General features: G+C 38.8%; 1 protein-coding gene and 1 long non-coding RNA gene across 3 annotated transcripts; both read left to right on the top strand.

Moving 5' to 3' along the window:
* Positions 1–30351: 30351 nt before the first annotated feature.
* On the top strand, positions 30352–32280 carry LOC118818328. 2 transcript variants are annotated; one of them, XR_005008074.1, is made up of 3 exons: positions 30352–30505; positions 31019–31438; positions 31597–32280. It is a non-coding gene; the product is annotated as an uncharacterized LOC118818328 (long non-coding RNA). The 2 variants fall into 2 exon arrangements; XR_005008073.1 differs by having other exon boundaries at positions 30352–30528.
* Positions 32281–32366: 86 nt separating this feature from the next.
* Positions 32367–123091, top strand: insyn1 (inhibitory synaptic factor 1). The gene is made up of 2 exons (XM_036585560.1): positions 32367–32510; positions 121721–123091. The coding sequence occupies exons 1-2, from the start codon at positions 32367–32369 to the stop codon at positions 122528–122530; spliced, it is 954 nt and encodes a 317-aa protein (XP_036441453.1). The 3' UTR covers positions 122531–123091.
* The last annotated feature ends 21088 nt before the right edge of the window (positions 123092–144179 follow it).

The following is a 144179-nucleotide window of genomic DNA, read 5'->3' as shown; positions in this document are numbered from 1 at the left end:
GCGACCCAGAAGGATAAGCGGTTTAGATGATGGATGGATGTATTCCTTTGTACTACTGGACCTTTTCGTCTGTTAGTACAATTTCTACATATGCTGCCAGGCAGCCTGAACCTAAAGTTTGAAGGATGTAGCAACAACAATCATAAAGGACACTGGACATTGGCAAGCGGTCAACCTCCCCTTTATCTCAAATGTAATCAATGAGCCAAGGCATGTGTCTGAAGTTTGCTTCTTTGGTTTTGCACTTGAGCTGTGAAGATGATACCACTACAAGCAATGGAAGCTTATAGTTCTCCTATTCACATTGTGCTAATTGTATGCCTCACACATCACACAGAATCTACATCAATTTGTTAAGTTATCTGAAGTGATCAGATTTGCTTACGCTGTGTGACACTGTATGACTATAGCTAAAGCAGCTAAAAGCAGTAGTAACAGCCACCTTGAAACCTGAATTTTATCCACACTTGTCCATTTTTATAGATAAGACTATGTTATATTTCAGTACTTGTTAAATACATTAGTCTTGCAGCTCTAGTGTAAAACTGAAAGTTCAAAATTTGGACAACACACATGCCTTTGTCTGTATAACTGTACCCAAAGAAAAGATGATGGATGTTTGAAATTAATAACATGGCAAGACAACCACATGGCATATGGAGTCTGTTCTTGGGAAAACTACAGAGCTGTAAAAAAGAGAACAAACTTGCCTCATGATTTGAACACAGAGTAAAGGAACATTCTGAAAGAGAAAAGCAGAGGGAGTTATGGGCATGAATCACTGACAGTCAGTCTGTTGTTGCCTTGTAATGATTCAGGCCACATTTGACTGCAAAAAATATTATAAAAAATCTCTACAAGGCAGAAATTATCTGTTGACTATATGAGTCAGTGTAGTACTAAGAGAAGAGAAGAGAAGAGAAGAGAAGAGAAGAGAAGAGAGATCAGGAGAGAAAAAGATAAAGAGGCCAAGAGAAGAGAAGAGAAGAGAAGAGAAGTCAGTCTTACCTAAGGTGACAGGTGAGATGAGACAAACATTTAGGAGATTATGTTTCTGATTGAAATTATGCCTCTGTGTCTCTGGAGGACAATTTGATTTTACAGCACTCACCTTGCCCCCCCCCCAACCCCCACCCTCCGCCTGCCCATCATCAGGGATAGAAGGATTTTGACATGCAATATATGCTCACTCTCTCCTGGAGAACTAATGGCATTCCGTTCTCCACTCCACAAGCTTGGATTGATCCACAAGGTGACACTGAGTATAAAAGCTGTCAATATGGGGACAGAATCATCTTGCATGGAGAATACTGAGTGCATGTTATAATTCCAGCACTTATACCAAATTGATCTGTTCTGCGTGGGGTATGAGAGGTCTGTAAAGGTATCAAGTTACTGTACAGCTGCCTATGATGTACTTTACAACAGTAACAGACCTGCAAAATATATTAAGGAAGTATTTCATTTGTGACTGTAATTGTTTTCTTGTAGTTAACCACAGCATAGATCTCACTTGTTGTGCAATGTAACACTTGTTACACAATCTAGTGGCTAACTGCATGGACTTGTGATTGCTTCTCAAAGTTGTAATCCTGACACATATTTAGCTTCATATTCTTCATGTTGTTAAATCTACCATCTTAGATGTGTTCCACACAATCAACACTGGATCTCTGACAGACTTACTGATATATCTCCCAGATCATTCCTCTGCATCACATCAGTGCTTCTGTTTTATCCTTGTAATTTTGTTCCACTTGTATTTTAACTGATTTCTGTTGCAGTCCAGACGAAGATGCGTTCCCCTTTTAACTCTTGGTTCCTCGTTGCTCTCAGTTTCTCATGCTCTTAGAAAGATTTTGTTTTTCAATCCTCACTGTTAAAAATAAAAATCACAAAAAGGGTCTTTGAAGTGATGCTATAGATTCCTGTTACAAATGAGATGTGCACATGTGAAGAACCATTTTAAAGTTTGAAGAACCTCCACACCATGTAAAAGGTCCTGCACGAACTTTAGAACTAAAGTTATACTAAAATATTTTCTCAGAACCAATTGCCCAATCTAATACCCATTTAGGAACTATTATTTTTAAAGAGATTCCTCTCGGAGATTCCTCTCTTTTTTTCTGTTTGAGTGTTAGTCACTGTCAGTGGTTCTTCCTCATGCTCTCAGGGTGTATCTTATGATTTGAACACAGAGTAAAGGAACACTGAGAGAGAAAAGCAGAGGGGGTTATGGACATGAATCACTGACAGTCAGTCTGTTGTTGCCTTGTAATGATTCAGGCCACATTTTTTGACTGTAAAAAAAAATAAAAAAAATCTTTAAAAGGCAGAAATTATCTGTAGACTAAACGAGTCAGTGTAGTAATGTGTGAAGAGAAGAGAAGAGAAGAGAAGAGAAAGATCAGGAGAAGATAAAAAGAGGACAAGAGTCTTGAGTCTTGGTTCCTCTCAGTGGTTCTTTCCTCATTCTCTTAGGGAGTTTCTCCTTTTGCATGTAGGTTCTTTTCAGTGTTTCTACCTCATGCTCTTAGGGAGTCTTTCCCTTTGATTCTTAGTTCCTCTCAGTGTTACGTTGTGCTCTTGGGGAGTTCTTTCTATCGGAGTCATGGTTCCTTACAATGTTTCTTTTTCATGTACGTAGGGAATTTTTCCTTTGGAGTCTTGGTTGCTCTCCGTGTTTGTTCTTCATGTGTTTCAGGGAGTTCTTCATTTGGAGTCTTGCTTCCCATTGATGTTTGTTCCTCATGCTCATGCTTTTGAGTCATCAGTAGTCCTAATGAAAAAGCAGAAAATCACCCATTTAGGAAATTTGTTCATTTATTTTCCCACAACAAAAAACACATGCCTAAAATGCAGCTAATACAAAAACGTTACAAATGCTATTATACTGAGTTGAACTACATTTCTGATGAAAACTACAGTGAATTTAATTACTATGATAAAGTCAGCTTTTTTACACAACAAGAAAACTACAACCGCACAATAGCAGCCACGAAAGAATATACTGGTGGACATAGCATTGATCCATCAGTTGAATTGAATAAATTGAAATGAACTGAAAAGTGATACTGTAAACAGGGCCTTTAACAAGCACAGCAAAAGCTGAAGAGAAATATTATGCAAAATGTATATTCTATAGCCAGCTGTTCTCATGTCATATTTAAGTGCTGCCACTTTCTCCTGAGCTCCTCATTACAGAATCATAATTAAATGTCTATACATACACCACGGCTTATGTCAAAACATTTCAGTTCCTTCACACCTTCAGTGCCAGTGCCTTATGAAAGAAAGCTCCCATAACAAGAGCACAATCATATAACATTATCAGGATCATTTCAATGGCATTTTAATCACAATGTACTATATGTGCTCCCTCAATGACATAATAATCATCACCTACTGTCAATTAAGTGTCATAAAGTATCCGCTGTATCACTGCTGCTCGCAGTAGGTGATCCACTGTACATAAGGGTGACAATTTCCATGTAATATCAAGACTTATGCTGAAAACTAGCAATGTATCAGCAGCTATTCATTTAAAGGCTTTTACCCCACTGAAGCCCTGGAGATGCTATTTTAGCCTTGCACTGACATTGTACAAATTATTCTGATGCCACTGGGCTCAAGCGCATGACAGGTTCTCTCTCTGTCTCAGTCTACCCGACTGGTGAAATGCTCATTAATTAGTTTAAACTTTGCCCCTGAACGAGTAGATGTCGGTGAGCTTAATTTCAGCAAAAGGTCAGTTTTTATAAAGAGGAAGACAGAAGGAATGAGACAGAGAGACAGAGAGAGAGAGAGAAAGGGAGTGAGAGAGAGTGCATTACTTAAGCAGGCAGACATGGACTCAGTAAGAGAGAGGTTGGGCTGTGACCTCTTGCTCAGAGTCCTTCATCCAGGGTGCTGGGAGAAGATTAGAATCTCCAGCTCCACAGCTCCTCTCCTGTGGCTTCTGTTTATTGGCGCTGACCCTGCGCGGGATGAGGTCAGATTTTCATATTATTGCTAGACCACTCATTTGGCAGCCCTTGGTACCCAAATACTCAGTATGGATATAATGCAAATAGATACAGGCACTGTTGGGGAAAGGGAGGGAGAACGAGATTGAGTGTATAAAAGAAGAGAGAGAAGGAGAGCAGCAAAAAGAGAAAGAGTGAATAAGGCACTGCGACTGAAAGAGGTGGTCAGCCTAGGTTTTTAAAAATAGCCGGATGTTGTCTCAATTGGTTTTGTGCTGGGCTGTCTTTAACTGAATACACACAACCCCCTTCAGCCAGAACACTGGTGCAGTGCAGCATGTAGGACATTGTTTGGAGATTAGGGATGGCCTAATCCAGTCTTTTGCCTCAGTCCTGATCTTAGGCCTTTAATACTCCAAGTCCAAACTGATATTTGTAGTTTTATAGGTAAGCCACACGGTGCTTGCTCTACCTAATGAGCGACATAAGCAGCTGCTTAAGGCCCCGCAGCGGTCAAACTTCTGGGGTCTTCTGGGGTCTTCTGGGGTCTGTCTAACAAAGCAGGTTCAGCTTAAGCTTTCTGACAAAGTTTCAATTTAACTAAACCTAAGAAGCACATACAGTTAACTCATTAACAGCAGTGGTTAGCAGCATTCTCTGTTAATTCAGGTTTAGATACTCCGACTGTGATTAATCCAGGTTTAGATACCCAAACTGTAAAAGTTTAAATACTAAGACTGTGATTTATACAGGTTTAGATACCCAGGCTGTGATTAATCCAGGTTTAGATACTCAGGCTGTGATCAATCCAAGTTTAGATACCCAGGCTGTGATTAATCCAGGTTTTAAATCCTGTTTAGAGCCTTCAAAAGGCTGGAGCTGGCCCCGAAGCCACATAGTACACACTTTAGGCACATCATCTTAGGTAGAAAGTGTTAATTAATTGAAAAGTATGCATGTAGCATGACATACTTTTAACTGACAGTTTTCCCCCATTTTTTAAACTCTACATTCAAGATATTAACCAGTAAGTGTAAGGTAAAATGTCCAAAGTACTAGGTAATTATTTCAGGTAAAATGATGATAAGTACCAAGAATGTCCAACTAAATTATACTGAAATGATTAACAGTTTTAGCTGTATGTAGTAAAAAACAGTAAATAGAAGGTATAGATGAAAATTTATAGGAGGCTAGACTGGAAGCAGGAGGAGCCTTAGGCATAGTTCTCCACTCAGACTTTACTGATTTCATGACTCCATTCGATTTGCTCTAAAATTCAAAGTAGTCTCTTGAATTAAGCACTTAGCTTTCAACATACAATTAGCTGTGTAATATTTATACATGTGGTCAGGTTAACAGTGTTTTGACAAGAGGAGACCAGCTTGACCGCAGTCAAAACACTGGCCTTACAGATATTAGTGGCTGTTGGGCTGTTTTATATTTCTCACTTTAAAATATGAATAGTTCCAATCTGCAAACATTAAACTGCTTTGTTAACATTTTGAATTGTGCATCACTGCTGCATGTGAAGAGATGTAACCTCTTCAACAGATTTCATAGCCTTAAAAAAGGTTGACAATTGGGTTGGGCTTAATATATGTGATACAGATCCAGTAAAATATGCTTGGATCTATATTGAGACATTCATATAGAGTAGACCAACCAATCTAATCCATTTAAACCCTAGGATCAATAGCTGAAACGCAAGCCTAAATATATAGAGTTTATATTATACTCTATAGAGTTTAAGAGGTTAAATAGGTTAGTTTATTAAAGAATCTTTCCCTGGTTAAGGCACAAACCAAAAGCATTGAGAGATTTTTTTTTTCCTTAGCCGTGTCATAATAAAGGCTTTTGTTTAATGAAGTGTGATATGGTTTTTCACTTTCTTCTCTGGGTTAGTTTATTATATTGAATGGTTTTGAATTTCCATGACCTGTGACCAGCCCAGTGGTTCAGCTTGGACTCACGTTAGCAGCTTTGATGCTGATTTTATGGTAGCTTTGGCAGAGACTGATTGACAGACATGCTGGGTGTAAAATTCTGCTCCTGTTTATGAGCCCTAGGGTGGGAGGTGAACACACACTCAGCTTAGTGGAGCTTTAGCAGCTAGCATCTCTGCCAACTTGACGCCACTGAGACTGAACTGCTGTGTGACAATACAAGGTGGCAGGTCCAATCAACTCACCGATCGGCAACTCCTGGCCTAATGCTCCTCCACGTCGAACTGTGTTAGGGCACACTGTACTGCCTCGCCTACAGATACAGCACTGACAGAGAGAGAGAGAGAGAGAGAGAAAGGGAGAGAGACAGAGAGAGAAAAGGAGGGGGGGCAACCCCTTAATAGAGACCCTGAACAGCGTAAAATAGATACATTCTACCACTTTCTCTCGCTTCTAAATAGCTCAACAATTCCATTTCTTTGTCTGCCTCCCTAAAATCCTGTCCCCCGCACAGCAGAGCTGCGTATGGAGCAGCGAAATTGAAAGTAATTTAGCTTTTTCGTGACAAAATAGCTTCAGCACTGCCTTCACAGTCTCGGTCCATATTCCAGCCGATAGAGCTCGGCACGTTTCAGACGTGCAAGTCGCAAATCAGAGAGGAGCGATGGGTCTGAAAACGAAAACAGGTGAGCATGGCGGGCGGGTGCGCGACTCAAATTAAATTCCCCCCCACAGAAAATCTTACTGAAGTGTGTGGAAAGATGGGGGACATTGTGACAGAAGAAGAGAAGAGAGTGATGAAGGAATGGTAAAGGAACAGAAAGGATGCTACAGAGGGTTGGAAAAGGTTGAGAGAGATAGTTGAATTTTAGTTAGTTATTCTGGTCACACTTTACTGAGTGGTCCTTTTCAGATGAAGTAAACACTCAACAGACTCTCAAGTAATATATTGACAATGTATCAATGACGAAGCTGCAGTGAATACATTCAGTAGATTATCAAGAGACCTTTAATTAACTGCATACAGATTTGTTTATAATCTGCTGAATTCAGTTGTTTTTCACTTTATTTTGTGTCCACATTCATATCTGTAGATGTTTAACTTGAGAGGTCACTGAACATGTAACAGGTTTAATACAGACCATCTCAACATCCTCAACAAGCTGTTATAGATGTGCTGCTGATATCATTTGGTAACCGGAGTTTAACTGGATTAGGTTTTGGTTAAGGTTAGGTTTAGGATTAGGGCCAGGGTGAGGGTGAGGGTTAGGTTTTGGGTTGAGGTTAAGGTTAGGGTCAGGATTAGCGCCAGGAAGAGGGTTTGAATGGAAGTACCATGTGAAGTCTAATTAATTCATATCAATAAAACATCAACAGAATGTAAGTAATGTATCAACATTAAATCTTCTAGATATTTACCTTAATGTATTCAGATGCTTCATTACTGCTACTTCACTGATATGTTGTTGATGTGTTACTGATAATCTGTTAAGAGTTTATTAGTCATCTACAAAGGACCACTCAAATTAAGTGTTACTGTTATTCTAATTTTCCAATGTAGGGAGCTGTAAAAAGGTGTATTATAACAATAAACTATTTCTGTTCCTTATAATAATAATGTTTTCCTGATTTTCCAGTGCAGGGAATAGTGACTGGGGGACAATTTCTATTCCCGATAATTGGATTTTATATAGGTATTTTAATTTTCCAATGTAGGGAACCGTGATAAGGGAACTATTTCTGTTCCTTATAATAGAAAAGTTCTCCTGATTTTCCACTGTAGGGAATAATGATTAGGGGACCATTTCTATTGCCTATAACAGTGTTCGGTATTGTGCTGCTGATTTTCAGACAGGGAATAGTGATTAGGGGATCATTTTGAACACAGTGATGGTCCGTCTCTCTACTGTGAGTGATTAGATGTCTGCCTCCATCCAGACTACACTCCTCCGTTCCTCTATCCCTCCATCCCCCACCCACCACACGCCCCAACACCGCAGCACACAGCTCACACAGATGTGGCAGGCTCATTTGAATAGCTGTGTCCAGGCAGCGAGCAGCTCTGTCCAAGTGGAGAAAGCGCTTCTGTCTCCCGCTCGGCTGACTGGAATGGAACATCCCGGTTCGGTTTGGCTCCGGAGGGAGAGGCTCTAAATATCCTCCTTTTGTTTCCAGAAAGATGAGCAGGAATCTGATCCACATGCAGAGCAGCACACCTGGTGCCCATTTAAGGTCAAATGAGGAGGGCAAACGTGCACAAATGAAGGAAAAAAAAAACTGTCATTCAAACCCAGACAGACAGTTCATCCTTCCATAACAGTGCTCAAATACTCAGATCATCATGGTGGACTTTTATATCGAATAACAATTTGAGGTCCTATCAAATCAGGTGGAATCATAACAGGGGAGTCACTGACTGACTGTTCATGTAATTCTAATACAGGTATTCAGATAACCAGACAGTTTTTGTTCTGTATCAGTGGCTTAACTAGGATGTTATGGCCCCAGTTCAGAAAACAGTACATAATGGATCCTGTCCACATACAAACATTACCTTCAGATAATAAAAATAAATGATAATGTCTTATGTCTTAACCAACTTTGCTCTGATGTAGGTAATTTATTGACGTATAAGTACATATAAGTATACTATAAGTATATATAAGTGTATTGAAGCCCCTTTCACATATGCAATTGTTTTTACTAGGAATTTAATAGTATTTTAACAGGAACAGATTAAGAGTGAACACAAGCTAGAATCTAGATCTTGGTAAAGTTTAGATGCAATGGAACTAGTACAATCCAAAAAAATACACATATATCAAGATTATTATTATTTAAAAAGAATCTGATACATTACCAGAGAACAAGATCAATATTGCTGGTAGCTTCCTATGATTAAAAGATGTAAAATTCTGTAAGTAGGAATGTAAAGGGTCCAATAAAGGTAATCACGTATTCTCAAACATTCAAATTTACAAGGCAATTATCAAATTAAAAAAATCAAATTATTTTACTCATTTTCCCCCACCAAGTTCAGCCATGTTCTATTACATCCTCTAGCTAGATCTCCCCCCATCACATGATTCCACCAAGCCGGGGCAATAAGGGCTAGCCCCTGCTTCCTCTGAAACATGTGAAGCACCACTACCTTATTTTGAACTGCCACTGATGCAACATCATTGGACAGTTCAGCATATTTTGAAGATAATATTAATGACAAATTCTGTAATATCAGCTACCCACCAATAAGGGGGATGCCAGTTATGCTGTTTTTTATTTCAGGCGACTGATGGCCGTGACATCATCAGGATTAAACTTGCAGTCTCCCAATGATGTAGCCATTGCATGTATTGTCTTCGAATACTCATTTTCAATGTAATCTGCTATTCATAGAGAGTTCCTTTGTCCCTGTATGTACTGCCTTTGGGATATGTCCACACTGGTATGTTGTGACTGCTTCCTTCTGTTAAACAGCTGAGCCTGGCCCCGTTCACCTAACTGGCACTTTTACTCTCCTCTTTAAAAATTCATTTGTTTTAGCCTTCCCCTTAGTTTCCTCGTTTCACAATTTACTCTAATTGCCAGAAGGCACATGAGCCTCAGGTCATCCATTCTCATCAGCCTGGTGATCCCCCTCGCTCTGATCTCTACGCTAGCGGCCTCCTTATCTCAGCTGTCAGCAGTCTGCAGGCAGTCAATTGGCTTTCGCCAATTCCTTTAGGTTTCTGATGGATCTTTCCTCATTGGTACCATGCAACATGAAGATAGCTTGCTGGACATAATGAAATCGCTGATGCAGTCACTCTTAAATCGGTTTAATTTTGTGCTAATTAAATATGGATGATTTTGATAACAATCTGATGTCCAATCATTTTTTAGAATTACTTCATTACTGTTTTCATTAGATTCTCAGTTGCAAGGAAAGTTCTAACAATTAAAACCCACTTATGTACTTAAAACATTCACATTAATAACTTTTAATTCAAGTTCACTTGTGATTTTCTGTGAATTTACTATAGATGGATTGTTGGCTTACTGCTGCTGTTCTGAACTATAATGCCTTTTGTAGCCCAGTCATGTTTCCTTCAGTACATCATGGCTGTGATCAGGTTACAATTAGCTTTAATTTCCAGGAGATATTTGTAAAGCCACTACTTTGGCCTTAGCCCTCCTTCTTCACTGATGTTGTCTGGCATCGGAAAGAACTCGTTTAAATTCGTTCTCTTTTGTATTCATCTAAAACAATGAAAAAGTTTAATTAAAGCTAGCTCCAGACTTTCTGAATGGTCGAATAGGCCGGAATTCTATGGTGCCTGACTGGAAGTGATGGGAACGAGTTTATTCACTTACAAAGTTAACATCTCATGTCGTCTTTATGGAACTTAAGGCATCTGATTCTAAAAGTAGTTCTACCAGACTCCAGAGACAAGCTTGAAGGAAGATAATTTTGATCTCCGTAGGATTTAGCAATTTGATAGATAACACATTTTTGTAACTTAAAGTCTTTGGCACAGGCCCTGCCATTGGCCCAGGTCTTGGAACGTTTAGACCCACGCAGATCTTGCCATATAAGGACGGCAGGGGCAGAGCCTACTCCCTGGGCACCCGACAGGGACCAAACTGGTAGCGTTGGGGAGGAAGGAGAGAAACGACAAAACAAAAGTAATTTTAAAGACGGATGGAAGCTTGTGATTGGTCAGAGTATTGAGTGACGTAGCATTGGAGTCTCCCTGTCAGAACTTCTGCTAAAGCTTTCATATCTCTCACATTTACAGTCATCAACCCAGTAGGCGGCCATATAACTCTTATTTCAACACTCATCATATGCAGTTTGCAAAATACTTCTTGGTATTTGGGGGGGGTCCCATGTTGGCTGGCAACTCTAGCATTGGCTAACTGTTGAGTTACTCACCATAGCGGCGCTGGTGCTAGCTTCACTGCCACCAAAATGTTTGGTTCAACAATTCTTCATCTGGAAAGGCTGTTTTCTGGTTTGGTAATGTAGTCTTCCTCTCATTAATTGAATCTTACACATAGTTTCTTTGGTTTTAGAAATGAGTAACAATTCACTCTTTCCACTAACCTCTTGCAAAACTGGGCAGGTTTTCAGATTTACGAATATGGCATTTTGTAAAGTTTTTCAGAAGTATTTTGAGCATAGTCACAGTTGCTAGGCTATGAACGCCAAACAGGGTGAACCAATTTGCCACAGCGCTACCCTGAGGCAGACCAGTGCTGCATAGTTAGTTAAGAATATTAAAGACAGAAGTTCACCAGTTATGAAGTAGGATATATAATGTGAGTGAGTAAAGTGTCTATTTTTCCCTAAAGAACAGCATAACTTCACAATAAGTTTATTTTCAGGGGCCCTTTGAATTTTGATTTTGAGAAATTCAGGGCATCCAAGAGATTATCTAGGACCCCCCCGAGAACCCCCTTTTTTTTATATCTTGATCATATGTCCTATCATAGTCATCAGCGTGACACATATCCTTTTATGAACTTGACTTTCACCATTTCCCACAAGTCCACCATCTGGAGGACTGGGTCCAAGGCTCAGCTGTGCTGTTTGCCCCCATGGCCAAGCATCTGTGAGGGTGGAAATGGTTGTCAGAGTGGGAAGCCCAGCAGGAACAACTTGCTTCTGGTTAAGCTCACCAGCTAGTCAGCCCTTTAACTTGGAGCTCAGTTTCATGATACTGTTGAACGCTCTGCATTCTTCCTCAGGCACACTGATAGGTTTGGTAGTGCTGAATGGCCTGTAATTGAGCAAAATGAAGTGGCAGAGGAGGCGTATTTTGGACTGCTATCTTTTTCTCAGTTTCATCATTTGATTTCATATTCATTTTTTTTTTCTGACCAGTTCCTCTGTAATCAAACATAGTCCAAAGAAGATGTTCCAGAATACAAAGCAACATTACCTGAAGAAGCAAAATATCACAGACTGTTACAGACTGTTAAGGTCACTGAGTTTCTGGAATCAACTGCTCAATTCCTGCCCTCAAGAGTCCCTTTTTTCCACAATGAAAAACAACTAACTTGGTAACTGTAGTGGTCATAGCATTTCTCGCAATTGCATTTGTATTTCATATGCAATCCAGTTTTATCTGAACTGTTTTGTGTCCAGAACATAAAATGGCATTTCTAAAAAGTGTGTTAAATAGTATATATATATTTTTTTTTCATTTTATTTTATTCCACTTCTTTTGGCTGCTTCGATGCACCTTGGTACAAGTGCCTTCAGCACAAAGCAATAGGTAAAATGTTTTAGTTACAGTTTAGATGTGATATTTATTTATTCATTTTATTTAATTAAACAACAATTAGCAAGTTATATCATAGGGTTTAGTGTGGTTTCAGAGAATGTAGGCTTTGTTCCCCACTGTGCACTCTTTTTGCTGCTTGTAGTAAGCATGATGTCATTAGAAGCATGCACAAAACACTCATGGATGAAGCATTTTCTTTTTGAAAACACAGCATCACATTCTGTTCTTTGCAGACCCTGTCATGTTGCTTCTGGTATAGTTAAAAATTGAGCAGTTTGAAGTCAAACGTGAAGAGAATCAAAATGAGGAATCAATATACAACCACATTCTTGTGATTTCTACCTCATCTTATCCAGCGCTGACAAATGAATAACCTATCAAGTACCAGCTTCAGTTGGAGGGAGGGAGCAATCAAATGTCTATGCAAGATGACATGCCAAAAACATGCCTTTGCATCTACAGTATGCCTATGACTTTTTTTTTTCTTTTTATGAGATCAGGTTGAATGAACTTTACATCAAATCTTAAATTTTCCAGAATGTATTTTACAGTTTTTTTAGTGTCTAAAAATGATCCAAAAGTCCAAAAATGATCTTCCATGGGCTTCCACAGGCCACAGAAGGAGTTTTGATCAACATATTTACATACTTCTATTCTTGATTAACATTAGAACATTGGAAATATATTGAACTTAGAACCTGGCAAGTGTATGCACCATGGAAGCCTATGGAAGGTCTTTTTAACACCATACCTTAACTAAGAAGCACACATTTCACAAAAAAATAAATTAAAAAAATGAATTCCTGGCATAAAATATTAACATTTGCTATGACCCTGACCCATATTTTTCTCCTCCAGACTTTAAAGTGCTTTAATGAAAGTTACAGTATTTTTATCCTTGAGCAGTCTGCATAACGCTCTCCACATTCCTGTCTGAAACATCTCTGTCCACAGCACTTCTACTCAAAAGCACTCTAAATCCCGCATTACCCTTCCCACTGGATGTTACTGCTGCAGAGGCTTTTAAAAAAGTCCCATGTAATGTGATCATAAAACTGATCTTTCAATTCTCTCTCTTATGCTCAATTATTTTAAAAGCATGTGATAAAAGGGTCCTCCAAAAATGTTCTCCTTCTCTTTCCTTTCCTTTTTCTTTTCGTTTCTTTTCTCTTGCCTCATCTGCTGTTTGGCATTTACACGACACATGGTCTTGTTTTTACACAGCATTGTTTATTCAAAACTGTGCAAATGAGAGGTTATTTTTTTCCCTGATGCAAATTCGCTTAAATGATTTTTGTGTTCATTAAAAATGCATGTTTCTAGCTACTCCTTGCTCCCTGCTTGCTGTGCTAAAGGTTGTTACAGCTTGTTTTCACTTGTAAATCCAACATTTGAAAATAATCTAGCTTATCTAAAGCATGCACTACTCTTTACATATTTACATAGATGCTAATTGTTGTTACTCATCAACAGTAAGCACAGTTTTCAACTGATCTGCAAGGTGCTATTTAAAAACTCTCATTAATGAGTGATATTTATTTGTGTGAAAGTCTCGTCTTACTGCTCGATGAGCCATTTGAGTGATTTTTCTGAAAACGTCTGAGATTGAACTCTAAATCGATCAGTCTTGCTGCTGTGCTTTTAAGCTTCACAATGCTCAGTATCTAGCATATTTTTATAAATGTGTGTACAAACAAAACAAAAAAAAGTTCTTTGACTAAAAAAAAGATCTATGTAGAACATCTTTTTCATCATCTATTAAACCATTCAAGAACTCTTGAAGAACCTCTTTTTAAGAGCGCACACTTATAATTCCACTGAAGATGTTAAAATAAAAGTTGTATGCAGCTTGTTTTTATGGTTTCTATCAACCAACCATTCTAAGTTGTTTTTTTTTTTCCATAGTAATGAATAACAGAATGCTCAAAAATAGTTGTGCAAAGTTTGTACTCCCCTTTTTATGCCACCATCATACATGTATACTAGCTGCACCCCAGCAACAACCTTGGATACAACAGCAACCACCAAACAATAGACTAGCAATCACCTGGAACACCATAACAACCATCTAGCACCCGTGAGAGATACCAATATAACCACCAAGCAATACTCTAGCACCAAGCAATACCACAGTAACCGCACAGCAACAACCTGGAATACAGTAATAACCACCTGGGACACCACAGCAACTGCCTAGGAAACCCATGGCAACCACCAGAGATACCATCACATTGTAGTTACCAGCACCAATACCAGAGCAACCACATGGCAACACCCTGGCAAGCACCTAGAGTAACATATGAACCTCTTAGCCACACCCTAGCAATCACTTAACATACTACACCAACCACCTAGACTCTCAAAAAAGAGGTAGTAAACTGTCACTGGGGTGGCACCATCAAAGGAACATCTCAGTATCTTTAGTCAGGGAACATAATTGTACCATAATCCATTGAAATTATATTTTCTAAGTTGTATTGACCCCACACACCCCGTCTCGTCTCCAGGCTTTTTATTGTTCTCTTTTAAAAATTTAGGTTATGAAAAGATACAAATATACTTTTTAATTGAGAAAAACGTATTTAAGGTACACAATTGGACGTTGAAACCACTGTTGTACCTTTGAGGGTACATTTACATTGTTTATACCTTGATGAACAAAATATGTACCTGCACAGAACCTTTATTTCTAACAGTGTAGTAACAGCCTAACATACACCTTGGATACTTTAGCAACCACTTAACAACGACCCAATTACTACCAAATAAGCTCCAATTATCAATGTCCCTACTGTTCCAAAATCTGAAGTACACATTAGCAATACCTTTGAATTGCTTAAGCTGCATAATTATTCTGTATTTTCTTGAGCAAATTCACTTCGCAGTTTATGAATATTTTTATTTAAAGCAATGTTTCTCAACTTAATCCTTGAGTCCAACCAGACGGTTCCACATTTTTCTCTTACCTAGTGTGTTGGGATCTGGTAAAAAGTGATAATGATAGTGACTCACTATCACCTCTTCATGTACCAAGTGGTATTACAAGACAGGACAGGCCGGGGCTGGGTAGTTAGCATGCTAACCTCAGTAGACATCCCTGCAACACGATACAGAGATGTCTTTGACATAATGTCAAAACTGTTATTTCTTCACATTTTGTTGAGGATTTTAGTTCATTTTAGTTTTTAGGCAAATTTTAATCTAAAAATCTTACAAATTGGTCATGTAAGGAAAAATAGGTGGTTTTTTTTTTTGTGGCATAGCTTTCAAGAACTCAATCTCACTTAGTTACATGTGCCTGTTTTTGAATCAACTAATGTGTCTACATAAGAGATTGTGGATGTTTTTATGTAAATAAAGACACAGGTTCTGATTGTACCCACAGAGCAGTGACTTAGACAGGAAGACGACAAACTGGTCTGCTTCTCTACCTCCCTCTCTCTCCATATGCATCTCTCTGTCATTGATAGTCCTGCGCTCCCTGCTGCTGCGGCCTTGATGCGTTTACAAGCCATCATGAATGGCCTTCAGCCATCATGGGTAATGTAAAACTACTGCCGCTGCTTCTCTTCTTTCCCTCGACTCCATCCTATCTACATTACTCTCTCTGAAAGACATTCTTTTATCATAATAAAGACCCTCCGGTTGAGTGACGTTGGACTTTGACACATCAGTAAAAACTTTTCTTAGAACTCAAATCTGTCAACTTCTCATGGCTAAAATGTATGCAGAAGTTCAGCCTGGGTGAAATGTCTGTGGTCATGTTATATTTTATATAAACTTTTTTAAACTGCAGTGCCAAGACAACACATTAAAGATGAAAACAGAATGAAAATAAAACTTAATCTCAAACCTCCACATTACTGGAACCAGTTTGTAATTAGAGTTTTGCACAGCGTGCTTGAATCTTCTTTTTTTTCCCTCAAACTTGTTTATCTGGATAATTGGCTCTCCACCTGGGAATAAAACTCGCTTTTTTAATGTCTGTAATCTAGCTCCGGGGTAATAGCTGTATTGCTTTGTAGCATTTTTATAATCATGAATGGTGTGGAAGCATTTTTTGGTACATTTTTCAAAAAGGCTTTTGAGGCAATGAAATAGGGGTTGACCCAAAAAGAAGGCACCGACCAGGCAATCACATTCTCTATCCCTTAATCCATATTACGGCAAAAGCAGGGAGTGAAGAGTTCACCAACAAATGCAGTGTAATTTAGCCTTACAGAAAATGAAAGAAAATGACACATTTATATTTGTGATGAAATCATAAACGCTTTCAAAATGCATGCTGTGTGAATGAATATGTGTTTACATCTATTTTTGCATATTTTATTTCTACAAAAATATCTCCAAGCAGCGATTAAAGGGTCCAGGTAAGGCTATTTAACAAGAACAAAAAAGTTGCTTCATGCATACAGGTGGGTATCCTGTGCACTCTTAGGGACCTAGCACTTGCTCAAGGGCACTTCAGCCATGCACTGTCGGCTGCCCCAATTAGCTTTTTAATCATGCTTCATCAAAAGTACATGAACAACCTATGGCTTTTATGTTCGTGGTCAAATGATAACAATAACTGATAACATAAGACGCAAAGGCCCCAAGAGATAAAACTGGACATCTGACAGCTTCAGTCTCATTTGATGAAACCTTTGTTTTGTTGAGCTAAATGACCTGAAACATCCACATATTTTTCCTTACTGTAAAAAAAATAGTGATAAAATTCTAAAGAGTATCTGGCAGAAGGGTTCCCAGACAATTCCTGTTAATTAACAGTAAAATATGATTTCTCACTGATAGTAAGATCTGAAAAATGACAGAAATTAATTTCTTAGAAATATTGCTTTTTACTGTAATTCAACAGCTTCACTAGTTCAACTAGTGATTCTGACATACAGTATTCTACCATCAATAATAACAGTAACAAACATTGAAATAAATATAAATGTCTGTGAAATAAAGGTGATCATTTGTTTTTGTGAATTTGCATTCTATTTGTGTTGATTAATAACAGCAGTGTCATAATACAGTATTTATATATATGGTTTATTTACATGCATGTAAACTCTTTTTCAAAAACAAGTATTGACTAACGTTTTACAATATTTTTCAAATCTATTTACACTAGCACTCCTGATTGCTTTTTTTCCTGAAATTTCTGTACTGCTACACCGATAAAATTTCATGTAGATCTGCTCATTTGAAGTATAATGAGCCATTCGAAGAGGGACGCATGTATGAATGAGTTTTAGTCCAGGGTAGACATCAAAACACAGGCAGAATGGCACAATGCAGGCAAATCCATGTTTTTTTCAACAAACTGAGACAAGCCAAGGTCCCTAGGAGCTAGAGAACAGTAAGAACATATTATGCATAGAAAATACAAGAAAACAGCGTTTAGAATTACTGTCAAAAACATGTGTAAGAAGAACAAGAACAAAACCAGGATTATATAAACACAGAAAAAGACTCATAACAAGACACAGGTGTTGGGGATAATATAGGGGCAGAGCCTATGCAGATGATCTATGAACTGAGAGTGTATGATGTTCAGGTTTTCTAATGTCTGTTGCAATTTCATTGACTTATGATAGCCAACCTTTTGAAACTTGAAGTTTCCATTATATGTTGTATAAGGGCTGTTGAGTTAAAAGCGATATTTTTGAGGTTATTTTTTTTTTTTTATTAATATCTGTTTTTTTTAAAAGAATTTAAAAACATTTTATTAACTTTTGGTCAGGATGGCCTATAAATGTTAAGTGTCAATTTTTGTAGAAATGAGGTATGTGACCATTGAGAATTAAAAGCGTTTTACAGAAAGCTCATGTTCCCTGGGCATGAGCTTCCTCATAATATGACACCTTTTCAGTATATTAGTTTTAGTATATGTTTGAAAATTGCAACTATTTTTTCCAGTGGTTCTAAGGTTTTGAATGCAATCATGTATAAATCTGGGAGGACTCCTTAGAGCTTTTTCGCTCCATAACTGCAACCATAACGATGTAACAACAACATTTAAATAATTTTGGAAGTTTTTAAAAGTTGGAATATGAGCAGTGGCAGAGAAATCATAATCATAATATTCAGATTCCTTCATTGTACACCAAAGAAATGAGATTAAATGCCAGAGCCTCCAGGTTCTAATATCCTTGCCCTTGCTGTCATTGCACTTCTGAATAAGTCATGATAGAAAGAGGACATAACTGTTCCCACTTTTGACGCCAGTTTAAGGAAGCTTTAATGTGGAGACGAACCATTCTGTCGCCTCTTTCCAGAACTCCTTTTAAAATGTTTCTAATTGACACCACCTTAAACCGTGACAAGAACCCAAAAACGACTCTGCCATTTGCTATCAAAGAGAGTTCTGAATGACTAGGGATAAAAGATCATTTATCTTATAATTCTGTATATATCCCATGCTACCTAGCTGGGGATTTGTAGGCCTTTATTTGATTTTGGTCTGAAAGAATATGGGGCTTATAATGCTGCTTACTGAGCTGTAGAAATGACAGGATGATTTCAGATATTTGGTGTTTTCTCTACTTTAATCTCAAAGCTCTCCTACACGAGTGGCCTACATAGACACAGTTATTAGTCATTCCAGGTGGTTTATCCATTGATCTGTCATTTTTCTCTGTGTGTATTTGGGGCTGCAGTAGTTTGTGAGTGTACTATCTCTGTATGAGTGTGTGTGCGGCTGTGTGTGGTTGTTTTTGTATGCTTTCAGGACAAATATGCCATGACTTTGTAGGAAAATGCTTTTTTTAAAGAAGCTGAATGTTTAATTTCTATTTGAACTGAAAGAGCTCTTTTGGGTTACTGAGATTGAGGTAAAGGTTAGTTTACTATTATTACGAATAGGAACTTTATGGGATCATATGGGACCAATCATATGGGACATATTATTGCATATAGATATTTACATCTATATGACATAATTGGGACATACTTGTATTATTTCTAAGTAATATATGTACATATGGAACATAATTACATATATACATATAGCAAAAAGGGTCCTATATTGGACTAAAAAGTTATATGACTGGTGCCTTTTTCACATTCCATCATATATTTCTTTAAATTGTATATATATGTACATACATATTTATATACATACAATTGTGTGTATATATATATATATATATATATATATATATATATATATATATATATATATATGTGTGTGTGTGTGCTGTTTTGACAAGAGTCACTATGCCATGCAAAGAACCATTTATGCATTCAAATGTTTTTTTCAGTGTTCATGGTTCTATATACCATTAATTTGACCCAAGAACCCTTAAAGAACCTGTTTTGTAAGGGTGTAGAATACATATGGGATATATTATTATTACAAGTAGGTACTTACATTCATATTATATTTATGGGACATGCTATTCTTATATAGGTAATAATATTGTATGTAATTACATATGTGTAATACATTTGATGCATATGTATAGCCCCACGTCCTCACACTGTATGAAAACAAACCTGTCTCCACACACACATCAGTGTGTGCAGAGGGAAGCAGTGACTAATGGAGGGATTCTATCAGCGCTGAGGCTGCCCATGTTTTCCCCAGCTATGCTGACACCTTCGCTGGCTGCTAAACTGCCCGGGCCCAGAATGGAGTCTTCATTTTCAAGGGGAACGGTTGCATGGCATAATGTTTTTTGTCTTGAGAGTGACTCCCCCTCTCACTGTATGCCTGACTGTGTGTGTATGTGTGTGCTAATCTGAGCTCACGCTTGAGGCTATGGCATGGTTGGCTGGCTCTAGGCTAACAGATATCAGCCTGTAGCAGGGATGACAGGCACTGAGGAGGCCTTGATGAGCGTGTGACTGTGGCTTCCCCAAGACCGCGCTGTCTGGGTGATGGGTGATGTTGCTTGCCCCCCATCCCTCCAACCACCACACACACTTTAGCCTCACTTGCAGCTCATATCGTGTCCTTTTGGTCAGCATGAAAGACTGAAGCAGCTGCAACAATTTGGGTACTGTCATTGTACACTATATGGACAAAAGTATTGGGACACATAACTTTTAATCATTGAATCCAGATGTTTCTTTCAGTCCCTTTGCCACAGGTGTATAAAATCAAGCACCTAGCCATGCAGTCTGCCTTTACAAACATTTGTGAAAGAATGAGTGGTACTAAAGAGCTCTCTGAAATTGAGTGTGGTACTGTAAAAGGATGCCATAAGTCATTTCTTGAAATTTTTTCTCTTCTAGATATTCCACAATCAACTGTGAGTGGTATTATTGAAATGTGGAAGCACTTAGGAACCACAGCAACTCATCCACGAAGTGTCAGACCACATAAAGTTACAGAGCAGGTTGCTGAGTGCTGAGGCGCATAGTGCATAAAAGTCACCAACGCTCTGCTGACTCAATAACTGCCGAGCTCCAAACCTCCTCTGGCATCAACATCAGCACAAAAACTGTGCTTCATAGCATCGGTTTGCATGGCCGAGCAGCTGCATGCAAGCCTTTCATTAAACAAGCACAATGCCAAGCATCAAATGGAGTGGTGTAAAGCACAACACCACTGGACTGTGGAGCAGTGGAAATGTATTCTGTGGAGTAACTAATCACGCTTCCCTATCTGACAGTCTGATGGACGAGTCTGGGTTTGGTGCTTTCCAGGAGAACATTACCTGCCTGACTGCATTGTGCCAGCTGTAAAGTTTGGTGGAGGAGGGATGATGCTATGTTTTTTTTTTTCAGGGGTTGACCTAGAACCCTTAGTTCCAGTGAAGGGAAATCTTAATGCTTCAGCAGAACAAGACATTTTGGACAATTGTATGCTTCCAACTTTGTGTGAACAGTTTGGGGAAGAACCTTTTTCTGTTCCAGCATGACTGAGCCTGAGTTCACAAAGCAAGGTCCATAAAGGTATGACTGGGTGAGTTTGGTGTAGAAGAACTTGACTGGCCCACACAGAGCCCTGACCTCAACCCCATCGAACACCTTTGGGATGAACTAGAACGGAGATTGCGAGCCAGACCCTCTCTTCCAACATCAATGTCTGACCTCACAAATGCTCTTCTGGATGAATGAGCAGAAAATCCCACAGACACACTCCAAAACACTGTTAAAGCTGCAAAGGGGGGACCAACTCCATATTAATGCCAATGGATTTAGAATGGGATGTCATAACATTTCTTGAAGGGGGTAACGTGTAGGTGTCCCAATACCTTTGTAAATATAGTGTATACATGCTGCTAAGACTATGCAAGCCTTATTGCTCGATTCCACTCACTGTTTTGTTTGCAATTTGCTGTTGACCTGATATTATTTGAGTGGTGGACCATTCTATATATATAGTAGAGGTCCAAATGCTCCAGTGGTCTGCGGTGCTATAATTTATCACATTCAGACTGTAGCATACCAACACCTCTTTTCCAACTGTATTCTAGGCAGAATTCCCACACAGACCACGCCCTGCAGCTAAGATTTCAGTGTGCCAAACCTTCAGACCATGGAAGCCTTATTTAACTGGAGCCCACTAGATTTCAGTTCCAGAACTGGTGACTCCGGGCACATTATTTTCCCCTTGCTCTACATATGATGTTCTCTGAGGTCCACTGAAAGAGAGGGTGCTGTCTCCGGGGCTCGCTGTGTATAAGTAAGTAATATTATAACATAAAATACCTACCAGTGATTCAAGTACTCATAAAACCACTGCAGCATAGATCATTGGTAATTTCTCCCCAATTAATTTAAAATTCAAGCTTAAAGGGTGGAAGTTTCTTTAATGACTTAATGATGTTATTAAAACCACAGTCTGTCCATTTCTCAATTCTGTTTCAGAAGCATTTATAAGACCTTGACAGGAACGGACGATATTGACTTAAAGCTTCAGTAATTAGTAAGATTACCCCATCTTTTTGATGAATGCCATCATAAATAGGCAAATACATGCTAAGCGTCTTTCAAGTGAGCCTGCAAGATTAGCCCTTCCAGTTTGTGCTTATATATATACATACACACACACACACACACACACACACACACACACACACACACACTAATCTCTTTGATTCTGCACTCACTGTCCATTTTATCAGCTCCACTATATTCTGTGCACATTGTAGATCTACAGTTACAGACTGTAGTCCATCTGTTTCTCTGCATACTTTGTTAGCCCCCTTTTCACCCTGTTCTTCAATGGTCAGAACCCTAACAGGACCACCACAAGCAGGTATTATTTTGGTGGTGGATCATTCTCAGCACTGACCCTGATGTGGTGGTGGTGTGTTAGTGTGTGTTGCTCTGGCATGAGTGGATCAGACACTGCAGTTCTGCTGGCGTTTTTAAACACTCACTGTCCATTCTATTAGACACGCCTACCTTCTTCATGTAAAATCAGAGACAGCAGCTTATCTATTGCTGCACAGTGTTTGTTAGTCATCCTCTAGTCCTTCATCAGTGGACACAGGATGCTGCCCACAGGACACTGTAGACTGGATACTGTGACTGATCCACTGTATCCAGGTGTGTGTGTGATTTTTTTTTGTTGTAGCTTCAAATCTAATTGATCTAAAGTCATAAATGTTATTTAGTCTCTCCTACGTTCTGATTCCAGACTCATTTGTTATGTTCTGCTAAGAGTCTTCGCTTGTAAAAATGTTACCCTCTGCTCCTTTAATGGTTAGCAGCATTAGCTCTAAATTAAATATTAGCATATTGAAGATTAGCAGTTAAGAATGCACACTAGTGTCTCATTGTCGAGCTTTATGCCCCGTAAAAAGCTGAAGTTTGGAGAGAGCTGCACAGCTGTGGTGAGAGAGCGAGTTGGAGAGAGAGATAGAGCAGAAAAGAAGGGAGAGCAGTGATGACCCACATTGGAGCAACTGCTTCTGAATACACAATGAGGCGGTTTGGCTTGTTAGCACCCCACTGGGGAAGCTAAGGTTGATTGGGGATGTGCAGTCAGTTGGCTAGCATAGCGGCTAACTCCACCGCAATTCTATTACACTTGTTTATAGCTCCTGGCAAACAGCACAGCAAAGATACTTTAGCGCTTTAGCTCTGGGACTTCAGCTCTGCTGAGGGGATGGTGCGGTGGGGGGTGCATGTTAGAAGGTGGCTGCTACTTAGCCCGGTACAAGGAGACAGAGAAAAAGAGGACAAGGAGAAGGAGAGAGAGAGAGAGAGAGAGAGAGAGAGAGAGAGAGAGATGGGGGAGTGCAGTGAAGGAAGTGACAGTTCAAAGAGTGCAAAAAGAGAGCGAGGAGGCAGCTGGGGGTACAGTGAGTACACATTCTCCCTCCTTTTCTTTCTCCTTCTTTCTCTTTAAAGGCATATTCTCACCTAAAACTGTTATTTGTTATGTTATGTAATGCTCTGTTGCACAGTATTGTGAGTGGTTGGACAGAATTTTACAATTTTGGTTCTTTAATAAGTGTTCTCTCACTACAATACCCAGCATGCATTATCCAAATACACCACAGAACCATTGGACATCCCTGTGGTGTCAATCAATCCTGACTGCTGGCTACTGATACAAGTAGGTTTTTTTATTGACCTCTTTTAGCTAATTTTGAAAAAAAAACTGGATGCCAGAAAGAAAAATAAAGAAAAAATCTTTAGAATTGCAACAGAAGATTAACTCTTGGATGATGGGGAAAAAATGGTTTATTAATGTTATAGAAAAGACAAATGCAAAATGCAACATGGTGCCCTAATTACAAAACACTATTATTTGGAAATTCTGATGGTAGTAAACAGTTTTGGACACTGACATTATACAGCTTTGCTCATTACTTACAAACAACGTAGTGCATTTTGGTTATACCCTTTTCACTAGGGTACATTGGTTGTATATTACTTACTGTGGTGCATTCTGGGATTGTCTGAGTGCACTGGATATTCTGCACTAGGTTTTTGCCACCACTACAAAATGGCAGAACCACAAAATAGTGCACTATATTGGGAATAGGGCATATTCTTGGACACATCTACGGTGATGCAAATAGATTTTTCAAGTAAGTGATGACATAGTGGGAAAGAAAATCATGTGTTTCCGCTCCACCCGACAATAACAAACATAGCAGCAGATTATTATCAGTTGCACCTCAAACTGCATGTACCATACTGAATAGCACGTCAAGTCAGAACACCACCAATAGTGCCATTACTATTTTGAACATACTACTTATTATATTAGTATGTGAACTGAGACACAGCCATCTGGACTGATGTTGCCAGGGTTTCAGTGAGTGATGGCAAAGTGGAGCGACTTTGGTTGTTGAGCCACTGTCCGCTCTGCCCAGCGTCTTTGAACAGTTCGGGCTACAGCTTCCTACAGTTGACAGAGGGCTTTCAGAACTGCTATCTAGCAATAGTGAAATACCACAAACCTCAAGCAGTTGTCAACCTTCCTTACCATATATATATATATATATATATATATATATATATATAGTATAGGTATATATATATATTTATACACACACACACACACATCGGCTTTCAAAACTTTACTTCCACCTTCAAGATATCATCAGAAGGTGGCTTAATCTTTAAACAAGTGAATCTCACTCTGTAGTCGACTTCAGCACTGCTGTAAGAGGTGAGTAGCCATGTTTTACAACACATGTAGAGATTGTTACTTTTTCATTTAAGCTGGAGTGTCCCTTTAACTCTCTCTTTCTCTCTCACTAATACACCTGGTGCACCTAGAATAAACACTCTCTCTGTGAACTTTCACTGTAATAAAGCAGTGGAAAAGCTTCCACTGTGATTAAAGCAGGCTGAAACCAGCCCCGCTGAGTCTGATGTGTGAGGTGGAGAGGTGCACCACTTCTGCTGTGTGTGTGTGTGCGCATTACATCCTCTTTGTCCAGGTCACACGTCTGAATCTACTGTAGCCAGGAAAGAAGTCTAACAATCTGAAGCGACAAACCAAAATCAACAATACAAAGCACACAGCGTGTGAGAGAGAGAGAGAGAGAGCGAGAGAGAGAGAGAGAGAGAGAGATGAAAGAGGCAGTGGACATGGATAATTTCTATATTTACATGTATGCTCAGTCTGAATATACAAATATAGAAATGGGCAATCTACAGCAAAAATTACTTCAAATCAAAGAACAGCATACTGTCTATGGGCAGCTGTGTATCATCCTACCAGCATTACCATTAAATATATTCTGCTTTTAAATATAAACTTACCAGGTCATTATTCTTATTGGTGGTAATAGCAACCAGGCGTCTGAGGAGTTCAGGGTGATGTGAGAAATTTTTTGTTTGTTGTATGTTTTATTTATATTTTATTTTTTTATTTTTTGGATTTAAGACTATTTTACCATTGTTAGCATTATATATAAAAACATTTTTTTTAATATATAAAATGGGTATATTTATTGAGAGACCCCTCATTCCTATCACAACCACCCACCACCGCTGTAAAGAAAGTAAGTAAAGACAGTAAGTCTCTCTACATGTTCGTATGTTTCTCTACAATGAACCATTTCACATCAAAACACTCTGATTGACTTTGTTTATATCTCAAAAATTGAATTATGCAAACCTTTTGAAAACTGTGCAATGCCCCTTTAAGTCTTTCAGATTCAAATGTTGTTGCATCACAGCTCTCCTGCTGGTCAGATTTTCCTGATTCTCTTCCGCCTTCCCACTGAATACAGTCTGTCATATCTTTGTCATAACGTAGCACCAGTGTACTGTTTCATATGTGAGAACTTCTAAAGGCTCGTCCGCCCTACAGTGCCACACAGTGGCCACCGCTGGAACAGCAGGCTCAGCAAACACATTCATCAGCTCTGCTAAATTTGCTTTTGCATGAATACTCTGATTTGAAGCAGATTATGCACACATGAACATATGTGTACACATGAACTGTAATGCACACGATCATATCAAAAGCAGAGTAGCATTCATTAAGGTCAGCCTAAATAAATAAATAAATTAAAATCATAAGGAGAATGGAGCATCTTCATTGATTTCTGTCCACCAGAGCAAAAAAAAATCGTTCTCTTTATCACATACACAAGGCTGGAGTGTCCTAGATCCTGGCAGTGGAGGAAGGCAGCCAAACACAGGCCTGTGTAATAAAAAGATCCTTGATCCTGAAGTATCACATAACTGAAGTATGATTGCTCAGTTTCAAATAAATAGTGGCAGTCAAATAAAACAGTGGCTGGCTAGCTTTCTCTCTCTCTCTCTCTCTCTCTCTCTCTCTCTCTCTCTCTCTCTCTCTCTCTCTCTCTCCCTCTCTCTCCCCCTCTGTGCTGTAGTACCACATTACCAGGGTGATTTCCTCTAGAAGTACACCTGTGAAAGCATGTGCAAAAGCCCTGCAAGAAAAATATTGTGTTCTATAAAACTTCTCCATAATCGGGCCAGGTGCAATAAATCGAGGGGCAGAAATATTAAGTGGGGCCGATATTTCCTGGTCTCTCTCCAGCCCTCCTAGTAAAAATCACCAGTCGTCAAATGACCTCAGTGCTTAAGATATATATCACAGAGCACCCCCACCCTCCAAATAAATAAATAAATACATACAAAAGGCAGAAGAAGGGGAAAATGCCGAAAGCATGCAATGAACTGCCTAGTCGAGCCGAGTGGATAATCCAGTCATTTTCATTCAGAGAGGTTAGATGTGAAATGGACGGGTCATAATGACTACAGCACAAATACAGCCATTTTACTTACTATCTTAAGTGACCTACACATGAGTTTTTATATGTTATGTTGACAATAATAAAACAGTCAACATTTTTGTCAGGGACTATTTTTCCTTACAACAAATTGCGTGTACCCCTCCACCATGAACAGATTTATTCTTTTTTATCTGAATATTATCACAAAACAGTGTTCATTTGAAGCTCTCTGTGAAGGAGCTTTTAGAGGCATCAAATGGTTCAGACGTCTGGTTCCTATCACCACTGTTGAGAAAAATTTTGACTCGATAACTTTCCTGAGAATGGATCATTTCACATCAGAACACTTTAAATGACTTTGTTTATGATTAATCTTAATGATTTAATTATACAGATTTTGTTCTGTAAATTGATGGAATTCCACTGTAAAATACATACATTTTCCTGCAATTTATTTATTTATTTTTTTGCTTGAGGTCCACATAAAAAATTGTGTAGTTTTAAATAATTTTATGCATTTTACATTTTCCAGCCTTCTGAATTAAATGGGCTGTTTTTTGCTGCTGTGCCTTTTGAGATTGATATGCAATTGGCCACTGCTCTGGTTGGCCATCCTGTTTCAAAAAACAGTCCTGGCTTAAACATTCCTTATAACTTCAGTGTGAATGGGCAGGGCTAAACTGCTATTAGCTGAATATATGTAAATAAGTTGGTTCTAGTGACATCACAAAAACAATAAATACAAAACAGGCCGCTTGCCTCGTGTTTCCATATACTGACCATATGGCAGGGGATCGGCAACCCAAATGTTAAAAAGAGCCATTTTGTCTTTTCACCAAAAATCAAACCACCTTGTGAGCCACAACATTTTATGTCCATTTTAACTTTTTGGCTGTAAATATGGCAGTATGTGCTAATGTACTACTATATGCTAAAAAATATAATTTAAACGAAAATGCAGACTTTGCTTTAGCTCAGCTATAGCCCATTTCTCACATCTCTGGCAGGAAACTTTTTCTTAAAAATAGAACAGTTTCTTGAAAAATGTCTCAACATTCAATTTTTTACGAGGCTGAACTCAGCTTCTCATTCACCAGCTTCCTGTTCGAATTTCCCCATTTCACCTTAAATGGCGCCTGAGGTGCCAGAATGTTACTGCTGCACCATTTCAGGTGGAATGAGAGAATTCGAACAAGAAGCTGACCTCAGCTTTGTGACTTTTTCGTTTTTGGCAGTTTCTCGTTGAAGATTAAATGTATCAGGAAACCAGCTGGAGCACTTATTAATGCAAATAAGTCTGTCTCCAAATTATCAGTGCATCATCTTAAATCTTTCTCTTTGCCTTTTCGTTAGCCACTAGCTAGGCGAGATTGTTATCTGCGTTGCTATTAAACCAGCAGTCTGCGCACCAGCCTTCAAGGCTAAAGGGTGAATTAGCAGATATAGGCTACATTAACTGCAGCGTTTAAGACCATTTAGTGTTAAAACTGCGTTAAAACAATCAGCATGATTACCTACAAATTTAATTCTACTGTGGAGCCGGAATAGGGCAGTAAAAGAGCCTCACGTTGCTGACCCCTGCCCTGTGGTGTAGAGAGTAAATGATCTGTCTTGAAACTTTAATTATGTTTACATATAACATCAAACTCTTTCATTTAAACAGAAAAACAAGGGAAATTCAGTTTTCCCTGATGTGGGCCCTTTAAGAAAGGTGATCTTTATTCACCCTATGCTGCTCACTATGGTCATTTGATGTGATGATGTCTGGATAAGGACAAACACATTACAGCAAACCCATCCCAATGGCATTTTCAATATTCATTAGATACCAAATTATGCAAAGCAGGCTTATGGAAGACAGTAAAAGCATTTATAAGGGAGAGACTGCAATTATCCATGACTTATAAAAGCAGAGTGCGGCACAGGCAGCAAGTCAGAGACTCTCCCAAGGACATCAGAGTGAGATTTCTGTCTTTCTCTTTTCAATCGTGCTGCATGCAAGAGCCACATCTGTTCAACGTAACGCAGCGCTATGTGTGAATAGGGCTGATTTGGCCTCCTCCTACATACACGTGAGTGTGTGTATCTCTCTCTCTCTCTGTCTTGCTCTCTCTCTCTCTCTCTCTCTCTCATATACACAAACCCCAGCACCCGCTCAGAAAAGCTGATAAGCTTATTTCACAGAGCACTAGAACACACAGCCTCTGGGACGCACTTCCCTTTGTAAATGGAGAATTCACCCAGGAGACGTTTCGCGGCAGCCCGATCAATAAAGCCCTTAATTAATATACACACAAACAGCATACATAACAAATCATGATATACAGATTAAGTGTATGTCCAGGAAAAAAAGCACATATTAGAATAATGCGCTGCTTTTGTTTGTGCTTGGGGGAAAAAAACATAATTTATTGATCAAAGAGACACAAAGTCATACAAAAGGGAATATTTTATAGCATCGTTTTCTCAATTATGTCCATGAACCAATGAATGACAAAAGCTCAGACTCCTCCTTAGTCCTGAGCTAAGTGTCCAAGAAATTGAAACCAATCAAGAACATCCTAGAGAGCACTCTTTATAGTATAAACAGTGAAGATATTGACTGTCTGCCATAAAAAAAACTATAGTCTCAAATTAGATTACAGTCCCAAAATTATAGCCTTAAATTCAGGCCATAATGGCATCTTGTCATGAATGATCGGATGAGAGAACATTCAACATAATTTTTATAGCTGGTAAGCAAATTGTGATACTGATGAAGTGAGTCGGTCAAGAAACAGAGAGAGACGCAGCACAACGTGGCAAGGATAAAGGAACTGATTTGTGGGGAGGCGGGGGGGGGGCAAGTGTCAATTCAGAAAGAGAGAGGGGGCTTTAGAGGAAGGAAGAGTGGGAGACTGGCAGAGAGAGAGAGAAGAGAGAGAGAGATAGAGACAGACTGTCTCAGTGAGTAGGGTGTTAGCTACTGCTGTCTCTTTAAGCTGCCTAGCTCCTCCTCCTCCACACGGCTGGTGAGAGAGAGAGAGAGAGAGAGAGAGAGAAAGAGAGAGAGAGAGAGAGAAAGAGAGAGAGAGAGAGAGAGAGAGAGAGAGAGAGAGAGAGTGGTTTCTGGCAGTAGAAGCCTGAGCCACTCGATAAAACTCCTGCTTCTGGCAGCCCGCGTCCGAGGGAGAGCGAGGAAGGGACGGGGAGAGATAGAGAGTGTGGAGAGAGAGAGAGAGAGAGAGAGAGAGAGAGAGAGAGAGAGAGAGAGAGAGAGAGAGAGGGCGAGTGTGTGTGTGAGCGTGTGTGTGTATGTGTGTGTGTATGAGCATCCACAGGATTCTCTCGCGGAGGCAGAGGCAGAGGCTGCATCTCTTTCTCAGACACAGGCTGTCGTCACGGGCGACGGGAGGTGTCTCTTGCACGGCGTCGCCGTAGCGACGGGAGGCGGCAGCATCAGCACCAGCAGAAACAGCCAGCCGTGCTGTCGCCGCAGCAACGCAGAGCTTCCTCGAAAGGCTGGAGAGGGAGATAGAGAGAGAGATAGAGAGAGAGAGAGAGAGAGAGAGAGAGAGAGATCCAGGAGGTTCGCTCCCTTGCTTTCCACTCTTCCTCTTCTTTTCCTCCTCCTCCTCTTTCTCTTCTCCTGGCAGCTCCATCCTCGTGTCCACTGAGGGACGGCACTTGATGAACCCAGCAGGGACTGTTCTGGGGTGGAGTGGACAGTGAGTAGCTGAAAGGCAGAGGGGTAGGTGGTAAGGGAAAGGCACAGATTGGAAGCGTGAGAGGAAGCTCGAGCGTGAGTGTGTGTGTCAGAGTATGTGTGTGTGAGACAGCAAATGAGTGCCAGTGTGTGTTTGGATGGAAGCGAGCAGTGAAAGGACAAGCTTAAAAAGCGCTCCATCTTCACCTTAGTGGGAGAGGGAAAAGATGTCCTGTTACCCTGCTGACCCAGGGCACAGGTGACCCGCTGCATCCCCCCAAAGCCTGCTGGGTCGGGACTGGGTCAGGAAGTGCTTCCGAAGGAGGAATTTGGCATGTGCACTGGCTTCCGTACATCCGTCTCATCTTTAACCCTGTTTTTCACTGCTTTGTGTCCATCTTGGCGCTGACCAAAAATTGACGAAAACATAAAGAGTTGTCTCTATGAAAGATTGTGAGGTATAGGTTGAGAAATGAAAGATGGAGATGGTGAAAGAATGAGAGAAGATGAACTGCTCTCCTTCCTGTCTCCCTAGGTGCCATGTGAGGAGCCCCAGTGTAGCCTGTGGCAGCCGGCAGCAGCAGCAACAGCAGCAGTAGAAAGAGTGGGCTCTCCTGTCATTCTCCCCGCAGGAACGGGCATGGAATTTACCTCCTCTGGCCACTTCTGAAAAGGAAACTCGCACCTCCCTAGCATTTCTGGCTGGGGAATGATATCCTAGCAGACCGGATTTTGTACGCTTTCAAAGGAAATTGAATTTGAAATCGGTCTCTGGGCAACCGTTTACAGTATTTTTTCCAAAGAATCTGGAGAGCCACAGTTCCATCACCATGAGGAGAGGCACAACGGGAGATTTTGGATCAAGGACGTGCCAGTCACCCTGAAGAGCAGAGTGGGACTACACTTTACGCTTGTGCAAAAAAGTCATCGCACTCTTCCTCAGAGAACTCATATCGTGAGTATGGTTTTTAGATTTCGCTTGGATTTTGCTTGAATTGACTACAAAGTCTTTAGTTTTTTTTTGTGAGGTAGAAAACCGAAGGACATGTTCCAATCTCAAGGATTGCATGCAGAAACACCTCACTAACAGTTTTTTTTTCTGTTTTCCTGCAGGTTAACACACATTCAAAGAACTGGAGAACAAGAGATGTGTGCAGGACACTTGGAATATCTCGTCTTCTTGGAATCGGTTGCCTTTTCCCACCAATTGTCCTAAAAGATAGATTAACAAAGCTGGATTTTGTCCATTCTGTCCATTTGAAAGCAAAATCTTTTCTGAAGAATAGAGCCTTTCCTTCTTTGGTCTGGATTTTGTGTGGGTGTTCAAAGCGTACCACCACACGGGATGACAATCGTAGTGCCTCTTCCTTTTCAGTAGTCTCCTACAACTGAATATGATCTTCTGGTGCACCTACACATGCAATAGGCGAAAAGTATTCCACGGTCAACAGCAAGTAATTTTAGTTCAGATGTACCCATAAAGGCATAAAGGCACAAAGTCACAAAGACATCATGTAATGACCCATGAGACATGTACCGGTCCATTACCCTTGATTATTCTTAGTTTCACCGTTCCTGGATCCACCACCTTTTTTGGTTTTCTTGGATTTAAACTCTTCGATGACTCCCGCACCTTCCCTTGTGCCCACTTCTTCCTCCAGACATCCCACAGTGACCTGCGGGAGGAGGCTTGCCCCCAGGCCCCACCAGCTCTCCTGGCTGCCCGGGTGTTTTTAAGATGTTGAAGCCTGCCCGAGCGGCCCGAGCCCGAGATCGGATCAGTAGCACTGCGGCTCCCCCCGGTGGCCCCAGACATGGACCGCGGCTCGGCCTGTCCCCGCCCTCAGCCCTCCGCTCGCTGGCCCCTGCTCAGCCTGTGAAGGATGTCCAAGAGCGGAGCTCCTGCCCGGGAACCCTCTGAGACCCCCAGCCAGAGAGAGCGTATCCGCAGCCACATGAAGATGGTGATCGAGCAGCTGGAAGGCATTCTAAAAGAGCTAAAAGATGTGGCCAAAGAGCTGCGGGAGGTAAGACACAGGCTGCTTGTTTGGGGGTAGCAGGGCTTTCACTGGGGTTTTCTGGATTTTCTGGATAAGTTGGTTTCAGATGGCGGATGTTGGTAGTAGAAGGAGCAGACTTGCTTGACAGTATCGTTGAGCTGAAGCCTTAGTCTACACAATGCACAAATGAGACTATTACAGATAACTCTCCTCTATGAATACACACTTTACGAAGTAAGAGCACAAGAGTAAGGGTGCTTGAGAATTGCAGAACTTTGATCTACATATTCGGGCAAGCTGGCTGAAGTTAAGCATGCAAAAGCAATGGTAGGGCTTCAAGATGGCTGCTATGCAATGTACTCTGTTTTTACCATTAACAGTACATCATATATAAGCAAGTTTATTTGAGGATGCCTAACATGTGGTTTGAAGCAATGCTAATTGTTGGGGCTCTGTTACTTGTTAGCTACATTAGCCTCATAGCTCTGGTGCATAACTAAAGAAATTTCAGACAAAACATATACCACAGGTACTGGTACATTGTCCATTGATTTTTTTCAAGTATTTCAACACAAACTCATATTGGTTGATTGACTACACTGAGGTAAAGGGAAAATTGTGTAAACATGACTTTTTGAAAATCAATCACACTGATTGCTTTGGTCATAGAGGCCCAATGAAAGACCCTCTCAGACATGACCTGCCTAGCTTGAGAGTTTAGGTCAGAGATTGTCTTTGGTGTTAGAGACAGTGAGATATCTGATGGCTCTGTGCTAAACAGAAAGAAATTATGGTGCTATAAGCCAGAGCTATTGCTAGTGAAACTGTAACATATTTGGATGCCTTTAGATGAATGGAATAGAGGCTATGACATGTTTGGCCTAAATGATTTCAAGAGCTAACACTCAGTATTACAGAAATTCTGGAATTTTAGTCTGAAGCAAGATGGGTTTGGCTTGCTGTGGAGCTTAGGTCTGTCGCAATTACATAATTACATTATTGCATTTTTTTTTTTTTTGACTGATCACAATTATTTTCCACAGTTGTCAGCTTTCACAACCACAAATTTACATTGTAACAAACAGAATATGAATTTAGTACCTTTTCATTAGTTGGGTCAAAGCTGCACTGTGAATTTATATATAAATTGTATTTTTTTTATTAAAATTGGACTAAGAGCATTACAGAGCGGAGAAAAACACTCTAAAATACGCTATGCATGCACTGACCTGCAATGTCTGAAATAATAATTTAAAAGTTGTGTCAGATTTCACAGGGGTTGAAAAATGTCATACATCTTTACGTGTTAGTGTCATATGCACAGTCTCAGAAAGAGGGTCCAGCTCCATGTTTAGATCTCAAATGCAAAATCAACATTACACCGATCAAGATTTTATGATAACAGTAGATAATTTACTTACATCCTCAGGAGACACATCTTTCACCAAGTTCTCTTTGAATAATCTCAACGCACTCACAATCTTCAGATTCATCCACTCAGGGAAGTGGGTCTGAAGCACGATGCATGCAATTACACACTTCCACCAGGGAGGTCTCCAAATCACCAGATCTTACAACCTCAAGAGAAAAGCATGTAAATAAAAGAAAGCAGAAAACGTTTTAAATACATCTTATGAAATCTCAGAAACATCTATCTCAAGCTGTGTCTGTTGTCAGTTAGTAAGTATCGACAGCTAGGTAGCAAGATAGTTAATCAGCCAATTTGGCCATGTTTGGCTTGTATTTTAATAGCTGCATACTATGAACAAAAAGACAATTAACAGGGGAAATTTTCATGATTATGACAGGCCTAGTGGAGCTTGTGAGACTGAATGCGATACTTAAAACAGGCTGGCTAATGCCTGGACCCTTTTACAGCATAATACTCTCTAATACTGATCATCAGTGGTGGTAGGGCTGGTGGGGTGTCAGGGGAGGTGTAGGCTTATGGAGTGGGGGAAAGCAAGCACTTAATGTAATGGTGAGATAAATTTGCTATTGACTACATGTCATGATTTGTGCATGGGAATTCACTGAAATGCACACATGACAGGAGGCAGATGGAGTGGAGAGAGAGAGTGAGAGAGGAAGCGAGAGAGAGAGAGAGAGAGAGAGAGAGAGAGAGAGAGAGAGGAAGAGAGACAGAGAGAGAGAGCACTGAGGTGTGCCAGGTAAGAGTCAGGATTTGGCACTGCAATAGTTATGTAAGCACTTTGTTATCAGCTGGATTTCTACTGTATTCTACCAACTGCCATGGTAACAAGATCAAAAGATTCTATTGTGTGTGCGTGTGCATAGGAGTGAGCTGACAGAAGGGAAAAAAAGACAAATGCATCGTGTGTCTGTGTCAATGTCATCTTTGAGCTGAAAAGATGAGTGCGCGTGCGTACCCGCGCGAGAGCGTGTGTGTATGTATTCACGCGTGACAGAAAGCGAGAAATAGATGTGAGAGTGTTTGTTTAGAGCTGTGATGGAAGTGTTAGAATAATATTTATAAAAAAGGGATCTTTTACGTCGATGATAAGACATGGGAGTCTCAGGAGGTACACATGATATAAAATGAATGGAAAGATATATTATACATGTGTGTGGGCAAGTATGTCACTCAGTGACAGTACATGAGATACAGTGAGGTGCGAAAGTTGGAGACCACACTTCATTGGTATATAATTACCAGTCAAAATGGCCATTAAGTGTAAGTTCTTCATTTTTCAGAAAACAAATATTTAACAGAAAATGACACGTTTCAATGCTAACTAAGTGTAGCTAAATGTAATGTCATTTTTGCCACTATATGGTGTGTCCATACTCTGCCTTTATTACAGCTTCTATTTTTTTCAGAAGATTTTCTTTCAGTTTTTCAAAGAAATCTGCAGGGATATTTTTCCACACCTCCGAAGTTTAGTCTGTGAAGTTGGTTGCATTTTTTGACTCTCACAGTCCAAGTAGCTTCAAACACATTCAGTGATGTTGAGGCCTGGGCTCTGGGTGGTCAGTCCATTGTTCTGACAAGCAGCAGCTTCTTCTGTTTGCTTTGCAAATTTTCTACTTTCTTTTCTCAGTGAGGGCTTCTTGGCAGCTACACATCCTTTCAGACCCAAAGTGTTGAGTTGTCTTCTCACAGTGGAAGGATGGACAGAAACACCTGTGGATGTTTTCAGACCTGAATCAAGAGTGGAACTTGATTTTCTCCTCTCTCTCACAGATGAAAGCTTTAATTGCCACATATCTGATAGGGGCAGTTTTGGTGGTCTACCCAGGTCTTGCGTGGTTGTTAGTAGTCTCATTTTGAACAAATGAACTCCAGTTTTGGAAGCTCCTGTTTTTTACTTTCACTTTTTTTACTTTTCACTTCTTTATTCAAGTAGAATATCTTATATCTAATATGCTGGTCTCTGACTTTTGCACAGTACTGTATAAAGAAAAAGATGTGTGTCTGGAAGCTCATGACTAAAGAGGAAAAGTGTGTGTGTGTGTGTGTGTCTGTATGGAATAACAAAAAATGACCCTGAGTGTCAGAGTAAAATCTGCTCGTCCCTGACTCTGTCCTGTCCTTCACTGAGAGGTGCTGTAAAGCTTAATAAAAAGAAACTAAGGTGAGTGAGAGAGAGTGTTACAGAGAGAGAGAGAGAGAGAGAGAGAGAGAGAGAGAGAGAGAGAGAGAGAGGGGAAGAGGACATTCTCAGGAGAGAAAAGCTTAATTAGAGCAACTCTCTCTCTCTCTCTCTCTCTCTCTCTCTCTCTCTATATATATATATATATGTATGTATATGTGTGTATTCATAAATTCTTGGCCCATAATGCCTCCTTCGTTCTTCATTAACTTCTTTCCATTCAGCAATGACACAAATACATGGCAACTGTTGCCAGGCTAGACAATCTTTACAGAGTGCTGACACATATCCTATTCAACCTAATAAGAAAATTTAGCATACTGTATACACTAAGTTTCCAGTTTAAACTGCTGCCTATGAGCTGGACTGTGTTGTTGCGGCTCTTTGAAACTGGGCAGCTGGAAAAAGAAAAAGAAATGGACACTTGAGCCGAGGCCTCAGTTTGAGTTGCAAGTTGACTGACTCACGACTTGACTTGAATTTGAGTTAAAGAGTAATTCCATCATTTTTTTTTTCCAAATTCCTGCATAATTCATTTATGAATTGGCAAACAAAGTCATTTGAAGTAATTTGATACGAAATGCATTGAGTCAGAATGTTTACAGTGGCGGAACCAGACGTCTGAAGTGTTTAATGCCCCAGAGAGCTGGATTACAGAAATATGAATATGAATATGTTACAAATGCACTATTTGTTGTCTACAATATTTTTTTTATGATAGTTTTGAGAGAAGGTTTTAGCCTAAAACATATTTTTAATACCTATTCATGGTGGAGAGGTACACACAGTGTGTTGTAATTAAAAACAATTTCCAAGAAGGGAAACTTTCATATTTAGCACTATTTTACCTTTATTAACATACAGAAAACTTGTAGGTTCAATGCAAAATGTGTAACTTGGGGAAATGTGTAACTTGGTTGTTTTGGACAGTGAATAAAATGCCTAGATTTGAGTTGCAGGCTTTATGAAGCCTGGTACCTATCACCTCTATTGTAAAGGAAATCAGAACGCTTTGAATGACTTGGACTGAATAATGTCAAAATATTGAAAATTTGGTGTAATTCCTCATTAAGACTCTCAAACCTTGTCAAAGTTGCTACAGCTCAAAGTTTCACCTGCGGCTCGCGGTGGCACCAGGTTCAATATGGCTGCAAATAATGAGCCTGTCATTATGGAAAAACTTTCATTCTGATGGAGAGAATGAAGCAGTAAATGCAGTAAATGTGCTGTTTAAGGTAAAGAGGCAAAACAGCTTGAAAAAGTTGGCTTTAGCATTTAGGCTAGCTAGCAGAAAAACTAATTTAAAAGAAGTTTCAATAAGTTACAGATCCCTGTACCTCAGCTCGAATAGCGGTTATCATACTTACTACATAAACTACAGACTAACCAGCCATTTTTTCAGTTCGTCTCTTTCCTTTAAACACCTCATTTACAGCATGTAGCACTTCAGTTCTGTCCTTCAGACTGAACATTTTTCTATAATAAAAGTCCCCTTTTTGAAGCTGTGTTCAAAAACTGACAGATTTTTAGTAGAGTTTACTTTTGTTCAATGCAATGCCTTCCAGCTGATAATGAGATTAGACTAAAATTCTCTACTAAAGACTCAAGACTCGACTCACACTCACACCCTAGAGACTCAAGACTCTGCTCGGCTTGAAGCCACTTATGAATATCTCTGGTTGAAAATGACATTCACAAATTTGCATGTTATATAAAGCTGTAAAGCTTGTCCAACCTTGCAGCAATAGCTAAGAAAAAAATGCACTTGTTGGAAGAGCCCAGGGTTGGGGGACTGACCCCCTGGGACAGAGAAACCTATCCCACACTTTATCACCTTGAACCCTCCAAAAATTCCAGCTTTAGTCCCATCACTATTCTCACCTGAAGGTATTTCAGTAGGAGAGAAGAGGCCACGCTACAGCACTTGTATGCTCTCCGGGCGCTAACGTGATTGATGATCATGGGAGGCGAGTGGTGAAAATAATGCTAGCTCCAGCTATTTATAAATACCAGCACTAGCCGTACCCCTGCAAACTCTGCTTTCGCCCACACCGCATATGCATGCACTATAAATAGACTCCGAGCTGTACAGGAATATGTTCAATCGTGCTAAGACAAAAAAACGCTCCTTTCCGAGCAATGTTTGACAAATGCTGACTACTGTAGCGGTAATGACAGCGCGGTATCGTCCGTGCTGCGTTTTTCTGGCCATGGGCTGCTTGTTGAAAGTGCGATTGCAAGTTCAGATTGCTAATGTTCCATAAAATCTTTAATCTGTTTCCATATAAGATGAGGAGGATGATGTATCGTACGTGTCAGATAAATCAATGATGAATGATTGTGCACATATATAAGCACCGCGTCTCAGCAGAGCTGGTATTACTCGTGTACGAGCCTGTAGATTGTTCTGTGTGCGTGTTTGCACATGCTTGCATGTTTGTGGAGGCAGGCGAGTCCAGCATACTGCTCACTGAACCTCACTTGGGATTCTAAGTCTCTATATTTTCAGATGTGGAAGACTTGTTTTGGCCTCAGGCAGCCCTGACCTTTCTGGGGTGTGGCCAATTTTGGGCTGCAGTAGCCGATCTCTAAAATCAGTTATGGTGTGGAGCAAAATGACTGCCAGAGCAGCAAGGTTGGGTGTTTATTGACCTAGATCTCCCCTCAGACATGAAATAGGTAAAAATAAGCCCTTTAGTAAAGTGTGTATGTGTACATCAGGGAAAGTGAGCGAGAAGCCTTATGCAACTCTGCCAGTAACTTACATAAAATAACACAAACAGTTGTGAATTAGTCATCGGCCTTGTCATTCTGGAAGGCTGTGCGAACTCAGACATGGTAGAAATCTCTCCCAACTCTACACTTTCCACTGAGATTCACACTTGCAGAGCCTAATTTAGCTAATGCCATTTGTACAGAGCCAATTCCTAGAGACAAATATCGAGGTCAGCATTTGGGTCACCCAGTCTTTTTCTTGTTTAAATTAAAAAAAGAAAAAGTCTTCTATTGTCTTTTTGTGAGAACTTCAACCCAGTTTTGGTCTAAATTAACTTTAAGGCTGATAATATGAAGTTAGATATGCTGTACTGTACAAAATTCAGAGACCACCCATCATTTATTTAATTCCTAGTCAAAATGACCAGTAAGCGCAAATTATGCTTGCAGATAAACAAATTAACCTTTAGAAATAAAATGTAATACAAATACAAAGCACTGCATCTTATACAGAAATACACTGTTAGAAATAAAGGTACTGTGCAGGTACATTTTCATTCATCAAGGTACAAACAGTGTAAATGTACCACAAAAGGTACAGCAGTGGTTTTAAGGTCCAGTTGTGTACCTTAAATAAGTTTCTCCAGGTGAAAAGTACATATTTGTACCTTTTCACAACCCGAATGTTTTAAAACAGAACAATAAAATAAAAAGCCTGGAGACGAGACGGGGTGTGTGGAGTCAATACAACTTAGAAAATATAATTTCAATGGATTATGGTACAATTATGTTCCCTGACTAAAGGTACTGAGATGTTCCTATGAGAGTGCCCTCCCAGTGACAAGAGTGGTACTGCCCCAGTGGCACTTTCGTACCTTTTTTTCTGAGAGTGTAGCCTTACAGAGAAGGCCACTCTCAGCCATAGTGGTCAGAGTATTTCTGCATCATATAAATAACTGTTGTGATTGGTACAGCAAATGGGTTCCCTGAAGGTGGCTAATAGTTTCAGTGAAATTGAATAATCAATATATTCCATTAACAGGTAAACACTGGCGCTCCTTTAGTCATACACAACACTCCCATGGATCAACCATTATAGGCAATCTGAACACAACATGTAAGACTCTACCAATGGACTTCAATCAGCAGCCACAGTATTCCCTCAGGCTATTATGAAGATGCAAGACTGGTAAATTGAGTATCAAACGAAGAAATGAATGCACCAGGATGGTAGAAGTGAAAGAAGATGAGTGGTTCAGAGGTGCTAAGTGGGCATGTCTTTGGAGATGAAGGCAAAGATATAAATTAGGCACTATTTATGTAGAGGGGGGAGGAAAGAAGAGCCTCTCAGACAGAGATTTGAGTGATTGGGGGCGAGAGAGAGAGAGCGAAAGAGAGAGAGGGAGAGAAGAAAAACAGGGGGAAGCGTGAGAAGAAAAAATGAGAAAGGGAGAGAAAGGGAGTAAAGAGAGTTAGAGGGAGACAGAGAGAGTAAAAAACAGAGATAGAGATGCGAAAGAGAGAATAAAATGAAAGTGAGAAAGAGACAGAAAGCAGGGGAAACAGAGAGACAGAGATGGAAAGAAAGAGAAAGAGAGAGGCTAAAAGAGTGAGGGGGAAAGAGACAGAGAGAGAGAGGAAAGGGGGTGAGAGAGAGAGAGAGAGAAGAAAAGAGAAAAAAATGAGGATAAAACAAAAGAGATAAAGAGATGGGGAGACAGAGAGACAGAGACACAGTGAAAGGGAAGAGAAAAGGGAGAGAGAGAGAAGGAAGAAAAAGAGGACAGAGAAAAAGAAAGACAGGACAAAAAGAGGAGGAGTGAAAAGAGAGGAGAAAAAGAAGAGAGAGAGGAAAGAAAGAGGCTAAAAAAGAGTGAGGGGGAAAAGAGAAGAAAAAGAGAACAGAGACAGAGAGAGTAGAAAAATGAGAGAGAGAGAGGGGGAGATAGAGAGGCAGAGGGCGAGGGAAGAAAAGGAGAGTGAAGGACAGAGAGAGAGGAGAAAAGAAGAGAGAATAAATAGAGACAAAGCAAGAGATGGAGTGAGGAGAAGAGGGAAAAAAGAGAGAGAGGAGAAAAAGAAAGGGAGAGAGAGAGAGAAGGTGTGAGAGACAATGACACACAGTATTACAGTATTTAATGGGGATGATCTACAATAAAGCCAAGGTGCAAAATACAAGGGGTCTAACTAATTAACCTCTTGGACCCCTGAATGTCTCAAAGTCAAAATTCTGGGGGGTCCTTGAAAATAAACTTATTATGACCCTATCCTGTCCGTTAAAGAAAAATAGACTCTCAAATACAAATTCAGGGAAAACTCATTGTTCAGCTGCTTATCCTACAATCAGCAGCTTCTGTCTTTGGTATTCTCAACTAACTAGAGCTGCAGCACTGGTCTGCCTCAGGGTGGCACTATAGCAGATTGGCTCACCCAGTTGGTCCTTCATAGCTTAGCATCTGTAACTATGGCTGGGATACCTCTGAAAAACTTTACAATGTACCCTCGCATATTTATAAATCTAAAAACCTAAGATTGGTGGAAAGAGTGAATTGTTAACTCATTTCTCAAACTAAACACAAAAGAGGAGATCTCAGTGAATGTGGAACTGGAAAAGAGCATCTCCAAAAGAGGAACTGTAAACCAAACCGTTGAATCTATCATCAGCACTGCCACTGCTAGCAGCCCTCCAACACTGGAATGGCCAGTCTATATGGGATCCCCTGAATTCCAGGGAGTATTTCGCACACTGAGTAAAGCACACTATGGATACAGTTTAGCTCAACTTGTGGTCTGTCTTTATTTATCGTAGTGACATCCTTAGATTTATGTTATCAGTGCACTTTCAGTGGGTTCAGGAGAAAGATGCTTTATAGATGACTATTCCAACCTTATGATGTAATAAGGAAAATGAAGTATAAAGGAATAAGCCTTTATGAATGTTTATGTATGTTTATGTCTGTTGTGATTAAAGACCTTACACTGCAAAAATAGTATCTTGTCAAGTAAAATTATCTTAAATAAAGTTGATATATCCAATATTTATCCTGTTGAGATTGTTGTAAGCATATTTTAAGATTATTTTACCTTATTTCCAAACATTTTTACTTGTTATAAGTGATTTTATTAAGTAAAATGATCTAACTACACTGGCAGATGATTTTGTTTGTTTTAAGAAATGTGCTTGAAACCAGCAGAATTATCTGCCAGTATAATGAAATAATTTTACTTAATAAAATCACTTAAAACAGGTAGAAAATATGTAGAAATAAGCTAAATAATCTTGCAAACCCAGCTCAAAATAAGAAATATTAGATGTATCAACTAGAATTAAGATTATTTCACTTGACAAAGTACTATTTTTGCAGTGAATGAACCAGTTATGAATCAACAGTTACGGTAAAGGTTTTCATTTAAAACTTCATCATTAATATAAAATCCTAAGTCAAGTTTTTGAAATGTAATGCTTCTCATGTACATAGACACAGATCATAGACTGAATTCCCAATAGCCCGGCCCAGCAGGCTTTTCTACAGCTCTGTAACACAGCAGACAGCCAGAAGTGCATCAGCAGCATCATTGAGTTACAGTTCACACCGAGCGCCTTCTGGTTCGATAAACGCTCCATGCGCAGTGACACACCGCGGATCTTAATCCGGTGGAACACTCTGGCAGAAACACACACACGATGGCCACCCTGCATGACATACGCACGTTAGTCAAAACACAGCGTCCGTTGGAGCGGGCAGGGAGAGAAAGCGTGACTGGTAGCAGATGGAGAGAAGAAGAGGTGTATTTGTTTTGTTTTTTATTTTTCATCCCAAAGCTAATATCTCATTTTCAATACTGATACTTTACATCTTCGTCTTATTGTAAGAGTTAAAAGAGGAAAGCCTTGAAATTTATACCGTGAAAACAGACTCAGTCACATGCAACAGTTTTGCCACTACTGGCCAACTTACATGCTTTGTTGATCTGAAATGTAACATTAACACATCATCATCATCATCATCATCATATCACATGCACAATTTCGATTTATTTATTCGAATTTGTTTTAATATCGATTAATTATTTATTCGAGCCCTGCAATGGATTGGCGACCTGTCCAGGGTGTATCCTGCCTTCCGCCCAATGACAGCTGGGATAGGCTCCAGCACCCCACCGCAACCCAGAAGGATAAGCGGTTTAGATGATGTATGTATGTATGTATGTATGTATGTATGTATTTATTCGAGTTTAACCTATTGGAAAAACACAAAATATAGAATATGCCATATTTTGCATAGGCCCCATTTTTGTTTTATTTTTCCCCCAATATTTTAAACCACCACACAAAAAGTAACTGCAGAAAACATATTCAAGTTTATTCTCTATAGAGGATGTGTTAACTTTAAATATTCACTCAGATGATCAACCAAACACCTAATTTAACCAGGACCCCCCAAATTTTACACCCATCTGTAAACGTGGACCTTCGAAAGCCGCTGCATTCAGGACCATAACAGCATCAGAATTTTAGTTCATTTTGCAGAAATGTGACCTGTTTCACACAGTGAATAAATCAACTGCTGAACATAATTACTTCACTACTGGCCTGTTTCTAATCTGCTTTTTTCCACCTTAATTGCTCCATTTTCTCTTTTTTACCCTTCCATGTTTGTGTACTTTTTCCTTTCATTTGTTCATTTCCCATCTTCCACAAACTGCTCACTGTTCCATAAACAGATTTGACTGCACTGTTTAGATTTATTTAGGTCATTATGTCTCCAACTTATTTTCTGTTGAAAATACATGAACGTGAAGCCTATGCACTAAACCAGTTGACCAGTTTCACATTGTTTTTAATGTTAATGACCTTATTTTCAACCTTATTTGAATTTTTACAAATTTAACATGGTTGCCTCTCTCTCTCTCTCTCTCTCTCTCTCTCTCATGCTTGACCTCTCTTTTTCTATCTTGCTTCTTAGTCATTATTGACTACTGGAAAAGTGTATCATTGCTGTACAAACAACGCATCTCCATTTTTTTTCAGGTTTTTGAACAATTCTCCAAAATTAAAAATCTCTTTACATTAATTTACATTAAAAGTAAAGGATTTTTTACTTTCTCCAGTAAAGTTCCTATTTAGGATGTTACGGTACGTTATGAGTGGCAACATAATACAGAATAGAACTGATCTAGCCTGAAGTTCTTTGATTACTAATAGAGACAAATACAGAGTTTGTAACTCACACTGAGCAGCCACTACAAGGCTAAAGCATACTGACTTAGCCAGCAGCATTAGTCTAAATAAAAAGAAAGAAATTATGGCGTTTGCATTTTTCAAGAGTAACCTGTTAACTGTCTTCACAAACACTCATATCATGGCAATGTCATATTAGCCTATAATACACATGATGCATACCTGAACTTCTCAAGAAATCAAAGTTGTTCTGTGTAGTGCATTGTCTCATACAAAGATGACCATAGTGGCTGAGTAAGTAGTCAGCTATTCTAAGACGTATTGAGAATCAGACCTTAGTCTTTCCACATTAAGTCTCACGATTTAAAATCCGGACCTCATTGTTCTCATAGCTAGTTACTGCCAAATTTGCTGTAATGTAAAATAAAGCACCAAAGACAGGCCTACTCAGAGGAATAATAATTCCAAATGATCTGCCATTACAGCACAGCGTCCACTCTGTCTCACGGTTTGACTGAATGTGATTGTGTATGAGGATTTTAGGGAGAGGGCGGAATGAGAGATAGTTTAACTGTTTACTACAATCTTTGTTTCCCATTTTTTCAGCATCCAATACGCTTTAGGTACAAAAAACAACAACGACAAAAAAAAAAAAATACTGATTACTGGTGAACACTATCAATACATTCAGGCTCCCAAGTGGCAAAAAGGCCACAGCCATGCACGGCCGGGTGTCCAACTGAGCATAACTAGCCTTGCTTTAGTTATGCTCAGGAGGGTGGGTAAGATGGCTCTTCCTTTTCCCTATCACTCAATGTGATGCGAGCCAACATGCATGTGTGTTACAGCCAGTTCACACCGGACATGTTTCTGAAGTGTTTTTAATCATCCATCTGTCGAAACAGATAAGCTTCCAAAATACTCAGTGTTTCAGTCCACACCGGCTACACTAGACACGTGTCTTATGTTGGTCAAAATGTGAGTCTGACCAGCCTGCTGTGTTGTATACATACAGAGGATTTTATTTATTTATTTATTTATTTATTTATTTATTTATTTATTTTTATTTGTGCATGTGAGTGAAGCATCAACACCATAAAGATACGGTCAAATCAAACACTCACATTTTCTAAAGCAATTTAAAACAAATTTAAGATAATGCACCTAAATGGCATGATCTTGCAATCCTAGAAGTTGCAAGGCCAGAGTGTGGAGGCCACAGATATGATAAGGCTTTTATCTGACATGAACATCGGTTCTTGTGAACTGGTGATTGTAATGCCTTTGCAAAAGAACAGATCTGCTGTTAGTTTTTATTAGAAGAAGTAAAGGAGAAAAGAAAGAGATGAAGTGTTTATGCGACTGATAAAATGAGCCTGAGACAATCGGATATACAATCGCTCATGCCTCACGGTTGCTTACACTCAATGTATGTCACACTTACGTGACACTTATGTGTGGAATCTGGTGTAAATTCTGTATTAGGTGCCGTAACAGAATTGTCAGTTAGTGTTCTCCTCCAAGCGTGTTGAGCTGTCCAATGACGCTGCGTTAGCAACACAAGAGTTTCCAAAAATTATTAAAGGATACAGAGAAAATGAGACTCCTAACAACCTGCTAGTCCTGGTAGACCACCAAAGCTGTCACCATCAGATAAACAGCACTTAAAGCTTTCATCTTTGTGAGAGAGGTGAAAATCATGCATTTAGATTCAGATCACATAGCGTTGGGTTCCTCGCTCTGTCTGGCTGAGAGAGAGAGGGAGAGAGAGCAGCATTGAGGGGAGTGTAAAGATACAGGCAGGCAGTTAGAGCATGCCAAGCAGAAAGCCTATCAGTAGGGCTGGACCCCCTCTCTGTGCCCAGCTGAGGTGCTGAGCATGGGGGAATCGGCTCAGGACACGCAGAGAAGCCACGGCGAGCTGCAGAGAGCTGCAGGGAGCCTTAAACCCCGAATCAAAGGCTGCCGCTCTCTTGCTGCGCGTGTTTACTCTATCTAATGCCCCACAGCTTCCTCCAGCATTGGGCATGTGACAAGAAAACATGGCAATTCATTGCAGCGACACTTGCGGACCACTAGGGGAGCTAATCAGGACCGAGACTTCACTATAAAACATATTTTGTCGCTCAACTTAAAAAATGTACTTTATGTAGGAACAAACAGATTAAGTAGTTTGTCAAGTAAATTCTTTGATTAAAATTAAGTAACATAACAGTTCACACGATGAAAAGCAACATTCTTCATCAATCTACAGTTCAAATCAACTTTGCCGTTTTCCGTTTTTACAGTGTCGCTATAATAGATGTAGTCTTCATTCTGGCCTTCTTAAGTTCCATAAAAATGTCTGCAATGGTGGGATTGAGTGGAGTGTAATCTCGCTCCGTTTTACACAATTGCACAGCGGTATCCCAAAACGCTTGACCGCCAGCACTAAAATCACATCTCCGGTTTAGTACCGTCACATATTCGGTCCTTATATGGTCCCCTCTGCAGTAACTAACAGAGCTGTCAGCAGAAATGTTTGCCTCAGCAAGGTCAAATTGGCTATATTCTGGCAAAATGGATATCGGTGGAAAAAAAAGAAAGTGTGGACTATTTCTGAGCTCTGCCATTTGTATTTAGGTGTCCAGTGAAAGCGGTTAGTTTTTATTTGAACAATCATTTAATGTCTGTATAAACAGAGGTAGAATTACTGGTCCAGAGAATGATGCTATTTCTGGATTGCTTGAGGCAGGCATTATATAACACTTGAAGTTTCCAGTAAAACTTTTATACGTTCTTAAGTTTATAGAATTAATTACTTCACTGAAAATGTACAAGGGAGAAATAAATATTATGTTTTTTGCTAATTTTGGACTGTGGCCTACTGCTGCCCTGTGCTACAGTATCATCCTAATGTCTTGATTTTACAGTAATGAACAATAATCTGCAATAATTTGTCCAGTGGCTGCTACTGTTAGACTCACTATTAAATCTTAAAGCTAGAAGATTAGCATGAAATATTAACCATGTTTTGAAGGAAGCACACTTTCTATGTGGAATTTCCATTGCCCATTTCTAGTACTTCAAACAACTTGCTTTACAAAAGGAGAAAGACAAAGCTGGTAAAGGGTTAATATATAACCAGCAGTGGGCAATGCTTGGGGCTTTCTAGGCCTACACAGAAGGAACCGCAAGCTGCTGGCGGTGGTGGAATTTTTCATTGTGGCTCCATTTGAAACAACAGAATATCCAGTTTGCTGTCACACATCTACCACTAACATGTAAACACAGCATTATTTCATTATTCAGCTTTGCTGGAAGATCTTGAAATGCTCAGTGCAATTTTGTTCAATCATGATCTTTTTTCTCATGGTATCCATGTAGATGTAGCCAAGTGAGCTCTCTGATTAGTTAGACCTTCAGGAGCAGGAAAGAAGGGCTTACTTTAGATTTTCTACCAACGTAATTAGGAAGTGACAGTGTAACTTTTGGTATACAATGGGCGAGACCAATTTTGCAAGAAAAAAACTTCATTCTAGGCTTACTGGGAAACTGATTGTGAAAATAAATGATCTAACCAAGTTTCAGTGAGCTTGAACAGGAAAAGGTGGCAGTTCTATGCCAAAGCTCTTCATTGAAAACGATACTATAAAATTGCAGCACGGGTAAAATATATGTGAATGTCTTTTGGAAGATTCAAATAGAAAATATGGATTGTCACAAGCTGCAAATGTCTTGGCTAATTTAGAATGGCCAAACAATGTTCATGTGCACCAGCATTAGCTTAGTGCTAACATACAACTAGAAATCCCGTAAGAGGTGCTTGCAAAAATTAACATTATTGTAAAGGTGTTTACAAATACAACATGTTTAACAAATGAGCCTACTCTCATCAAAAAGCTTTAAACTGCATTAATAATATTTCACCAAAAGCTTCAGCTAGTTGTCACGCAGCTACTCGCTAACTGCCTTGACAGACGCAGGCCAGTTTCACCATCCTGAATTGTCTCCATGGTCCGGCTGTGTCCAGGGTTGACTGCCTGCTTTGATCCAAACTAGCGCTCCCTTCCCTCAGCAGCCTGCTAGAGACTCAATTTGCTGGAGATTAGGGGAAGGCTTTGGCCAGGCCAGAGGCCCGTTAACGCTCATGCTCTCTGTCTCGCAGCAGCTCAGCCAGGCTGGCAAGGGGGACCGTCATTCAGCCTGTCTCTCTGCCTGCCCTCTGGCTGCTCTATAGGCCTGTGCATGTTCAGGCTGTTGCCAACCGGAGGCTGTCTCAGCTGCTTCATATCAATTACTCTCATACAGGCCTATTTCTCTTTGTTCTTGACCTCATTTCTTTGCTCAAATTAAATTCTAAAATTAATGAGCACCACCTCAGGAACGAGTGCATCAACCAAAGCTTAACTAATGAAAGTTCACAGCGTGCACCTCTGGTTCAAAGGTAGTGCCATCAACTTGGTGCAAGCTTACCAAAAAGCATCTACTACAAACACAGATTAAATTGTAGAAATTTATATATAAATCTTTGAAGATTGATGTCAAAGTCCTCATAAGAAATACTGTTCACTCAGTGTCCATCTTGGGCAGTTATTTCCAATTCATGCATGACCAGGCTCCTGTCTCTTTGAATGAGGTAAGACTCATAAACCCAGAATTGAAAGTTGTATTAACATCTGAAATACAGGTTCCCAAAGAACTTACAGCTCAAATACCACTGTTTTGGATTCTATGCATGCGCATATGCATATCGCTGCTGTCGGAACAACACCTTGTATCTCCAAAATGAGAACTTTACAGGAGAAGGAAAAAACATACTTAAATTAAAAGTCAATGTACCTTTTTCCAAGTAATTTTGGGCCATTTCTTTTGCTCCATTCCTCAAGCCATTTGCAAACAATGTAAAGAGCAACAGAGTAACATTTTCAAATTATGTCAAAGACAGAAAAACGACAAAAATGAATATACAAGGTTTTGTTCCAACAGCAGCGACATGCATGTGCATATACAAAGGGAGGCTTTTCCTGCTTAAGCTTTTTACCAACAAGCCAATTGGCCCTTTATTGACAAAAAGTCTGTGAATTCCCGTAACATGCATTTGAGTATTATTAGCCAGCCCATTCATTTTTAACCAGTGAACTGTCTCCTCCTTCTGTTATAATGTCTCTGATGTCATTAGCAATAAAATGCAGTCCATGAAAAAGCAGAATCAGTTGCTCAGAAATTTCATTGTGGTGTTGTATGTGTCCAAAGCTAGGCTCACTGGAGATAATCAACTTCTTATTTCAGCTTGTTGAAGGCAACACTACATGTAAGAGCCAGAACATTGGGCCTCATTTACCAATATCTTCCTAAGTACCTTCTTTCTATTCATGACGTGTTCTTAAACCACAGAATTGTTCACACCTTTGTGCTCTTGAATAAGAAAACACTGATGAATGTCAGAATCTTTGTAAAAACTGCATAAGTGGATTTTGAGAAGGAGTTTCTTCTTAAGAACGTGGGTGAATGAGGCCAATTGGTTCTCGCTAAGACCAGAATAGGCCTACTTGGCCGCATCAGCTGTTTAAATTGCCTTGTGCCTTAAATTGCAAGTAACATACCAACAGTCAATAAAGGACGTTATTGACCCCATAGCAATAATCAACAGTTATGATTACCAGCTGACTAAATAATACTACGTCTTTAACAAATGAGCTTACTCACTACAAGACTCTTCCATGAATGATTTTTCACCAGAGCAAGTTACTTTGCTTCAGCTCTTGTTGACACCTAGTGAATCATTACCATGATCACAGATGTTTGTTATGAAGATTATCCATGTTTTGTTCAGATCAATTGATTCAGCTTTTTGAAGGCAGCACTAAATTAAATGCCTAAAAATTGGCTCAGAAACCATTGTTAAGACTAGAACAGGCCTACTTGGCCAGTTCAGCTGTTTCAAATGACTCATGCCTTAAATTGCAAGTAACATATTGATTATCAAAAAAGGATATGTTATCAATGCTTTAAATGCTTCAACCATCAGCAGTACTACTCTGCACTGTCTTATGTAGTGTAGTCCAGTTGTATTTGGAACTTTTTACTCTTCTTCTCAAGCTCCCTTAAATACAATGCTATAGTTCCAGGTGCTCAAACAGAGCACTGCTTGTGCATGCTGTCCCATCGTTTGGTGAAATTTAAGTACATACATAAAATATTTAAGATACAAGTGAATCAGTTTCCCATTATAAAGCATAACCAATGAGGCCCTGTTCATACCTGGCGATAAAGTCCTTCTCGAGTGATCTGATTACAAAAGGACAGCCATTTATTTACATTTGACATTTGCATGGCTCTCGAATGCATCTCCAGTGACCACAACTTGATTTTATGTTCTATAATTGTCCTTGAGCATCGGAAAGGCACTTTATGAATGTAAGTGATGATGATGATGATGACGACTGGAGGAAGGGTGCTGCACACAAAAATGTCCCATGAGTCTTTGTTCATGTACGGGCTGTTACAGATGCTTCCCACACAGCTGATTTGGCACATCGAGACACTTCAGCATTCGTTATGCGGCCATGTGCTATCCTGACCACCTGAGTGATCAGAGCACAATCTCAAACAAGTTGGACCCTCAAATCTGTGCTTAGCAATATCCACTTACAACTGGATCATGCAAAACATGTTAATGTCAGGGGCCCCAGAGCTGATCACTGGGGTCTCACAGTTAAACTGCCCCAAACTCCACATTAAACTGTAGAACTCATATTGGCCAGGGCATGTTGCAATTGTTTGAAGGCTGACCCAGTTGCTTCAAAAGAACTGTGCTCAGTGCCCAGTGCCCAGTGGCAATGCCCATATGCACAAATGGCTTAAATGGCAGGGGTGCCAGACTGATGCCACAGAGCTAAACAAACTGCAAGCTCATAGGATTGCTGGACAAAGTCTGCAGAAAATCAACATTGATGCAGAATCCTCTCATAGCGCAAGCTGTCTGTCTTCTTTTGATGTCAGAAGTGATTCAGAGCACAAACTTTTAGAAAGTGACAAAAGTAACTGCTTTTCATGACAGGCCATCTTTGAAAACCGAAAACTACATGACAAACATTCAGAACTAGAGAATTTGTGTGAAACGGGTTACAGACAACAGGTCACTATTTGGTGATGCTGCTCTCTTTTTGTGTCCCACACCAGCCTCATTAACATCTGAAAAGCCCTCGCGTCAGTTGCCGTCAACTGAACTGCATCTAAACGGCAGATTCACACAAAAAATAATAAGCATGTTACATACAAAGCCTATTAACAGCTCAGATATCATTACTGTGAGCAAGGTTTGTTTTATCATTATTTTCTTCTTAATTTTCCTCATTATTTTTCTCTGCAGTGGTGAGCTTGTTAATAAATCTAAAAGAATAAGGGAGCAAAAGTACTTTAAATGCACATCTCTTTAGTTAGTGGCCATATAATCTTTCCACTTATCAACTTTAAGAGGCCCAAACACAGAGTAAAACAGTAAAACTTGTTCTACTGGCTGATCACAACATGCTTTGACTGCAAGCTTTCTGCCATCCAAAGGAGAGCTTTTTCTTAAGTCTACCTTGCTGTCAACAGCACCAACCAACAAGACATCAGTCATGGTGTGGTGCTCAGTTCTTAAATGGCACCAATAAACTAGGAGAAAGCAAAAGCAGGACTTTCAGAAAAGAATATATAAAGTGGATCTGACAATAACTGGAAATACATTCAAAATATCATTTTCATGGCTAATAAAATCATATGACTGATGTTGATTTGCAGGGTTGCTTTTAAATGCTTCTCAGTGCTTTCAAGACATCATCAAAGAAAAAAGTAATAACATTTCCACCACACAATGCATACAAACTCAAATATGGCATGTATTAATGTCAAGTTTTTTCAGACAGAATAGTAAAATCAAACATGAGTATGATCTTTGACAAATGTAGATGAACTACCCTTTGTTTATTTAATTTCAGAGTCCAGGCCTCAACATCACTGAATGTGTTTGGGATTACTTGGACTGTGAGAAGCAGAAAATGCAACCAACTTCTAAGACTGAACTTTGGAGGTGTGGAAAAATATCCCTACAGATTTCTTTGAAAAATTGAAAAAAAGTCTTCAAAACGTGGACACACATGGAATTTCTGTTATATGTATACTTTTTTCTGACTCTGGAAAATTCATAACTTGTACTTAATGGTCATTTTGACTGGTAATTAAATAAATGAAGGGTGGTTGCTGATGTTTTTGAACAGTACTGTATGCATCACATTTAACTTTTCAGTGTATTTGACTTTTAGCCATCCTTTAGCCCTTGTCAGTGGTTAGTTTCAGATCACAGGAACAATGCTGGAGGGATACCATTGGTTGGTGGACTACTATGGAATAGCTTAATACACACACTGACAGCATCTTCTTGCAGCTGAACAGCTCTAATAACAAAAATAAAACACTGTCAGACATTTTATGACCTTAACCTTTGAAAAAAATCTACTCTAAGAATTTCATAATACATTATTAAGTGCTTGTAGAAAAAAAAACACATGACTGAATGCTTGTGCAATAGTGCAGTGCACCGTCTTGTTCAGTGTTGAATTGAGAAGAAATCAGCATTAAAATGTTTTCTGAATGTATCACAGTATTTGATTAGAATTAAATTTGCATTAAAGTTAATGAACCAGTGCTTTTTGAGTACTGGTAAAAAATGTGTTATATGCCTGACAGAGTCTGCTCTGATTAGACTGTTTTGGTCCATTTTCTTCTAAAAATTCACTTTGGACTCTATTACAAATGATAAGCATACAGAAACAATTCCAGAAAGAAAACATACTATTTAGGTGTTTATATACTATTAACTGCTCTTACAAAACATTCTGAATCTCTCAGTAAATGACATATTGTTAGTCATTGTTGTTGATCAGTGCCAATAGAATTGTAAATCAGTGTTGTTCTGTGACCCCAACACCGATATACTGCTTTAGACAACATATCACCCAACTCTAGTCTTGTTTATAGGAGAAAGCTGAAAAACTGCAGTGGTCGTGTATTTCCAGAAACTACAAAAAACTCTAGATCTGCTGCTTCGTTATGGCCAGCTGTGCTGTGCACTGCGGTATTGACCAGCCCATCACACTGGTGAAATCCACTGGATTAGCCTGCTGGTTCTGCTTATCTCCCTCTCTGAGGCCCTCCATCTCCTGAGACCGCAACAAGCCTGCTGCATGTTTTCAGCGGGGGCAGGAGGTGGTGAAAAATGGGAATCTTTAGTTCATTTGTGTTAATCCAAAATGGTCAAACAATGCCGTGTGATGCCCACCATGAAGCATCGTTACCAGTTTTCCTGTTTCAGCCCGGAACTCATGGTTTGATCAGATTCAGTTTAACGCATACTTGCAGAAGAATGTACCAATCAGGCATAACATTATGACCACCTCCTTGTTTCTATGCTCATTGTCCATTTTATCAGCTCCACTTACTATATAGGTTCACTTTGTAGTTCTACAGTTACAGACTGTAGTCCATCTGTTTCTCTGCATACTTTGTTAGCCCCCTTTTACCCTGTTCTTCAGTGGTCAGGACCCCCATGGACCCTCACAGAGCAGGTACTATTTGGGTGGTGGATCATTCTCAGCACTGCAGTAACACTGACGTGGTGGTGGTGTGTTAGTGTGCGTTGTGCTCGTACAAATGGATCAGACACAGCAGTGCTGCTGGAGCACTTTCCACAATTAAACAGCTTGCTTTGTTGCTGTGCCTTATAGACCAATGTTTGTTTTGTATTGTGCCAAAGAGCAGCATGGGCTTAAACACTCCTTATAACTTCAGTGTGAATGGGTGGGGCTAATCTTGCTTTAAGTGACATCACAAAAACAATACATTACAGCTTTGTTTCCATGTACAGACTATGTGAACTTGAGAGTAAATGGTATGTTTTGAAACTTTGTGTTTACATACTATATCAAGTTTTTTTTTATTAAAAAACAGCAACAAATGCTTGCTTTTTATGATACAGGCCCTTTAAAGGAAGAGTGCTGGATTGGTACCACTATCATCAGAAACTTTAAGTTTGCAATATCAGTGGTATTGTCTAATAATAATAATGAAAATATCTCCTTTGCTCCTTTGTACTATGCTGGGAAAAATTTTTAGGGCATAAAATGTTGGCAACACTTCCACAACTTCCACATTAGCTACAAGTTCCCCTCTGGTTCTCCCACAATGCCTGATATACGAAGACACTATATTCCTTTTGACATTATAGCAAAGTATAAAGTGTATATATATTCAGTATATTTATCATTATGTGGCCAAGTGAGCATCCTCACAGTGTAAAACTGAATGCTTTTGCACATAACTATACCCCAGGACATATCTTTAAGCCTAGCAATATGTTCACACCAAAAAGCTGCTCCGCTCTGTTCTCCTCTCTGGGGAGGGATGATGTTGGTGTGTCCAGCAGTGGGGGAGGTAATAGCCTGCTCTTCGGCTGCCCAGGCCGCTGTCAGCATGTGCACCACGGCTTTGATCAATTGTAGCAGTTGCACTGATGGGCGTGTTTGGGATGGTTCTTCCTCATCTTTGTGCTATGAATTAAACCGCTGGACTGGACTTAATGGAGTGAAAAATGGCACTCTGACTTTTACATGAGTTAATTGTTTTTCAAGCATGCTTAACACAGAGAGGGGAAAGGATGCTTTTATCAGCATCGAGTAGGATTGTTTTAAGGGTTGAATGCTTGATGAGTTTCGCAGAGCAAACACATTTTTCAGAATAAAAAAAAGATAGGCAGCATTCTGCCCAGTGAAGTATCAGTGCAGATTAACAGTCCAGGCACACAACTCATCACTAAACAAGCACTTGGAGCATAAGCGTAGGGAGCGCATGGATTGTAATTGCTGAGACAATCAGGGGCTGATATGAACTACACTGTAGTACAGAGATATAAATCCGTTATATTTATGGCAGAAATAACGTATTTGTCTAATGAGAAAATATGGCATACTTAACATTTTTCAGCAACTCCACTTCACATCGGTACCGTAGGCAGAAATGAAAAAAAAAATGTGTAGGCCATGCAGGTAGCTTTGTTAGGGATAAGTTTAATTCTTCAAATGTGCTATTTCCGGCAATGTCATAGCATCAGGCTACAGCTTGCTGATATTATTGCTGATATTAGTCCAGTCATGATTATACCTAGAATAATGTTTCTGCTTTATAGTGATACAAAACAATAGCAGGAAATTACACTTTAAAGAGAATCCTGGATTCACATAAACCGAACCAACACTGCAACCCTATACACTATAAAGCATGAATCCACAGTCCCAAATTTTCTCCATGAAAACAACATAACACAGTTCTAATAGACGACAGAGTTGTTAAGGAAAATTAAACTTCATCCAATTATCCATCCTAGGCTAAAATGCACTGCCTTATAGTGATATGAAACAATAGCAAGACATTACACATCAAGAATGCTGGATTCACATAAACCAAACCAACACTGCAACGCTATACTACTTCACTACAAGGCATGCTTCCACTCACCACAGGCATTTTGCCCAATGACGACAGCATAATGTCAAGAAAAGTTATATTTCATCCAATCGATCTTCATAACCTAAGCAAGCTTCACCCAATCATCCATTCTAGGCTAAAGGCTGCCTTAATAAAAACAATAGTACGATATATATATATATATCTCAATGAAAATGCTAGATAAACATGAACCAAACAACAGCACTGTAGAACAATTCACTATAAAGCATGCAATTACTTATCACAGGCACATTTTTCAATGAAGACAACATACAGAGTTCAAATAGGACAGCAGAGTTGTCAAGGAAAATGAAACTCCATCCAGTTATCCATTCTAGGCTAAAGCATACTGCCTTGTAATGATACAGAACAATAGCAAGACATTACACATTAATGAGAATGCTGGCTTTGCATAAACCAAACACTGCAATTCTGTACACTATACTACACTTCATTATGAGGCATGTATCCACTCATTCCTGGAACAACTTTGACCAATGAAGATGAAATAACTAAGTCAAAATCAGACAGTGGACAGGTTGAGGAAACTTAAAACTGAAACCATCAATCATACTGTGCTAAAGCTTATTGGCACAGCATTAACCCTTTTTTATGGACCACATTTGTCTTACCTTTGATGACTTTATGCATAGAAGTAGACATTTGCTTTGATATTTGGCACAGACTATTTTATCTTGTGTAGTCAATCAGCAAATCCACAGACCAAAGATGACAACAACATTGCAACTTTTTTTTAACACATTATTTTTAAACAATATAGTCTACTCTTGCATGGTCTCCACCAGGCACATCTTTTGACCACTACTGTAGCTTTAAATTCACAATATATATATATATATATATATATATATATATATATATATATATATATATATATATATATATATATATATATCCTAGTGCTGCTGAAGAATATCTTTTGATCATAGCAGCTTTAGATTCACAATATATACGTGTTACATCGGTGTGCTGCTAAAGAGCAGAGAGCTGGACAGCAACAGTTGATTGTAGCAAGCAGTGATTGTAGGGCTGAGAAAATAACTTGGGATTGGTCAATTTGACTATACTTTGCACATTCAGGAATGATGTGGAGCGTGTAATGATTTTGATTGGCTATAGTACAATGACAGCACTCACAAAAAACAAATTTTGTTATCTTGAAAAATGCAGCTTGATAGATATTATTTTCCCATTTGATTGGGTAGGCCCAGGCCTAGCCATAGCTACATGCCTGCTTTGCATAAGCAGCAAGAACAGTGAGGATGTGCTTCAGTTAATGCAGCATTATACCTCTTTTATTATATGCCAAAGGATTTCCAGTTATGTATTTATGTGTTTTATTCCAAAGCCTGGCGCACACACTGATGCATCATCTGCTGATCACACAGCATGGGATAAACTATAACTAAACTACAGTTTCTGGGATTGGATCTGGTGAATCGACCCAGTTTTTCAATGATCCCATAATGTGATTGTTCAGAGAAAGCTAGCAGTAATATCCAGAGCTTATACAGCAGGCCACCAACAAGCTGCATGCCAGTCTTTAACCTCTAAAGCCTCTCAATCAGAATTTGAATCTTTTATTACACCAACAGGAAAAAAGGGAGAAAAACATGCCATATTTTTTTTTGGCTCCCCAGCACTGAACTCTAAAGAGCTTCACTATGGCAAAGGCTAAATGCTAGCTTGGGTTCATCTGAGAACCATCTGATCACAGTATTTTCTAGTTAATCCAGGAAATACTGGCTCTAAGCTAAGCATTTAAATGTCATTAATTACATATATTCAGAGGATTTCGCTCAGCTTGAAGGCTTGCATGAGCCTTATCAACTAATAATGCCAGAAGGGGTGAGAGAATGTAGCTTGGAGAGCTATTAAAGCCTGATAAAGCAAGTGAGTTGTGGATTTGGAATCTGCTTTCTTTCAGCACCATCATCCATCTGCAGGTTCAGAGAGGCAGCAACAGTTCTAGACCTGTAGTTTCAGATCTGCAGTTTCAGGGCTTGTCATGTTTTTAGGTTTGCGCTACTTGTTTGCGGCTAATTTTCTAGCTAGTTAGGTTAAGGTAGCTATCTTAACCCTATTTGATCCCAGCTTTGTGAGCACATGAGTTGTATCACTATTATTATCCTGGCTTGTAAATTGTGGTTAAAAAATAAAACCTTTAAATGCAAAGAAATAGACCCTGAAAATGCCCCTAACTCAAACCACTACACTCATAAAAATAGTGCATACATAAACTACTTGTGGTTCTCTAAAGGACCTTCCAATAAGTGTAAATGTGGAGAACCTTTTAAAAGTCTAAAGAGTCTCTACATAAAAGGTTTTATACCAGTTACAAATTTCTCCCTGAACTGTACACCAAACCAAGACAAAGAGAGAAGAACCATTTAGGAACATTTAAGGAACCTTTAATGATCCATTTAGGAACCTTTATTTCTAAGACTGTGAGGAGCACAAACATTAAACCATAGCATGTCCTGATACTGCAGGTCCAGAACTGCTGCTGGTTCTCAAGGTCTGCAGGTGGATGTATCTCTTCATATGTAGGCTTATCTTGCTAAAAGTAGTCCCTACTTTCACACACTGATGTCCTGATGTCGCTTTCACCTTGTGTAGCCCTGCCAGCTCGACGGGCCAGCTGGCTGAGCATTCATGAGTGCCAGCCCTCAGCTGTCCCCGTCTCTGTCCATGTCATGGTGCTGGCTCTCAGGTGTCTGTTTTGAGCAGACCGTGATGAAAGAGGTGCAGAGCCGAGCACAGATTCATTATTCACGCCACATCGTGGAAGGCGTAGGGACAAAATGTGTCAACATCTCAGTTTGACTTGATATATGTGCGTCCTCCCATGTCTCAGGGACCTAGAGGGGATAAGTGGATGAGACAGAAGTTTCAACGAGGGCATTGAAGCCTCTTTTTCCTCATCCTGCTGCAGAATATGTTTGCATTTGGTGAAGATAATGGTTTTAAAAAACCAGCTAAATGTTCAGAAAGTGTGTCACAGAGAAGATTTTTATAGGCATTTACTGTTACGCTAGTTTTACAATGGCACTAATAGTATGCAGTTGTTTATTATGAGCACATATATGCTGGAATAATGGTGGATATTACAAAATCATATGGAAATGTGTTCATAACATTTAGCCTTAGGATTAAACACAACTATAAAAACTTGATGAAATAGGGGATGCATGACCAGAAGTCCAAGAGAGCACAATTGACCACACTCAGGGTGTGTAGGGTCGCCCTGAGTGTGGTCAAAGCAAGTCCTAGCTTTCACCTTTCCAGCTTAGGAGCATTGTGTGACAGAGGGAGACCTAACTAGTAAGCAGAATTAAGCTACATTCACACAGCAGGTAAAAGTGATTTTCTCAATTCTGATTTTTTGTTTGGCTGTTCACATTATCTTTTAAATGTGACCTATATGTGACATTAGTCTGAACAGATCATGCTCCAAAACTGACCCTCATGCACAAAGGATCAGTGCTTCATGTTACTTCACCTGGCTCATCCAGAGGTAAACAATCATGAATGTCAATGAACGGCTGTCACTCCCGGAGGGTTCAGTTTCACCTTCACTAGTGTCAGAGGAGCAATAATGAAGCTTCATTGACTGACAGCTGGGCTCATCACCCAGAATGTGTTCAAGCTCATCGTAAAAAGGACACGGTCCATTCTTTGGTGCTTGTCCACGGATTCTTTAAATTTTGCTTTTGCTTTTCTTTGACGCTGCAGCCTCGGTCTCCTACAGCTGTTTTAGACCATTTATTTCGAAATCTCTTCACAGTGGAGGTTGGATAAGTCTCTTCTAATGTTTTTGTACAGAAACATCACTCCAAATGTTTATGAGGCCTCAGCAACATGAAATTATGACCAATTTCGAATTGGATTGACATAAAATTTGCATGAATTCTGATCTGGCTGTTCAGACCGAGTCACACTGCCACATATTGGATACATATCAGATTTCAGTACCACATATATTCACACACATATTCAAATCGGAATTGAAAATGTCAGATTCAGTGTTTTTTGCTGTTCACACTGCCACACAGATAACACATCTGTGTCACATATGAAGAAAAATATCGGATTTTGCCCAATTTTACCTTCTGTATGAACAAAGCCTTACAACTAAATTAGAAACAGCTAAATTGGGGGGAGGGGGGATACTAAAAAAGAACATGTGGTGATGGAAAATAAGGGCAAGTCTAGAAAAGGGACTAAAATGATAAAAAAGAACACTGTGAAACTCCATCCCTAGAACCACAGTTATGAGCTATTATAAGTTCTCTAATGTCACATCCCTTTTCCTACACTTAAACTTGTCGCTAAGCTCGTATTTGTGTTTTTGAACATGCCTCAGTACTGCTGCCCCCTGCTCAGCCACAACTTCCAGGTGACAGGACAGACAGCGTAGATTTTCATAAGGGATGGACACTCAGAGCAGATAATGGACCGTGCTCTAGATTATTTACGGGCTGAGTGCGTGTTTGTGTGTGTGTGTTCGATCTGTCAAAATGACAGGAGAAACACGTTCGTTTTTGTCCTCACCTCAACTCTGACTCACTGTGTCTGTCGCCTCTGCTGCTGTGTTAATTCACTGGAAATGAGACGGATTGGTCGGATGATCATTTTTGAGCAGCACTGTGCCTCATGAGCCAGTCAGACTGATAGTATGATAAAATTTGGTTGGGGGGGATGAATAACTGCTTTAGTGGAATTAAGGAGTGCTGGCATTTTTAAGACACAAATTTTGGGACACTTCAATTTTTAAAATGCTTTCACCACAAATGAACATTTTTTGTTAATTTGCAATAACATACCATGTTGAAGAACAAGCAGCTTTGTTTTGAGGCAAAATATCACCTATATAATTATTTGTGACAGTGCTATCTTTGGAACAATGCCAAATCCCAGTCAGTACCAGGGCTGCAGCTGTTAACTGCATGTGTGGTGTTGGGCACGTCACGACCATTAGCATGCATTGTCTTTTCTTTTCGAAAGTACAGCTAAGTGTAGCACATTTAAATCAGAAACAGTATCCTTGCCACATCTGCACTGCACTGCTGCCACTTGTAGTGCGCTCTTGTGTGATGTAGTCTTTTATGCTAGCTGCACACATGGTGCAGTTATGCTGTCTGCATCGATTGTTGCTCAAACGATGAAAGAAAGGATGCATGGCCGACATTCTCAAAGCTTCGAGTGTATTTTTTGCCACTTGCTGTGAGTTACATGCCTGTAGAAACATAGTTCTGTTGTGTTTGTCATTGATAAAGGTGTGATAAATGCAACGGCGTTATAATGCATCACTTCTGATATAAAACAAACTTGTATTAGTTTGACAAGCTTGCATTAGCTTTGATACACTTAGCTTTAGGTTTTTTCACTGTTAACTTGGTGATACATTATACAATTAACAAGTAATCTATATGCTCTGATTCAGTACAAACTCAGCTTTCTAGCAATACCAGTTGCTGGAATTCACTAGAAGCCTCTATTGTACAGGTCTAAGTCCATTTTTCTCAGCATGTTTTAGGTTATGCTTTTATGTGTGATATGTATTACTATCTAGTTGTATAGAACCACATGCACTATGTCTACAGTCACATTTTCAAAGAACAGAACCACAGCAGTGTGGGAGGGACTGTAAGCTAAATCCCCACTTTGATTAGATCTGCTGAATGGTGTATTTAGTCTTCTGATTGGCTACCACACAAGAACAATAACAACAAAGTCTTAACTTGTTGGTAAACAGATAAGTTGGTTTATACTATAATGAAGCTCTTATACATTTGTCTTGAACTGTTTGAAAAAGGTGCTTCACACTCACTCTAATTCACAAAATGTTTCTTTAAAGAACCATCCATTGATAGGTTCTTTAGAGAACCAAACGTGTTTTTTTTCTATAGCATCACTATTAAAATAACCCTTTATTATTAAGACGGCATGACACTTGAATAAATAGGCTTTTTTGTCTTACAGACTGAAAATATGTCAGTGTTCATTGTAATTACATTTTTATTGAGGTAAGTTCATAAATTCAGAGTGTATTATTGAATAAAAATGTAAAAATACCACCCCAACACCAAACATCATGTAAGGTGCAAGGCCTAAATTGGGGAAAACAGCGGTATAGAAGCAATGACTTCACTAGGAAGCACCAAAAAGCAATCCAGCAATGGCTAGCGAGCCATAGCCCCATTAACTGCCATAAAATCATCCCCTCTGACCCCGAGTCCTCAGTCAGGCACTAATTCAGCATGCATGTCACTCACCCAAAAGGCAATTAAACCACTAATGGGCAAAAGCATTCATTCTTGCGCTTGTTGGACTATGAGCCGAGGCTCTAATAAAGCACTGTGTGTTGAGGGCGCGTGTACAGACAACAGCCTTCAGGTGAACAGTGAAGGTCAGCACTATTGATGGATTTTAAGGGGCACATATGTCCTCTTCAGCTTTTGTAGGGCAGTTGGGAGCTCAAGGGGCACAAACGCATGTACACGGACAATCATACATGCAAATGTGAAGCGAATCGTTGCTGTCAGACAAAACCTTGTATCTGCAATTTTTTATCATTTTTAAGCATTAGTAACCATTTAGACTGGACATTTTATGATGAATGGACCAACTAAAATGGCCCAAACAAAAACTTTACATTTACCTCTATTATTTAAGAATGTTTTTTCCATTCTTCTGAAAAGTTACAGTTTTGGAGAAACAAGCAATAAAAACTGATGAAGTATAAGTGAAGAGAGCATAGAGAAGATTTATACACTTGGCATCCTGTCTATTTTCAACTGATATGCCATTTTCCCACATTTTTTAAATAATTTGTTATGCATTACTCAGAATAACGCAGTTTGATTATTTGATTAGCATTGTTATTAGACCATTTCCAGCCTTAGGCCTGTATTTTTGAAGCGTTACACAATGCAAGTGCTCATCCAGGATCAGCTCCCTCTGCTACTTGATCACAGCCATAAGGATATGAAAGGCAGAAGCCTTCCTTTGATAAGCACTCACTCTTCAAATAGGATTGATGACTGCTCGTGATAGCGCATCATTGGCCGCAGTGACATGCTCGGCCTACATGATTCCACACACACCCTGGGTCGTTCCAGCTTATAGTGCATGTAAACTGGAGCTGACATTTGCACTTTTATGGAAAATTACACATTCTATTATGTTCCTGCATTCCCCAATTAATTAAAGTGTTCCTTAACAAGCCTTGATGTGTGCTACAACATTATCTTGTAACCAATTGCTATGTAAATTACAGCCGTGTCTTGCTGCTTACTATCACACTGCAAAGATCAATAGGATCTCTGCGCCTCTCTGCTCTGGAAAAACAGCTTAACTGACTCCAAGTAAAGTGTAGTCTTCAAGTAAAAATGCTGTCTTGAAATTTGCATGCAAAAATTTACTTTTTTATGGATACAGTATGAACTGTTTTTGTGGTAGCATGTTATGTTGGGGTAATAAAGACCCATATATGCTGTATTTGTTTGAAAAAAAAATGTTAAGTATTTTTCTCGCTAGCAGATAATATTCCATAAACAACAATGAAAACCAGTTATAAATCAGTTTATTCCGATGTGTTTAAATGCAACTCCTTCCACTGACTTGTAAGACTAAGAGTTGTTAATAATAGCATAGATTTTGTTTCATTATTATTATTATTATTATTATTGTTATGAATCATGTTGTGGTAAGACATCAAGAAAACAACAAATAAAAATTGTCTGACGCAAAATTCATCTAGGATTAGCTTTACTGACCTTACTGAGCTCAGCTACACTGAGAGGAAGTACTCTTCCAGAGCTCTGCTAAGTGGGACTCCCGGGCAGACCCAAAGTGCGTGTTCTCTGGGAAATACTCCCCAACCGATCCTCGTATCATTTCTAAGCATCCATGCTTCTACTGGGGATACTGCTCAAATAAAGTCTCATGTTTTCCTTGTTGTTGTCGGTGGATTAGCAAACAAATGCTGTGTATAATGTACCCTTTCTAGAACACAGTGTACAGCTAAAATTCCAGTGGGAATGGATGATCCTGCTGCTTCTTTTCTTTCTTTCTGTTATGTTATACATATTTTATTTTTCTTTCCTTACTTTATTTTATACATATTGGAAAACTTTAGGTATGCCGTGGGGTCTCCCTTCTGCAGAACGTGGAAAGGCAGCACATGGATTTCCCCATTCTGCCTTGGGTCATTTTAGCTCAACCCTTGTTCCTCCCTCTGGAGATTCAGTGCATGGACTCTCTCAATTTGTATTTTCCAGCTCCAGCTCGACCCACTCATGGCCACGCTCACCTGCTGTGTGGTATGAACTCATTTATCCTGTGTATGAATACTAGTATGTTCGGTTTGCACTACTATTGACCCTTGCTTCTATTGACCATGAGTGTCGGAATGGCCCTAATGAAGCCACTTTGCCCTGTAACGTATAATATATATATTGCTGCTGTTGGAAGACCTTGTATCTCTATTTTTGTCATTTTTCAGTTTTTGACATGATGTGAAAACGTCCGTTGCCCTTTACATTGTACGTGAATTTCATGATGAATGGACCCAAAGAAACAGCCCAAAATGACTTGGAAATAAGTGTCGTTTCATTGACTTCCATTAAAAGTATAGTATGTTTTTCCTCTTCCTGTAAAGTTTTCATTTTGGAGATACAAGGTTTTCTTCCGACAACAGTGATATATGTATATACACATATATAATTCAATTTAATTTCATTTCTTTTACCCTATGCAACAACTGAACAATTACAATGCCATGCCATGTACAGTTTGCTTAACAACTGACTCTGTCACTCTGACTCTGGGAGGTCATGATGACCTAGATGGGTAAAGTGGATTTCTAAAAGGAGGTGTAATTTGTAAAAGTGAGAGTTACTGCAGAAAAGAGTGCATGTAAGTTCGAGCTGCTTTCCAGATGGCCCTCTGCTTTTAAATAAAGCCTCGTTGTCTCTGCGCACAGCCATGTTGAGAATGTGTCTCTACCGCTTTTCTGCATCACCACTAATTGATGCCTCGGGCTGAGAAAAACAAAACGCGTCTCTGTGTGACACTCCAGTGTGTGGTCTCAAGCTCTTAAAGATGCACCTGTAGGGAATTTCACACTATTCACTGATTTAGGCAAACTGGGCAGGCGAGGGACAGGCAGACACCTGCGAGAGAGTGGCATGAGAAAACTAACGCCGCAGACATCATATTAAGCAGATACAATGCATCTTTTAGTGAAAGTATTTTTTTTTTGAGCAAAATTATGGTTATTTTTAGAGACAAAGAAATGGCAACACAGAGATCAAGAATTATGCAACTGTTTTCATTTCAGCTCATGCAAACTTGCTGTGTACTTGCATGGTCGATCATTAAATCGTTCACAAAGTGGTAACCAAGAATAAAAAAAAAACCCAAGCACTAATGGCGAGAATATACTGGCTTCATAAGCTCTTGCTACACTTTCCTCGCAGTTTGATTGACAGGTGGATGTGATGGCCAGAAGGATCCCTAAGGTAACGTCTCCATCAGCGTGTTTGAGGCCATTGGAGTTGAGGTGTGGTGGGGGGTAGATTGAGGTATAGCTCCAGGGAGGTGTGGCTATACAGCATGAGGCAATACCTGCTAGTAGTCATGCAATTAGAGATACTATGTCAACGCACAACATTTTCAACCTGTTCTTTGTTCCGGATGCTACTGGCTTGATTTAGAGCACAGGTTCCCACTACTGATAACTGAGTTTCTCCAGATAGTTTGTTAACAATTAGAGCATCTGTAGATTGTCCATAGGGGTCTCTCAAAAATAAGTATGGCCAAAAATGACCATATTAGCACAGTGTCTACAGAACCAAGATTTTTTGCCTTATTCCAATAGCAGCTTGAAGGGAAACAATTAGTAACTGATGAATGATCCTAAATGCTGCTAAATTTGCAGGCTTTAAACATTGAATTTAGGCTCACTCATTTTCTTAGGAAGAAAAAAACAAGCTAACCAAAATCAATATTTTTAGCCTTTAAAGGCTCAGAAACACACAAGATTTTATATCGATCCTTCTGAGGACTGGTGGATGTGAAATTTGTGAAGGAACTAATTAGTAATTCTTTGTACTCAGTGGTCATATAACAAGAGACGCAGGAAAATAACATGATCAAATTATTTTCTTTGCAAAAACCTTCAAAGCTTTGGAGTTCCATGCCCTGCATTGTTGTTAGCTGAAAACACAGGAGAGATAACATTTGGAAAGCTAATACCCTGAGGCAGCGCACCAAGCAGTGAAAATTACAATAGTGTTTCAGGAGCCACCATCTAACATCACCACCATAATAAGTATTAGTGGAGGTTAAGGCGCACTCTGCAGAGAGTATTTAAGCGCTGCAATAAAGGCCAGCGAGACAGCCTGCTCTCACTGAGTGAATTTGTTTTGCATGTTGGCTGGCCGTGAACCATCAGCAGCCAACTGTAAAATGGTCGAGGCCAGCTCAGCCAATATGTGACTACATAGCCTTTGGACAGTGACCATACTACCTCTGAGTCGCTGTTTTAATACGTTTGGCCTTTTTAATCAGTAAGGATTTCACATTGTGATTCTAAAGCCTTCATTCTTTTTATTTTGCTTGAATAGCATTTGATGTGGGCCTTTCAAATCCGTAACGATTCCACATTGTGATTCCAAAGAGCTTCCTTTTTCTCAATAACTCTGCAAACGCCAGCCCTTTTTCTCGCAATGGTTTATTTGAATGGATGAACAAACACACATGCATGAGGAGAGGGAGAGCAATATTCGACATGGAGAGAATTGGAAAAGAAAGGATGATTACGCTCAAGGCATCATTTTCGTAAGAGGCATTAAGCTATTAAAATGGAAAAGGAGCTTTAAAAGGAATGGCACAAAAACAGCAGCGTGCTTTCTAAAAGGACAAGCCAAACATTCTCCTGGCAGGGCTTTATAAGATTGTCAAAAAAATCTGTCAGAAGTATTTCCTGCCTTAGGATGACTGGCAGAATGTTGAAGTGGATGATATGAAGCTCATTTCAGAACAGTTCGAAGCAGACACATGAAGCAGCATGACTGGCAGAAGATCGGCGCGAGTGATGGCTAACTGATTTCTGAACAGTTAAAGAATAAGAGGCAGTTGCATCATGGCAGCTCAATCACAACATCACGTCAACATGTCAGCAGAAGCAAAACTGTTTCATCATCTTCAACTGATGGGAAAATAAGTGAGTAAATCACAGAGGGTTTGGAGGCACAGGAAACACACGCTTACACACTCTCTACTCTAGACTCTCCACTCAAGATTTTTATTGGTCATATGTTGTTGAGAGTGCTTATATTCACTTCAATTTAATTCAGTTCTTATTTGTGTAGTGCTTTCTACAACAGACGTTTTTTTCCAAAGCAGCTTTGCGGAAATGAGGGTCCAGCCTCCGCTAATGGGCGCCACCACAGGAGACAGTGTCAGGAAAACTCTAAGAGCACAAGGAAGAACCACTGAGAGGAACCAACACTCAAAAGGAAAAAGTCCCCAAGAGCATGAAGAAGAACAACAACTGAGAGGAACCAACACTCAAAAGGAAAAAGTCCCCAAGAGCATGAAGAAGAACCACTGAGAGGAACCAACACTCAAAAGGGAAAACCCATTAAGAGTATGAGGAAAAACCACTGAGAGGAACCAAGACTCAAAAGGAAAAACTCCCTAAAAACATGAGGAAGAACCACTGAGAGGAACCAAGACTCAAAAGGAAAAACTCCCTAAAAACATGAGGAAGAACCACTGAGAGGAACCAAGACTCAAAAGGAAAAACTCCCTAAAAACATGAGGAAGAACCACTGAGAGGAGCCAAGACTCAAAAGTGAAAACCCACTAAGAGCATGAAGAAGAACCACTGAGAGGAACCAAGACTCAAAAGGCAAAACGCCCTAAGAGCACGAAGAAGAACAACTGAGAGGAACCAACACTCAAAAGGATAAAGTCCACAAGAGCATGAAGAAGAACCACAACTGAGAGGAACCAACACTCAAAAGGAAAAAGTCCACAAGAGCATGAAGAAGAACCACTGAGAGGAACCAACACTCAAAAGGGAAAACCCATTAAGAGTATGAGGAAAAACCACTGAGAGGAACCAAGACTCAAAAGGAAAAACTCCCTAAAAACATGAAGAAGAACCACTGAGAGGAACCAACACTCAAAAGGAAAAACTCCCTAAAAACATGAGGAAGAACCACTGAGAGGAACCAAGACTCAAAAGGCAAAACGCCCTAAGAGCACGAAGAAGAACAACTGAGAGGAACCAACACTCTAAAGGTAAAACTCCCTAAGAGCATGAGGAAGAACCACTGAGAGGAGCCAAGCCTTAAAAGGGAAACCCCACTAAGAGCATGAGGAAGAACCACTGAGAGAAACCAAGACTCAAATGGAAAAACTCCCTGAGAGCATGAGAAGGAAACAATGTTTCTAGACTAGAACAGGAATGTATACCTCAGGACAACTTATCAAACTTTTGGTGCTTGATTGCAGCAAAAATCTGTCGCTAACTTCGTCTAAAACTCGCCCACAAATTCATCCTCTTTTAAAGTCTGGCATACAATCAATAACACAAGCAAAACAAGATAGCTCGAAAAATGCTAGCGTTAGCTAATGTTCTTTCTTCAAAATGATTGTTTCAGGAATATTATTCAATTTAGTTTTGGCAGAGGTGCGCTCGATGCACAAAATCAATTCAATGAAACCAATTCAAATCATTTGTCTGAAGACAGTCACTCAGGTGTCTGACATCTTCTAAAGCTAAGCTACAGCCTTGTTTAATGGAATTGTTTTGCCTTGCAAGAGAAAATGTTTGTTTTTACTGTAGGTAATGTGTTCTCTACACACAACACACATCTACATACCTGATTGGAGTTTGTTTTTTTTTTTTTCAGTCATGCTAACTTACACTAAATCAATGGGCTAGCGGCAGGCTTGTTGTCTGTTGAACAATGTTGACGAGTGAACCATCACCCCCTACTATGAGCTCCAATCTAGAAATTCCACATTCAGTTCCATTTTCAGTAAGGGGGCAGTTTTAGGTTTGTTGTTTTGTTGTTTTAGGTAGGTTATTTATGTTCTGAAAACTAATAGTTTTAGTTTTTATTTTGTTATGGTTAGTTTTAGTTTTAAGTATTGTGACAAATGGTGTAATAGTAAGTAGTTGATAAAAAATCAAATGTATAACAGTAGACTAAGCTCAGCTCAACACAGAAATTATCCTTCTAAATCTTATTCATGCACTGAAAACATGAAAACTAAAGTGTTTGTTTAAAATAATTCTATTTTATTGAATTAATTTTGCAGTGGACTGTATGGTTTTGATTTTGTTTTTGCATTTTTAAAAAATGTCATTTTTATTTTTTTTTTACAGTTAACAAGCACATTTTTTTCAATGCTAGATTTCATTTTAGTAATAGCTTTAATTAACTATAATAACCCTAATATCAACATGTAGAGTCTAAGCTTTGTGTGTGTTACCATGTTTTCTATCACTGCATAAAAGATGCACAAGGCTTCCTTCATTGTTGGGTGCACTGTGACTTTTCCAGAGTGTGTGAGCTCATTTAGAGGGCAGTTCAGATTGATAAGCACTTATTTTTGTTCTGTTTAATCAGAGTAATGATAAAACATGACTGATGTGTAACTTTCATTCATATTCATTTTTTGTTCTTGTTTGAAAAGGTAGTTTGTAACACAATCTGAGCATGCTCTTTACATATTGCATTAAAGCATCGATAGCACTGAAAAATCACATGATTCATTTAAAAGAGCAGATTAAATGGTAGAAATACCCACATTTTTGCATTGACCTTAAAGGGTTAAAAGGACCGCCCATTAAAATGCACTTTATGGCTCTGTTCCAAAGAATATCTATACAGTGAATGGAAAAAGTCAGTCTAATATGTAGGTTATGTACTTCATTGATTTACAAAGGATATTTGTCATTTTACCTTCTAACTATGCCCAGTCTGGGAGCAGCACAGTGCCACTAGGGGGTTAAGTGCTTTGCCTAAGGGAACAACCAGGTATACCCAGTCTGTCCTGGGATTTGAACTCACAACCTTCCAGTTGTTGGATCACCTGTCCCAACACTAGACTTACCAGGCACGTGCATAGATAGACCCCAGGGGGGGCATGAGTCCCTGCTCCTTTGCCCTCAGACTGTATAAGTGCCCTCTTGGTTGATGCGTATTGTAGCTATATTTTATATTGTCTCCACCATTCGTCAAGATCTGTTTCAGCAAGATGAGGCTCACCCTTGCCCTGGGAATAGAGCTTGTAGGGTCAGCTTGGGTTCAATGAGATTCATTGCTCTTGAGCGCCCCCTCTGGTGCAGTATCAACTACCAGTGGTTCTCCTCAGTAACTCTGACTTGTCATCATCACCACAGCACTGAAAAACATTGATAATATCTTTAAGAAAGCATCATGATCTGTAATGTGGTTATTTTGAACAACAACCAAACATAAGGTCTAAACTAAGGGTTGCTATTAACTCACTACACCAAGTTATTGTAAAAAAAACAAGAATTCATATGAAGGTCTGTGGAGATCTTAAGTAGAGTTATAGCTAAATACTAAATAGCAATTAAATAGTATAGTGAATAATGCAGTGGTTGTGCAGACTGGTGACCTGGGTTCAAATCCATGCATAGATATTACTGCTAGTGCCTTTAGAAAAACTCTTATGTTTCCTTTTGGCTGTCTTTGGAAAAACTCTTAAAACTACAGCTGATTTTAAGCATGATTACACGATGTACGTCAAATCTAGACCTTGAATCCAGTTTTCTGTTGTGGCTTTAGCAGTCAACTGTAGGAATGACAGCAGGTGGCCAATCCGTAACATGAACAGTTCTATTGACTGTAGTATCAGACCAGAATTAGGACTCAAGAACCAGATTTGAAGAGATCATAAGAATAAATAAAACATGTTATTGCAGTCTCTCTTGCAATGTACATAAAAATTAAAAGAGGTTCGTGTTGCCCTTTTCCCCTTGAGCCCTTGCCCCCACCCCGCCACCCCTGAAATATCTGTGCACAGGCCTGAATGTGGTTAAATATTCTCTTTAATATCTCATCTATGTGACGTACATGGTGAGGGATGCTACTTTTCCAGAGAGCAGTGATGGTGCTCCAGTTTAACAGCACACCTCTGCCATCATTTAAATAGACTGACTCTGTCCCAGTTTGTGGTGTGTAGTCAGTGTGTGTGAGGGGCTGATGAGAGCAGTGAGTTTCAGAGCAGTCATTTTTGTGTGTGTGTGTGTGTGTGTGTGTGAACATCTGTCCGTGCGGGGTCTTTACTGCTGCATGCTGTGTGTGAGGGAGACAAATGATGACAAAGTGTGAGGACTTCTTTCAGGTCACCTTACACACCTTCCATGCTTCACTCACACACACACACACACTCATTCAGGCAGAGTGCAGTCCTCTTCTGTACGACCCTCAAACACAAGCAATGTTCTGTTGATGGTTCATTCATTTGTGCTTGTTCCTCTTGACCGTTACTCATATTCCTCAGTGTTAGTGCAATTGACCTACGTATACCCCACCCACAAATGCATTCCTTTATGCTTTCACAGTTGTTGCGCCAGCTTTACAGACTGCTGGCAAAAATCCCATTCAGCCTAATGAGAAACTGTAGCATATGATGCATTTTTTTTTTCAGAGTACCTAAATTATTCATATCAGACCACTATAATGTCTGTTTAGAGTCACTGCATTACACTGCGTTACCAGTTTAAAATGCTACTAAGATGGACAATGTCTGAGGTCTTTAAATCCAGACCTTGAATCCAGTTTACAGTCCTGGATTTCGCAGTCACTTGTAGGAATGACACTAGGTGGCCAATCACTTACACCAGTACCTCAATTAGCTACAAAATACAGAACCACAAACTGGATTTAACATCCAGATTTGAAGACATGTGGGCTCAATCAACTTAATCATGCATGATGTTTGGACTCCACTGTATATAATTTATCTTAAATATCTGTATTAAATATTTATTTATTTATTTATTTAACACTAAGTAAGTGTGTTTTACCAGAACATTACTGTATATATACAGTATATATATATTATATATACACATATATATATATATATATATATATATATATGGACTGGACTTCCTCAAGGTAAGATTTGGAGATGGTCTAGCTAACACATTCATAGATCAAATGCCAATGTATTGTTTAGTTGTTTTATTTTTGTTTACTGTAATGTTTTGTGTTATGTAATGTTTTTAGCTTAAAGGCTTACTGTCAGTTTGCTTATTGTCACACTTACGCACATTACTGTATTTGAAATTTGTAAGAGGCTCTAAACGTAGATATTTTCCAAAAAATTGAGTTGTGCACTAGAATTTCTTATGTTGACTATCAAGATTGTTGCTAGCATTCTGTAAATTTTGTCAAATCTGGCAAAAGTTGCTATGAAAGAATGCATTTGTAGGTGGAGCATGGATGGGTCAGTAATGAACAGTCTCAATCTTAAGTTGTCCATCTTTAAGATATCATGAGCTGAGCTGGTTATGTCTAATGTTTATTGCAGTAGAGGCATATTAACTCGTTAAACTTGATTTAGTTCTTAGTCTTAAGGCTCATTATACAGTAACTACCGTGAATTATTCAGTAACTATTATGAAATTGCTGCAGGGTGCTAAGAGTTTAACTTAAATAAATAAAAATATGTATAGCTTTTACATGGATGACTAACCAAGAACTGTAGCATGATGCATTCATGAAATTTATATGAAGGTTTATGTGAACTGCTGAGAATCCCATAAGGGTATCTTGGAAAGTCATACTGTGTGTAGTTTTACACGTACAGAGTGTTATATTTACATTAAACATTTAGAATATCTGAATATCTGAAGCTTGTAATGCTTGCCTGCAACAGAGCTTGAAACAGCACAGAGTTTCCAGCTAAATATAGAAGACATGTAATATGAGTTTTCTACAATTTTAGAGAAACCTTTTCTGGAACTTTGGAGGAGTAGTGTTAGTGATGTTTGATGAAATGGTTTAATTTAGTAAAATCAACAAAATTGTAAATGTCTGTAAAGATTTGTGATTGGATGGCTGCGGAAACACAGTTCAGATGTTTAGATGTTAGGAAACAACACTATGTAACGATGTGTGATAAGGTTCCATAGGTTGCAGAGGGGAACAACTGCTATTTACATAGCAATAAAGCTACTACCATGCTTTACGTCCAAAAAGCTAACCGATGTTATAATTGCTGCTACAGTAAATATATTTATAAAATAGACGTTTCTATTGTAATTCCCTCATTTGCAAGATAAATTACTCCATTGTAGCAATATGTAGCTTGAGAATGTGGCATTTGAACACTTTTTACAAAAATCTGTAATATCTTAGGTGATATATTCATTGTTTATCTGACCACAATTTCCCACTCAGATTTGTTCACACTGACTATTTTTGATCATTGCCTTTGCTACTGGACAACTTCAGCCTGTAATTCATGAAACTTCTATTATGTAAAAGTAAAAACTGACAGCAGAAAGAAAGAATATTTCAACAACTGACATCCTTTTTTATTACATTTCCATTTTCTTTAGCTAAACTGATAACTATCTGCCAAAAATCAAACAGATAAGCACACAAATAATTTGGTTGTATACTACATTGATGCAGGGTTGCATTAACACAGCTTCACTTACAATCAAGAGTCACTGGCTTCAATTATTGAACTTTGGGGCCTCATTTGTTAAAGTCAACTTGACCAGAAAACATAAGGCATTTTCCTTCTGTATTATGACATATTTCTGAGTGAAAAATGGTATCAGGGAGGGTCTCCATAATTTTCACTCAGTTATAGGTGGGGGAAGTGGAAGGAGGAGGTGAAACATTATTGGTTAATATTATTTTTCCCTGACAGTGCTGGTGTACGGTGATGTAATCAAAAATCAGAAGACGCTTCGAGACACAAGAGAAAACATAATTTGTGTTTTTTATAATATATGATAAATCATGCTTAATATGAGCAGAGACACAAACTAACATGGTACAAGAGGTCCATTTTGAGGGCAATGCATGCTTCCAAATCATATATCATATATAAACAGGTCTTATCACAAAGTCAAAACTACAGAAAATTGTGCTTTAAAGTAAATTCTGAAAAATTTAGTTTAAAAGTCAAGAGTCTAGAGTTTTGATCATTTTGTAGTGCTGTTGAAAAGTAATTACATGATATTGATGACGTGATAATAGTTACATACATAAATAATAACACTTGTTAGGTAGATAATCAATTGCACATATACATACACCTTAAATTCATGTTTGAATTTGCATGTCTCATATGTTTCTCAGCTTTTTAAAAAGGTTTTTGTTTTGCAAAATGAGACCATATTTATAGTAGTATTTTGTAAATTGAATTCACAATGATATTGTAAAAATAAATAAATCAATAAAAAACTCCCATATTTAAAACAGAAACAACAACATTTCTCTGCTTGATTCAATGAGCTATGAGCAAGAAGAAATTTATACCAATAAACTTTATATTCTTGTTATTGTTGTTAATATCTAAAGGTTAATGCTGTTCTCAGGGTCAGTTCAGGAAAAGCTGTTAAACAAACTGCTTGCATTATGGTTTCCTCCTTCAGTCTGAATTCTTTCCAAGCATTGGAAGTGAGTTTCTGCCAACTATTACACAGACAGTGCATTACATATTACCAGTCAGGGACAATGAAGGACAATCCTGAAATCAATATTGAAATGTGTAGATTTTCCAGCCAGCTGCTCTCCTTTGGTGTCTGGCTGCTGAACTGGTTGACTGGTGTGTGGCCGGTGGTCCGCTACACACAGAGTCGTGCTGCTGGACTTGTTTTCATTGGCTATATTTAGAGTGGCCTGTTCCTCTGCAGATAGAATACTAATCAGTGCACTGCAAAGCTAGAGCTGGAGCTGGCAAGTGGCAGACTCATCTTTCTGCACTGTTAAGCTTACACACACATACATACACACACACACACACACACACACACACACACACACACACTCTTCATCTGCGAGGGTGCTATAATCTCCCAGTCTAATAATTTTCACTTCACACACTAAATTTCACCAATATGGTTGAGGGAATGAAACACAGGCAATGCTAGCCAGGAAAAATCTTCCATGAGCAGAAGAAACCAAAAATATTAAAGCAATCATACCTCTAATTTTTATCTAACATTGCCCAGATTAAGCTACCAGAAACTGGGGTCTGTTTTACGAAGCACATTCAACTTTGATGGGGTCTTGACTGAGTTTTAGCTTCACACAATGTAACAAACATAACTGCAGGTAACACATTCTAAGATGTGAACAACTTTCTCTCTTAACCCAAATTTAGAAACTCAAGCTATGATTAATACACATGCATGTGCACACGAGAGCATTTATAATGAACAGTGAGTTGTGTGAAACCTGAGGAGGAGTCAAGTGGCTTGTTTCTTAAAGAAAGAGAAAGAAATCATACTGTATAAATATATAGAAAGTAAAACATTTATAACTGTAAAAAGCAACACTGTTCCCACTGTCACCATGTGCTTGCTGGCATAACAACTCCTTCATATTCTTTTATCTATGCAGTATGATTTCATCTCTGAAAAGCAATATTTTTCATGTGATTGATGCTGAAAATGTCATAAAGAAAAAAAAAAGTTGACCTAAAAAGGACTCGGCATGTCCACCTCTGTGGAAGGCTGTCAGAAACTCACCCTGGTTTGTCCCAGAGCTGTATGTAATCCCAAATTCCAAACTTAGATCAAGCTAAGCTTAAAGTTAGCTGACTGAGCAACAAATCCTGCTTCATGAGACTGGCCATTGATCTCGAACTGAAATTGTGTTCCCCAACATCAAAAAGGTCCATCATGAGCAAGCACATCAAAAAAGAAGGCTGGAACAGAAGGCATACAGTAGGCTCAGATAAAAAAGAAATGTAGGTCCCACTTGGATATGCTTCAATAAATTTTCTATCTATCTATCTATCTATCTATCTATCTATCTATCTATCTATCTAGTTGTTCAGATGACTAATGAAGTGTTTCTATGTTTAAAGAATCAGTTGATTCTTTACATTGCACATTACACTGCTCTTTACATTGTGTGAACATTTCATGATGAACGGACCGATAGAAACAGGCCAAAATTATGTTACAGTAATAGGCAACATATTTAAGAAAATCTTCCTTCTTGTCTAAAATTTGCTTTTCAGAGAGGTCTTAGAAGTGAATTACAACCCCGTTTCCAAAAAAGTTGTGACACTGTGCAAAAATGTAAATAAAAACAAAATGCAATTATATGCAAATCATTTAAACTTCATATTTCATTGAAAATGCTTCAAAGACAACATATTAAATGTTGAAAGTGAGAATTTTTATTGTTTTTTGAAAAATATATGCCCATTTTGAATTTGATGGCAGCAACACGTTCCGGAAAAAGTTGGGACGAGGGCAACAAAAGGCTGGTAAAGTTATATAATACTAAAAAAACACCTGGTGGTTAACGGGCAACAGGTCAGTAACATGATTGGGTATAAAAAGAGCATCTCAGAGAGGCGGAGTCTTTCAGAAATAAAGATGAGCAGGGGTTCACCACTCTGTGAAAGTCTGTGTGAGCAAATAGTGCAACAGTTCAATTTCAATGTCAAATAGCAAAGAACTTTTGCTTTTCATCATCTACAGTACATAATATCATTAAAAGATTCAGAGACTCTGGAGAAATCTCTGTATGCAAGGGACAAGGCCAAAAACCAGTATTTGCTGGCCATGATCTTTGGGCCCTCAGGTGGCACCACATTAAAAACAGACATGATTCTCGATTGGACATCTCTGTATGGGCTCAGGAACACTTCTGAAAACCAGTGTCTTTGAAAACGATTCCTCACTGCATCCATAAATGCAAGTTAAAACTCTAAAATGCAAAGAAGAAACCACATATAAACAGGATCCAGAAATGCTGCCACCTTCTCTGGGCCCGAGCTCGTTTAAAATGGACTGAGGTGAAGTGGAAAAGCGTCCTGTGGTCCAACAAATCAAAAATTTGAAATTGTTTTTGGAAATTATGGACAATGGATCCTCTGGGCTAAAGACCACTCAGCTTGTTATCAGTGCACCGTTCAAAATCCAGTATTCATGATGGTATAGGTGTGCATTAGTGTGCATGGCATGTGTGACATGCACATATGTGAAGGCACTATTAACGCTGAACAACATATACATGTTTTTAACATCTGCTGCCATCCAGACGACGTCTTTTTCAGGGAAAGCCTTGATTATTTCAGCAAGACAATGCAAAACCACATTCTGCATGTATTACAGCTAGCATGGCTTCATATTAAAAGACTATGGGTGCTAAACTGACCTGCCTGCAGTCCAGACCTGTCACCACTGAAAACATTTGGCACGTTATAAAACTGAAAAAGTCAACAAAGGAGACCCTAAACTGTTGAAATTCTATGTTAAGCAAAATGGGAAAACATTTCACTTTTAAAAGTATAGCAGTGTCTCCTCAGTTCCCAAACACTTACAGAGTGCTGTTAAAAGAAGAGGTGATGAAACACAGTGGTAAACATGCTCCCATTCCAACTTTTTTGGAACATGTTGTTGGCATCAAATTCAATATGGGCATATATTTTTCAAAAAACATAAAATTTCTCAGTTTCAACATTTGATATGTTGTCTTTGTAGTATTTTCCTTTAAAAATATGGTTTCACTTGATTTGCATATTGTTGCATTCTATTTTTATTTACATTCTGCACAGCGTCCCAGCCTTTTCTGGAAATGGGGTTGTACATGGATAAACATGCAAGCAAACATTTTTAAAAGTGTTTTTATTGTGTTTTAATGCTACTTTTATTATTGCAGTTGTATGTGATTTTTTTTTTTTTCATTTTTACAGTTTGTGTTATCTCGGCACGGCCATTGGGATCGGGGTGAATTTGTTTTCACAGCATGGGGTTCTCACCCCTCCCCTTTTCACTTCTCATTGCTCACTAGCAGCTCAACACAGACTCACAACATCTCACACACAGAAATAACAGTCATAGTTAATCTGACAACAGAGGGGACAAATATTTTTATTTGATTACATTCATTAAAAACATCAGACTCGCTTTCCATTCTGCCAGCGGAATGGTCACCAAGGGGTCTGCAGGAATAGGCCACTGACAAAATATGCATCTACAAAGCGTCTACAGTGGACCGTCCAAATAAAGCATTATCTGTATTTGATTGTAGAGCTGTGTACAGACTGGACGTTCTGGCTGGTGTATCTGTGTTGAGGCAGGATAACACAGCGTCTCACATGCTTTACACATCCAGCCAACCCTCAGCTGCCCATTTCCTGTCTCTGTCTTATCTCTTGCTCACTCTCTCTCCTTCTCTCTCTCTCTCCTTTTTTATTCTTCTCTTTCTCTTCTGTTCTCTCTCTGCCTCCATCCTCTTTCTCTTATGTGATTCATCCCTTCATCATGATTTCTCCTCCAGTCACATTTTTTTCTGTTCCTCTCTTTCTTCCCTCCAAATCTACCCCCTCTTCTCCTACCTCCCCTCTCTCTCTATGTCTCTCTTTCTCTCTCTTCCTCTCTCTCTCTCTCTCTGAAGGAGTACTGCAGCAGATGCCAAAAGACAGCATTAGGCAGAGGCCTAAATATGAATGCATCTGCATAACTGATACTGTATCCAGGCAGGCTTCAGCTCAGAGACGCTCTGAATCAGGGATGTGGAGGAGGGGCGATGTTTTTAAAAACAACATTAAGCAATATTTCTGAACTGATGCATAAAGAACTTTAAGAGACACAAATAAACAGCATTTATAAGACATTCCTACCATTATTTTAAAACCAATGTAAAACCAATGTCTATAAAGCATAACATTGCTTTAAAGCCAATGTTGAAGTGCAAAGCTTCAACATATGCTCAGAATGAAAGTGTGTCTCCTTATATTAATGTATAGAGCTTATTTAATAAAATGCATCATGGCATGATAAAAGTAAAGATGCTGTAAATGGGTCACTGTGTGCTTGGATATGCCTCCAGGCTTCAGAGACATCTGTACCGAGATACAGAAATACAGTTGGGCTTAGGCCTGCTGTTTGACATCTGTGCAAAACCATCAAAGTGAATGGTGTTGCCAGTGCAGTTTTGGTGTACAAGTGTTTGAAGATTAAAGCAATAGTTTGGCAAAAATCACATTTTTCCTCTTAATCTAAATGTGGTTGATCAGCTAAGGCATGTTTGGTGTCTTAAGTTTACTTCTTGAGTTTGCACTACAGCTACAAGGCTAATGTAGCTAACAGATAACAAGTATATACCCCACCAATCCAATTAGCACTTGCAGACTGCATGCCTATATCATCACACTCGCCTTAAATTGCTTTAAAAAAAGTAGACAAAAGTATTGACAAAACTCAGCCTTCAGGGTGGCTGCTGCTGCTGTTTTAGCTATGCTTAGCTGTGTTTAGCTAGCTACTTTTCCATTTTTACAGATATTAATGTAGCCAGAACTCACATAAGCAAGTCTGTTTGAGACCACTGTATATCTTGATGCAACTTAGCCATGTAGCTCTGATAAAAAGAAAGCTTTAAACACCAAATATGTCTTTGCTGATTTACTGTGTTTGAGGTAAATGGAAAGCTGTATGAATTTGTTTTTTGGCTATGTTAAGACTGAAGGTAAAAGTGGCTGAAATTGTATCTTTTTCTTTGAACATGACCGATTTGTTGTTGTATAAACAGCAAAAAACATACTGAATCTCACATTTTCAGTTCCAGTTTGGCTCACTTTCATATGCAGTTCTGGGATCTGATGCATGGCAATTCAACTTTGACTGAACAGCCAGATCAGAAATCACACTTTACATCAATTCAACTGAATATCGTCCTTTATGGCAGCTTCGCTGCCTGTTTATATGGTTACACTTCAATTCAGTTACTGTTTATTCACTGAATTTAACATATTGGTGAAAAGATATAACATAATACACTATATAAAGAAATATATACGGGACATACGTATGTATATGGGACATACCTCCTAATTATTGATTTCAGGTGTTTCAGCCACACCCATTGCTAGCAGGTGGATAAAATTAAGCACATAGCCTTGCAGTCTCAATAGACAAACACTGGCAATAAAATGGGCCGTACTGATGAGCTCAGTGACTTTAAACATGGCACTGTCATAGGATGCCACCTATTCGTTTGTGGTGTAAAGCACATCGCCACTGGACTCTGAAGCAGTGGAAATGCATTCTGTGGAGTGAGGAATCATGCTTCTCTATCTGGCAGTCTGATGGATGAGTCTGGGTGTGGCAAAGGAGAAGATTACTTGCCTGACTGCATTGTGCCAATTGTAAAGTTTGGTGGAGGAGGGATAATGCCATGGGGTTGTTTTTCAGGGGTTGGTGTAGGACCCTTATTTCCAGTGAAGGGAAATCTTCATGCTTCAGCTTACCAATTTGGACAATTGTATGCTTCCAACTTTGTGGGAACAGTTTGGGGAAGACCCTTTTCTGTTCCAGCATAACTGTGGTTTGGTGTGGAAGAACTTGACTGGCCTGCACAGAGCCCTGACCTCAACTCCATCGAACACCTTTGGGATGAACTAGAAGAGAGATTGTGAGCCAGGCCCTCTCGTCCAACATCAGTGTCTGACCTCATAAATGCTCTTCTGGATGAATGAGCAAACATTCCCACAGACACTCTCCAAAATCTTGTAGAAAGCTTGCCGGAAGAGTGGAAGCTGTTATAGCTGCAAAGGGGAACTAACTCCATATTAATGCCATATTTTCAATAAAACATAGCAATTGATTGAGGGTATCCAAACCTTAACATACAACTGTATATTGCTGTTTTGTATAGTGATGTTTGCATCCCTTTGTTAGTATTCTTCTTCACTGTAGATAAATGAAAGAAACTGACCTTCCTCATTGTTTAACATTCACAATTAAAACAAGTACAGATTTTTTTTTATATATTTTCTATAAACTGTCTGTCATAGTCTCTACTGTTTGTCCTCCAGGGTTAAAGTTGCAGTTTGCACAGCTGAATTTCACATCACGTGTTTATGAATCTTGAAGGACAGAGGACAGCTGTGTCTGTTAAATGAGGTGGATTGTTCTTCTTTTGCTCATGCAGGTCAGTTCAGGAGCGTGATCTGTTCTGACTGATGTCAGATATAGGTCATATTTAAAAGATACTGTGAACGACCAGCAACAAAATCAGATTTGGGCAGTAAATCAGATTCAGTTCACTTTTACCCACAGTCTGAATGATGTCTAAGTGAATACATTCCTCAGTACTGAGCAGTGAAGTGAACTGAATGAATCGTGTGGGGATGAGAGAGGAATGGCCAGATAGACAGATGGCCAGTGGAATCTCTTGTAGTCTCTAGGAGCTGGACACTATAGAACAGTATTTCCCAACCCCATCCTCAGGGCTCCCCAGATGGTCCACATTTTCCTTCATCTCTATGTGTTGTGAGTTATGTTGGAGCAAAAACGTGGACCGTCTGGGGGGCCCTGAGGACTGGCTTGGGAAACACTGCTATAGAAGATGCTATTTTAAAATAATAATAATAAATAAATAACATCCTTTCCTTGCTGACACTGCTACTGCATCTCACAGAAATGGACATTCCTGCCCTGCGAGAGAGAGATTTACAGAGAAAGAGAGAGACAGACTGAGTGCTTACTATATGTTTAAAGTGTTTCCACATACAGTAATAGTTTCGCTGTGCATTTCCCTGGAGTATTTATGAACATTCAACAGTGTTACCCAATGAATAGCACTGCTGATGTGAGAAAAACCTCCATTCTCCACTTTACTTTTAAATACATTGGAAACTGACTGTCTCCTTTAGCTCCTCTGGGTGTTTTAGAGCTCTTGAAGCTAAGAGAGCATCTTGAGGTTTAGTGATAATAAGGCCAAAACAAAGGAAAGCCCACATGGTTTTTCTCTTTTGCTGAAGATGTTTTGAAGACTGAAGGTTTCTGCACGAATGCAACAATAAAAGTATGTGTCCAGTGGTGTAGTGTAGTCACAAGTAGTGAGTGCGCTGTGTCCAGCTGACCCCCACACTCAGTCCAGTGCTTGTATCTACGGTCAGGGGTTATTTTTTTCAAAATTCTCTTTTGCCAGTTGAGTTCCCACACATTTAATCTTTTTTTTTATATATTTATTTATTTCATATTTCATAGTTCATATTACTGCTGGAATGAAACTGCCCATAGCTACCAAAGGCCCATTCACTATATTTGCAGCATATTTGCTTGTCCAGCCTACAAAGACTGCAATTGGTTCATGTTCAAGATTAAAGTTAATTTAGTTCAAAATGAATTTACTTTTATATACTTGAGTATGTTTAAATATAGGTACTTTTGATGCAGGTAGATTTTGGCTCTTTTTCACTCAAAATTTCACTTTAGTACAGTTTCTCTGTACTTTTTTCACCTCTACCTGCACATAACACAATCATCCACTACCACATTCCTATGGTTAGTAAGATTAGCTGAGGTAGCACCTAGCAACATAGCTAAAACATGTAGCTAGCTATACTAAATACCTAAAATGTAATATTATATAATATTTTGTTTAATTATTTCCTTAGCCCTTCTATTGGGTTTCATGTCACTTTTATTTACAAGTAGAATAAAAAATATAAAATCTCGTATGTGTCATTTAACATTTATAAATAAATAGCCATTTTCTAGTGTGTATTTGGGGGGTACAGCACATCATGTTGACTACACCTCTGGTTTAGGCCAGAGATGAATCATGGTCTTGCAAAGCCCCTGGGTACAAGAGGCTTTGGAGCTCCATCCCCCAATCCAAAAATAACTGGTGATTAATACAAAGCCCCAGAGATAACCCTAAACTTAACTTCAATTGTATACCTACACCCACTCCTAAGCCTAACCCTTCAGTTTGGTAGTAATGTAGGTATTTGTAGATCATTTATGGGGGACCATCAAAATAAAATGTGGCCCAAAAAACATCAACACCTGCAAGGTGAGATTTAGTAACAAATTTACGTATATATTTATGTCCATTTTGACCAAGACAATATTTTTGTTTTGAGAAATTACCATTTTTAATGTGTAATATGCAGTTTTGTCTACATTGTAACAGTGCAAGATTTGCAGATATTTGTATAAGATTTGAATTAAGATTTCTTCTCTTCTGCTTTCAAGCCAAACTGAGTTGAAATGCAAATTCAGAAGTAGGTAAGCAGTTATGTCGGCTTTGAACGACAATAGAAAAATCCCAAGAGTCAAGAATAATTGAAAACAGAAAACAGGCCCAAAAACAGACATGGCATCATATATTTCGTTCATTTATAGATTTGTACATATTCAAGGGCTACTTGTTCATCTAGTGTTTACACCTGCAGTGGATATCATAAGTATTAAAGCCACTTCAAGCTTTGCGGTTTGACGCCCCCAAGCCTATTGGCAGTCAGAGGCCCGTGGACACATGAAGCTGCCCCCACGGCCCGGTCAGTAATTCATCCTTGGTGTAGACTTACTGCAATAGCATTTTGGGCAATGTGGTACAGTACAGTGTGGTTAAAAATCCATAATCATAATGATTCTGGGTGCGGATTTGTAACTGCATTATACTGTTCCACCTGCTGGAAAAATACTATTAGTGGGACAATAAGTCCAAATGATGCTTTCTGGATAGTTTATACTCAGCAAGTTCCATGCAACTCAACCTGTGTCCAGACATTGTAGTCCAGGACACAGCAGTCAGGTTCCCACCTGATAACAGGACTCATTCAGGACAGCACTGGTTTCACACATGGCACTTCACACACACTGTTTAGGGCGAATCAGGGGCTCAAATGCTCCAGGAAACAGATCAAACAGGTATGTGTGAAAACACCTGAAGAGAGAGGGAGAGGAAAAGGGCTAGTCAAAGACAAACTGACATCAAAGTCAGAGAGAGAGAGAGAGAGAGAGAGAGAGAGAGAGAGAGAGAAAGTGGGGGGAGGGGTGGTGAAGAGGAAGCTAAGATGAAAAAGAAGAGAGTAGAAACTGGAAAGAATGAAAATGATACTGAAGGATGGCTAGGATGTGGAGAAATCTGGAAATAAGAGTGGCGTGAGAGACAGCAGGAAGGACAAAGAATTACACAGGAGAGTGTTTGTGTGCGTGTGAGCGAGCGAGAGAGAGAGATTCAGATAGGGGGGAATGAGTCAGGGAATAAGAATGAGAGAGAGGGAGTGTCCAGGTGCTTCATCATCTCGAGTGACAAGCACAGCGGTCATGCAGTGCGTGTCTGTGTGTGTGTGTGTTGGAGTAACACCGCCAGCGGTCACCCCACCGTCTGGCCAAGACCCATTCATTCCCCCACATCTGGCCTACGTCCAGTTTTCAGCTCTCAGACACCTCCCCCCACACATTTCTTCTTGGGCTTAAACTCTGTTTTTGTTGCCACTTATATGAATCGTGATTGTAACAAGGCCTCCAAAATCTGTTTCTTACCTCCAGCGCGTGGGATCCAGCAGCGTCTCTGGATGCATGCCGGCTAAACCCCTGTGGTTTCCACACTAACCATGCTGGGCCATATGGATGATGGTTGGCTGGGATTCACTAACCTTGAATCTGAACTCCTTTATGCCCAACATCTGCCTTATATTGTGTCTACAGGGTACAATTATGTCTTTCCACATAACAACATTGTTTTCATGGTCTTAATTCAACTCAATTCATTTTTTTGCACAACATTTTTCACAGTAGACATTGCAGCTTCCATCAGTCTGGAAATCTCTAACTATCTCTCTCTCTCTATACAGTGGCCCCAAAAAATATTTGGACACTTAAGCAAAAGTTCAAAATGTATTAAGTTCATTTATTAGGAGGCAAAATGCCAAACCAAGTGGCATTTACCTTAAACTGACCAGTTCTTTTCTTTTTGGTAATGTGTTCTTTCGAAAGGTAGCTGGTGAGTTTCAGATTATTATCGTCTGAGTGGTTTCTTTGCAGACTTCTGCAGCTTTGCATCCAGAATATCTTTGTATACTTCTGAGTTCATGATCCCATCAATGAACACATGCTGATCAACACAATTGTAAGAAAAACAGCCCCAAATGTTTCCACTTCCATGCTTTACAGTAGCCTGGTCTAGCAGAAATTCTTCTCCAGGCTTCCCCACACAAAGAGCTTACTTTCAGTTTGATATTGTGACACACAATCAGCATTGTAAAATGTTCTTCCACACGCTGCATGCAATTACATATTTCCAGCAATGTATACAGTGCATCTTCAAGATACATAAAAAAAAAGACAAGATTCATGTGTTAACGCATACCTTGGGCCACCAGCAACCCCTGACCTCATTGCACCCCCTATTTTATCCATTTTTAGTGAGAAATAAAATATCAAAACATAACAAAAATATTGGATCTTATTATATTGTTATTGTTACGACCTCACGGGCAAATCTAGGGGACAATGGGGTCAGTAACATATATTATTTAAAATGTGAAGTTTGGAGCACAAACCAGGAAGGAACAAGACACAAATTGGTTTCTGTTTCTTTTACCATTTAAAGCACATTAGAGTAATGTTACAATTATGCTAAGACCACAGTGAGACTTCCAAGAATGAGTATTTACACTATATTTACAAAATGGCAGTTACACTTGCTGCTTAAGTGAACGAGATTCAAGGATTGGCACCCACCCCTTACCTAATGTGTCTAAACATTGAGCTGCTATGTGGTGTAAAATGTATAAAAGCGCCCGTCTAGCCTGTTCAGAACCCCAAGAAAGCACCGCAGCATGTCAGAGAGAAATAGAACTAGACAGATATACGTATCAAATCGTAGACGTTGAGCCTCTAATGACGATTGACACCACGACCATTCTATAACAGAGACAGAACTTGAACATTTTCACAAACACTAAAAGCATCAGAATCTCTGAAAGCAGCTCAGATGAAGCCCAAACTGGGCTACAAACATCGAGTTAACCAACATACATGCTACTTTCACTTTTCCAAAATGGACAGTAGTCCAGTGTCACAGTTTGCTCATTCTGTTGAGAGTAAAGGAGATCTTATTTGCACTTCTCCACTTTAGTGCTTCGTCTCATTGGCACTTCATCTCTAAAATTAGCTCAAACTGAGTTGCAGAGATCTGAGCTGTGAGTGAAAGAGTTCATAAAATTTTAGCTCCTGAACTGAGGTGGAGAAACTTTCCGTTCTGTTTTTGCCTTTCCAAAATAGATAGCATCCTGCACAATGTCCCAGTTTGGCCATTTTGTGAGGGGCAAAGGATCTTCTTATAATTATTCTTCCCTTTTTTATCACGGCAAAAACAATTTGGCAGAATTCAAATATGTGACATTTGGTGTCTATAGGTTTTGATGCCAAAAAAAAACCAAAAAAAACATTGAAACATTTTTACTTTTGTGTAGTCCAGTGTGTAACAGCCTTAACGCTGTAACTACATAGCTATAGCCATGTAACTACCCACTAACCGACGAGCAGGTCCTGGCCATTTAAGGGTTAAGCAGAGGCATTTGCATCATTCAAAGGAAAAGTTTGATATATAATGACTGCATTGTTTATTGTGTCAGACATTTAGAAAATATACAGTGGGTAAAAAGTTCATTTGGTCAACTTTGTTGTGCCAACTTTGGACAGCATTAATATTCATAAGTTTTCAAACTATAACATCAATATTACTTGAGAGACACACAATTAATTTACAGATTGGGTAATATTCATTTCTGAAGCTAAACCTTAACAAGTTCTACCAAGCTGTCAAATTATGAGAACAGGAATTTATAGCTGTAACAGTTGCACATTAATTAGAATAGCTTTATTTCCAGTTCATTTGAAGGGTAGGAGGAATTGTAAAGAGATAATAGGCAGAAGTGTACTTTTCCAAACTGTACTCAGAGCTGGTTTACTTCTAACATGAACTTGTTAAAACTCCAACTCAGTGGCAGTAAGAAATCTGCAGGTTGATAATTGACTTGATAATTAATTTTGCTCAAGTGTGCATGACTTACATTTACCAAGCTGCTAATTTAACTACATTGATGCAATAATGCAGTTTGAAAGTAGATACATTACTGTGCAAAGGTCAGAGACTACCTTTATTTATTTAATTTCCAGCCAAAATAGCCATTAAGTACATGTTCTTCATCCATCTAGCCCAGATATAAAAGATAATTCACTTGCATAAGGAAGGGGAAAATTAAAGGGAAATGAAAGGAAAAAACAGAAGCTTCCAAATTGGAGTTTTAAAAAACAACCATGTAAGATCTAGTAAGGCACCAAAATGGTCACAATGGGTCTTTAAGGTGTGTAGCTGCCTCTGTGGCCATTACTGAGAAAAGGAAATGGACAAAAAAGGAGAACTTTCCAAACCAAACAAAGAAGCTGCTGTTGTCCTCAGAACAATGGACTGGCCACCCCAGACCTCAACATCACTGAACGTGTTTGAGATTACTTGGATTATGAGAACCAGAAAATGCACCAACTTCTAAGACTGAACTTTGGAGGTATGAAAAATATCCCTGCAGATTTCTTTAAAAGCTGAAAGCAAATCTATTAAAAAAGAATGAAAATCACAAAAAAAAAAAAACGACACTATATTTAGCTTTTATGATTTCTGCGTAATATTTTGTTAAATACATGTTTTTTGCTTTTATTTTCCTGGTGCTGAAAAATTAATAGCTGGTACTTCGTGGCCATTTTGACTGGAAATTCAATAAATGAGGGTTGGTCTCTGACTTTTGCAGTACTGCAGTACTTGCAGGGCTATACGTTAATGTAAGGTTAATAAATCCAAAGCCTCACAACGCTGGTTCTTGTTTTAGAGCTTCTGTTAAATTTTCGTTTCTATTAAGAACAGCAGTGTGCTTCAGATGAATAGTAGAGCAGCTCCACATCACAGGTTCTTAATAGGGGAGAAAAGAAAAGTGTTTCAACCTTGCAACATCAGAGGAGAACAGAGTCTCATTAAAGTGTTGAAAAAGCAAACGAATGCACCATTGGCAAACATGGAATGAATTGCCTTTTGGGATGCATCATCAAACCGAAGCATTATGCATTATGTCATTTTTAATCTAATATCTGTTCCCTCCATACGCCCTCCCTCCCTTCCTCCCTCCTCCTCTCGCTGGAATCTTGGCTGATGTACAGAACGCATCAACCTTTGCATAATACAACACAAACAATTTCCTTATCGCCTGGTGTGTGGAAGCAGATGAGAACGTTCACTGCTTCTCTCCTGAACACCAAATAATCATCTAGGATTTATGTTGGGGGCTTGTATTAAATTAATTGTGCATACTGGGGGGATGGGGGGACGGAGAATAACTCTCAGAAATGGATTTCACCTTCGGTACAGTGTTACTGCTCACATGCACTACACTACATGAACTCTACTCATCCACTCTGCTGTGTAATATATTCTAAATTAATGCTGGAAGATGGAGCAGAGATATATATAGCGGTGGTGGATGCAGATGGTCGGGCGTGTTTAAATATTACCAGTTTTCCTTGAGGGCAGTGAAAAATGCTCGCTGTGTTTGAGGAATTACATGATTCAGAAGGACGAGGATAATGGAAGAGCTCAAGCGTTGGGCTTTGAGACTGTGCATGTGTGTCCTGTTGTTATGAATACAGTGTTATTCAATAAGATTAGAGACTGTGCTTAGAGCAACTTCCCGGCCTAACACACCTCCGAGTGTCAGGGAAAGGTCAGCTTCTCTCAAATCTGGGACACACTCGCATACTCTTCATATCTCACACTCGCTCATACACCCAGATTCAGTGCTGTTATTTATTACAGTTATTACTAATTTTAACACCTAAAATGTAGAATAGCCATAACATAATACAAAAAAATAGAAATATAATTGAACAAACATATGCTGCAGAAGTCCTGAAGGGGAAGATAACGGAAAAAATAAATAAATTAAAGTGTGCATTCTTGAGTCTAGATCAGCATTTTTTTTTATTTCTTCTGCCTATATAGTACACCAAAACAGCCAAAAATTATTTTTAGCATTAATTTTTCACCCATTAATAGTTTTTTTCTTCCTTACAATTATGTTTCACTACTGTAGGAAAAAAACATTTAGCATGTTACACCAGCTTTAACCGATAAGGGGTGGGTCTCCCCATTGGCGGGGGCTAACTGGCTAACAATAAGCATGCTATACCAGCTTTCAGTAGCAGAGGATTTTTTTTTGTTTGTTTTTTTTCCTCATTTACTCTTTGAGGACCGGCCACCTTACAGTTATGATTCTTGGTTTAGCTTTTTTGGATTTTGATTGATTGGATGCCAAAAATTAAGATACAGTTTTATGTGTTTTATGAATATTTTTTCCATTCATGTTTAGACTTATATACTTGTAATATTTTTATATTGAAAGTGAACCTTTTTTCCCTCATTTACCTTTTGGGGTCCAGTTGAAAAAACAAACAAACAAAAAAAAATGGTATCAGCATTCTAATTGATAGCCAGGTAGCTCCCCACATTTTTTTTTCAGAACAAGCCATCCCTTGTGTTTTGTTTTCACTGAATTGAACATCAACAACAACAACAACAACAACAACAACAACAACAACAACAATAATAATAATAATAATAATAGCCAGTGTTGAAGTTACTAAAAAAAGTAGCTACTAATAAATTCTCTCAATCTATAATGGGCTTAAAAATGTACAAAGAAAAAGTACTCACTACTCATTACTTTACATCTACTTTACTCTCTAAAACACAACCAGTTATGCTAATTAAAACTATGAACGGCTGATACTGTTTGAATTACTGTTAATTTTTAGCTGTTAACCTTTTTTCATTTGTTTTTAGATTCATATATTCATACAATTTTAATATTGAAAGTAAACTTAACTTTTGAGTGGGCCAATAATAAAAATGAGTGGGCCTAGGCCTTCTGGGCCCAGTCATAGCACCTCCGCTGATCATGCGTTATTAAATTTGTTCTATTAAAGTCATATGAGTAACAAAAATAACACAATCTGTATCAGGTCAATAACTGTGACAAGAATATAAACTGTAACTACTTTGCTACAGAAAAAAATGGCTGAATGGCTGATACTGTTTGAAAACCGAAAAACTAGAAACTGCCTCCAAATCAAATCTTTATGAACAAAATATAAAGCGTACAGACCTGATCCTGAATTAATCAGAGTCTGGTCTGTTTAGGACCCCTCTCCTCTTCACCATGAGGATCTCTATTCATCAGTTTCACATAAGCTTGATTAAATGCTTCAGCACATGTTTGGTGAGTTTACAGTATCGTCTGTGCTTGCGCTGCACTGCTTTATTCAAATGACATACAAGGACAGGAATGGATAATCTATACAGAGGAAATGTACTATTTAAATGCACTGCATGCAGCAGCAGCGCCAGGATTGCAATTTTCAATGGGCCCAACAAATTTGCAGGTGGTGCGAATTTGAATTTAACTGCTGTCAGGGGGCCACAAAAATTAAGCATAGCCATAACTGAGATGTTTAATAAGCATTCTTCAAACACTGGAGAAGGAAAAAGTGCAAGACACGGGCTTATTAGTCAAACAGTGCACATAAATTCTGGAGCCCATGACTGAAAAACTCTTGTCTTGCTATCTTGCAATAATGACCAACATCATCTTAATATGCTGGTGGTTTCTGGCATTTATGTTGTCAGTGTTAATGAGATGGCTGATAACTGTGCCATGTTCAGATTTGAAATAGTTATATGGTGCACTCAGCTACTTTCATGCTTAAAACAAGCTGTGTGCTTCCATTTCCAATCCTTAAATCCACATAACCATTGTACCCTCATTTACCACCCAAATGCTGATACCTTCACTGCTAATAAACTCATAGCTCTTGCGTCAGAGTGATGAAAAGCTCCTCGATTCAGTGCTCAAAACTGTAGCTGGGAATTTGAGGGTTGTTGGTGGCTCAGGAAGGAGTGATGCTTAACAAGCACCTCGTAGTTATGATTATTGGTTTAACTTGGATTTTTTTTTTTGTCAAAAATGAATTTAAGAACCTTTTTTCATTTTCATTGTTAACCTTTTTTCATTTGTGTTTAGATTCATGTATGCATAAGATTTTAATATTGAAAGTGAACTTAAATTTGATTGGGCCAGTAATAAAAATGGGTGGGCCTAGGCCTGCTGGGCCCAATCATAGCACCTCTGCTGATCATGTTTTACTAAATTTGTTCTATTAAAGTCATATGAATAACAAAAATAATACAATCCATATTAGGTCAATATCTGTGACAAGAATATAAACTGTAACTATTTTGTTACAGAAAAAAAGTGATTACATTACTGTAATGTATTATTTTGCACTGCATAACTTCCAATGCTGAAAAACGCAATGTAACTTATTTACTATTGTTACGTCTTATTTACTATTGTTGATGTGCATGCTAATCCTCCAACTAGCATCTAACATTAACCTAAATGTTTACATTAGTCTACCGATCTGGATTGCAATAATTACACACCATATTTAACCGACATGCCACTGAACAAATAAGATTATGTAGATTCCCGAGCCCTTACTGTGTAACCTACATCTTGATAAAATACTTATTTTGACATGTTTTGATCTTTTAAGGTTTTAGAATTATAAATAATAAGTAAGTTGTGACAGATCTCTTTGAAAACAGCTCATGGATGAGGTGCCTCATGAATAAGAAGGAGATTAATCGATATCAGTTCTATAGTGTTAATGGAAGCTAACTGGTGAAGTATGTTGTTAAATAACTGGATATTTCTGTGAGTCACAAGTACAACTTGTGCAACTACGAGGGGCCCAATAAAGATTTTAAGGGGCCCAGTTGTTGCAGGCTTCTTAAATAGTAGCAGTGGGCAGACTACTCAAGGGGACGCAATGCAATTGCCCCTGAGTAGCCAGACCACTGCTACTACTCAAAGCTTTGAAATCATTGTTCAGAGGTTTGCAGATACATGTAACAAACACCTCCGCACTTATTTCTTAGTCTGTAATATTTAAATCTACAGTCATTTTATTACTATTACTAATAACTATTAATGCAACAGTATGATCGCTGTGTACAAACCTTTGAATGGTAATGTATATATTTACGCAGTCTTTCAACTGTTATCATTTGATGACACTATTTCCCCCAGTGTGAGGCCACTTTTACTTCTTATTACCGTATGAAAGCAGCGGGGCCAAAGGTACAGACATCTGAGTGAAATGATCTTCAACTCTCCAGCATTCCTGTTTCTGTATTGTTTGTTATTTGTTGTTGTGATGAAGGGCTTCTTCTCTGGATGAGACATTTATCCTTGTGTAAACGCTGCGTGTTTAGCTAATACGGGCTAAATTAGGCCTGCCTGAGTCACAGGCTGCTGTGGAGAGCTGGTTTGCGCAGCGCTCAGCTGAGACACAGTGCGTTAGCTGTTCGTTCTATCAGCTGTCAGCACAGGGCTGGGTTCAGGAGCTCCATAACTACTGCTGAAAGTGGGTAAAGGAGTCACTCTGTGGAATGATGTTCAGCTCTGATCTCAGTTCTCATTATGTTGTGAAAAATGGTACACTGTGCGCGCACACACACACGCGCACACGCACGCACACACACCCACACACATTATTATATCTTGTGAGTACATGGGGTCATAAATATGTTCCATGTATACACACTATTATATATAGCACCTATAAATAATAGGAAATATTTCTGAAGAGATTAGTTGGAAGATAACCCACTTGCATAAGGAAAAGGAAAGTCAAAGGATAGAAAAAAATAATAAATGAGTACCCAAAACTGGAGTTAAAAAAAATGGCGAAAGCTATAGAGAAAACTGGACTCCTAACAACCGTGCAAGAGCACCAAAACCTGAAAAACTGGAAAGAATTGTAAATATATTGAGTAAATGAAGTGTTTTTTTTCTTTTTCTTATGTTATTTTATATATATATATATATATATATATATATATATATATATATATATATATATATATATATGAATAAGAATTTAGAAAGCCTAATCCTGCTCCAAAAATTACATATTTTTTGTGCTTTCAGCTTCAATAAATGAATGAAGTTTTTGTTTTGATTCTCACATTGTAGATTTGTCACTTTTGTCTGGTTGGTAATCTCTTTATTATTGTCCTGAAAATATATGAAAACAAATACACACATACAACATGCATACACATCAGATAAACCCTTAAACACGTACATATGCAAACATTACTGACTCCGTAAGTGTACGCTGTTCACAAAAGCTCTTCACCTTTGATCTCTCTTCTCACTGTATTGTGCTTGAAAGTGAAAAACATTCAGTAGACACACAACACACACTTACACGTAGACACACTGCGCACACACACACGCAAACACACCGAGACACACAGATACAGAGACACAGAGACACAGACACCCAGACCCAGAAGAAATCCATCCGGGACTTGATAGTGGCACTTGCTCCAGCGAGCTAAAACATCGGCAGCACAGAGACCATAATGAGAATAAGGACAGTGTCACCAGACTGAGAGGAGAGCGTGAAAAATGGAAGAGCATGTGGCGGAGAAAGAGAGAGTGAGGGAGCAGGAAACATGAGGAGGTAGAGAGAGAGAGAGAGAGAAAGGGAGAAGGAGGGAGAGAGAGAGTCAACAGTAAGCCTGTAAATCCATTGGGTTTTTTCAGACACAGAAGCAGAATAGAAGTGACAACGGCTTCAGGGGCCGGAGCAGCACGGACAGAATACCAGAGCAGAGAGAGAGAGAGAGAGATACAGAACGAGACGGAATGAGAGAGAGAGAGAACCAGAGAGAGATATATACACACAGAGAGAGAGAGAGAAAGCGAGAAGGAGAGAAATAAATAAAGAATGTGTCATGCAGTGGGAGGAGGAGGCACGCAGGCTGAAGCTGTCAGGAGTGTGCTGCTGTCTGCAGATTAGAATCAGGAGCTATTTAAAGAGGACCAGCACACACACACACAGTCCAGCACAGAAAACACACACACACACATGCACAGTCACACACAGACCCCCAGCAGCCAGACACATAGTGCAGTGTGTAAGTAACTGGACAGTGACACAATTTTTCAGTTGCTTCAGTGCTCCAGTACACTGAATTAGAACTGAAACAATGACTAGATTAACTTTTAAAGGGGAATTCCACAGATTTTTCAATACTTTGGTATTATTACATCATTAAGATGTAAGCAAAGTCATTCAGAGTGGTTTGGTGTGAAATGCTCCATTCTAGAGAAATTATCAAATCACAGTTGTTCACGGTGGTGGTGATAGGAACCAGACGTCTGAAGTGTTTAATGGCTCTAAAAGTTCCCTCATATAATGTTATTACATGAAATGGTTACACATATATTACCTGATGCCTGAGACGTTATTTTCGGAGATAAGGTTTTGGACTTTTTTTCAAATTTACTACTATTTTACCATAATCAATTACTATTATTACTTATACAACATATAAAACATGTAGGCTAACTGGTCATTTTAGATAGATGCAGAAAACTCCTACCACAACCACTGTAAAGGAACTGAAGTTGATAAGTTTCTCCACAATACATCATTTCATATCAAACCACTCTGAATGGCTTTTACATCTCAATTGTTGAATTATGCAGAAATTTTTAAAAATTGGTGCTATTACCCTTTAAAAGTATGGGTGTTTTGCCACACGTGTGTCATAATTTGTGATATACTGTATGGTGGTTAGCAACCTGATGCTTATATCTAGCATGGCTTGATCTACAAACTGTCATAATAGCAAAAACACAGCAGTGCTGCTGGAGTTTTTAAACACTGTATCCACTCACTGTCCACTCTGTTAGATACTCTTACCTTGTTGGTCCACCTTGTAGATGTAAAGTCAGAGACAGTAGCTCATCTGCTGCTGCACAGTTTGTGTTGATTATCTTCTAGTCCTTCATCAGTGGTCATAGGATGCTGCCCACAGGACGCTGTTGGCTGGATGGTTTTGGTTCGTGGACTATTCTCAGTCCAGCTTTGGCACTGAGGTGTCACTCCAGCAGCGCTGCTATGTCTGATCCACTCATACCAGTGCAACACACACTAACATGCCACCACCATGCCAAGTCACTGCGGTGCTGAGAATGATCCACCATCCGAATAATACCTGTTCTGTGAGGGTCCATGGGGGTCCTGACCAGGTAAAGAACATTGTAAAAGCGGGCTAACAAAGTATGCAGAGAAACAGATGAACTAGTCTGTAATTGCATTCATATATATATGTATATATGTACATGAATAGGACACAATTATCATATATATATATATATATGTATATATGTACATGAATAGGACACAATTCTTGCGTGTTGTATGCACGTTTAGCATTGCCTGTGAGTGCAAGTTATGTTTGAGCGTGTGAATTCTGGTCCTTCAGTAGGTTGATTAGTCAGAATGCAGCGGGCAAGGCCAAATTAACCCAGTGGGCTTCAAGGGCTGCGGCCCAGGGCCCCAGGCATGTGGACATGACTCTGAATTAAATATTAGTAAAAGCATCTGGAAGATATACTTATATTTGAACATATTTTCTTTAAAAATGTTCTGTAGTTTTATTTAGTATAATATCAGCTTCATAATTTGCATACTATCATAGGTATTTGTAGCTGCCAAGAGATAACCATAGCCTGTTTACACAGCCTACTCTGCAAGCAGTGCTAGCTGAAAGAGGCTTCTGCTTATGTGACTACTAACTCTTAGAAGTTGAGAGTTATTACTGTCATTTTGCCATATAATTCAAATGTGATTATGCATTTGTATGAAATTATATAGTGAATTACACAATCAATTACACTGCATTCTACATTGCATTTTACATTTTTTATCAATAGCTTTTGAGTTTATCTGCTGGTCACATTTGAGGATTAGACTTAGGATTTTTGTTGAAGTTAGGTTTACGGTTAGGTTCAGGGTTAGACATGATAGAATACATTGCATGCAACTTAACATCCAGTTGTATTTAATAGATATGTAGTCGAATCCTTTGTCAAATCGTGTCAAAACAAGGATTTTGCCAGGTATCTTTTCTGAGAATTTTACAATGTTCCCTTCAGCTGCTCAGGGAGTTGCGATGTGTGCCTGTCCGTATCAGCCAGAGTGACACATTTCATCTAGAATTAGAGTTTTCTGTGTTACTGTATTTTCTGTTACTGTATAAAAGATGCACAGGTCTTATTTTATTGTAAGATGGACTGTGACTTTTCACACAGACAACAATCTTACCTAACTAGTAGCTAGAGCTGGGCGATATGGCCAAAAAATGTTATCACGATAAACAAAATTCATATCGTTCAATAACGGTATCGTGTTTTAAACTATCCTTTATGTTCAGAACATGACGAACACTCGCCAAACAATGGAACATTTCACAAATCTGTCATGGGAGAGTGGGAGAAAGTGTCTGGTGAGCTGTTTTTGCCAGCTGGAAAAGCATGGCTATTTTGTAATAGTCATAATTTAAGAAAGAAAACAGATTATTTTTAGCTGGTGCCGAGCGCTCGGCTACCCCGTTACAAATGACACCACAGTATTCAGACACCAGCTAGCGACGACTGGATTTCTCTATACTATTGTAGTAGTTTAAGGGGTGAACCGCAAAATATCAACACCAGACAAACCAAGTCCTCCTTTTAGGTATGTTCAAACAGAAAGCGGTGCTTTTGTGTCGTGTTTGATCTACAGTATCATCAGTTCTCCGCGTTGTGTGAGTGACTGTGCGCTGCTTCAAGTTAGCCAGCTGCTAAAAACAGCTAGCCTGGAAAGATAGCGACTGCAACGAGAAACTGTCAAACACTAAAAAGTCACAAAGCTAAAGTCTCTCATCAAAGTTTCTCATTCATCAGCTTCTTGTTTGAATTTACCTGTTCCACCTTAAATGGTACCTGAGACACCAGAATGTACCTGCTGCACATTTTAAGGTGGAATGGGAAAATTCGCATAGGAAGCTGGCGAATGAGAAACTGACTTCAGCTTTGTGACTTTTTAGTGTTTGACTGTTTCTCGTTGCAGATTAAATGTATCAGGAAAACAGCTGGAGTGATTATAAATGCAAGTAAGTCCATTCGTCTCCAAATTATCTATGTTTGTCTTAAATCTTTCTCTTTGCCTTTTTGTTAGCTACTAGCTAGGTAAGATTGTTGTCTGTGCTGCTATGGTGACCAGCAGTCAGTGTGCCAACCTTCAGGGTTAAAGGGTGAATTAGCAGAGATACATTTAACTCCAGTGTTTAAGACGATTTACTGTTCAAACTGTGTTAGAATGACCAGCAGAGCTTTATTTTACTGCAAAGGAGGATTATTTTATTTTACCTAAAAATGTAATTCTACTGTGGAGCCACAACCGGGCAACAAAAGAGCCGCATGTTGCTGACCCCTGATCTACACTATACATCTATAGTGGAAAATGAAGCGTTGTCTTTTTGTTTGTCAAGCAATGACAGAAACATAGCAAACACAATCATGTTATCGATTGAATGTTTAGAATCCACAGAATGTTTCCACCTGTTTTAATGAACTACGAATGAGAAATAATTAACATTAAATTGCACCATGCTTCTGTTATCACCAGGAGTGTTAAGTCTCCTGACAACCAGCAGTTCGCTTTCATGTTGTTAGCTCAGAGCCCCCCCAAATGCCTTAATACGGCCTTGCTGGAAGGTCTGCTCTCCCTCAGTGCTGTTCTTAACGTCACTCTTGGCTCTGCTTGGGCTTTCTGTGATCCCTCGTGATGTCATCATCTCCCTCACACTGAGACTGGCAAGATGGAGGCAGCGCTGCGTATCTGACACCCTACTGGGCAACTCCTAACCACCAGGCTCCAGTTACATATGCTTCTTCCATCATGCTCCTTTTTCTCCCATTTTTTTTTCCCCTCGCACACATTCGCCTTCTCTTCTCTCCCTCCATCTTTTGCATTTTCTTCCTCCTTCTTTCTCCTGGCCAAGCCAGCTCTAATCTTCAGCCAGTCACTTATCTCTCTCACCTCTTTATTCCGCTGTCTCTCTCTCCTCACTCATCCTTTATCTCCTTCTCTTTCCTCACTCTCCCAGTCTTTCTCCCTCTCCCCTCAGCTGCCCTCTATCTCTCTCTCTCTCTCTCCCCGCACTCGTTCCCTCTGCCCCTCACCCTCCTGCCTCTCTCCTTCTTTTCAACTCAGCCACAGGCCCATCCCACTCATCGACTCATCCCCAGCTCGTCACTTATCGCCCTCTCTCCATCCCTCTCCCGGAAGGATAGATCTCTCCCCTCTCGCTTTTGTCTCCGTCCGTCTGCTGCTGGAATTGCCAGAGCAGAAACCCTCTCTGGAGGTGTCAGGCAGCGGCGGCAGACCGATTCTCCGCCAGCGCCGCTCTCTCTCCTCACCGCGCTCTTCATTATTCATCGGCCCGTCTCCGGGCACACAGGGGACATGCGCTTAGAGACGACTTCTATTCTGCGAATCTGCGACTATCGTGCACAGATGTTCACATCCTCAACGTGTGCACCAGAGGGCGATGTTGCATTTACCAAACCATAACGTAGAGAAAACGAAAAAACAGAGAAGTGGCAACCCCAGGACAGTCATGTCTCGCATGGTAGTATAGAGAGAATGGATAGAAGTGTTGGATTTTGTCCCAATCCCAGCATTATCAGGCACACTTTCCTGCTCAACCATTAGACTTAGGCAGGGATATCACCTGGCCTACACTTCTAGGGCTATGGCCCTGATTATTTTTTAACCAGCTCTGATTTGTATAACGTTAACATGTCACACCTTTCACCCCTGCTCTTCTGTTCATACATCTCATCATCCATGGTCCTGGAGCACATAAACCTACTCTTCCAACTCCTCAGCTACTCCCAATGCAGCTATAGACTATAACATGACTAGAGTGAGAGAGAGAGAGAGAGAGAGAGACAGTATTAGAGACAGTGCTAGCAAAAGAAAAAAATGCATGAAATATCTGTTAAAAAAAAAAAAAAATTGCTCATTAGAAAATAAGCCCAACTTGTAGATGTTATACATGAAAAGTCAACCGTCACATGGCCTGAAATCTGATATTTTTTCGGCTCTATGGAGCTTGGGTTGGTTTTAACAGTTTAACTGAAAATCTTGTAGCATTTTAAAGTATTAGTAAATAGTGCTGTAGTCAAGAGTGCTGGAGCCGAGTACAAGTCAAGACTGAGTCCAGGACACATCAAGTCCGAGTCAAAACCGAGACCAGGAGTGGCCATGACCAATACAAGATTGAGCCCAAATTATTATTTTTATTTTTTCCCAGAATGTTAAAATAAAAAGTTTGTCAAATTTTGCTTTGTAACTGAAAGCAATGGAATGGCTATTCTCTGTTCCTTTGTTTTCCAAAACATATTCAGAATCACCACTTAAGTCAAATGAACCTAATGAAGATAAACCCAACATCCATTTTAAATTGTTTTTTTTGTTTTTTTTTTTATAATTAAATGACAACATAGTAATTATAATTCTGATCTGACCCCAGGAGATGTGTTGAACCAATGAATATCAACAAACAAATATGGATTAAGCCATCCTGGAATGGATCAATTAGATCCTCGACCTATACAACAGTGGTTTATTTAAACTTATACAACAGTGGTTTTCAACCTGTGTGCTGCAGCTCCCCAGTGGGCCATGAGTTTTGTTTTTGTTTAACAAACATTGTTGATTATTTACAATTATATATATATATGGCAAATATTCAACGAATATAACTGCTAGTTATAGTTAGTTATGGGCTTCATGTGGGTGAGAACTGAACAATTTGAAAAAAAAAAAATACTACCACTATTTTGTAATGAAGCTTTAATTCCCAACAATATACACCATCACTTGGAGAGTAAACATAGTGAATAGATGTCTGAACCTGTCAAATTGAGCCAGAACTCCGTTTGCAGCCTACCTCTCTTCATTCTGACATCCAGCACTCGGTAGCTACCAAATCAGCCTTTTCAAGACTGTTACAGTGTTTTGCATGTAACTGCGACTGAAATGTGGCCATGTGACTATAATGAGAACAGTCAGATCAGAATGACCTATTCATAATTAATGAACACTTTTAATGATCCGATAACTTTACATAACATAAACTGAGCAAATCATGTTTGTGATGAAAGCTTGTGCTGCTAGCTTGTTCAATTTTTCACCACTCCCTAAGACTATCTCAAATTTATGATGTTTTGTGCCTATGGATCATGTACGTGACATTATTTATTGGCAGATATGGGTCACTTACCAAATGTGGACTAGATTGTACATAAGCAAAAATAAATCTGAATTGAGTTATAAGCCTTGTATTGTGAACGTAGTGTAACTCGCAATACTCGTGAATCATTCAGCAGATGGAGGAGATGATGTGTAGCAAGTCTGAGAGGACGCATCAGGGTCACTCACTGCTCAGACGGCTTCATCACACAACGTGGACGGCTCACTTCCAATCACATGTGCTGGACACATCAACAGATTGTCTCAGGTCTGCACTCATTGGTGCCAGTTCTACATGCGGCTAATAAAACAGTGAACCTGACCGCACATGACTTTAAGTTCTCACTATGGTGTTGTTGGTTATTGGAAAGATAAATGTACTTTATGTGCAGCAATATGTGCCTATTGTTTATTTGCCCCAGTTTATGATAACAGCAGAGTGCAATGTCCCTGCTGTTTGCGTACTTGCAGTTTACAGAGCAAGAGAAGGAAATGTGTGTGTGTGTGTGTGTGTGTGTGTGTGTGTGTGTGTGTGTGTGTGTGTGTGTTTGGGGTTCCACTGTCTCTAAAGTCATTCTGGAGAAAGAAAATAATTTCAGCTATGCTTAGTTTTTGATTGTTGTTGTCATGCTGTTCACACTATTAACTCACAGTTCATTTGGGACACTAATATTTGTTAAGAGTCACATGTGCTGATATGCAAATGTAATGGCAGGTCGTGATAATGAGTTGTGAAAAGCATAAAAACCTGTGTACAAAGTGAGTACAGTTCTCAAATATTGTTTTCCCTAGCCATGCCCTAGGCTAAGCATTAGCATTAGGCCTAGTGTACAACTACTGTCAGTTCTCTAGTTATAAAAATGTGTATAAATAGCACATAACTGCACCTGATGGTAGCTAAAGTTCAAGAAAACTTTACTGACAGGTTGTGCTTCAAGAAAACTCAGCAGCCACTGACTGAGTGCTGCAGTCCATAGGACCATGACACTGATGGCCAGTTTATAGGCTGTAAAGCAGTCCGCCAGCTGTGGGCAGTGTGAGGAACACCTGACAATGTGTTAGTCAGGGTATTTTCACTGTAGTTAATTGAGCATCTACTTGACATGTAACCAAGGGTCTGTCTCCCAGAGGCTGGAGTTCGAACTTGAAACTTGAAATGATGGCATCATGAGAACTGCAGTTTTCAAGGCATTTTATTATATATTTTATCTATCTATCTATCTATCTATCTAAATATAATGTGCAGAGAGAGTGCAAACATTCTGACAATAACTTCATACTTCACTTTTTGCAACTAAATATAATATCATTTTTTCTGTATTTTGTGTGTCCACTGTAAGCTTTTAAGAATGAAAGCTTATTACAGCTTCCATTCTTTCACAAGACTTGCTTTTAGTTTTACAAAGAAAACTAGAGACTCTGCAGAGACTCTTTTTTTTACGTATCCAAATTTCAGTCTTGGAAGTTGGTTCCATTTTCTGTTACTCACAGTCCAAGTAATCTTAAACATATTCAGCAATGTGGAGGTCTGGCCTCTGGGCTGGTCAGTCCATTGTTCTGAGAACACCAACTTTTGTTTGATTTACATTTTTTCATTCTTTTTTGTCCATTTCCTTTTCTCATTAATAGCTTCTTGACAGCTATACATCCTTTCAGACCCATAGTGTTGAGTTGTCTTCTCACAGTGGAAGGATGGACAGAAACACCTGTGGATTTTTTCAGATCTGAAGCAAGAGTGGAGTTTGATTTTCTCCTTACTCTCAAAGATGAAAGCTTTAAGTGCTGTTTATCTGCTTTGGACAGTTTTGGTGGTCTGCCAGATCTTGCACAGTTGTTTGCAGCCCATTGTCCCTGTATCTTTTAATTTTTCACTTATTTTCCTTCAACTTTCCCCTCCAAAGGTAATCTTTGACAGTACTGTGTGTAGAACATACAGAATTTAAACATGGGCTCGGGTTTTTCTCAGGGAGGTTCACCAGAATATATATCACCTTCTCGGCAGCAGTCGAGGAAACTCAGTGTCTGATTCTTGGCTGCAAGAAAAACAAAGCTCCAGCACAATAACATGTTTATAAACATTAAGGTTTAAACTGTGTATTCCTTAGTTTTACTTTGTTCTGTGGTGCAGAAGTCACACTTTCAAACAGTGTTTGAGTGGATTTAGTTTCCATGGTTACCGCTGTAAACAGCTGGGGGGAATTCTGCTCTGCTAAATTTGTCATAGGGAAACCCATTCACCTCAGAGAATCTCTGGTATCATGCCAAACAAGTGCAATATGAGGTTATTTCAGAACTTCAGATGTTAAGACTAAAAATATAGGTCAGAAGTGAGAAGTTACATTAGTAGAATCGTGCGTTAATGATAATTATGAATAATGAATATGTTAGTTCATAGATGACGCGTCAGCGAATGATAATTTATGATGTTTGGCTCAAGTCAGTGTAAAAAAGTGGCCGTTACAATACAATACAACAACACAACACAACACAAACTGTGTACAATACAATACAATACAATACATTACTACAATACCCAAACTGTGTACAATACAATACATTACTACAATACCCAAACTGTGTACAATACAATACAACACAACAATACCCAAACTGTGTACAATACAATACATTACTACAATACCCAAACTGTGTACAATACAATACAACACAACACAACACAACAATACCCAAACTGTGTACAATACAATACAATACAATACAATACAATACAATACAATACACTACAATACCCAAACTGTGTGGTCTGACTACCATAATCCATCTCTAGTGTAGCCTAGCATGCGTTTAGTGAAGATTTCCACAATGCCTGAGAGAAGAAGACCAAACAAAAACTGGGCTATTCACTAATCTATTCAATGTAGTTTAATGTATGTACTGAATTGTTTCAGTGTGTTTCTGTATTTGTCCGAAACTCCATCTATTAGCTTGCCTAAAACAATAACTAGCAAGAGTTTTATCACAATATGTGGAAATTTGAAAATTTAAAGATGCTGATATCAGCCAAGCTTTTCATCATAACTCAAGTTTAAATGAATTATCTAGGCTCCACCCAGAGATGTGTTCTTTCATGGCAACTGTTGCCAGGTTGGAGAAGCACAACAGAATGTTAGCAAATATTCCATTCAACCTGAAGGGCAACTGTAGCATAATTCCTTTAGATTTTAAACCTACATTAAGTTACTAGTTTCCAGGTTCCAGTAAGTGCCACACTACTGAGCTGGACTAATGTAAGCTTGATTATATGACACAAAACTACACCCAATCTCTCCCAACAGTGTGATCTTTCATATGTATACAAAAAAAAGATTTCATTGGACATGAATAATGCATTCTTAATGTAAACAAATCTGACAGTTCCTCATTTGGTTGAATGTTCCTCAGTAGGTTGCCAAATTTCTGTAATGTGCGCGCAATCTGGCAACAGCTACTATGAAAGAACACATTTGTAGGTGGAGCATGGAAAGATCAATTACACAGAACTTAAAAGAAAGAATGATAGAAAGCACTTCATAAAACATCGCATGCAAACATTTGAATAGATCTGTCAAGTATGTTTTGCTGATTTTAAGTGAAAATTTATTAACAAAACCTCTACAGTAAACATACTTATTTGTGCCAATTTTCTGCAAATTTTAGGAGCACATTTTTTCTTTAATTGCTGAATTTAACATGGTAAAAAACAATAAATGTGCCATAGCTTTTGCACATGCCACATTTCATGTATTATATTTTCCCCCAATATGTTGAATTCAGTAAATATAAAGTAATTGTACATTAGATTGTGCAGAAATGTCTTCTCTATAGAGGATTTATTAACTTTTTTCACTTAGAAAATCAGAAAAACAATTTATATCAATATACCAAAGTAAGGATGCTGTATCTGGTTCCAATATCTGTTTTTCTGGGCTGGCAATGAAAAGCAAATGAAAATTAAGCCAGTTTGAAATTGGAGCCCACTGTTCTGTCATGTTATTTAATTGGACTCCAGATAAAAAGAGCTGAAATGTTGATTTAATTCAGTGTCAAATACAGCATTACCAGGCAATGTGACAGGAATCTGTGCTAAGCTGACACAGTCTCACAGGGCCCCATAGCTTGGAAATCCTGATATTTCACTGCAGTTCAAGCAGCATTAGTAAACTTTTGAACAAATATGGTCTTCTTTCTTAAGGCATCTGATCTCCGGTTTTCAAGATGAACTTCTGACTCTGATTGTCCTCATGAGTCAGTGTCTGGAAAAGATCACAGCTGCGCTACTCGTAATTCGTTTACAGCCTACATTGAGTAGTCGTGGAACGACTGTTTAAGACAGCTGGCCCCCAACGTTGGGAAGGTACACAGATGGGGTCTCCTGGGAGTTCACAATGTCTTTCAGAGACTGCGTTTATAATTCAAAAACACTATGAACCCCCTTATATACAAACACCACTGTTCAGTTTGGAATCATATTCTTTTTTTTTTGTCATTATATATGAAATGTTTACATAGATATATAACTTATGCATTGTAAATATATTATACATCACCACTTTTGAGATACAAAGCCTTTTGGGTATTAATGTTATAAACCTCATTCTTGAAAGTGTAGTTTTTTCGAATCATCTACACCTCCATTCATCGGAAATGCTTTCTTTTGCAGTCTATTATGTTCTGTGTATTAATGAGATAAGTATGTGATACAAGCTCCAAAGTACTAGGTCATTATTTTAGCATCATAGTGAGTTGAGACACCACTGGTTTATCAGTTCAGACAGTGTGACTCTTACACTGAAATGCCATTGAGTTCTAGATATTAACAAAGTTAGTATGAACTACCGTCTCCAAAGTACTGTGTAATAATTTGTGGTGGACTAAATTATGCTAAAATACCAAACAGGTTCTAACAAGCTACAAAATTGCTAAGTAATAATAACATAACTTTGAAATTGAAAAGTGATAAATACAAACATACCCACACTTAATGTCTTTTAAGCAGGGAAGTAAATCAGGAAAATCAAAAATAAATGATAAAATGAGATCCCAAGTGATGCATACCCCCTATCATCAGTTTGATCCAATGATGCCATAATCTAATAGAGCATAATTGGCCCTGCTCTGGCCCTACCACTGGTCCTCCCTCTCCCACCTTCTCTGAGTGTGATGCTAGCCAACATGGTCATCTGTCAGCTGACATATCACATTGGTTGTTCTGTTAACGTTAGTGTTGATGCACAATGACACTGCCTTTTCTGCAGTTTGAAAAAATGCAATAGGAAGCATGTGTCAGCCTTCACCATCCCAGCTTGGTATCTTTATGTAGCTAGAGGGTGGGAACTGGCCACGACTGGATTGGAAGTGCTGGGTTGAATACATAAATAAGTAAATAAAATATAAATGAACAAAATGATTTTTTTTTTTTTTAAATGATAAAGATCAAGTAAAAGCATGATAATCATTATTTTCTCTTACAGTCCAGATTCCTAGCTTTGTTTCTAGGTCATACACACATATACTATATGTACATTAAAAGGCTCTTAAATTAAGTGTCTTTATGCTGCCTTTTTACTCCATATAACAACCTCTTACTTAAGAGTTTTCTTATGAATTAGTTTGTAGACAAGAACCTGTTAGACACTTCAGCATAATTTAGTTTGACTGTCTTACTTACTATCATTCACTATCACTTAGGTTATTTACTATCATTTTACCTCAAATAATTACACAATACTTTGACTTTTGAACGACTTACTTACCCAGATTATACAAATACAAATTTTATTTGTATTTGTATTCAGTGATGGCTGAAAACTGAATACACTGTTCTAAATGTATTTATTAACACATTCCGTTAAAGTACATGAAAGGTAACACATTCAGAATACATGTTTATCTTTTTACATCTACATTATTTTTGCTCTCATTGCCTGTTTGTCAATTGCTGCTTCCATAATCCTACTGCTGTAATGAACTAAACATTCACAATGTCCCAAACCATGGCAAGCTTATCACTCATGAACATGTCTACTACTAAGGTTCCATCATCTCTTAAAAGAGCTCAGTAAAACTGAGACTGATAACTGATTATCACTTTAATTTATCAGTCTACTCAGGCTTTAGCAGAGCTCAGTAACACTGAGATTAATAACTGATCATCACATTGATTAATCAGTCTACTCAGGCTTTAGCAGAGCTCAGTAACACTGAGATTAATAACTGATCCATCACATTGATTTATCAGTCTACTCAGGATGCTGATTTTAAAGTAGTTAAAAGTAAGCATAAAGATGGTTTATATATATATATATATATATATATATATATATATATATATAATATATATCACGATACACACATACACAACAAATAATATATCACACATCTACTATATATATATATATATATTATTTCTAACTGTATTCTGATTCTGACACTTCTTTTAAATACATAACATGGACTGAATACAAACCTTTTATTTCTGCATTCTGAATACATATTTTAAATATTTGTACTCCATTACATCCCAAGTGTATATATAGATATATGTGTGAGTGAGCGATGAAGATAGAGGCTGTAAAGAAGAGGAAGAGTAAAAGAGACATAGCGTGACAAGTGTGGTCACTCTTCCAGGCAGGCCATCCAGCAAATGGTCGCAGGTAGAAATGGTGAAAATCCTGACACTAACAGATTGTTTTGAAGGATACAGGCAGGTGACCTTCACTGATATTCCCTTCCCTCATTTTTTTTTTTTCTTGCTGGTTGAACCCTAAACTGTGCTCCGTATGAAGACCATCAAAGAATTGATTTTTTGGTTCACGTTCCCCTTGAGGGAATGACTAACACAGAACTATTCCTTATCCCAAATCCCAAATCCTCATAGCTTAGAGACAGCTCAGGCCTGCTTGAGTGTCTGTAAAACGCTGTGAATTCTAACTAGGAATATACAGAACATAAAACGGCATGAATTGTGATCACGATGTCAGTTCAGCAGTAATGAATAAGTCTTCAGAAATATAAATGGCCTCACCTTAACCTATACAATGAGCTTGATTCATGTTTTTCAGTGTATTTCCGTGCATGTGCTTTGGTTTCATACGGTGATGCCTCCTGTTTTACAGCTTGATCGTGCCACGCTCCACATAGCAAACAAGTGCATCACCTCCTGTGAACTGTTACTAACAGTATGCAGGTTGTAATGGCTACAGATGCCTTGACTTGAAAGAAGCCAGGCCAAAAGAATGGAGAAATAAAAATGGATTTGCAGCAGTTATGCCTCACAGAACATCCAAGCAGCTCTGAGAATGTAAAAATAAATTGCATAAATTGTTTCTCTCTCTCTGGGCTTCGGTATTTCCACTTTGGTATGGTTGAACAGGCTACATTTGTTGGGTAATGATATATGGAACTTAAAACTGCACAATAAAACTGAATGGGGAAAGGGTGCCATTAAAACAGCACTGTAGGCCAGAGGAGCAGAAGATGCAGAGAAATGCCAGAGTCCAATTGATTTGGTGAAGGGTGAGAGAGATTTCCACTGTCTCTCTAGTCATGCTTCTATTTTAAGGCTCTGTTTTGCCCTATGAGGGAACCATGAGCAGACCACAGTGGATGATGTGTATGTTGTGCCTGTAACAAAAAGCTGATGAAGCTTGAAACTATTTTTTATTTTTTTTTTTTGTGAAAATGACCTTCAGTCTCATGATTCATTGACAGCTTGGTTAAAATGAATTAGTACAGTGTAGTAGGCTAATTGATTCGTGCTTGCAAACGTACATTGACAAAACCTTTATCCAGTGCATAAACGTAATTTTTCTTTTAAATGTTCAGTGATTTGGGATTTCTGAGTACTTAAGCATTACATAAAATGTGACCTTAAATATGTAGCAAGCATTATTCTTCATTATTTTTTTCCTCTGGCCTGAGGCTACCTAGCAACAGTTTGCAAATTACTACACTGTAAAAAATGGTTTGTCAGTTCAACCTTAAAAAAAGACTAATGTGGTAACAAGTTAATATACTAAAAAAATGTTCTTGAAATTGTTCATTCAATGTATTGATTTAGGTTGAAACAGAATAAAAAAACACTTAATTTACTTGTTACCACATGCAGTTGCACATTTAAGTTTAACTGACAAATCATTTTTCACAGTGTGGTCAAATGCAAAATTTAATCAACATACTATAAGGCATAATCAGTTATAACTAGTCTCTACGCTCATTATTCACATTATTAGAAACTTTTACATTATACTTTCACTCAAAGACCCCTTAATAACATTCATCCTTTTTATAGATCCACTACACACTGTCAGAAAAAAGGTACTGTACAGATATATTTTAGTCAAAGTACAATGAGATTCAAGTCCAATCGTGTAGCTTAAATGAGCTTTAAAAAGTACACTATTTTCACTTTCCCATGCAAAAGGGTCATTTTTTTAATCTTTTTATAGCTGCACTAAGTAAATTTTGTTAAAATTCAGGAGGAAAAAAACACACTATAACGTAGTGTACATGCACTGCTGTAAGTCACCCTGTAAAACCTGAAATAGCCATTTAAAAGTCAGAGGCGTCAGGTCAGAGTTTTTAAAGCCACGTCATACGTCCTTACGTATTGCATATGAATGTTTTGTCAGCCGCCCTCTACCCCATTCAACATTTGGCCATTTCTGACTGTAGGACTGCTGTTGACCTGATATCATTTGAGTGGTGGACTATTCTCAGCACAGCATTGTCACTGACATGGAAGTGGCCTGGTAGAGTGTGTGATGCTGGTACGAGTGTATCAGACACAGCAGTGTCGCTAGGGTTTCTACACACTGCTAGGCTAAAAGTAATTCAGGACTCAAAAATGTCCAGCTAAGAAAGACTCTGTGATGAGAAAGTGACCATCGATTAAAAGGATAAAAAATCTCTGCATCAATAGATGGGCTACACGTCTCTAACTTGTCTAGTGGAGCTACACACTGTAAAAACTTAGGGTGTCATGAATGGCCAATAGTGTACTCAAAGAGCTACAAAAATACTTTTCAGAAAACCTTAAAAAACCCTAATGAGGTCACTGGAGGAACCCTTGATAGTTTGCAAGCTGTTGCACCAAGCAACACACTTCAGCTCTAGATGGAGGAACTCTTTTCCTTTGAGTGAGGCTTCAAGCACCTTTAGGAGAATGTACAGGATTAAAATAGGTTATTTTAAGCACCCTTGACTTTAAGACCTTATGGTAAATGTATTCCAAATGCAATGATTGAAAATGAAATGAAATGTTTTTCAGTTGCATCTGGATATATTATACACTTACTCTAGCTTAGCTTACTCTCCACAGTAACTCACTAGAATAAAGAAATACTTAAAACAACTTTAAATTTCATATATATATATATATATATATATATATATATATATATATATATATATATATATATATATATATATATATATATATATATATATATATATATATATATATGACAGTTTTCCTGAAATAGAAATAGTCGTGTAGCACATGCACTGACGTAGATTCTTTCAAAGGTGTGTAATGTGCTTCATTTACTCCATTAGGTGTACATCATTTGTACTGGTAAGAGCCATTTTATCAGAGGATACCTTATACTCTCTCAAGTATAACTGTAGGGGGAAAAAAGGTGTATACATTCTTTTCATAATAATTTACATCATTTTATTGCCTTTATTTTACAGTTTTTTTTTGTTGCCATTGTTGTCCATTAGTCACACCATCAGACCTCTGTCCAATCCTCGAGAGGTCACATTTTTCACTACTTTTTACTCAGGGAAACAGTAAGTGATTGCAGATGAGCTCTGTGATTTTAATCCAGTATGACTCTGCAACATCTGTAGTTTTTACAAGTCTGTTTAGGAATAATTCTGGACCAAATTACCTCCTATATTTCGCCAAATTTCAGAGCTCCTCAGTAATAGCCGTCCTGCTCAAACTAACATCTCAGTAATGTGATAACAAAACCTCTTCATAGAAAACAGAAAAGATGGAAGATGGCTTCCTATTTGCCAGCTTCTTGTTTAAATTTCTTATTCGCTGCTAACTGCTGCACCATTTAAGGTGGAAAGAAAAAAAATAGAACAAAGCTGACCAATAAAAGGCTGACTTTAGCATTGTGGAATATGGTGCCTCCCTTATTTTTCTTTTTTGCGAAGATAAGGATATCAGCTAAAATGAAACTCAACTTGACCCTTAATCCCCCAGATACTGACTGAGGTACTGAAATCCACCTTTCACCTTTCCTTTTACCCGGGAATATGAAATATCTTGATTTTTTTTTCTCTCACTAGGCACTGCATATTGTGTGTTAGGTGACATTTGGTAAATTTAATAAAACCACTTTACTAGCCTAATGCTAGTCTGTATGCCATTTAGCCGCACAGCGCGTTATTGTTTGGAAGTGTGACACCTGTTGCATAATGCTGATGTAAACGCCCTCGTGATGTTTCAATCTGGGAAGTTTGGGGTAATTTAGGGGAAATTACAGAGATTCTGTATGAAACAGCCAGTCAAATCACACATATGTTACAGTTCCAAACCTCCTCTGGTAAAAATAATCCCACTCAAATAGAGCTTTTGTTTCTCCATTCTAACACAGCCAGTCACATACATACCATGAACTAGCAGTTGGGGTGAACTTGACAACATAACTGGACAACCACAGTGGCTGAAATGGTGGACAAATCCACCAGGAGGAAGAAGGTCATCCATTCATTGCCTCATATTCAAAATGTTTTCGATGCAAGCTCAGTGTCCATCAATTTTCGAATGACAGAGTGACAGGAAAAGCTTACACTGCAAAAAATTGTATATTGTCAAGTGAAATTATCTTAAATCTAGTCAATATATCAAATATACCCCATATTGAGATGGTTGTACACTGATTATAAGATTATCTAGCTTATTTCTAGACATTATTTACTTGTTTTAGGCAATATTATGAAGTAAAATTCTCTCTATACTGCCAGATAATTTTGCTGGTTCCAAGCACATTTCTTAAACCAAGCAAAATTATCTGCCAATACAGCGAGATAATTTACTTAATAAAATCACTTAAAACAAGTAAAAAATGTCTAGAAATAAGTGAAATAATCTAAAATTAAACGTACAACAATCTCAACAAGAGAAATATTACAATTATTGACTGTATTTAAGATAATTTTACTTGACAAGATATTTTTTTGCAGTGTAGCTCCCCTGAAAGAGACTTCAGCTCCTTTGAAAACAATAATATGTGAAGTCTTGGATAAAAAGATTTGCCAAATAATAAATGTAATCTTAAATGTATTGACAGTGAGTACTAGCTAATCTCTTGTACAGCCATTACAGTAATTCTAGCATTGCATCCAAAAATTCGAATGAAGCAACTTCATAGTTAAATGTCAGTAAACCAATTCATATTAGCCCAGTAACTCTCTCTGCCTTCATCCATGCCTCTCTCACACTCTTCATCACTTGAAAGGTTTTAAAAGGCTGATGAATGTGTCAGGGTAAAGGAAATGCATGTGACTTAATTAGGGACAATAAGCTCTTATTAAGTCTTTCCTAACATACTCTTGCATCGTACGTCCAATTAAATTGTCAGCCGCAGAGACTGGGCAGTCGATTTGTGCATTGTAATGTATAAATTACTCTCTTTAAGCCATCATTATGGGCCTAAATAAACCCCCTACTGTTTCTTCAAACGGCTGAAAGGAAAAAAAATCAGAATTGGTGGTTACTAAAGGAAAATACGTAGCGTGTCAAATCACTCAGCCAATGCGAGTAAACGTCCAGCAACAAGCAGAGCAGCTTGTGTAGAGAAAGACCACTCGACAAACAACAGGGACGGGATTTGAATCTCCTGCAAATGTCAGTATAGTTGCAAATCATCTTAGAGCGGTAAATCATTTTTAGCTGTGACCGAAACCCACAGAAAGGTTGGAATCTGATCGTGGATCTGCGCTCGTATCCCTGAGATGCTGCAGAAATGCAGGTCCTAAGCCTGTTACTTCTCTCTCCTCCACAACCCGTGACTCAGGGGCCAGAAATGTCCTCCTACACACATAACCACACAGTTTAGCTGCTGAAAAGAGAGAGAGAGAGAGAGAGAGAGAGAGAGAGAGAGAGAGAGAGAGAGAGAGACCCACAGTGACTGAGTCATTTACATGCTGTTGGTGTGAATGCCCTGTGAACCAGGCACTGTGTGCAGCTTCCTGTGTTGATCTGGGACAAGAACCTGTGGCCAGCCTCTGCGACAAAACATAAAAAATGACCTTTCAGGCGTTCATCAAGGTGCATCATGATTTCAGTGATGCCGCTTTTCCAGCACGGCCTTGATATGAACTGCCAGCCACGATGATTCTTCATATAAAACATACAGCCCACTGCATTTTTGTCCAAGCCTTTGCATCTTATGATCACATTGTTTTCTGATTCTGCCTCTGTGTGATCAAATTAAACTGCACAGGAATGGAAATGGCTCATCTCACCATCTTGCGCTGACCATCTCAGGCGTTGTGCTGCGCACCGCCCGCATAGCCCACTTCAGGTTATGCAGTCAGAGAGTTATGTAAAAGGATTTTCAGCATGCAGCACCATCTGCATCATATTTCTGCTCTCGCCGCCATTAATAGCCAGCAAAACCCACATCCAGAAATAGCCGAACCCATATCTAAAGATAGCTGCAGCCATATCTATAACTGTGGCCCACATAACTCAGAATGCAGCCGTGCTCCATGAGCCTCGAAGCGCTGCTCCGTGCCAGCCAATGTCCGGCAGAATAGAGGCAAAATAATGACCTGTTTTGACAAGCAATTAGGAGCGGTGCGATCCATATACAGCAGATCAGACAGAAGATAGCGAGTCCAAACGCCTGACCCCTGCTGTTGCTGTCCAACTCAGCCCAATGCCTATTACCCACTAATGATGCCTTCGGATGGTCCTCTTGTAAAAGTTGGAAAATTGTCACATCACCAAATCTTAGCTACTAGTTGTGTAAATTTATCACATGTCTGTTGGAATGGACCCTTGGCAGCTTGATCTACAGGAGTGGTCACCAGCCTTCCTCTTGGAGGTCTATTTTCCTGAGTTTAGTTCCAGACTGTATTTAACATGCTGTCCACCTTTTACCGAACACTAATGCATCTGAATCCAGACATTCAGTGACATCTGAAGAAATTAAATTAGCTGGAGTAGGTGTGGCAGGTTGAGGTTGGAACTAGACTCCACAGGAAGCTAGATCTCCAGAACCAAGGCTGGGGGCCCCTACAGTGTTCTTGTGCCATCACAAAATGTTTGGGATGGTAAGATATCATTCAGAAGGTCATTGGGAACTCATAAAATCTGAATTTAGCATGTTTATCACTGTTTATGGACAGCAATGGACATTGCTTGCCACGAGACCTTTGGAGTCATTCATTTTTTGTCGTTGCCAGGATAAAATGGAACAAAACATCTATTTTTGTCATTTTTAATTTTTTTTTCCATAATTTAAAAACTAGTTGCAGTAATATATTTACCAATATTTATTTGTATTGGTGGTTGGCATACTTCTGGGCAACACTTCTGACCTCCACACTGTAGATTGGGGTTCTGTCCCACACCTAGGCAAGCATTCTGCCCTATAATCAAAGAGAGTTCTTGGCCAAGACTTCTAAATCTTCACCTACCTCTGTGAAGTGATCAGGTTGTAAGTTATTCTGGATAAGAGTATCTGTCAAATGCCATATTATATAAATATAGCATTAAATTGTTTGCCAGCTTGGTCTAATGTGTTCACGTGATTGAGTTTAATATCATAAACTCACGAACATATTTGTATGGTTCTTGTTAACTTATAAAATTGGAAAATTGTTATATCTTTGAATCACACCTACTTGGCATTTACATTTGTGTGGTCATCTGCAACTGGTAAATTAGTCATCTGTATCTGCTGGGATGGACCATGACATTGCTCACTTTGACTTTTTTCAAACTTGTGTTGCTTTATGAATCATTGATATATTTACTCTTAACTTTGTACATTGTTTACCAGCTTGGTCTATTCTGTTCACATCATATCAAAGGATGTAATTCCTGCCGACTCACATGTAGAATCATAATGTGAAACTTGCTCAGATGTGGCACTTGTATTTATGACTATCATTCCTCGCGGTAAACTTTGAAATTCACCGATTTATGGATTTATGAGGACCGTTCGAACACATCATAATGTTTCTGATACTGCTTTTGATTAGCCATCTGTCAAGAGGCCCATACCTGTATTACTTGGGATGGTGTTTGCAGATCTTCACAAGCCAAGGTCTCAGAGAAGTGCTATTTTGGAGGGGAGATGAAAAAGAGGGAGTCACGTGCTTTAATGAATGCACAGGCCCATACTCCCATGTATGACAGGATAATTAGCCGCTAACGGTCGGAGGGAGCACTTCAAAGCTCCAATTTATCCCCCAGCAAAGAGAGAGTGACACGTCTAACCAATCAGGTCTGCCTGACCTAGATCAGGCTCTGACTCTGACACACACACAGACACACACACACACATACACATTCGTTAAGACCTCTGAATTCTGCCTCTCTCTCTCGCCACACAAATTTATTCAGGAATCAAAGGTTTGGGGACAGCTAGCTTTTGAAAATGCTTTGAATAAATGATTTTTGTCACTTTGGAATAACTTTACATAGAAGCTGTTTAAATCAGGAGCAACTGGTAAAAGTTCTACCTTATGTTTTTGATCTCTTTGTTGTGAAGTTAGCACACAACAAACATTTCAGGTGTTTAAAAACCAAAAAGAGAGTTTCAATGTTTGCTTTTATCTAGAGTTTGGAAAAGAAAATTGTTAAATCATTATTTATTCAAAACCTGCTCATAGCAAGGAAGACACTTTGATGAACACAAAGCTGAGATAAATACAACTTTGCAGGGTTTTTTTCTACAGAAATCAAACTTTGCCTGGAAAATGTCAAAAGAATGCAAACTTTGAGGGACAGTGTACATTGTACACAGTGTACACCCTCCAAAGTGTATTAAACAATGATGCACACCAACATGTTTTATAGAAAGAATATCTGTAATCAGATCTACTCTACACTTTGCACTGGTGATAATGGAGTACCCCTGCAGCTCTGAGAAAAAAAAATAAATACATGGAGGATGATGAATTCCCCACAGCAGGATATAATAAACAATACAGAGGCAGAGTCAACAGAGCCCGCTCTGCCTGGGCACAGTCAAAAGGGGAGCGAAATTGAGCAGAGAAAGCCATGGAAACCTCCACGAAGACAACAGGGACACCGCGTGAGCGAAAAGCACTAAACTGCTCCAGAGTCAGCATGCAGGGTACTGGCGTGGTAATAATGTGCAGCATCTAATTGTCATGCACAGTCTGTAGCAGTGGAGAAGCAGTCTAATAGCACCATGCATCCCTACTGTTCACATTTCAGTCAGGTTGTGAGGAAAAAAAAATAAAAAAATCATGCCAGAGGCTGGATGTTACATAAAGGATCAGCAGAGCCTTAAAAACTTTGTTTGACAAACTTTTTTCCCCCTAATGTCTATTGGGAAAAGATGCTTTTTTGAAGACATCTCTTTGAGAGAAAGCAAAATTTAGTCAGAGTTTATTACGTTCAAACAGTAACCTTATTAACTGATGAAAAACAAATCATAACGCTGGCCGGAGAAGTCAAAATAAATGAATAAAAACTTGGAAATGAACAAGCACACAAACTCAAAGTGCCATTTATCTTTTCTGCAAGAGAGCTCTTTTCTTCCTGAAAGCCATAAGTCAAAATCATCAATGCACTGCAAAACAAATTTCCCTCATTTAACATCTGTTTAAATAACGCCATGGTGATAACTCTATGTTGTAAACAATGCGTCTCTGTCAACAGGCCATCCAAACACACATTTGCAGATTTATACTGGCTCAAATACAGCAGCGTTCATTGCAGTTTTAATAGACCTTTAGTCAGAAAGTCAGGCCAGAGAATGACATTGAGCAGAGAGTTAGATAAATAGGCCTAGCTCTCACAGACAGCAGAGTCAAAATAAGGAAAAAAAAAAAAACAGGGGCGGAAGGCCAGAAGCCAAACGTGGAACACACATAGCTCTCCGTTAGGATTATGTGAGCGTGTAGTATCTCCATAAGGAGCGTGTTGTGCACTTGGTGGTGTAGTGGCTGTTGGTTGAGGGCCACCAGCGGGTTATGTTCACGGATCACTGAGGCCGATGCCATTTTGCAGCAGCTTCAGACTGAGTGTCAACTGTCACTCTCAGTTACAGCAGCCCTGCGCTTGCCAGAGCAGCGGAAAGAGGCCGATTCCACTCTGACCCTGCAATTACCCCCAGCCCAATCATCGCACACGCAGCTCCGCTGGAGTCACTCTGAGAGTGCCGTGCCACATCGAGCACTGAGAACTGTAGAGCTCGCAGAGGAGAGAGACGCCAGGCCATGCACATCAGGTTTTTAGTCCTGAGCTGAAACCAAATGGGACCAGATTTGTATTAACAAAGGTACACTGGCAGTCAAAAAGAATTGATTGCTTAAAAATGGATGATTACTGATAAACACCAAACATACAAGGAAATCAACTAAGAGTGTTTAACAGTATTGTGTAACTCCTATACCAGGAGCAAATGGCAAAAGTTGTGCCTTCTGTGTTTGATCTCCTTGTTGTGATGTCAGCATCAGTATTACGTAGCTCCTCAATCCACTTTGTCATATCTTCATATAATGTATTAAGTCATTTAAAGGAACAGTTCAAAGTTCATTCATTAGTGGTTGTATCCATGAGTGGAAAAAGACCACCATAGAACAACCGCTGGCCAGATATTATTTGGGTGGTGAACTATTCTCAGCCCAGTGATACCCACATGGTAGTGACATGGTATTGTGAGTGGTGGTTGACATGGTGTAGTGAGTAAGACCTCTGCCTTCTATACTGTAGACCGGGATTCAGTCCTTCCCCAGGTAAGCACCCTACACTATACCAATAAGTATGTTTAAAATGATCAAACTGTAAGTCGCTCTGGATAAGAACATCTGCCAAATGCTGTACTTGTAATTGCTGGTATGGGTGAATCAGACACAGTGGTGTTGTTTGGGGTTTTATACTCACTCTCAGTGTCACTGTTAGGTTGAGAGTGGTCTACCACTCTAAAACATTTAGCCAAGAGTGGCTTTATGATTAGAAATTGACCGCTAATGAAAGGATAAAAGCAAGCAAATTGTGCATCAGTAGATGCTTCAATACAGTCTATATCTCTACCACAAAAGTGGAGCTAGAGAAAGCTTTCTGTGTGGGCAAATTATATATATCGCTGTTGTCAGAACATTCATCATGAAATTTACACACAATGTAAAGGAATTATGTCAAAAACTGAAAAACAACAAAAAATGGAGATATGAGGTTTTGTCCCGACAGCAGCGAGATTATATTATATATATATATATATATATATATATATATATATATATATATATATATATATATATATATATATATATATATATATATATATATACACACACACACACACACACACACACACACACATACACACACATATACACACACACACACATATACATACACACATATATATATATATATATATATATATATATATATATATATATATATATATATATATATATAATAAATAAATATAATATCCAGAAACTGGATTCATGGTCCAGATTTGGAGAGTTATGGGCTACAATCCGTAATTATACATATAGTGGACCTATAAAGTAGATGGACCCAAGAGGTGCGAGGCAGGAGTATTCAAAACTGGCAGCTAGGTGTATGCACATCTGACCAATTATTTTTTTACTGCCAGTGTATTTAAGGATGCATAGCAGCTGACGGTGGATTATTCACCATAACTGTTGATGATTACAAATTATAACCTCCCCCCTATTTTTTTGCTTATGTACACACATTAGTTACACTTCAGTTACACTGAAGTGCTGCAGTGCTGCAGTGTGATGTGTTCACTCAGTTTTCAGTGGTAGTGAAGACAGTAGGCTTGCAGTTTGATTCCGCAAATACAAATGAACAAATGCACCAAAGACTTTTAATGCCGTTATTTTAATTAACAAGGAAACAAAAGCAGTACTAATTGCAGTGGTGTAAATCGTCCTACACTCACTGCACTTTATACAGTGTGAGCTTATTTTAAAATGCAAAAAGTAAAACGATCAGTTATTGATATTGCTGCCATTCTGTACTTACACAAGTGGAAAATTTAAACAGAGCATGCTAGTCTGGCTCTTTAGTGTCATGTGCACAATTTACAAAAAAATCCTTATGTGAATGTCGTACAACATTAAATGCAATTACAATTACAATGGCAAATCATGACAGTGCAGAGGGCATTTAAATGCCACAGGAGGAGGCATACCTTTACACAGCAGAGCTGGTAGACATAGTCATTTGTGATGAACACAAAGTGACAGCTGGAATTGAAGGAAGTGTGTACAGTGTTGTGTATACTATGGTAGTTTAACTCCTCAAAATCCCAGACTTATTACACCTTAAGGCTTATTATTCAGCAACTACATGGACTAGAGGGCCAACTGAGTTATTCTTAAGTTATTGATGTGTGTAATAAAAGTTAGGCTTGCCAGTGGGTCCTGGCCATTTGAGGAATTCTCTATTAATAAATGTGATTTTTGCAAAGCTGTCACTGCGTTTATGTGTAAAGAGCTTGGCCTAACAAAGCCGTAAATTCTGTAAATTAAAAAATCCTACTTTGATCAAGCGAATATATTAATAGGAATATACTTCATATGTCAGTCACCTTTTATCATTACTATGATTATACCAGTCACTAATTACCCATTCAAATTTTTTTGTTAGGTCCTTTCCTTAGGTTATAGAAGTAGATAATAAAACTTTGAGCCTGCTGATGGACCCTGGCCATTTAATGGGTTAAGTAACTTGACACTTTGGGGATAGAAACTGTCTAACTGGTCCAACTACTGATTGTTCTGTATCATCTACTAGAACCTCCTAAACAACTTTCAGGTCAATTTTATGCTTTTTGGCAACTGAAACATTAGTACTTCACGAGGCATTCTTCTTCTTCTATCACTTTCAAGTCCCATGCACTCCTTATACAAACTCTTCTTCTGGAGCCTTGTGGCATGTAATTTAGCTCTGGTGAGACGAACAGTATCTGAGAGCCAGAGAGGAGGAGGAGGAGGAGGAGTTTTTCTCTTTTTTTTCTGCCTTGAATAATCCAGCTGCAATCTCCGCCATTTTGGGGGCCAGGGCCGACAAAAGGATGTGATTTTTACTCTATAGACTGTAATTACTGTTGCAGGTCCTCATTGTGCTCCTTCCATTTAAAACGCAGTGTGTCCCTCCGCTAATGACTTGTTCCTGATGTGTTCATTCATCCTTTGCGCTTAGGCAATCTGTTTACCCAATAATTTACTCCATAGCCCACTCACTCAAGCTCCACATCTCCAAGAAAAAGGCTCAGGGATTACTGCTCATTGTGGCTCTGTCAAGCCCATCTGTGACCTAGAAAGCTTTAGCAGGCCCCTTTAAGCTCGCGCTGTTATCTAGCTAAATTGCTGGTGGAGCTGCGGGCCTGGAGGGGGGGGTACAGCATGTGTGCGAGGGCAGAGGCGACGCAAGCTCATTTGAATGATTTTGTTTACCCTGGAGAAGCGCTTACTCCATTCACACGCAGAGAGCCGGGGGTTATAACTGAACCGCAGGTACGGGTGCAGATCCACAGATGATTGCCACAGACGTGGCTGGCACAATTAGGCGCATTCTATTTTGGAGGATGGCATGGGAAAGGAACGTGACGTGTCGGCCTGTGTTTGATTTTCTGCGCTGTTTTGAAGAGATTAAGTAAATGTTATTGAATGGGAGATTTATTTTGACTGACAGTTCACTTGTTCCCGGCAAAATGTGTTACAGTGGTAATTAATATTGAAAAATACCATGAGTCATAATGGACCAGATAAGGACAAAATTAGGTCACCGTTGTGATTGACAGAGGATTGGGAAAAGCTTTTGAAACAAGCAAAAACCCCCATTGATTAAATTATATCCTGATTTTTCAGGATGAGCAATTTAGCAAACAAACCTACAGTATATCATCAGCCCCTAGGACACCCATTCATCTCACAGCATCAGCACCTCTGTGGAGCTTTCTAAGCTTTTCTAGCACTCTTTCCAGTTTGGTAGATTACACATTGCCAGCTCCTTACTCACTGGGCCCTTGCTCAGCAGCTTGCTCAGATTCAGCCTTTCCACATGACTCAAACATGGGCAGTGAACCACACAAACACTAACTCCCCATATGCAGCCCAGCAAAACTGTCAATGGTAGCTTTCATAGACATGAAAAAGCAAATGGCCTTCAGCAAGAGCACTGATATTTATTACCATAAGAAATTTATAGACATGTATCCAAATTTGAAATATGACCATCTTTTATCAGTGCTTGTTTGCCTTTTGACTCTAATACACAGTACACATGTGCATGAACAATATTCACAACTCACTGCGTGAATACAGACACAAGATAAATGCACAGTGGCCAGTCATCTGTGAAATCGGTCAGCAAATCACTGAGCTGCTGCTCCACCTCTAATCTGTACCGTGGCGTAGTCAGGGCTTTGGAGCTCCTAATTGCTCTTTTAAAGTCATTGTGCTGGAGGAAAGAATTAGGATCTTAATTCCTCATGCTGACAGCACTTTCTTTGTGATTCTCCTCATTTATGTCACAGTAAGTAGCCGAGGCATTCCATAAGTAAGCAATGACATTACATTTATACAAATGTAACATGCTATTGTTACATTTTTGTTATTTATTCATTTTTAATGCCCCATTTCCTATAAACACCTGCATGTTCTAGGACTACTGAAGAGACACTTTGGTGTCATTCATACTTGACATTAACATGGGTCTTGGGAGATCCAATCATTAAGTTGACAGTGCTAAGTACAGGTATGAACGGGGTCTTGATGTCTCAGAGACACGGTGTGGTGCGATCACTCAAATGCTAGAGCATAATTGTTAAATTGTCTTGATTCCCCACAGAAATGAAGGACCACCTTAATCAACCATGTCATCACAACAGAGATGATAGCAACTGTTTAGTTTATTTACTTGTCTCCTTTTCCTGCTTATAAGTTGCGTTTGTAACAAGCCGTTTCACATATGGTCACTGGAGATGCGCTCAATATGCAAGGGAAAATGACTATACATCTTGCTGTCTACACAAACATCAAGAAAGATGTTAATTCCAAGTGCACAGCTTGTATGATTTCCAAAGAAAAGCACTGCCAACAGGACACTCTGAGTAGCCCCACATGAGCCTAAGGTCATCACGCTCAATGCCAAGCATCAGCTAGAGAGGTATACTGCATTCTCTGGAGTGATGGAGCACCATCCAATACCTTCAAGATGAGTTGGATTGCCATTTGTGATCCAGAGCTAATCATCCAACACCAGTACCTGATGTCAGTAATGCTCTTGTGGATGAATGCAACCAAATTCTTACAGCAATGCTCTAGCATTATAGGTAAAGCCCTTTCAGAAGAGTAGAGGCTGTTATTTCAGCAAATCAGGGGGACAAATGTCAGAGGAAACATTGGATGAGCAGGGGTATACAAATTTTTAGACATATGACATTTCGGAAAGTGTAGAGAGAATGTAAAATTTATAGATTTGTAATTGTAAGCTATATAATGGAAAAACAAATTTATTTTCTGTTTAAAAATAAATGAGTAAACCTCCTTTTGATTATACATTGAGTACATTCTGAGATTTGTAGTACCTACTCAAAGGCCAATAAATGGACAATGAATAAATTTTTCATAACATATTTCTCACCTTCTACAACTCCAGTTATCTCTTTCTCTCTCTCTCTGCCAGGTGGTGGGTCAGATCGACAAGCTCACATCAGACTTCGACTTCGACCTGGAGCCAGATGATTGGACGGTGGCAACGGCAAGCAGCACGTCCAGCAGTGAGCGCGGCCTGGGTGAGGCATTCCGACTGGACTTTCTCAGTCAGGATGTGCTGTCAGATAGCTGGGAGTTCTGCAGTTACCTGGAGGCCTCGAGCGCAGCTGGGCGGAAAACGCCCAGGGACGAGGACCTGGAGGAAGAGACGGGGAGGTCAGCCTCAGCCACACCCACTCCAGCCACAGCAAGCGTTTACTCCCAGATGAATGGGGGTCTACCTATCCCGAACGGACCTTTGATCGTCACCCCAGATTCATCAAGCGAAGAGGCCTCCAGCTCCACTCACAGCCAGAAAACATCCCGAACCTCCGGGACCAGAGAACGGGTGCGTTTCAGCGACAAAATCCTCTACCACGCCCTGTGCTGTGACGATGACGAAGACGAAGCAGAGGAGAGGGCGGACGAGGACGATAAAGTGGACTGTGGCACGCCGGACACGGACAGTGAACCAAGCCCACTGGCCTGCTCACCTGTCCCGCCACTCTCTTCCTCTGAACACTCACAGACTCTTCACAATTTCCGGGAAACCTCTTCCGCGGGACCCTCGCCCGTCAAGATGGCAGTGCTTGGACCCCACACATTGCCGCGTAAGGGCCTCCTTAACCCTGGCTGCAGGAAAAAACTGCTCCGCAATAGTAGTACGCAGACGGTGTCAGACAAGAGCACTCAGACAGTACTGCCCTACGTCCCCAGCAAACAGAAAACCAAGGACCACTGAGGGGATACTCAAACCTAACTACAAGAAAACAGAGAAAAGAAAAAGAAAACTGAGAGAATATTAAAATGACTGTCTACTATTTAATATTAAATACATAGATACTAGATTACAACACAAATTAATAAATGAATTACTAAATAAATAAATTATATATGGGAAAATATAATTTGTCAGATTTCCTAACGTCATTTTACAGCTCAGGGATTAAATGCAAGAGAACTATATCTCCAAGTTGTGAGAGGTGTGGCAAAATTGCAAGCTTTGTTTTGTGGAAATCTGAGTGAAAGCACCAGGATGTGGAAGATTTAATTGATTTAACATTTTCATTTAATGACATTCATATGTAAAAGTTCCATTACTGCTATGCCTGCTATGCGTATGTCTAGACTGGAGTTCTGCTTATAGTGCATAACTCACTATAGTCCCCATTCTTCAGTATTCCAGTGTTTATACTTGTAGCCTAATGCAGTCTGTATTCCACACATATTACATCCTTTGCAAAATGACCAAAAGAAAACAACATACCATCATAAGAGTGCATATACACAGCAGTGAAAGGTAGTGAGATATTGACTGTTTGACTTGCCCTTGATTTTTATAAACCATTCCAGCGATGCATCCCTTCATCTGGTGCTTCATCTTGGGTGGAGGGAGGGGGGAGTGGTGGCTAGATTGAAAAAAAGAAAGAAAAAAAAAACAAAAAAAAACAAAAAAAACACAATTTCGGGTGCCTGCTCTCCACTTTGACATTTACTCTTTCTCCCTTCCCCCCCTCCTCTCTGCGGAGTAGGGCAAGGTTGTTGGGGGTTATGACTCGAATCTTGAAGCACAAAGCCGAGATGCAAAAGGTTATGTCTCTCCATTCTCAGGCCCAGTGGGGACTCGTGGACTCAATAGTGCTGTGTTTTATTCACAGGGATGATGCCAATAGCGCCTGATCAATACTGCTGGTTCGAGACCCAGCGAGGGGGCTTCCGCTCTGTTCACTCGACCCCCTGCTCTGAGGGCCTTTAACAAAACCCACCTCGTGCTTGGTATTTAATCTATGGGGCAGAAAAGAAGGGAAAAAAAAAGATCCTGACCTGAGGTTGGAGAGGAAGGGAGTGAGAAAAGAAAAGAAAGAAAGAAAAAGAAAGAATGGAGTGTAAATGAAGGGCAAAGTAGTCCAGTAAAAAGAGCATATGAAGACAGATTGGTCTTAATTACCCCTCCCTGAACGTGATCACTTACTTCCCAATCACCTCCTGGTGAATCATCTCCCAGGGGCAGGAGCAAGGCTACTGCAGTAGATCCTGCACCGTGATCTACACCCACCAAAATGTGAAGGGATTTTAAGCAGGTAGTATCAGCAGTGAAGACATGTGTTGAGGAGAGGTAGATTTCAGCAGAGATGGAGACTCAAAAAAATTACTACTATACTGTGCATTTATAATAATGTAATTACATATTTATAGTGAGTGATGAAATGACAATAAAAACATTTCATAAAATTTAAGTTACAATAAAATGTCTTTGCCATTACTCACAAAACCAAATGTAATACAAATTGAAAGACTGAAACTATTAATACACTTGTTTCAAAGAAGTTCAAGAAAAAAATTCTGCTATTTGAATTATATATATATTGAATTATACTACTTGTAAAAACTGTGACTTCTAAGGGTTTAATAGTACATGTAAGCAGCATATTGTGGCTGTCCAATCAAATCCACGCAGCTCCTATTTTTTAACATTTATATATACACACTGCAAAAGTTTGGGCACCCCGGCCAAATGACTTGTTTTGTAAGGGAAAGTAAGTTAACACATTCTCTACAGAGGAAACACTTCTGTACACTTTAATGCACACTTACTGTTTATTTGCTGAATTAAACACACTAGGGAAAAAAATTAAAATGCATCCTGTGCAAAAGTTATGGCACATTTCTTATGTTTTGTCAGACGTGAAAATCAGCAAATAAATACAAACTGTGCACTGAAGCTTATGATGAAAACACCAAAGGAAATGGTCCAAAATGACTGGAATAAAATCTTGTTAGATGAACTTACATTAAATTTAAGGTTATTTTTTTAATCTCATATAAAGTGACAATTTTACATGAAAAAAAATTTCTTACTACAGCAAATGCTTCCCAACTCTGGCCTGCATGTTCCTCTAGTGCCTACTCTAGTCTCACGCCTCATCTAAAAAAAAAATTAATTAATAAGCCTTTTTTAAGTTGAAATGCCAGAGAAACACTAAAATATACATGTCACTACTACTACTAGAATGTGGTGCTTACCTCGTTGATGTATAACATGCTTTATAGTATGCAATTTTCATGAAAGGATTACACAATGCCGATGAAAGAAAAGCACTATATTATACGGAGCACATGACTGATAGGGTGTGAGGCATTATGATGAAAAACAAAGCACTGTTTCTGTGATCATGGTGAAAGAAATGACGATAATCATCAGCAGAAATGGAAGCGGCAGTTCCAGCGCAGCCTCGACCGTAGCTGCCGCCGAGGCAGACGTTCTGCTTACATTTTCATTCGTCTTGTGTATTTAACATTGGAGAGGCTCCGTGAGAAGGATGCATCGAATAACAATCAAAGGATCACACCCCGCTGTTCTGCCTGCCATTTCCTCCGTTAGATTGAGGACCAACAGGTCAGCAGACACATTAACATAAACAAACAAAGCACTCGCCAACACCGCTGCACAGAAAACGCATCAATCACCCTAAACACAAACAAAAGCCAGATTCTAAAAGCCATGCTTCAACAACTCCCTTACAGCCTTCTGTTGTTTGTTTATTTATTTATTTACTCACTGTAAACAGCTCAAAGGGGAAAACCGTGTTAGTAATTATTAATCATAATATTATTGAGATTAATAATTAATTCATCATAATAGTAACAATTATGAAGCATAATAGTAAAATCAATTAATAATTGAGCCCTTGCAATGAAAAGTATGTGTGGTATGTGGGGACTTTTTCCAAAAAATCATGTAAGTATAGTTGGCATTGTGTGATGCCCTGTATTTAAAATAAAAAGATAACTGCTACATCAATAAAGCATAGTTTGGTTCTTTAATGTAAAAGACTGTACAAAATAAAATAGAAAACAAAATAACTAATAATCTAAAAAAAAGTAGTGGAATGGTTGATATATGGTTTTTCATTTAAGGGGCTCAATTGATGAACAGTTATTCGGCAACACTTTACTGTAGGACAGTGTTAATAAAGCCACATGACACCTATAAGTTTATGACTTACATAAGCTTACATGGAAATTTGTCATTTGTCATAGAGATTGCATTTTCCAGCTTTGACGTCAAGTAAAACATAACATCTATGTCAGGTGACATTTTTTTTTTCCTGAAAATAGGGTCTTGGCCACATGTATCCGGATACTACTTCTCTGCATTTTGGCCTCCTGGTGTTTTTGATCTTCGATAACTCCATTTTCAGTGTTTTTATACAGACAAAATGTTGCTTTTGAAAATGCAGACATCATACTGTTAACTTATCTGTAGTGGTTTCCATTTTTTAAGTGTGCAGAACTTTGTCTAAATTTTACTGACGGGGTTGTTTCTCTGTGCTCGGAAATTTGGGGGTGATTTGGGAGCTGATAACATGTTTAGAATTCAAATAGGCTTTATATGGCATTATCGGCCACTACTGGGTGGTCATGCTCATGTCAGTGTTGTTGTCAGTGTTGTCAGAGTTGTTTTTGCATTTTTGTGTGGACAAAAATGCTGCCAATGTGGACAAAGTTTGTGTGTTTGTTTGTTTGTTTTTTTAAAACAGAGGGAAAAACTTTGTGCTTCATTCACCAACCTTCTTAAAACCCACTTACACACAACATTCGCCAATGTTTTCTCATTTGGAGTTTGTTCTAAAGGTAAAGTAAGGTAAAAATGGAATCTATACACTCAAGAACAAAGCTGTGAACAATTCTGTGGTTTAAGAAAACGTCATGAATCAGACAGATGTTTTTCTTAGGATCTTTCTCAAGAACTAATTTGGAAAAAAAAAAAAAAAAAAAAAAAAACACACCACACTAACAACTTAGGAAGATATTTGTGAATGAGGCTCAATATTTTTTAAAATATCTGGATACTTATGGACGAGGCCTATGGTGTGTCATGACACTTTCCGGGGGAAGTGACACACTTTATGACTCAGTGTATGTCAGTGACATAATGCTGATAACAAAGCTTGTCCAGTCAAGCTAGTCAGACAAAAGTGAGCATTTAAAAAAATTAATTAATAAAAAAAAGTGAAGAAAATCTTTTAAATTTTACAGTCTAGAAGATTTAAGGTATGTGACATCAGCATTAAGTCCCTGTGACACACACTGATCTATAGAGTTAGTTTATAACATGCTGTCACTTCACCCAAAACATTGCCATGACAAAACTATGTCAGAAAAAAAAAAAAGAAAAGTCACCTGACATAGGTGCTTTGTCAAATTAACAGCAAAGGAGAACTCCATCGATTGTTCATAATTTCTTCAATATTCAGTCACTGACGTGTAAACAGTCATTCCGCAAGATTTTTTAATGAAATGATTCATTGTAGAGAAACGTACCACCTCGGATTTTGATACAGTGGTGGTGATAGGAACCAAGGGTCACAGCTACAACACAAAGATACTTTTCTTTTCCATCTAAAATAGACATGTAGGTTCATTAGCTGAATTTTTTCATTTTTCTTTATTTATTTATTATTTTTTCATTTAATGTTGATAATAGTAAAAAAGTAGTAGTAAATCTGAAAAATAAACTTTCGCTGGGGTCTATTTTGTCTTAGATTGCCATGACCACCATGGATGCGTTAAAAAAAAATGGGTAACACTTTCTATGAATGTCACCTTTGTAAGCATCTATAAACACATCAACATGTTATAATGCATTCTTAAGGCACTATAAACATGGTTATAAATATTTATAAAAAAGAAATGTTGGATTACACTTTATAGACATGTTTATTATACATTATGAATTGTTAATATAATGTATTATACATAGTGTTAATAACATGTTATACTGTCAGTGCCAAAGAAGTCAGTTCCAGCTTGGAGAGCATAAAGACAAATACCAAGCTAACGGTGGTGTACATTGACTTTCCCACATTGGGTAAAACACTGATGGCAGCTCTAGTTTAAACTTTGACATTTGAAGCCTGTAATGTGTTTTACTGTGTATGTTTTACTGTTTCAGTAAATCCTTCAGTAAATACTTCAACTTGAAGCCTCACTCTTAACACTGGAGGAGGCTTTAGCACAGTATGCTTCACTTTACTTAAAGCGGACAAATACAACTTGAGCTCTCATAATTTGTTATGATCAGTACTTAATGTATTATTTGAACAATTCATAATGCATAATAAACATGGCCATAACATATAATGCATTTTTATAAATTTATAGCTATGTTTATAATGTCTTATGAATGCATTATAACATGTTATGAATGTTTATAGATGCTTACAAAAGGTGACATTCATAGAAAGTGTTACCAAAAAAATGTTTTAGGCCAAAATCTTCTGAAACTTATATAAAAACAGGCAGCGTCCTCATGACCATTTCATGTGATAACTTTCTATGAGGGAGCTTGTAGCAGCATTAAATACTTCAGATATCTGTCTGAAGCCTATCACCACTATTCTGACTAAGTTTCTCTAGAAAGCAGTATTTCATATCAGATGAGTCTTCATAAATGTTTATGTAGTTTTATGTCAGTTGTCATGACAAGCGTGGGTGGGTGTCATGTAGCCTTATGAACACTGACCTACAGTAAAATGTTGCCAATTACTCTGTTAATATTAACAGTCAGACTTTAGTTTATTAAAGTACTTATGTATTATTAACTTCAGAAACAGTTTGAAATAAATAAAAAAAAACAAACACATAAATAAACAAATAAATAAGGTTGTTGCATTGTCCCCTCATACAAAAATGAAGTTTCTCATAAAACTTCCTCTTTGATGAGCAGATGAATAGAGGTGTCAGTGAGTTGCTGAATGAATGACTGGGTTATAACATTTTGAAATATTGCGGTGTCAGTTTGAGCTGATTTTGAATGCAGACCGTGTGCGGCTGCACTATGTCAATCTACGACATGAGAACGACTTTGTCCTGCTGTTCATTTGATGAACTGAATGACATTGGTAGAGCACCTCGGGAAGCACGGCAGATGAAATTTAACCAATTTACTGTACCCAATTCGCTGGCCCATGTGATGCCATCCTGTCTAGCGAAAAACATACCCAGTAAAGAATTAGGGAGGTTATTTAGCCAATTAAAGCATATAATGAAGTGCGGTTTGCTGGTATAAACTTATTGGAAAGTGCAATCCGAGAGACAGGAACTAATAAGCCTTCACTTTGAGAGGCTGGCGGAAGGTTGGAGAACATTATTAACTAGCGGGAGACAGACGAGACAGGATTTCAGACTTCAGATTCCACTGCCTCCAGGCCATCATTACTTTGTAGCCAAACAGGACTGGACAGTATTTCATTATAATTTCTATTACCATCGATGGAATATATGTATTTCCTATATCCACTTTTGGAGAGAGCTCTACACATTTCACTCTTACCTTTTTAAGGAATAAGTATTTGTGTAAAATCAGATATTCTTGCACAATCTAACTCTACTTGTAAACATTAATATACAAATCATATGCAAAAGTTTGGGGGCCCCTGGTCAGTTTTTGTTGATCTTCTGAGTGCAAATAAGCACATATCCTCTAGAGGACATACATGTCTTAATGCATAATTACTGTTTATTGGCTGAATTTAACATATTGAGAAAAAAAATGTGGCTTGTACAAACGTTATGGCACCTTCAATACAAATAAATAAATGAACAAATATTAACACTAAAAAAAGGTCCCTCTAAGGAATGAGTTAAATTATTTTAATTTAGCAAAACAAGACATAAATTTGACTGTTTCAACTTTTGCATATGACTGCATGTGAACTGATGCGCATACACTGAATTGCTTATTACATCAACATCCTGAAAATGCTGCCATTTCAAGTACAGTCTGAGTAAACAGGCCTCACAAGTTCAATAATTTCATGTAAAATGTACTCACTGGTTCTAGCAAGATCTCTCAGATCTGTGTGGCATCAAATACATGCAGAATTTTTGATCAAATAAAATTCACTGCTTTTCTAATCACCTAACACTGAATGAGCTTTAATTGCCGCTCATTTGTCCAGGATTTGAATGGACCTTTATTAATGAGAAAGACGTGACTATAGCTCCTAAACTTAGGCAGGTCAAACTGATTAAAATCTTCAGTAACACTTTCTATGAATGAATGTCACCTTTGTAAGCATCTATAAAACACATTCATAACATGTTATAATGCATTCATAAGGCATTATAAACATGGCTATAAATATTTATAAAAATGCTTTACATGTTATAGCCATGCTTATTATGCATTATAAATTGTTAACATAATACATTATAAGTATTGTTCATAACAAATAAGAGCTCATAAGTCGTATTTGTCCGCTTTAAGTAAAGTGAAGCGTACTGTACTAAAGCCTCCTCCAGCGTTAAGAGTGAGGCTTCAAGTTGAAGTATTTACTGAAGGATTTACTGAAACACAAACATACATAATAAAGCACTTTTGGTACCATTTTCTATGAAAGTCACGTTTGTAAGCATCTATAAACACATTTATAACATGTTATAATGCCTTCATACGGCATTATAAACATGATTATAAACATTTATAAAAATGAATTACCCTTTATAGCCATGTTTATTATACATTATGAATTGTTAATATAATACATTATAAGTAGTGTTGATAACATGTTATACTGTCAGTGCCAATGAAGTCAGTCCCAGCTTGGAGACTGCAAAGTAAAGACAAATACCAAGCTAACGGTGGTGTAGATTGACTTTCCCACATTGGGTAAAACACTGATGCAGCTCTAGTTTAAACTCTGACATTTGAAGCCTGTAATGTGCTTTACTGTGTATGTTTTAGGGTTTCAGTAAATCCTTCAGTAAATACTTCAACTTGTAGCCTCACCCCTAACACTGGAGGAGGCTTTAGTACAGTACGCTTCACTTTACTTAAAGCGGACAAATACGACTTATGAGCTCTCATAATTTGTTATGAACAATACTTATAATGTATTATGTTAACAATTTATAATGCATAATAAGCATGGCTATAACATGTAATGCATTTTTATAAATAGTTATAGACATGTTTATAATGCCTTATGAATGCATTATAACATGTTATGAATGTGTTTATAGATGCTTACAAAAGGTGACATTCATAGAAAGTGTTACCGCACTTTTTTTTTTTTTCTTCTCATCATTTGAAAATGCCAGTGGTTTTTAGCACTGTATAAACATTTCAGGTCAAATGGACCAGTAGTCCAGAGCCAACTCCCCACACTTAAGAAAAGAAACTGTTGAAAGAGTTCTTTGGGTGTATAGGCAAAAAAAACAAAAAGGCCTGCACACTAATCAAAACACCTAAAATTCAGTGCACACACTTAGGAAGGTATTGAGTGACCAAAAATGCTTGCACTGTTTTGTATACTATTTTTCTCCCTTAAAAGATCTCACTTAAACTATAAGTTTAGATTAGTGTGCAGACATTTTCTAAAGTAAGTGGACCAAAGTTTTTCCAAAGTTTCTGCATTATTAAATCATTACGATGTATATAGTCATTCAGAGTGGTTTAATATGAAATGTACCATTCTAGAGAAACTTACTAACTTAGAACTGTTCACAGTTTGTTATGATAAGAATCAGATGTCTAAAGTGTTTATTGCCTCTAAATGCCACCTCACAGAGTTATTACATGAAATAGTAACTACTAACGTTGGTCCCCACTTTGCAGCTATAACAGCTTCCACTCTTCTGGGAAGCTTTCTACAGGATTTGAGCATGTCTGTAGGAATTTTTGTCCGCTCATCCAGAAGAGCATTTGTGAGGTCAGACATGATTGTGGATAAGAGGGCCTGGCTCGCAATCTCTGCTCTAGTTTATCCCAAAAGGTGTTCGATGGGGTTGAGGTCAGTCAAGTTCTTCCACACCAAACTCATCCAACCATGCCTTTATGGACCTTGCTCTGTGCACTACGCCTTAATGATGCTGGAACAGTAAAAGGTTCTTCCCCAAACTGTTCCCACAAAGTTAGAAGCACACAATTGTCCACAATTTCTTGGCCTGCTGAAACATTAAGATTTCCCTTCACTGAAACTAAGGGGCCTAGGAAACCCCTGAAATACAACCCCACAGCATTATCCCTCCTCCACCAAACTTTACAGTTGGCACAATGCAGTCAGACCGGTAATGTTCTCCTGGTATTTACCAAACCCAGACTCGTCCATCAGACTGCCAGATGGAGAAGTGTTTTGTCACTCCACAGAATGTGTTTCCACTGCTCCAGAGTCCAGTAGCCTTGTATTTTACACCACTCCTTCTGACACTTGGCATTGTGTTTAGTGGTGTAAGGTTTGCAAGCACCTGCTCAGCCATGGAAACCCATGCCATGAAGCTCCCGGTGCAGTTTTTGTGCTGATGTTGATGCCAGAGAAGGTTTGGAGCTTGGCAGTTATTGAGTCAGCAGAGCGTTGGTGACTTTTATGCACCATGCGCCTGAGCACTCGGCGACGTGCTCTGTAACTTTATGTGGTCTGACACTTCGTGGCTGAGTTTCTGTGGTTCCTAAACGCTTCCACTTTTCAGTAATACCACTCACAGTTGATCATGGAAGATCTAGGAGGGAAGAAATTTTGCGAACTGAGTTGTTGCAACAGTGGCATCCTATTACATACCACACTCAAATTCAGTGAGCTCTTTGGAATGTATTATATAATAAGAATTAATATCATTTTGCTATTACCAAAACACAGAAGACACATAGGTTCACTGCACATTTGTGGGCCACCAACACTCTCTGAAACAATGCTAAGCTACAGTGTGCAATGCTAAATCTAGGAGCTTCTCATTAGTTTGAGAACACAAGAGTTTATGGAATCCTGAAAATGTGGGGAGGCCACATGGATTTAAGACTGTGTTATGCTTGACTAGCAAGTCTCCTACTGAAGACTTTTCCTATTGCAGTGTTTGAATGAGGCTTAGCAAATGCTGAGGTCTATATTTCATTTTTGCATGCTGACTCTCTAGTGAAATTTGAATTTGGGAACCCCAAATTTGTCATGCTCACTCAAAATGGCATTCTTGGTGCTACGAGTGTAAAGAATTTGCAATTGTTCTTGGCTTCAACTGCAAGTGTTACCAAAGACAGGAGAACATCCACGAGGACCACTACATTGTAAAAACGAACATTCAGTACTGGACTGAGGTTCACTGGTCATTTTCAGAGGCTAAATAAAATGGCTGTAATCCTTTTGCAGTTTTCACACCCCCTGGTTCCTATCACCACCACTATAAAGAAATCAGTCAGTAAGTTTCTCTACAGTGAACCATTTCACATCAAAATATGCTGAATGTTTCTCTTTGCTTTGTTCTTTTTTTTCTCCTGCCTCTCAACAATTAAATTATGCAGAAATATAGAGAAATTGGTGGAATTCTCCAATAGTTTCAGAGAGTTGAGGTTCTGTTATGACAGAGATGATATGCAGATCTAATATAAACTCCAAACTGGTTAAGTAAAATATACCACTCACTTCTCATCTGATCATTCTAAGCCTTACCAGTGAATGCAGCATGAGGCTTTCTAGGAGTGAAAACATGTTAACCTGAGAGAAAGCAAAGCAGTCGCATCCATTTTAAATTTATAGAATATAATGTGTAAAGATAATTAAATGCTTTGGCTCACTATTACTGTTATAAAATACTGTACTTTTAAGTAGTTACATTTGTGTGTGTAATTATATTATATATTACATTACATTACATCACACACACACACACACACACACACACACACACACACATCTAATGGATGCTGCTGTTTTTTCCAGTACACTGGACATCAGGATTCAGGCACATAAAATGTAAGAGTTTTTGAAAAATTAACATTTACTGTATCATCACAGACATAAGACAAAGCAAGCATGGAAGTTTTTCCTGTGTTTACTGTATGTACAGTCGCATGGAAAAGTTTCTGAACTCTTAGAACTACCTGGAGTTCTACATGAATATTATATTAAATATAGTTTAACAACAATTTTGTAATAATAAGAGGGGCAGTCATGGGCTGGAGGTTAGGGAACCAGCCTTGTGACCAGAAGGTCACCAGTTTGATCCCCTGAGCTGACAGTATGTGACTGACGTGCCCTTGAGCAAGGCACCTAACCCAAACTGCTCCCTGGGCACCATGGATAGGGCTGCCCACTGCCATGGGCAAGTGTGCTCACTGCCCCTTTGTGTGTGTGTGTGTGTGTGGTGTGTTCACTAGTGGGCATGTATGTGGGTGTTTCACTGCATGAATGGGTTAAATGCAGAGGTCTAATTCCTCTATGTGCAAACACAGTTAGCCAGTGGTTCTGAATTCTGATTTTAATTCTTTAACACAGAGCATATAAACTGGTTTACATTACTTTATCTAAAATGATCAAAATGGTATGAAAAATCAAGGTCATTGATAAACTGCCATATAACATACATGTAGAAATAAATATCTACTACTTCCTTTTTCACCTTTCACACGAGGGACCTTCTAGAAAGATACACAAACAAACAAACAAACCAAAAACTAACAAACAAACCAACCAAAAACTAACAAACAAACTGTCTGAAATAAATACAGGATGATTCATAAAGAGTGTTTCATTTGGTCTTGGAGGCGGAGAACGTCTATCTTACCAGCTGCCATGTTTGTTTTTTGTGACAAGGCAAAAAAGAAATGAGCAACTGATACAAAGATTGAGTTCTGTAGAAACTCATGAAAGTGAGTGTGGTGACATACCTGTTTCCATAAAGCTAGGATATCTGGGAAAAAAACAACAAAGTCTAATACACTGGACATTTGAGTAAGACCATTTATGTTTAATTCCTATGGTTCAGCCAATGTAATCATACACAGCTTCTGTCATTTCAGGGAACTATGAGGAATTGGGCAAATGGACTAATTTAAATAAAATGGTCATGTTTATTATACTTTATTGCAAATCTTGATCTGCCTGATGACCCATAGACATCTCTAGGCTCTGAATATCTTCAGATACTCTGCCAGATCAGAGGCTTGTTGCCTTCAGTCTTATCTTTAGAAAGCGAAATGCTGCTCAATGGAGTTATCGGCTGAGTTATTGACTTGGCCAAGCAAGAGCGTTGCACTTTTTTGTCCTTGAAAAGCTCCATACTGTTTAAGCAGAAAGTTCATTTGCAAGGTGAAGTGTTAGAAGCATTTGCTTGGATCTTCAGTTAAGATGTTCCTGTACACAAAAGAATTCACCCTGCTGCTTCCACTGCCAGTTCCTCTATCAGCCATACATGCCAATGCCTCCATCTGTCACAGATGAGTTTTTTCTCCACAATTTGCACTTTCCATCTCTCGTGTGCTCTAGTACAAGTTAATCTTCATCCCATCTGCCTACAAGACATTGTTCCTGAACTCTTTGGCCTTGCTTGTGTATTTTTAACTAACAAACTAACTCATGCTTTTTGTTTGTTTTTTTTTAAATTGAACAAAAAAATTGATTTTGGCATACTTTTAGCTCTGTATCTGGTTTATATGCCCTTCTCACAAGAAACGGAGGGGTGTAAACACAGGTAAAATAATTGCCTTAGATACAATTATTAACCTCAGAAATACTGGCTTTTATATATCATATCATATTAATTCACCAAGGAAAGGGGTGTCACTTCATCTTTGTCATATTTGCCAAGATTGAAATTCGAGGATGTGTCCAGAATGGTTGAAGAACACCAATCACACAGGAGTATATGAGTCAAAGCTGAATAACGGATATGAATTCACCATGAAAGAACTCCTTCACACCTATCACAGTAACATCAGCTAAGGTCTACAGAGTGATCAAATGATGGATAGGTGAAAATAACTTTAACTAAATGCTAGATTAGCCATGTTAACTGGAGATGTTGAAACAGCTGGCTAACAAGAAACTCTGACAAAAAAAAACCAAAAAAAAACCATGCACTCATACAGGCAGGTGGGACATGCACGCCCTAGCATCACTAAACATTTTCCACAACCACAGCTCTAGTGAATAAACATGCCCTCCCTGCTGAGCACTTATTCTCACCAATACCAACAGTTTGTTTAAAGGAAAATAAACTGTTTTACTGACAGCGGCTGAAAGAGCACACACACTTTAAAGCATGAACTGCCTTCAGTGTAATGTTGGTCAGCAGCAGTAAAATGCTGAAGCACTTCCTCTCAGTATGACAGTTTATTCTTTTGTCCTTCCTAATTGCACAAACCCATTTTTCCTCTGTTCGGTGGAAGCTGAGAAGCCATTGAAACTGAGCAAAGGTTGTTTTTGCTTCAAGTTTGAACACTTATGTAAGCTGTACAAACTCTACAAAGCCATTGTTGTTGTTGTTTTTAGCAGAAGAAGCATAACCTTGCAACAAGCACTTCCAGTAGAAACACAGAAAATGTGAAATGAGCCTATTTACTCTGACTTTTCAGCCTCATGTTGGCCTATTTTACCAGCACTGGTACCTCACTGGAGCCCAGAGAAACAACAGCAGCAGGCTCCAGATACAATTGCTGCCAGAATCAACTCAAGACCTTTTAGTATCTTTTGTGCATGAACTAATCATGCAAGAACACAAAGAATCTACTGGGCAGCCAACTGTACACTTATTTAAGGACTGTGAAACCTACATGGTTTGCCCAGTATAGCTCTACACAGCTGAACACTAAAGTTTAGGTTCTGTACATTCATCACATGATCATTGGGCATTTTTAGTGGGCATTCATCAACTGATTAAATGGGAACAAACAGTATTTTTGTGAAATTATGAGCAAACACTCATTTTGGGGTGGCTAGTATAAATACTAATAGCATTAGCTTCTGAACTACTTAGATTAGCTAATCTCAGATTAGTGAGCTGTTTACAAATTAATAACTCTAAAAGCAGCATTTTGCATTCTGGCGATCTTTGGTATTTGGTGACTAATTTCAACTGGAAGCAGTGGAGGTGTGATGAGCCCAGCAGGCCTAGGCCCACCCATTTTTATAATTGGCCCACCCAAAATGACTGCAATATTGAAATCTTATGGATAAATAAAGTGAAACACAAATACACTCTAAATACATGACGTATTTGAAATTCCACTTTTGACATCGACCAAAGTCACTCAATCCCACTCTCTCCTGAGCCACCAACATACTAAGTGAAAGTGTAAGTTTGCAAAAATAGTAAGTTCATGATTTTATGATAAGGTTATGAATTCATGAGTAGGAGTTAGTGAAGCCCTGCATTAGGAGTGATTGTTAGCATTTTGGAGACAAGAGATAAATGTAGAGAGGTTACATGGATTTAAGGATTGGAAGTGTATGAAAATTTCAGATATTTAAAAGTGAATGTGGCACAATCAACCAAGTCTTTAACGCAGAAATCATAAATTGCCAGTATATGCGATATATGTTGGTTACTAATGCTACTGTGTGCAAAACAAGAGATATGAGTGTAGGTTTTTTCTATTATATCATGATTCTACCAGTTTTGTGTGCTCTGGTTGACAAGCAAGTCTTCTATTGCAGTTTTTCTACGGCAGTGTTTGAATGGTGCTTAACAAATGCCTCAGGTATTAGTTGAATTTTTTTTGCAGACTATCCCCCTGCCAACAGGAATGAAATTTGAATTTGGCCCACTCAAATTTGTTGTGCCCACCCAAAACTGCAATCCTGGGGCTGCTAGTGCCTGGAAGAGTTAAGAACTCACTAAATTGTTGCTGGCTTTGGCTGTAAAATGTTACTAAAAAGACAGAAGAGAACACCCTTGAGGACCATTTGTTTTGAAAAAACCTGCACCATTTGGTACTGGACTGATGGAAAAAGCACAGTTCCAGTTTTCTGGTGCCAAAGGTTTTGGTACTTGATCAAATTATATATTTCATTTTAAACAGACCCAAAAGAGCAAAATAAATAAATAAAATAAATATAGACACTGGTCAATTACTCACAGACTGCACTGTATGATGGGTGTATGAAACAGCATGTGTGTGAAATGGCTCTCCAGAGTTACCATCCTCTGAATGATGGAGGCCCAGGTCACCCAGACATTAGAGGTCACTTCTCTACTGAATTCTGGAAAATGGATGACAGGTGTGTGTTTTGGTTGGCGAATGGGACTCCACGAAGCAGAGAGCTCAATACAGTCACACTGATTACTATGGATTGGCTCGCTCGCCATCACTACTCAGGCTTGATTTGTTTCATCTCTGTCATTTATTTCCTGCTGCAACCAGAACAAACTATTCCTCTTCTTTTTGCTATCTCTGCCTCATTTTTCCTTGCTGTAGAATGGTCCGTGGAATTGTCTGAGGTAAGGATGCTTTAATGTTATATTCAAGTGAAACAGACATGATAGAGTCTGCAGTCGGGCCTCCGTGTTGATTTGATGAAAACAAATGTATTTCTCATTCTGTGCCATAAACTCACATACCACATGAGATAAAGGTAGAAAGGGCATGGAGCTTTTACAAATCGCTTACATTCACTCAGAAAATGAAACATTAAATCAGAGCCCTGCTGCAGTGTCCAGGTGATGTTTGGGCTTTGTTGTTGGCTTTAGTCTTTCATTTTCACTTGTTATCCAGTGTCAACAAGAGTTTATCAATTCATATTTATTGCTTGTTTCTTTCTTGCTTTCCAGTGCCATCTATAAAGCAGAACTTTGCCTTTGTGTCATTTAGTCAAAAGCATTCAGGTTTTAGCTGTATGCCTAAATATTACAGGAAATAAATTCAAGCAGTAATAAACAACTGATGTCACAAAGTCTGGAGATTTGTGTGTCATATTGTCCTGTGCCATGGGTTGGAGGTCCTTCTGAGCTATCATCAATGTTACTGAAGAAAAAATGCAAACATTTATCCTCATTGCTCACTAGCAGCTCAACAGAGTTGCAAGAAAAAAAATTTTAAAAATCATATAAATTAAAAAAAAGTCCATTTCCATTCTGCCACTGGAATAGCCACTAGAGGCTACAGCAATGTTTTAATGGCTAACAATTGAATGTTAACAACTTTCCCTTTAGTGCCATTCAAACTGAATGCTCACATCACACATTTGCCTCAAACTTGGTTGTTAAGTAATCTCAAATAGATATGTTGTTTGACACTGCATGGCATGCTGTTACCTATGAAAACTGACAAATCTACATCCTACAGTTATAAACAACAATAATAGCAGACATCTCAAAGGCTGAATTTCTTTTGGAAGTGGGTGACTTTGGTTCTTTCTAAACTTGTAGGAAAGGACATTCCCCTTCAAACCAATTTTATTGCTTCTTAATGATGATTCACAACTACAGCTCAATGAGAAATTACAGAAAATTATGTTTGCTGGTTTAACCGCAGCAAAAAAAACTGATAGTTCAGTGTTGAATGGCCTTTTGAAAATTATTTTTTTCTGTACTTTTGTCCATTTTGTCCAGTTTAAAAGTGACTCAAGGCAAGTTTACCCTTGTGATCTTTTCATAACCATGTGGTAATAGCCATTTGTGGAAATCGCACATATGCTATTATCACGTTAGCTAGATTAGCCTACTAGCTTCAGTGAAAAGAAGCGAACTTCAAAACATGTCTTACGTGATTAATCACATTTGGTGTGTTGGGGGGGTAGAAAAAGATAGAATTTTGACACTAGTAGAAACATTAATTAATAGCAAATTTCTGGTATTTGCCAGTGCTTGTCCTCCATCTTCTCTCTTTCCCTCTGCTTTGTCCCTCCTCTTAATTTCCTGCAGAGCTGGGTGATTAATTGGGGACTTAGCCGCATCACCCACTGCTCATGAGAGAGGGTGCCATTGTTTCTAAGTGAGCAGCTTTTGTGCTGTAGTGTCTGTTTATGATTTCCATCTCCCATCTATTCAGCCACTTGACCAATCTTTTGCTTTGTCCTTTTTAATGCATGATAAAATATATGAAATCCTGCCATTCTGAGAGATTCTTTGCAACATTCTTCTGGCATTTATGGAGGTTATGTATTATATTCCAATGTATTAATATAATTTTGAAGTTTTTTGCATAATAAATTACACCATGAATTTATTTTGTGTTTTAGCAGGTTTGGGTCTGCATTTTTGACTTTCGTTTGTTTTGATGTCACGCAATAACCAAACAAACAGTATGGAATATCTCTTCCATCTATGAACACCAATGTGGTAGCGACTGAAAATGTAGAACCCACACTTTAATAAGAATTTACACTTATTCTTATAAAGACTCAACAGAAACAGCCCTGACCAGTGCACACTAATACACAGAGCAAGAAGGTACCAACATTTCCCGGCTGCTCGTTTGACAAAAATACAAACAATTCACACAAAAGATCAAAAACCATGAATATAGTAGTAATTTGCTGAAACAAAACGGTGACTAAAGGCATCACTGATTCATTCTTGTCACTGCGTCGACCTGTGTCTAACCTAATTTTTTCAAGTTCAAATACCCTCCAGTGCTTTATCTGCTTTCAAGAACCTTTCAGGGGAGCTTTTACATGTCTCTGAAAGCCTTCACATGACATTTCAACTTAAAGATGATTTAAATTCGAGATGTCTGGAATATTTTCAGTCAGACAAAGCCCCGCTTTCTTCCTTCTCATCACACACTGGAAAAAGAGAAACGGTGGAGAAGCTGATTAAGTGTTCTTTTTATTCATCTTATTTATTTTGCTTTGTATTGTTTAAGTTTTATTTGAGGTATAAGGTTGGTTAGATTGCTTATTGCCACATTTGTACAGTGTATAACTATTTCCAGGGTAAAAATAAGGCTCCTCACGTAGGGCATTGATATTGTAGGAATGAGTCACGTAATGTGGCGGCTTTAAACAAAGGATTTTCTTGCAAAATCACATACTTATGTGACCTAATTATTTTTTATTTATTTATTTTTATCCTTGTCATGGGGTAAAAAACATGGGTCATAAACAAAACAAGCAGCGTAATGATATTACATGGTACAGGCACAAACTATACAGGGTAGAAAGTTACCATAAAAAAATCTGAGGTCATAGACTTCTGATGTATGTTTTGTCAGCTTGATATCCAGAACTGATCATAGGTTATATGTTTTGTGGTGGCTGCCATTAGCATATTTCATCAAAAAAATTGTGAATCTGAATCCCTGTTCAACAGAGATAGACAAGTAATAATGAAATGCTGATATGAAGTAACGTGAACGTCCCATCCAGTGCTGTAGTCCAGGGGTCGGCAACGTATCTGCATGCGGCTCTTTTACTGCCCTGTTGCAGCTCCACAGCAGAATTTGATTTTTAGATAAAAATAAAACAATCCTCCTTTGCAGTAAAACAAAGCTTTGCTGACATTAACGATAAAATGGTCATGAATGCTGGAGTTAATGTAGCCTATAACTGCTAATTCCCTGACCTTTAACCCTGAAGTTTGGCCTGCAGACTGCTGGTCACATAGCAACACAGACAAATCTCACCTAGCTAGTAGCTAACAAAAAGACAGATTTTAGATGAACATCGAGAATTGGAGACGAGAGGACTTACTTGCATTTATAAAAATCACTCCAACACTGTCACGAAGCTGAAATCAGCTTCTTCCTCGTCAGCTTGTTTCTGTGCCACCTTAAATGGTGCAGCAGTTACATTCTGGCACCTCAAGCACAGTCTAAGGTGGAACAGGAAAATTAGAAACAAGAAGCTGGAGAATGAGAAGTTGAATTTAGCCTTGTGAAAAGTTGAACGTTGAGACATTTTACAAGAAACTATTCCACTTTTGTGGAGAGGTATCCTGTTGGAGATGTGAAAAGCAGCTATGGCTGAGCTAAAGCTTAAAGCAGAGCAAAGTTAGTCGGCATTTTAAATAATTTTTACCATATACTAGGACATTAAGACGTATTTACAGCCTAGATGGTAAAATGGACATAATTTTGTGGCTCTTCTTAATATTTGGGTTGCCGACCCCTGCCATAGTCTGTAGCTCTGCTGCTTTGACAGGTTTAAGTTTGAGATATCTAAAATACATCAGACATAGTTCTAGGCCTTGCTTTGTGTTTTGTTGTGATACAATCATTTCCATAGCTTTTACAAAAGAAACAAAACTCTCAAATGTTTGAAGATGTATATGCCAGCTAGTCCCAATTAAAATAACTCCCTATGATAAAATGTTGGGCGGCAGGGCGGCACGGCGGCACGGTGGGGAGCGCTGTCGCCTCACGGCAAGAATGGCCTGGGTTCGATTCCCGGCCGGGCGACTAGGGCCATTTCTGTGTGGAGTTTGCATGTTCTCCCCGTGTCTGCGTGGGTTTCCTCCGGGTACTCTGGTTTCAAAAACATGCAGTCCAAAAACATGCAGACATGCTGAATTGCCCCTAGGAGTGAGTGAGTGAGTGAGTGAGTGAGTGAGTGTGTGTGTGTGTCGTCTGTCTGTCTGCCCTGCGATGGACTGGCGACCTGTCCAGGGTGTATCCTGCCTTCCGCCCAATGACAGCTGGGATAGGCTCCAGCGACCCAGAAGGATAAGTGGTTTAGATGATAAAATGTTTGTACGCAATCAAATGTGCACTGATATTCATAGCTAATGTACAAAACTGAACCCTGGCCAGTAGTACAGGTAGGATGCTATGATGGCTTCCTGAGTACGAGCTTGGAAAGGGAAATGGAATGTTGCTACTCGCTGAGGGAATTCTGCACAAGGCCATATTCCACATCACTCACATTTCCAATGGGCTTTGTGACTGATTCATGAACAGGCACAGAGCAGTTACTGATAAAAAACCTTCAGAAGAGTGAAAGACAAGGCAGGGGATGTGCATGGAGGACTAAGATTGGACTGAAGGCTCTTCAAGGTTTTGAATATCAGGATTGTATTCACCAAAGATCTTACAGTTCCTGTAAAAGTATTCCTAAATGGTCTTACCATTGGAGTTTGACTTGAAAGATGTGCTTCCAAAGCCTTTTCGACCAGCTCTGAATAAAATGCAAAACAAGAAAAGGCTTGTGCTCACAGGAATGCGCGTTGCCTCATCAAAATTTAAGAGCAGCGAAGGCCGAGGGAACTGCATTGAACAGCGCTGCGCACTGCAGAGTGTGTGCTTACATTAATTGTGCTGAAGTGTAAGAAATCTGTTTGTGCTAGAATTTGTTCAGATGTCAGCCCAGTACAGGTTCTGTATACCTTTCAGTCTCTTGTATGTATACAATTCCTAATTTTGAATGCTCTAAGCCAGGTATTATAATCGATATAATTGGTTACTCCAACACGTATCAGTTGATATTTAAAAGTAGAAAAACAACAAAATAGAGTGACTTGGTTTCAAATAATTAATGAGAAAAGGCATAAGATATGGATAACCTAACACTGGCATCACTCCTGCTGGTAATGATTGAGACTGCCTGATGTTTGAGTATGGGCTTATGCTGTGGAAAAACAGGAGGAAAATATGTCTCAACTTTGCATTTTGTACAGTTTACCATGGTTGATCTGATTCTCCAAATCATCTTTGAGCAAGTCATCTATTATTGCAATAAGTACAGCTACTACTCTCCATAACTTATCACTTAAGAACCAATTATGAATTAAACACCCAATAGCCTGCCCCAGGTAAGCAATAATTATATAGATATTTTTATTATGGCCGAATATACAGTATGACATACAACAAAGTCTACCTGGCTAAGTAATGATTAAGTTAAATAGATAATTTATTATGTAATATAGATGTATGTTTACTGTGGTAAGCATATAAACTATGTCCAGTGTGTAGAGTACAGGCTTCATGCAAAGCTTTCAACAACTGGTATTACATGATAAACAAAATATAGTAACATTGTTTTTTGAAAGCTACCTGACAGGGCCCCCAGGCAGTCTCGCAAACCTGTATATAGTTTAAATTAGTACAGAGAATAATTTTTCATTTGAGGCCTTGTTTTGGTAAAGTTTTGATATCAACATTAGTAAGTTGTTTGATGTTATATATTTACGTTTTAATTGTCTTTGATTGAATATTGCCATTGCATGCTTTAAGAGTGTGAGTCCAAATTTGTTTATTATGGAAAAAGTTTGCTGAGCTACTATGTGCATAAGGATCAGTTCTCAATTTTCTCCTCCATTTAATCATACCCAATTCCACCCACTAGCTAGACTCCCCCAATCACACAATACCACTAGTGCTAGGAGGATGAAGGCAAAACACAAGCTTTCTCCGAGTTCTGTGAAGCGCCACCGCATCTTTACGAACTGCCACTAATGCAGCGTCTTTGTACAGCTAAATGTGCCTGGAGGAAAGCAGCAACCATCAGTTCTGTTATGTCAGCTAACAGACACCTGCACAAGCTAGCATCACACTGAGTGATGAGGGAGAAGGGCCATCCTCCTCTTGATGATAAGGCCAATGCTTAGACAGTTGCACCACTCTCGGCTAATCTGATCATTTCCACATGTAAGTCATATTTATAGTGATCAACATTCCTATGTTAGGAATCTGGACTTTCTTTACATAATATTAGCAAGCCAGTTAACTTGCTAGCTGATGG

The sequence above is a fragment of the Colossoma macropomum genome, unplaced genomic scaffold (assembly GCF_904425465.1).
Source record: "Colossoma macropomum unplaced genomic scaffold, Colossoma_macropomum, whole genome shotgun sequence".
Taxonomy (NCBI): Eukaryota; Metazoa; Chordata; class Actinopteri; order Characiformes; family Serrasalmidae; genus Colossoma; species Colossoma macropomum.
Note: the sequence above shows the minus strand (reverse complement) of the source record. Positions and strands in the feature narration are given on the sequence as shown.

Excerpts from the sequence above, each read along its gene's own strand:
- insyn1 (XM_036585560.1), top strand. The coding sequence starts at position 32,367 with ATGTCCAAGAGCGGAGCTCCTGCCCGGGAACCCTCTGAGACCCCCAGC. Across the intron at positions 32,511-121,720 it reads TGGCCAAAGAGCTGCGGGAG|GTGGTGGGTCAGATCGACAA; the intron begins GTAAGACACAGG and ends TCTCTCTGCCAG.